This window comes from Equus przewalskii, chromosome 26 (genome assembly GCF_037783145.1).
Source record: "Equus przewalskii isolate Varuska chromosome 26, EquPr2, whole genome shotgun sequence".
Taxonomy (NCBI): Eukaryota; Metazoa; Chordata; class Mammalia; order Perissodactyla; family Equidae; genus Equus; species Equus przewalskii.
The window spans coordinates 15,704,973-15,827,287 of NC_091856.1; the positions used below are offsets into that span (position 1 = coordinate 15,704,973).

The 122,315-nt window shown below is 37.6% G+C and overlaps 1 protein-coding gene across 3 annotated transcripts; it reads left to right on the plus strand.

Moving 5' to 3' along the window:
- Positions 1 to 326: 326 nt before the first annotated feature.
- On the plus strand, positions 327 to 97,958 carry MUSK (muscle associated receptor tyrosine kinase). 3 transcript variants are annotated; one of them, XM_008513555.2, is made up of 15 exons: positions 327 to 728; positions 12,020 to 12,146; positions 12,876 to 13,027; positions 16,186 to 16,313; positions 17,613 to 17,754; positions 43,568 to 43,692; positions 53,360 to 53,519; positions 63,615 to 63,621; positions 69,496 to 69,759; positions 82,374 to 82,549; positions 83,222 to 83,245; positions 88,853 to 89,054; positions 89,567 to 89,758; positions 90,920 to 91,068; positions 92,216 to 97,958. In XM_008513555.2, exons 1-15 carry the CDS (start codon positions 650 to 652, stop codon positions 92,896 to 92,898), a joined length of 2,610 nt encoding a protein of 869 aa, XP_008511777.1. In that variant the 5' UTR covers positions 327 to 649; the 3' UTR covers positions 92,899 to 97,958. The 3 variants fall into 3 exon arrangements, with proteins under 3 accessions (XP_008511777.1, XP_070451094.1, XP_008511781.1); XM_070594993.1 differs by lacking the exons at positions 69,496 to 69,759; positions 83,222 to 83,245 and adding an exon at positions 35,853 to 35,882; XM_008513559.2 differs by lacking the exon at positions 83,222 to 83,245.
- Positions 97,959 to 122,315: the final 24,357 nt, after the last annotated feature.

Genomic DNA, 122,315 nt, shown 5'->3' on the forward strand with positions numbered 1-122,315 from the left:
ATGGGAAGCCACTGAAGGCTTTTAAGCAGGACAGGCTATCTGAAAAGAGGTTAGAGGATGGTAACAGGAGGCTATCACTGTTATTTAGAAAAGATGAACTTCTGAAAAGGAGGTTGAGATAGCACGATACCAGCTGGAATCAAAGGAGGAGAGGAAAGCAAACAATATTGAGTTGATGCAATCTGTAGGAATTGGTAATGGATTAGATACGGGAGGTGGAGTGAGAGATGGGAGGAGTCACGATCACATACACCCAGGAAACTGGTTTGAGCGCAGAGAGGTGGTGAGCTGAATCCGAAGGTCACAAAAACTATACCTCCGGGAATATGGTGATGGTTGCAAGAGGCATCTGGTATTGTCCTTCTGCCACTGTCTTAAAAGGGATTCTAAAGGGATTTTCTTTCCCTTGTTCCTCCAGCCCTACACTTGCATTACTGGCCTAAGTGGATACTCACCAGCTGGCCGTGTCCATCATTACAGCCAAGTCTGAGAATTCCTGATTATACTTAGAGCCTGTGGAGCTGCTGACACAAACAGTCATTAGCAGTCGACCCTTTTGTAACAAACTATGCTTTAAAATGTAAACTGTGGGGGCATTTTCCTTGCATTGTCCAGAAGGAACTTTCTCCTGCCTGAGCCTGGATTAATCATGAGAGAGCTCGTCAACATTCCACTGGTACATATTCTTACTTTGGTTGCCTTCAGCGGGACTGAGAAACTTCCAAAAGGTTGGTTTGAGCAATCTTGTCTTCTTGTTGCCTTGTCATAGTTCTAAAGTGCATGTGTGTGCTCTGATCATGACCAATTCATATTATGGTGGGTTTGGGTTTTACTTGGTGAAATAGAAGTGCAATGTAAGGAGAGAGAGAAAACTGGATAAATAAGCAATTGGTTGATGGTCTCCTTTCTACTGGTATCCCTCCCTCCTATAAGTTTTGCACTAAAAAGTTTAGCCATAAAGTGCATGCACAGCCCTCACTTGTAGGGGAAACAGCAAGTAGACTGGAAGTTATCAAGGTCTGTATTGTTTACGTGTGTGTCAAACTTCAGGGTGGTCTCAATGGATGATGAAAACCTTTTCACATCAGGTTTGCCAGGAATATAATCAACCCTACTCCCAGACATCCAGAGCGTCTGCTTCTGAACAAAAATCATTTCCATTTTCAGTTTTAGTTTTACAAAACTCTTAGTAAATAGTTTAGTTCCTAAAAAAATCAAAATTGGAGAGAGATGCACAGAATTCGCCTATATAATAAAAGCCTGAAGACAATGGGTTCTTAATAACTTTGAAGCTGGCATCACGACTTGACTTGGCAAGGGACTGCAAAAGTTTTTTTCACTGCCTTTGGAATGTACCGGAAATAACACCACCTCGGGGGAAAGGAAAGCAACTTAAGAAACTGACAAACACCTGTCGCAGTAGCAAGAATGTCCACAGCGAAATGGTTTCTGGCCAGCGTATTATGAAACTGAGACTAGTGTATTTCAAATCAGGAAGAAAGACTGGAAAGTATGATGTGCAAAGTGACCGAGAGCTTCATTGAAATCTTTTTTAAAAAGACATGAGGAAATAGATTGAATGGTATCAATTAAAGTAAAGAATATCCAAGTTAAATATATTACAGTAGAGTAAAACGAGTTCCGTATTTGATGACATGCTTGAATTATTTTCCCTTTATATTACTTTACCAAAGAACTAAACACATTTGATTGTGTAGATAAGTGAAGGTAGTGTCTGTATGTAGATGGGAAACATAGAAATTCAATAAAATTTCTGGAGTCACAAGGTTAAGATTCACATGCTGATACAGCCTTCTTCACACACAGTCTGATTTCATAGACTTATTTTGTTTTGTTTCTTTTTCCATTTACATGAGCAGAATGGTGTCTTCAAATGTATTTAAATGTCTAATTCCAACTAATACTTTAAGGTATCTCCAGATAAAAGAGAACCTAGAACTTTTCAAACAACTAAGAATAGCCAGAAAGACTTAACATTGGCTTCAGATTATTTTAATACTTCCTGATCATATAACGGATGTCCGGGAAGGCAGCACCTGGATGTTCAAATTTATAGATTGCTATAAGTCTTATTTGTGCTTTTCTAAACCACAAAGTTACATAATAACAACATGATTAGATGCTGAACTTTTCTAGAATTCAATTTTATGAGGAGCAGGACAATTGATTTTGATGGTTCAAATTAGAATTTGGCGCACAAAAAAACACAGCCTCTCTATCTGAACTCCTAATTTATATTCTAGAAGGAAAGGATTGCCAGTTTCCAAACTTTACAGGTAAAGCCTTTAATTCAAATGCACACCATCTCTATTTTGAAAATTTGAAAATCTGGTGGCATGACAGCGACAAAACCAAACATCCTGGCTTTTAAATAAAGTGATCAGATTTTTAATCCAACTTTGTTTATTGGTTTATAATTTATTTACTGCTATAATTCAATTGTAAAATCGAAAATTAAAACAATGTTTTTGCCTAGTCTACTGTATTTATTGTAAAATCTAAATTAGTATGGGTTTAACATCACCCTTAGCCCAAAACACCAGGCCTAGCAGGGCAAACATCCATCAACTACACAAACCAGTTCTGAGAATAAACATTATTGTGAAAACACAGTCCCTAAAATTTTAAATGTCAAAGTGCATGGAATATATTGGTACAAAACCCCCACCATAATATGCTATTATTTTAATGCTATTTAAATTAATAAAACATTCCACACAAACTACCTCATAGGTTGCTTTCTCTATTCTTGGTAGAAGGCAATAATAAGAAGAGTTTTTAAGATGGGATACCTTATTTCTAAATCCTTTATCATGAATGAATCAAGGAATCTGCACGATAATGTGTTACAAAATAGATTGACAGATTCAAAATAGTGCAAGAGTATTCAGTGGATCCTTTTCTGTTGGTGTATCATTTTTTCAATAAAATTAATAATGAACTTTGTAGAATTAATAGTTTATTGTTTTAGTTTTAGTTTAATTGAGATTCCTACTGTTCAAAGACAAGGGGAAAAGGCACTACCTTTCTGAATCATTTCGACTAGTGATACTTTCCATGATAAGCTCAATGTCATAACCCACAAGCAGGAGAACTTTACAAACCATCATGTATGAAAGCAGCCAACGTTTCACTGAATAATTGCCTTAACCATGTACTTCAATAGCATTTTCTGCTTTATCGAGAAATATTAAGTGTATGGTTGAATTTAAATTATGTGGGAGTATAGCAGTTCATGTAAGCAGCACTGAATTTGTTTAATATGTACAAAGAACTCCTGTCCAAACTCCACTTTCAAAATTTCTCCATTTACTACCATACCTAGAAGTTTCTGAGTCTAAGTGATTTATCTTTAGATATGTTTGAGTAACTTCCTCTTAAATCGTTTTGTATACAGGGACAGGATTCACAGGTTTGACATATGACTAAGTCAGAGCAAGCACAGCTGTCATTGAAATCCAGAACACCAAGTCCTGGATGAATGTTTTATATGGACGTGCAGTGAAAGAGTAACTCATTGCATTTTGGCGAAAACACAGTTGCGTTAAATGTTATTGACCTTGCAGAACAAAAAGAAGAAGCAGAAATGTCAAGATTTCTACCATAATTCCAAAGGCGAAATAGGCAACTTCTCAGTGAAATAGGACTTGAGGTCACTAGCAAAAACTGACAAGTGAGGAGTGAGTAGAGGACCCAAAGGAAGTGGTCCCATTCAGGAAGATGAGAGAAGGAGTGGACCAGAGAATATAGAAGGACTAGATGGGCCGTGCTGAGGGCTCAACTGGGGCTGGGGACTGCACCTTTATAGTGGCCCTGATCTGCACCATTGTTTCACTTTACCCAACAATACTATATGAACATAGGAGCATCAGGGACAGCTGGTTGGATTAGAGCTTTCCAGGGTCAGTGCAGCTAATGGGCTAGAGAGTAAGGGAGTTGAGCTTATATGGCAACATACCAGGCAGTCTAGGTTGAATAATGAAGAAAGTGAAATGAGCACATTTAAGGCCTGGAAGAGAATGTTAAGATCAAGTTCTTTTTCCTGGTCTTCAGTGTCTTTCTGTGTGTCCTTAGGGAGACCATGTAGTCTTTATAATCCTCAGTTTCTTCCTAAAATGAAGTGCCTACTGGTGCTCAACACATAATCTTATGTACTGTGATTGTCAATGATCAGTGAAATGATCACTCCTGGACCACAGGCATATTTTAAATGGGTCCCTATGAGATCATGTCCTACTCAAATGAATGCCCCCAGAAGAGACAATTTCAGAAATTCTAACAGGCTAAGCCAGAACTCATACCTGCCTATGCCCAGGGCCGTTCCTAAAGGCAAAGACCAAGACTGTGATCTGAGACAAGGAATTAAAGATACAGCATTAAGTGATTACTGAGATTATCAACAAATCTTGCAAGTTCCAACGACATCATTATAAAAAATAACATATTTCATTACATCACCAGTAGAATAAATGTGTCAGTTTCTAAGAGATGCCAAATAATGACCAACACTGAGTATCCTCTTTCTTTGGGGGATTTTAAAAATTTCCAACACCGAAGCATTTTCTCATACTGAAAAAACAATACTATGTTCATGACTTTAGAAAAATGTGAATATGTTCCAAATCTGAAACCTAATTTAACTAAAAAAGAAAGGAGCAATTACACCTGACTTCTTTGTTTACTCCATTCTTTGGTCATGTTAATCAGCAACTATTCAATGAGAAGTTGGTATGTCAATGGCCTGTGCAAGAGCCCATAAAAAGGGTAATATGTCCTTCTCTTCAAGAAGCTGGTATTCAAGTCAAGTTACTCTTTTGGTCCAGAAGAGCGTTGTGCTCATTTTCATGTATTTGTTATTCCTATGGTCCTTGGATTGAGGGAAGAAATAGTGCCCTAGCTTAAACAGGCTCTGACTGAGATGAAAGCTGGGTAGTAGAATGAAAGTAAACAAGAGACAGTCTGCTGAGCCAACAAATATCATTAAATATAACCATGTGAGCGTGTCAGTAAAAATTTGAAAGCAGATTTGTTTGGACAATTTTGGAATATAGGCAAAGTGGATGTAACCAACCATATTCTGCCTATAGAAATTGATATTGATGTAAATCTTATTTTTTCCCCCGTCTGTAACCAGTACTATGCTGAAGACATGGTATAACTTAGAGTTAAAAGATAGGAACTTTAAACCAACCTTAACCTTGAAGTTCAGCTCTATCACTTCCTACTTTTGTTGTGTTTAGACAAGTTATTTAACCATTCTTAGCTCCATTCCTCATCTCCAGATGAGAATGATAATAATATCTGCCTTTATGTTTGTTGTGGTAAATGAGATAATGAATGAAAATTATAACGTGTGACCCATAGCAGGTTCTTAATCAATTTTAGATACCAAAATTGCTAAAAACAGAGGCAAACATCACACAAGACTCTCGTGCCACTGAACATCATGGGAAGGTGTCAACAAGATACTTAGTAACACCTCGTGTATTTCTCCACATCCATTTTGTCAAGACATTCTAAGATTTCCTCCCTTGATCTTAACTGATCTCAACAGAGTTTGTGTCACCTCATTGGAAAAGTAATATTAATAGTATTAATATTAATTATTTAATACTATTAATACTCTGTCACTTCTGCATCTGTGTATTAAGTAAGAAGAAACTAATGAACAAAGTTTATTTTTTAAATAAAAATAATACAGGGTGATTAAGAATGATTTTGGGAAAACATACAATATGCAAAAGTTTAAAATAGAGAAAGTCACACATACATCCAGGACTGTTAACATGTTGGTATATTTTCTTCCATTCTTTTCTATATAGCCTAATAAAAAGGTATCATAAAATTGTTTATACAATTCTGCTGCCTTCCATTTTTACTTAACACTAAAGCATGAGCGTATTCTATATCATCAATACTTCAAAATACCATTTGAAGCAACTGTGTAATAATATCCTGTTTGGATAAGAGTGGCTGGTATATGTTTCGTATCTGCCTCTCTGAGAAAATAAAAAGGCCCTGATTTGTTGCATTTGTTTGTTTCTGTACTGTAAATACTCCAACCACAGCCAATGTCAAGGTAACAACAAACACTGAATGGGGAAGAGACGTGCAGGAGCACACCTCTATATGCTATTTCTACCATACAGGTTCACTAGATGCGAATAACCTCAAGAACACAGATACTAGTAAAATGCAGTACAACCATTAGGAAATGACAAATTTTTAGTGTTATTATATTGTTTTTAACATAATTTATTTAGTTATAAATTTATATGACTTAATTTTTAACAATAGCTGTATTTAACAATTATCTCACTAAATTCCTGAAAAATTAACACTTGCTCTTGCCAGCCGGTAAAAGCAAGCTCTAGCAGAACATGGTTAGGAAGACCAAACCGCATGCCTAACTCTTCTCCCACTTTCATGCTATAAGTACAATTTAGTACAATTAATCTGTTTGGTGCAGTGAAAGTCATCTATGTGCCTTTCCATTTTGTGATTATTTCCTTGGATAGAGTCCCAGGAGTAAATATTAATGGTAAATTTGCATGTAATCCAGAGACCAGGAGAACCATTGAGCAGCTCAGGTTTCTGTTTCTAACTTACAGAATCAAATAACACATAGTGTTCCCTATGGGCCAAGGACAATTTTAGATGCTTTACGTATATTCATTTTTCTAATCCTCATGACAAGTGGTGGTTTTATTATCATTCCATCTACAGCTGACGATGCCAAAGCACTAGTTAAGTGACTTTATGGAACTGGAAAGTGATGGGATCAGGAATTTGAAGTCAAGCCCTGTCCTAGATTGACTCTCAATGCCTAGTTGCTCAATAGTCTTTCTTTTCAAACAATGAAAGCATTCAAGATTATTGGTTTACCTTTGGGCTCATCACAACCTACATCGCATAAAATTAATGTAATATTTTTAGTTTTTATCTCTTAATTTCTACATAATTATACAATCAATTGCTTATTTCACTCACTAGTTGTTTAGAAAATACATAATTTTTTCTTAAGAGATTGACTTTCTCAAACTTTCTTATCAGTTACAAGTTTGCTTCCATTTCTTTGGAAGATAAACATTCCTGTGACATTCTGATTTATTTGTTGTAACTTTTTCTATTATAGAGATAATATATATTATTTTTTAACATTATAAGATACAGCAAAACAAAAAAAAATTATACAGAATGCTCGCCTCTAGGGATAAATGCTTTTAACATTTTGGTACTCGTTCATTCTTCCATTTTCCCTCTCTCTGACATATACGTGTGTGTGTGTGATTTTCTTTAAAAATTTAGGAGCCTATTACTTCATTGTAATATCTTCTGGCTTTGTTTTTATTTATTTTGAGTCTATATTTTTAAATAATTAAGCCTCATGATTGTTGTCTCTTCCTGATGGATTGTTCTTTTTATTATTAAGTAATGTTTCTCTTCACCCTATAAATGTTTATCACCTTATATTCGATTTTTTCTTGGTAGTGCTTTATTGCTTTATCACTTTATTTTGAATGGTATTTACTTTGTATATATTTTCCCTTCTCTTTATTTCCAACGTTTCTGTTGTAATTTATTTAGGTGTGTCTTTTGTGTTTTTTAATACTGTATGATAGTGTCTATCTTTTCATAGGTCAGTTTACACCATTGGCATTTATTGTGATTTCTGATTTATTTGGGCATGTTTCTTCCCCCATTCTTTTACGTCTTCTGTTAACCACGCCTTTTCTTGGCTTATTTATCCTCCTTTTTTTTTTCTTTTTCTGCTGCTGCTTCTTTTTTTTTCTTTTCTTTTTTTTTGAGGAAGATTAGCCCTGAGCTAACATCCACCACCAATCCTCCTTTTTTTTTTTCTGCTGAGGAAGCTTGGCCCTGAGCTAACATCTGTGCCAATCTTCTTCCATTTTATACATGAGATACCTCCCACAGCGTGGCTTCATAAGCAGTGCCTAGGTCCATGCCTGGGATCTGAACCAGCAAACCCCGGTCTGCCGAAGTGGAGTGCGTGAACTTAATTGCTACACCACGGGGCTGACCCCTTCTTCTTTTTTTGATTGATTCACTTCTAGACCCTCTTTTTCTCCTACTACTTTGGAAGTTTTGACTTTTCATCTATTCTTTTAGTGGTGACCATTAATAAAATTTTAACATATGCATTTAACCATATATTTTTCTCCCCAAGTTCAGCGTTTCTGTCATTTTCCCGTTTACAGTAAAGAGCTTAACATGTTTTAACTATCTGCTGAACTTCTCCCCTGAATTTTCATCTTGTAATTGTTTATTTAGAATTTTAGTTCCACTCTTTTTTTAAACACGAAAATTAGTGGTTTGTTTTTTTTTAATATTCTACAGTGCGTTAAAATTGCAATTATATTTTACCACCATCTATGCTTGCTATTGTTTCTTGTCCCTTACCCCTTTCTTTTGGGAAAAAGTTGTTTCTTGCTGAGTATATATTCTTTAGGGACTGTTTCAGAGAAGGTAGAGTGGTAAACACTTTCAATATTTGTGTGTCTTTATTTTGTCTACATTTCAAAATGATTATCTAAGCTGACTATAGAATTCCAGGATAACAGTTATTTTTTTCTCAGCCCTTTAAAGATATTGGTCCATTGCCTTTTGGTATCAATTGTTGCTAAACAATCTGAATAATCTCAGGTCAGCCTAATTGGCATTCCTATTAAGGTAACTGATCCTTTCTTTCTGGTAGGTCTTAAGATTTTCTTTTATCTTTAATTTTCTGTAGTTTTAATCCAATGTATTTAAGGATGAATTGATTTTTCTTTATCTAGCTTGGCACCTGGTGGGAATTTTCAATCTTAATATTTATGCTTTTTTTTTCAATTTTGAAAAATGAACAGCTTTCTCTCTATTTTATTTTTCTGGAAATTCTATTAGAAGTATATCAGTGCCTGTCAATCTACACTCTATGCCTCTTAACTATTCTTTAATACCTTTCATATCCTTGTTTCTTCCTACTTCGTTCTGTATATTTTAATGGTTATTTCAGGGGAAAGTTGGAAAAGGGTGGCCTTGATGCCTATTAATAAGATGTCATTTTACCTAAAATTTCTGCTCTCTTATTTCAGCTACTCTCCTTCAGCCTTTTAAAAAATATATACCTTTTATAAAGTCCTCAGAAATATAGTCTGGTTCACTGAAACAATACATCAGTCAATGTGCTAGCCCTGAGAATTGAAAGAGGTCTGAGATATGGTCCCTGACACAAAGCTCAAGGTTTTTATAATTGAGTGTGGGACAAAGATACACACAGATCATTTTAATAGCATCTGTGTGACAAGTGCTATAAGAGTGACATATACAGGATAACCTGAGGTTAAGGAAAAGGGCATTTGACTCTATCGGGCAAGTCATAGAAATTGGGAGGAGATGATGCTTAAACCGGATCTTAAGAAAAGAATAACACTAACAAGGGAGATATGGAATAAGTGGAACACTCTCAACCACCATTTTCTTTCACTCTCAGCTGATGCGTTTACTGAAAAAATAAGGTTTGTTTAGGCAGTAGATGCATCTTTTATGGCCCATGTGTCAGTTTGTTTGAAGTGTTTCATGAGGCTGTCACCACTTACTCCACATCTGAGATATTGTTCACTTTGCTTACTTGGCTTTCCTATGAGCCTTGCATTTTAACTAAAATGACCGTATCCTTTACTGTCCAAACTAAGGTATTTTTTGGAGCATAAGGGGCCCTATTAATAGTTATACCAGGATAGCAGGCATAACTTATTATCATTTTGTGTGTCTATCCTACCTTATCATCTAGATTGTGGGCCTTTAGGAGGCAGAGATGTGTGTTATGCATCTTTTTGCTTCACATCAACACAGTGCCTGCTACAGGGAAAATAGTAAATAAACATCTGATAAATAATAATAATGAGTGGTCAGCCTGGTGGCATAGTGGTTAAGTTCGTGTGCTCCACTTCAGCCGCGCAGGGTTTGCAGATTCAGATCCCAGGCGCAGACCTATACACAGCTTATCAAGCCATGCTGTGGTGCCATCCCATACACAAAATAGAGGAAGATGAGCACAGATGTTAGCTCTGGGCCAATCTTCTTCAGCCAAAAGAGGAAGACTGGCAACAGATGTTAGCTCAGGGCCAATTTTGCTCACCAAAAAAATAATAATAATAAATAATAATAATAATGATAAAGTGGTGATGATGAAAATTATTTTAAATCAGGCTGTGCAATAGGGTAGATTTCCAGACTCACCCAAATACAGGTGCTGGCACATTCTTTCCCACATCATCTAGCCCTTGAGGTCACCAGGACCCTACTCCTTTGTTTTGGTGGGATTCTCAGGTTTCCTGAAGCATTGAAGAGGGGTGTATCCCACTACCAATACACTCCCACCCTTCTTAACTTCTTTTTTTCCTCCCCAATTTTTCCAATCCAGGTGACCCTCATTTCATGGGGGAGAGGCGAGGAAGGAGAAAAGGGACCACGTCTACAGCCTCTCCTCCTGTTGTCTTTCTTTTTGTGAAACACATACACAAATCCAGCTTTGCAGAGATATAATTCACATACCATGCACTTTACCCATTCAAGGTGTACAGTTCACAGAGTTGTGCGTTCATCATCATAATCTATTTTAGAACATTTTCATTACACTTAAAAGAAATCCTATACCCCTTAGCCATCTGTCACCTTCTCATCCCTTCATCCTGTCCCCCAGCCCTAGGCAATCACTAATGTATTTCCTGCCTTTATAGATTTGCCTATTTTGGACATTTCATACAAATGGAATTGTACAATATGTTGTCTTTGTGTCTGGCTTCTTCCAGTTAACTTACTGTTTCCAAGTTTCATCCATGTTGTAGCATGTATTGGTACCTCATTTCTTTTCATTGTTAAATAATACTCCATTGTATAGACAAACTACATTTGGTTTATCTGTTAATCTATTGGCAGACACTTGGGTTCCTTCCACCTTTAAGTTCTTGCGAATAATGCTCCTGTGATCATGAGGGTACAAATATACATTTGAGTCCCCGCTTTCAATTCTTTTGGGAGTATATACCCAGAAGTGGAATTTCTGGATTTTATGGTAATACTATGTTTAATTTTTTGAGGAACCACCATGCTGTTTTCCACAGTGACTGAACCAGTTTACTTTTCCACCAGCAATACACAAAGGTTCTAATTCCTCCACATCCTCGCCAACATTTGCTATTATCTTTCTTTTTGATTATAGCTATTCTAGGGGTATTAAATGGTATCTTATTGTAGTTTTGATTTGCATTTCCTTAATGGCTAATGATGGTGGGCGTCTTTTCATGTGCTTGTTGGTCATTTGTATACATTCCTGGGAGAAATGTCTATTCAGATCCTTTGCCCACTTTTTAATTGGGGTTATTTATCTTTTTATTATTGAGTCTTTTTCTACTCTACTCATATGCAGATATGAATTCTCTATAAATCTGATGAAGCTTAAGCTTCAAAGTCTCTTAATTGCAGGATCCCTTTCTAAAACCCTCAGCAGACTCTAGCAATGTATTCGTATAAAAATGTATTTTTATGAACTTTGGGAAAAATTGTTTTTAAACAACAATTGTTAAGATTTCTGTCTCTTTCCACTCTAACTTCCCTTCAATCACACCTCCTTTCAAGTTGATTGATGTTGGAGTGGCCACAGACAGTTTGTATTCATAATTTTATATATTTTTCCTTAAAGAGGGCATCCAAATTATATAACTTTGGGCTTCACAAAGCCTGGATGTGCCCCTATTCATATACTATAAATTCTAAGTCCTATTCTCCCGAGACTCTTCTTTTTTGATTTTCAAATGCCTAGTTTGGAAGTAGAAGCAAAATTCTCTAAATAAAATCTTCCTTCCTTTTGGCAAATTTATTATGCTGTGGGGAAATACAATTCTCATTCAGGTATGCAGTGGCCTCTGACTGCTTACAGAAGGGTTAGTAAACAGCATTCTAGTATGTTCTCATTTTATTTGTCCTCTCCTTTCAGCTCCTGTCATCACCACTCCTCTTGAAACAGTGGATGCCTTAGTTGAAGAAGTGGCTACTTTCATGTGTGCAGTGGAATCCTATCCCCAGCCTGAAATTTCCTGGACTAAAAATAAAATTCTCATTAAGTAAGTATTCTGCCTTTTTCTGATAAGAATGCCCACGTTTGCCTTGTGATTTATCTTTGACATAAATACAACCATAGTTCTTGGCGGTACTAAACTTCACCTTCTATAATATGTAAAATGCAAATTTCCTCATTTCATAAATGTAGGATCTGAACTACAGTGAGGTTAAAAGAATTGCCCAAAGCAACACAGTGATTTAATTGACGTGGAGAAGTCAGGGCTATTTGCTTCCTTTTGTATCCCAAAGAACTAGAACCAAGCCTGGCACTTGTTAGGCATTCAACAAATATTTGTTTAATGAATGAACAAATACTCAGTTAATTGTTGGTTACTTCTGTAAGTACTTAACCCTTTCTGCTAGTCACATTTATGTGTGTGTGTGTGTTCATTATCCAGCTGCTACTTCCCAGTAACTAAAAGAAGACTCATACATCTTAGTAATAATATGCTTTCTTTAAACTTTATGTTTGGTCTTATCAGTAGACATTATCTTTTGAAAGCATTTTTGGAGGACTCAGTGGTGCTTTGACTATTGGAGCCTAGGAAAAATTAAAATATGACATTAGCTTTATATTATCAAATAAGGTTATTCTATTATGCAGAACTCATTCAAGTTTCCTCTTACCTATAATCTACTTCTTCTATTGACAATCATCTGTTTGATCAGTTAGTTATAGCCAAAAAGTCATAGATGAGCCCTAACCTGCCATTTTCCTCCGTGACCTGCAGGCTCTTTGATACCCGGTACAGCATTCGGGAGAACGGACAGCTCCTCACCATCCTGAGTGTGGAAGACAGCGATGATGGCATCTACTGCTGCATAGCCAACAATGGTGTGGGAGGAGCTGCTGAGAGTTGTGGAGCCCTGCAAGTGAAGATGAGTGAGTGAGAAAGAGAAGCATCTATTGATTCTAAAGTTAACTTGGTCCACTTTGAAGCAGGCGGTAAATAGAGACTCCCTCATATCTGGAGGTTCAGCAGTGAGACAAGTTCAAGTTCAAAACACAAGCTTGAGGCAGTTAATGCGACCCCTCTTATTCCTGCCATCAACCACCGCCCCAAAGGCAAGCTTCTTAGTTATCTATCCTCTCCATTTTCTTGCCTTTACACAGCTTTTTATTTGCTCCACCCTGACTTCTCTCACCAGGGAAGCTCCCTCTAAAATCTTTACCCTGTGCCTTTAAAAGTGTTCCATTACAACCAAACATCCTTTTTTTTTTTTTGGTGAGGAAGATTGACCCATAGCTAACATCTGTTGCCAATCTTCCTCTTTTTGCTTTGAGGAAGATTATCTCTGAGCTAACATCCATGCCAGTCCTCCTCTATTTTGTATGAGGGTTGCTGCCACAGCATGTCTTGATGAGCAGTGTGCAGTGTGTATGTCCACACCCGGGATTCGAACCGGCAAACCCCAGGCCGCTGGAGTGGAGTGCTCAAACTTAACCACTGGGTCACCGGGCCAGCCACCAAACATCTTTTTTAACTTTAACCTCTTTGCAGGCACTTCTTCTACCCTTTTGCCTTATATCAAACTCAATTTTCTTGAGCAAATTTTCAAACTTGAGTGACTTTTCTCCTTAAATGAAAGCTGTTTATTTTTTCCCCACTTCATGTCTACAAGGCTGACAAGTACTCATGGCTGATCTCCTTGGCCTTCTTGCTGTTTTTAAACCATTGTATTTTGTATTCCTGAACAAAATCTTTCCTCTCATGAGGGCTTATGCCATTCTGACCATTCTCTCCTCTAACTCTATTCATCAAGTCATCTACTCACTTCCAGGCACTACCTCATGTTTATCAAAGTCTCTGATTCCAGACTCACTGTCTTCTATCCACCACGACTCCTGCCGTTATCCTAAGGGATTTTAACAGCTGTGAAACAGAACCCCTAGCCACTTCATCCTTATAATTCCTTGACCTCCACAAGTCCAGTTACATTTGCCTTAACTCTTTATCAGCCTACTCGATCAATGACCTGTCAGCCCCAGGAAATAGACTGTATTTAAAAAACCTCCAGTATGTCACACTGTGAACATCAACACTTCTATTTCTAGTTCTGTCCGATGAAGGGAGCAGTTTCCTGCACTCACGATTTGCCTCCAAATAGAAGGCACAAACTCCATCTATCTCTTTCTCAGCTAAGAACAGTCTGGTTGTCTCACTCTCTCACAAAAATTCCCACTACAAACCATCACCAACATGGTCATGTTCTCTTTTCTTCTTTTTTCCACCCTCTCCTTAGGAAAGCTCTCCCTTTCATGGAGGTATACACTGGTGTGGCTCTTTTAGTTGTTAAAATTTTGCAATGCTTCTGCACTACTTGTTGAAGAGTTGCTTCCTGAGGCCCCTAAGGTCCCCACCTCCATTGTCACTCCAACTACCTTAGGATCTCCCCCAGGAGCTCCCTCCCCCAACTTCTTTATGGTCCATCAACTAAGGACTCAATGCTGGCATAGCAAGATACTCTCAGCATCTTGCTCCAGCAAGGTGACAAGTTCTCATGAGTCAGTGCTCATGGCTCCACCTGAATCAGGTTCCCTTAGTGTGGGGAATCCATGACTCCACATCAATACTCAATTCATTCCTAGTTTATTTTGTATTCAATTTCCCACAAGGGTTCCCCTCACCTCTCATCCAAGAGGTGACTAAGACCTGTATTTCACTGAGAAGATAGAAGTTATTTGCTTTAACAAAGGTTTTCTGCCTAAGATATTATCTATGACTCATGTTTGCCATAGGGATCAGCATAGGGAACTCAATGAAAGGAATTGATAACACTCTCTTTGACTACGTCATAAGTATATCAACTCCTGAGCTAAGCTTCTGCCAGCAGCTATATGACAACCCAACTCACAATTGAGGTGCCTGGCCATTATCTAAATGTAGGAATTCACTGTTGTTGATTAGAAGAAGAGCTGTATGCTTTAGATAGCAGGCAAAGTGACTAAGTTGATGTTTTCCAATAACCTATTTAAGCCTATCTTGTATTTTTGCTACAATGTAGGATCATACCAACTCTATATGACAGTAAATTCCTCTATTAAATATCAATAGACCATGAGTCTTTGCAAATGCCACTTACAACCACCACCAAACCACCCCCTCCCACACACACACAATTAAAGTAGAAGGAAAAGAATCATTATTGCATGCACTTTTCTGTCAAAGTAACAAATTGATTATGGCACATGACCTGAAAGAAATGAAATGCATCTTCTTCTCGGTAGTCTCTCCTGCAAAGACAGTCTTCTGTTTTGTATCTGTAATGTAAGATTACTACGGAAATAAATGTAGTTTGCATTATTTTATGAATGTTTTAAGTAGTAAAATAACTGGCATCCTGAACTTGTCAATTCTTCTATACATTGGATTTAATAACTTCTTCCTCTGAAAGTTTAACATTGGAGAATAAAATTGACATAAACTACTTGTTCTGAAAGAATTAAGTGTTTTACAGAACAGTAAATTACCCAAGTTTGCTTTGCAGAGTGCAGATACCCTAAATTGTATGACTAGAATTTCTCTGATTACTTATATAATAATATCTGATTTACTTTCTATGGGATAAATGTTTCTAATTTTTAACCATTAAATTTAATAGTCAATTTTAGATAGAAACTAAAGGGATAATAGGTCATAACTCAGAATTATATTAAAAATATAAATTTATATTAAAAATGTCTTTTCAAATGTTTTCATGTCTGTTGGTATGAATTAAATAATGAATTGTTTTGGTGACAGCTTATTTTAATCAACTTTTTAACTATTTTTAACACAAAAAATACTACAACTTCAAACTCCTGATATGTTTCATGAATTTGTGTTTTCAAATAAGATACTAATAAAAGAGAGATAACCTAAACTTTTAAAAAATGATTTCTTTTGATATTCACTAAAAATTAACCTTAAAATTTGGTGAATTTTGTAATGTAACAAATTATTCTTAAAGTGAATATTTAGAATTAAATAGGAGGTTAGAAACTCTAAGTTTAGTACAGCCATATTGCCTTTTTAATTCTGAATTCTTATTTCCCTTTAGAACCTAAAATAACTCGTCCTCCCATAAATGTAAAGATAACAGAAGGATTAAAGGCAGTTCTACCATGTACTACAATGGGCAATCCCAAACCATCAGTGACATGGATTAAGGGGGACCATGCACTCAGGGTAAGTGATTATTATCTTAAAACATGTATATACAACATGTTTTCAAATACAACAATCCTTTGTAAACTCAGTAACAGGATTACAATTTTCCAGTATAAATGTTTTTCCATACATAATGTTTCAACCAAACTTAAATATTTCTGTTCCCATATACACAAACTGTAAGGCATTCCAGTTGGGGCTGGCTAAGGAAAAAAAGAGATGGGAACTAGTAGTCCTTTTTAGGGATAAAAAAGAGGCAGAGCAAAGCTAGAGTCTTTTTTGTTGGTTGGTTGGTTAGTCGAATCATTTATTTTTTAACATGGAATCTTTGAGACTTAAGGGATGAAAAAGATAGAACTAAAATCCAGGTCTTAGACTAGACAGTTTCTGGGAGGAGAGAGAGATGAGGTTTAAAAGAAAAAGAATGAGAACACTGGAGTGATGGTAGAACATGAAGATTCAAGACTGGTGAAGACACACGTTGACAGATACTTCAATTACAAAGAGTAGTCAAATTAAAAATGTATTATTCACCTGCCTATTTTGTACTGCTTTTATATTTTATGCCTACACTTATCAATAAATTATTACACTGTACCATCATTGCCTTTTTCCATCCTTGTGTCATCTCCTAACTGTGAACTCAATGAGGTCACAGATAGTATGCTTTTGATCTTACGATGCTCAGAACATTCCATGGAGAATACATAGGTGTTGATATATGTCAATTAATTGAAAGGAAGTATAAAATTGATTAGCTTTGTTTTACATTAAATTTTTTATGGTGACCTATATAATTCTCTGGCTTTCCTTTGGCATAAATATTGGTGCTCTTCCTACAATAAAAATAAGTGTGGCTCTTTGTATGATACCGAATTTGGAGTCCCAAAAAAGAAAATCAATGTAATATTTTCATTTCAAAGACCAGTTTTTGTATCATTAGTAGAATTTTCCAATTTTTTAAAGGACATATATTCCCCTAAGGATACCATTTGGATATGTAGTAAATATGGCAGTTAAAAGCAATGCTTTTAATCAACAGACTTGGGTGTGACTTAGGAAATGAAATAAGCCTTGGTGTCTATGTGTGATGAAAGGAAATAAAAATAAACTATATCTTATGGGATCACTGTTAAAATTAATTTAGGTAATCTTGTACTGTCTCATTTAATATTGTACGTTACACATAATAAATGGCAAATAAGTGTTTAAATGATATTTTTGACAACAGCGATGATGATGACTTGATGAGATATGGCAACTGTGTCCTTGATAAAGCCATGGATGTTTTAAAATTCTTGTCCGTATCCCTGGCAGGAAAATGCCCGCATTGCAGTTCTTGAATCTGGGAGTTTAAGGATTCATAATGTGCAAAAGGAAGATGCAGGACATTATCGATGTGTGGCAAAAAACAGCCTCGGGACGGCATATTCCAAATTGGTGAAGCTGGAAGTTGAGGGTAAGGAACTGCAGTGCTTCCCATTATCGTGTTATCAGAGGGCCTCACGTTCTACTGTGAAGGCTGCACGTTAGCTGGCAGAAACAGAGTGGTAGGTAGTCCCGTTCCCTCAACTGTTCCAGATACTAGACGCTGAGGTCAAAACTGGGAAAAGACAAACTGAAAAGATAAAGAAATTTTCGCTAGTGTAATAGGTCTTACTCCATCCCACTCCATTGCCCACAATCACTGGTAATTTTGACCAAAACAGATAAACTCACTATAATACTAAAACAGTAGGACACCATTTTAGAACTTCTGCCTGGCTTGGAAAATTCTCCTTTGTTTATAAATTTGAAAACACTCATCCTATCTTTTACAGTGTATAGACGACTTTTTAAAAGATATCGAAAGAGAAAAAGCACCTTTTTTTTCAGATTGTATTCTATCACAAAGCTTGAGAAAAATAAAATACTGACCCAAAACGTATAACCAAAAATGGTCCTAGTTCTATGAGTTACAGTGTCAAAATAGTTTTCACTTTTTAAAATGTTCTTTTAAAGCTAACCAATGCAACAACTAGTTGTGGAAGATCTTCACTGGGAAATCAGAACTCAGATAGGGCTGGTTCTGTCCATTAGGTCATCGGATCCTTCTCGACCTAAAATTACATCACATTTTGCTTAAAAATAGAAAGTACCAGCATGCCTGTGCTAGCTAATCACACTAAGTACATAACTCTTCCCAGCTCTTCCTGTTACAAGCTGTAGAATTTACCTTTCTGGCTCTCAGTTTTCTCATCTGTAAAGTGGGGTTTGTTGTGAGTATTCAATGAGGTGAGGTGTTGATAGGTTTAGCAGAGTGTCTGGCTCTTTGTAAACATCAATAAATGTTGACTATAAGAATAATTACCTATTTTTCTGCTTTTCTCTTATCTGATTGATAAAGCGATCAGACTATCGCCCACTGGCACAAATTGTAGTTCAATCAGGGAAGACTTCAAGGGTTCACCAGAGCTTACTTTGATTCCATCCTACTCCCATTAGGCCAAAATCTATCTTTTCCCATATCTCTTCCTTCTCAATCATACAGTTTTGTATTAGCTCCTTTAAGATTATTTTTATTTCCTAGCTAGACCTTCCACTCACAGCTTTAATGATCTCAATTTCAACATTTGCTTCTAGTTGAAGGAACATATTTTTATTATGTCGTTGCATCAATTGCTCATAAAATATCCATTAACTTTTCATGGGAAAGAATGAGGTTGGTGGGAATAGTACCTGTCAGATGTACAAAAGATGTATTTTCAGCATAGTTGCTATAATTTAACGTCTTCCAAGTTATCCGTGCTATTTAAAGCTCAGTATGCGACAACCAGTTGATGTGAATTATTCAATGAAAAATAAATAAACATACAAACCCACTCAGACACATTGAAGATCTTCTTGGATTTAGTGTTTCCTTGAACTATATGTGGAATGATACAGAATTAATGTTATCAATTTGTATGTAATATCATAAAGATTCTCCTCTTCTAGAGCCTCTATATTATAATATATATCACTGATTGTTCAGGTCACAGTCATCAGATATTGAAATGATCTGCTTTAGTTTTGTCCTAAAGAAAATTATTACAAATCTCAATTAGTTGGAGTCCAATTACAATTGGTCTTGCCTTGCGATTTAATTTTGTATCACGCCTGTCAGTAAAACTGAATGTTGTCTTTCTTCCTAACATTTCAATGGTGATATTCATTGCTTTAACAGTTAATATGTGCTAGAGGCTTTATTAAACTAGCTGGTATTGAGAGCTCATAATATCCTTTAAAGTCACTCTAACAGTAGGTAAGATGATCATTTTAGCACACATGTCTGTTTCTACCCCATTCCAATCTCTACTAAAGTAGCCAAGATACATGAAAATACGTGACATGTTTTGCACCACTGCTGGTACATAACAACTATTTAATAAGTGGCATGAACTATAATTATTACTATTAGAACATAAAAATTGCAGCAAATCTGTCTTGGCTCTTAAAGCTCTGAAAGGTTGGCTTCCACTGAAAGAAATAGTTGAGGAATTTCCACAAGAGGAAATGTAGACATGATCTATTTAAAGGAAGGGCCAACTCAACCTACAACGCAGAACAGGCGAAAAAGCAACTGAGAAGCAATTGGAAGAACCCCAAAAGTGCCTACAAATGGCTGATAGCTTGGCAATGGTGAAGGGAGGATGAGGCTGGGTAGTAGTCAGTTGGGGTAGATAAGTATTTGTTACACATTGTGTCAGTAACTCTGTGAGCAAATTAGAAAGAGAACTCCAGAAGTGCCATTTGACGCTGGGCTACATTTCTCGCCCAAATGGGTATGCCAGGAAAAGACAGGGCTTTGTCTGCCACTGCCAGCTTCTAATGAGGATCAGCATGCCAGGCCATGGATTTGGTACAGCATGTTCACTAAATCTTAGCTGCCATAACAACTGTGAAAGAAAGACCTTTCAACACAGAAGTAAAACTCTCTTTCTAGAATGTCATCCTCAGGCTGCTGGATCTCTGGAATGGCCATGGAAAGATATTCTGCCCTTCTGTCTTGTCTTAAAAGGTTCAAACAGTGACACACAACGTTACTGATGGAACCACCCAACTCAAGCATAGTCAAACATGGATGTCTTACTAAAAAGATGAACAATGGGATGGCTGACATTTTAAAATGCTAAATGCTTTACATGTATTATTTTATTTAATCCTCACTAACAGTCGGTGAGGAAGGCCCTATCATTGTGCCATTTTAGGAAACCGAGGGACAGAAGTGATAACTAACTCACTCCAGGCCACAGAGATAGAAGTGTCTAAGAAATTCAGTAACGCTGAATGCCGTCTGTTCTATTAAAGAACAAGGTAATCATGGGTGACATTGTCAAGAGTAGTGTCAGAATGGGAATGAGGGAAGAAGCCAGAATCCTGCAAATGATGGGGAATGGGAGCTGGAAAAAAAAGAGGCTGTGAGTTTAGACAAATTTTTCAATAAATTTGGAAGAGAAAAGGGAAGAGGCAAAAAATTGAGCAGTAGCTAGAGGTATATGTGGCGTATAGGTAGTGTTGCTTTGTAAGAATTCTCTTTCAAAAAGATCGCAATGTTTTTAAAAAAATTGAAAATGTTAAGAAAGAGCCCAGAGAGAAGGAAAGTTTGAACATATGAAAGAGAGGGGGAATATTCAAGGGAACATGGCACTTGAGGAGCAAAAGGGATGTATTCAGGGGACAAGTGGAGCAATAAACTTTATAGAGGGTGACCGCATGTCCCGGTTTGCCCAGGACAGTTCTGGTTTACACCTGTTATCCTGGATTAATTATTAATAGAGTTCTTCTTTTACTTCCAAAAGGATCCAGCCTTCGATGATAAATTATATGAGCACTCCACTTACACAGGAAGAGGAAACTTCCTTCCTGTGATAGGAAGAAAGGAGAAAAAGGGGGGCATTCCGGTATAAATGAGTTCATAAGTGTGGTGCATGGCATTTAAGAAAGGTCTGTTCTGATGGTCTCTATTTCCTCTAGGAAGCAGAAAGTAAGGTTATCTTCTGAAAATACTTCTGTAAAGGGGGGGCGAAAGGGTGGGGAGAATGGAAAGGTTTTAAAATAGCTGTGGGGAATGGGAGAGATGACTCACAAGGGAAACTAGGATTGCCGGGCAACTTTAAGGTTTTAGTAGAGAAGGGGACTGTAAATATGGAGTGGCATCAATTTGCATAGTTGCAAGGTTTTATCCCCAAGATTGCTCAGCAGTGCAGGCATAAGTCCAGAAGAAGTAGAAAGCTAAATCCAAAGGCAAAATATAAGCATTGGAGTCTCGCCAGAAAGAAAAATAAGATGAAGGATTTGAGAATGTTGCAAGAGAATGGTTGAAGTGATGGATCATGGAATCTTTATGTACCAAATACACAAACCTGAGATTAAACACTTACAGCTCCAGCCATACGACAGACAAGATAATGTGAAAATCTTCCTACTACAAATACCCAGAAATGCTGGGTTAGTTGTATAATTCATAAGAATAAAATGTAAATATCCAGAGGCTGGGAATAAATAGGAATTGAAAAAACAGAGCAAGAAGCTCATGAGCTGGTTCTGCACTGTCCTGGAGGTAGTGAAAGAAGTGCCTGTCTCTATAACCTAGAAGATGGGATTTAAGACTCTTCAAGGAACAGGAGACAGAGGTTGGCCCCCTGTGAAGTGGAGGTTAGCACTGAGACCCTTGTATAAAGCTGAGAATCACAGAGGTGAAAAGATGGGCCAGAAAAATTCCATCCACTGGCACAGAAAGACAGCGCAGAGAATTGTCTGTATTTTCATAAGAAGAAAAACCAAGTCTTCTTATGAATGAATATTTGACACTCAGGACTATATATCATATAGGTTTGATTTTGAATTCATACTGCCAGCATCGCCATTGATCCCAGGCCAAAAATTTAATAACAACAAAAAAGAAATACCTTACCCATGTTACATAAGATTTTCATAGATAAAGCCACCCTGAGGATGAATTCACAATGCAAAATTACAGCATCCACAGGAAACAACCTGCCCTGAGTGAGAGTTAGTTGACACAATATGCAAAGGGATTAAAACCCCAGGTAATTCATTTAACAACACAATATAATGGAGATTCTAAAATAAATACGTTTAAACTAATTAAAGACACAAAAGGAGGAACACAAAAACAAAGAAAAATACACTAGGAAGAAGAAAGGCAGTTCAGGTAAAAAAAATTAAATATAATCTTAGTAAATGAAAAATATAATGATTGAAATTAAAATTCAATGGATGAGTAATGGTATCCTAGAGATAAAGAGATAATCCACACATTTGAAGTTAGCTCTTCGAGTTTAGAATTCGGTGCAGAGAGACAAAAGAGATGAGAAATATGAAATTGAATTTCAGAAATAACTAAGGATATAAGTTACAGAGAGAATAGAGAAAATGTGAGAGGCTATACTCAAAAGTATAATGAATGAGAACTTGCCAAAACTGAAGAAAAACAAATCTTCAAGTATGAGAAGTGAGAGTCCCAATCAATAAATACAAAGAGCAGACAAAGAAATAATTTCACATCAGACACATCATAATGAATACCAGAAACAAAAAGATGATTTTAAAATATTGAGGAAAAGCAGAGGTTCTTGCTTATGAAGGACAAGAATTAGAATGACAACAATGGAGAGGATATGGGGAAATCAGCATTTTCCTCTATTCTTACAATTTGCTAAAGCCTAGTGGAGGTGGGTTTGTTTTAAAAAATAAAAACCAAACTTTAAAATGTGTATAGATTTGTCTCAATAATTTAACTTCTGATAATTTATCTAAAGGAATTATTTACACAAGTCTGTGTTCAAGATTATCACAAAGTTGTTTATCACAGTAAAAATTTTAAAAGAATTTAACTTTGCATTAATAGGAGACTGACAAAATATGCTAGGAAATTCTATGCAGTCATTCAAAAGAATAAGATCGATCTCTATGTACTAACTTTTAAAGATATCCTCTATATGGGGCCAGCCCCGTGGCTGAGTAGTTAAGTTTGTGCGCTCTGCTTCAGTGGCCTGGAGTTTGCTGGTTCAGATCCTGGGCACAGACCTACACAATGCTCATCAAGCCATGCTGTGGCAGCATCCCTCGTAGAAGAAATAGAATGACTTACAACTGGGATATACAACCATATACTGGCACTTTGAGGAGAAAAAATAAGAAGAAGATTGGCAACAGATGTTAGCTAAGGGCCAATCCTCCTCACCAAAAAGCATTAAAAAAAAAAATCCTCCATACATGTGACTTGGGTGTGTTTCCCATCCCCGAGCCTCAGTTTCCTCATCTCTAAAATAGGGGTAAAAACAGCACCTATCTCTTCAGGTGTTGCAATGATTAGATGAATTAATATAGGCACACAGTAAACACTATACAATTATTTGCTGTTTTTATTATTATTTATTACATTTATTTAATAAGTTCATATATAGTGCTTACCATGTGTAAGGTACTTTCCATTTCTTTATGAATATTAACTCATTACAAATGTTAATGTGTTAATAAGTGAAAAAGTGAGTTAACAGTATGTTATATTATATATTAAGTATACCAAACTGTTAATAGTCATCATCTCTGCCTATAGGAGTATATGGGGAGGTTAACTTCTTCTATCATATACTTTATATAGTTCTATACTTTTTGAACTTTTATAAAGAGACAATTATAATTAGAAAGAATCAATACATACATTTATGTTTTGGGAAAAATTATTTCTTCTAAATATTATACTATTTTGATAAAGTAGCATCAACCTTTCTGTTTATTGGCTTGATATATTATTTTTGCAATTTTCTTGCTCCATTCTGCCCTAGAACAGAATCAGAGATGAAAAAAGTTTTGTCAAAGGCAGTTGATCTCCACATTGATTAGAAATTTACAACACTTGGCTATTGGCTGGAGAATGTTGGGGGTGGGTCCTGATGAACAGAACGTGGAACTTGCTATTTCCTTAGGAAGGAATCAGTCCACAAAGACAGCAAGCTTGAGGCCTGCGAGAGGAAGTAAGGGAGCCACCTAAACGGAGCGGGAAGTGAAGGGATTCAGAGAGTGGCAGCTGCTGGTGGATTCTTTCCCCCTTTGACTCTTCTTTTTTGCTTATGGGTAGAAACCTGGAATTTGATTCTCTAATGGCTTGGAGGATCCAACACTAAAATTTGATTTGGGTTCTGATTTCTCAATGAACATTTTCTACACTTGGTTGGGTGTTATTGATTCATAAGGTAAAATAAAGGTAAGTTCCCGTAGAAAAGTGATGCTCTGTTAGGTGAGAATTCTATAGGTAAATTGATTTGACATTGGCAGGGAAGCCTCTGTGGTTTCCCAAATTCCGTAGTCACCTGGAATTCAGAAAAGAGCCATCAGTCTCACAACTCTGGAGGCTCTTCCTTTGGAAAGCTTAACCCCTGAATCAGGTACCTCTGTGACAATGGGCCTTAGGATGGGTTTCATAGTGGGATGTGATGAGGGCCAGAGAGATCTCCATATCACATTTCATAGGTTCTAAGATGTTCATTTTTTCATATTTTACCATATCTGGGATGCATCTCAGAGTCATCAGTTTCATATAATCACGATTGACTGATTTTTTTGTTTCTTTGTTGTACATTTTAATATCTCTGAAATTGAGACTTGTCTTAAAGGCAATCACATCTGGCTTGTGGCTTCTGCCCTCTAGCTAAGATCATTCCATCGCTGTCTCCAAATGTGAGAACAAATATACAATGATAAAGATAAATCAATCATATTGGCTTATAAAGATTTCCTTATATTTAACTAGAAATATAACTTCTGCTTGAGATCATTTCTACTTAGTTCCTCACAGAGGTGAAAACATCGTTTTCGGTCTTCCATATAGCCTTTTCCTCCCCAACAATTATATTTGCTGCCTATTAAGTTTTGTTGGGTTGAAAAGAGAGACAAAGTGACTTTTCAGTGCCCTGTAGAAAGCATTCTCTTCTAAGTCAAAAGACAGTCTTTCCTGTTTCTCCAATCTGCTTCATATTCTCATTTAGGTATGGTGCATATCCAAAGAATGGTCCATACTGTTTCTATTATGTATCTTTACTGAAACAGTTTTCTCCTGAGTACTCTAAAGGATAGGAAGATAGACCCTTGGTGGCAGAGCGATATGACAATGCAATGTGCTGATGTGAGTAGTAGGGCTGGAGTTTTCAAGGAGATCCTGCCATCCTGTGGCTTTAGATAACCTCTGAAGTGCAAGATTCTGATTTTACTTTCCTGTTTTTGACCAGAGGGATATTCTCCCTTTAAAAAATGTGTTTAATAAATACTGCGACACAGAAATTAAACACTTTTAATATGATCATGTAATTCTTCTTGCTATTATAGCCAGAGAGGTCATTGTTAAGAGTTTTTTCATTATTGGAGAAGATCTATTGAAAAGTTCACAAATATATAACCTTTTTATATTTCCCTTGTATTCTTACATATTTCGCTTATATTCGTTGACTCAACTGTTATGAAATAAGTTATTTATTTGGAGCTGAGTGTGGACCATATTATTGTGAATATCACATTCAGATGAATCCTGCTTTGTGTATAGAAACTGTTTGAGTGTAGAATACTTGAGACTCAAATTGAAATAGATGGATGTTGGAGTGTAGTCGGCTGCCTGTTGATTGCATTTTCTATTACCTTGTTTATCGTTGGAGCCTTAAGACATTAAGGAAAAGACTGGGCAGAAGTGAAGCTGGAACCGAGGGAAGGTTCTCAGTCATCCATCACAAGTGGGAAGAGGTGGCTTGGCACCAGTGCAAAGCTCGAAATGAGAGCCTAGAAGCAGACCAAGAAAAAGAACAAAGCCCTTCTAGGTAGAGGCTTATTGTAGGCTTGCCTAATGTTTAAACAACTCCTCATTTGCAGGAGGTCTCCAAAGCAGAGCCGTGTCTCATCACTTGGGAGAGCCGTATTGGGGAGTGAGGACAGAAGGTGAGCCATTTGGCAAGTTCAAGTGACCTCAGTGCCTCAGTCTGCATCACTTGTCATGGCACTTGAGTGCTGTCAGGCCATTTCTCCGCAGTCCAAAAAGCTTCACCTCCTATCCTTAGGGCTGACCTTGTCTATCAGAGGCTTTTTGGGGTTTTTTGAAGATTTTTTTGCAGACATATGTAGTAAATAAGACAAGTAGAATTCCGAAAGACCAAAATAAATCATTTTATGCACAAAAAATATATGCATGTGATGATATATCCATATGATGTCCCAGAGGCAAATGTCAATAGATCTAACTATAAGAGATCAGCACTGTTTTCAAAAACATTAGACTTCTGGCTGCGTTCTTTCCTAGAGATCAGATTTCCTTATTGCATCTAGAAAAGTGGAACTCATGTAATGTTTACACAACATTTGATTTGCTTTTTCCTTTGTTTATGCTGCAGCTCTTAATATGACAAATGCCACAGAGAGAGGTATTTAAAACCCCAATGTGTGCTGTGCTCTCAGTTTGCAGTTTTAATAAAATTTGCAGTGGTCCTGTTCCCGGCATCAATTCTACTTGTTTGATGCCACTAACAGGTTTGATTTGCTGTCATGAGTACATTGTGTATTTTAAAACCAAACAAAAGAAAACAACATAAACCTTTGATATCCCTGGGGCTATCCTGGGGAAAATTAAGTCTGCATGATTAATAGAGTGCATGCTCTAAAAGAAGAGTTTGACCCCTTGATTCTGACTTAGGGGATATTATGTTGCATTCTCATTTAAAAAGTTCTGTAGTGCTTTCAAGAAACAATGGTCAAGTGGTCCTTCAATGGAAGAATTAATTGTCAGTAACGTTCTCTAAGGAGGAAAAAAAGCTATATAATGATTATAGCACTGAACAGATAATACTTCAAGTTAAAGCTGAGTTAGGCTCTCTTTAATGGCAGCTTAGAAGAAAAATGTGCTTCCAAGATTTGTCTTAAATTGTTAAGATAATTGAATTGTTCAGTATAATGTTGACATATTATTTGAAATGAAAAGTTATTGTGACCTGAAGTATGCATACTTTAGAGTAAGCTTTCATTTCCAATTTTTAGGTATTAAAATGAGATGCACAATCTCAAACGTACATACACAAAAACGGAAAAGTTCTTTCTCTTTAATGCATTCATTCAGCCAACAAAGATTCATTGAGTGATACGCCAGGTACTGTGCGAGACAGAGAAGGCCATCCCTTCACTGGGCTTAATTTCAAAATGTCACTATTTCGAATCACGCAACATATCACAGAAAGCTATTAGAACGCTACGGCAATATGGAATTTGAATAACATTACATTCAGTTATTTCCTTCAGAAATCAAATATATGACTTTCAAGCTTTAATTAGTATATTAATTTCCGTAAATGTTAAATATACGAGGCATGACTTGGAGGGAACTTAATGCACTGGCTAATTACATGGGCTCTAGACTCTTGAGAAAACTGCATGGGCTCTAAAGTCTAGAGTCAACTTTCTGAGTTCAAATCCTGGCTTCACCACTCACCACCTGTGTAATTTCAGATAGGTTACTCTGTCTCTTTGTGCCTCAGTTTCCTCATCTGTAAAATGAGGTTAACAGTACTCTCTACCTCATAAGTTGTGGAAGGATAAACTTAGCTAATATATTTAAAGCTCTTACAAGAGTGCTTGGCATGGGGTGTCACTCAAATAACAGTTACCAATGTTAGCTCTAGGGCTAACGTAACTTCTGTGCAACAGAAGCAATCATTTCAATACTTGTGAAGACAATCACAGCTCTTTAGTCCACGTGTCATCTTTATCTTTGAGGTAGAAGCAATAAAGTTCAATGGCAAAAACTAAATTTTTATTCAATACAGAGTTAATTTTTATTAACTTGGGTCCTGTCAGAAGAGTAATCATAAACTTTAAATCTGGAGCGGGCCCTCAAAGCCATATCACTCAATCTCTTATTTTGCAGATAAGGAAACTTGAGACCAGAAAAATCATTACTTCCCCCAAGTTAGCAAGGAGCTTGGGTGTCTTGATTCCAAGGCCATGACAGCTTCTGTTGCCCCATTCTTGAGTCTTTTCTTTCTCTATATTTATGCTGCGTAGATCAGTACTCTGGAGCATTCACATGCTTTAGCACCACACAGACCTGGGTGTTAATCCTGACTCTGTCACTTACTAGCTATGTGAGGTTGGATAATTTATTTAACCTCTGCAAGTCTATTTCCTCATTTGTGAAATAGGGGCAATATTACCTAGAGCACAGAGTTCTTAAAATGGGCTAAGATAGCATATATCCAGTGTCTAAGTGGTAGCTCTTTGATTAACATCGTCTATTGTTGGCATTGTTGTCTGTTGTTTACATCGTTATAAAGCTGGATGACTTCTACCCAGAGAATATTGCTAGTTAGTCTTCTCAAATTTCATAAATAGATTGTCAACATTACCAACTGCTCCTCTTGTTTCCAAAGAACATAAATCTGCGCTCAATCAGCAACGCTTTGTACCTGCATTCTTGGTACTTGTTAGAGATTATAACTTTGGTTTGGCCCCTCTGTGACAAGTGATGCAAAGAAGCTTCTCTAAGGAGCTGTATGAAGATGTGCCTTTCCTGGCAAACTGGAAAGGAGCTGTTTACAGTCAACCTGTCCAAAAAAAATAGTATAACAGCATAAAATCCCAGACAACCTTAGTGCGTATCCTGTTTGCCAAAAATCTTGCTGAAAATATTGATCATTCCATCGCTCACTGCTCCAAAGTAAATCTCAAGTGAGAAATTGCTTTAAAAATCTAGTGCTTGGGGGAAAAAATGGTCTCTCCTGAGAAACTGGCATTTTGTTTTCCTTCCTGTACTAAGAATTACGTACTTTATTTTCTTTTACCTTATTATTTGCCCTGCCTGACGTGTATCTCAGAATCCAATTTGAAGCTTAGTTATAGTATCTGTTACACTAAACCAACCAGAAGTCTCCTTTTCCCTGATACTAATGTGCTGTTATTTCATTTAATTTATGGACATATAATTGAATATATCCACTTCAAAACCTCTATGGAAAGAGATGGAAATAACTAAGTTGATGGATTAAAAGAATTCTTCCTCCAAGGTAGTGGTTCTCAAACACTAGCAACTGCAGATCTTATTAAAAGGCATAGTTCCAGGGTGCATTCCCCAGAGATTCAGATTTGACAGGTCTGTGTTAGGGCCATTTACTAATTTCCTAAATGATCCTTGTGCAGGTAGTCTATGAACCATACTTTGAGAAACATTGACTTAAAGATTTCTACTTGGAATATCTATTCCAGATGAAACTTAAAAACGTAAGGAGAAAGCTTATCCACAATTAGTAGGATAAATGTTAGGATCACTTCAAGTTTACTCATTTGTTGAGTGTCTACCATATTCCATGTAAGGAGGCAACTCCTAAGAATATAGAGATAAATAAGATGTGATTTATTTCTTGAAAAGTTTTCAAATTTAGTGAGGAAGATGGGCATGCAAGCAAGTAATTACAATAATTAAAGTTCAATGTATTTGCGATGGTAGAAGTTTGGGTGGGATACATACACAGGACAGGGGAGATAGTGAGGGGTCAGGGAAAGCTTCAGAGAGGGGAGGTCCAACAGGGCTTTAATTGATAAATAGCTGCTCATGGTACAGATCATCTCACAGTGAAGGAGAAAAAGGAAAAAGAGGGTAAAAATGCTGACACTGACTCAAAACCAAGGAGCAAATGGCGGACTAGGGAGTTTGGGACAGTACCTATTGCTGGTGCCATAAAAACCAGAATGAGCTGTGATTTAACTCATGGACAACACTGAGATGATACTCTATAATGTCCTTTCTTATATGTAATTTTTAAATGGGTATACATCAACTATCTCATCTCCATTGGAACCTACAGTTTGGAGGCCTTGGCCCTATTTGGGTATCCAGAATTCTATCTCAAAGGCTATAGAAATGTTCCTAATCTGAGACACTTTAGACAAGCGGGATACTATGGTGTCATTTAAGAGTAAGGTTATGGCTCCTATTTCTTTTTCCAGCTAAAATTTGTAGTTAGCTAAAAAATTCTGGTTTTTAATAAACTTTAGCTTGTTTGATGGTAGTCAGAGCTCAGTTATCTTTCTTTTCATGAGATTAGTTCAAAAATGTTATTTAAAAGTAAACTAAGATTTTGATTAATGTACTATGGTTATCTAAGATGCTGACATTAGAGGAAGTTGAGTGAAGGGTACGTGGAAACTCTATACTGTCTCTGAAACTCTTCTGTAAATCTAAAATTATTTCAAAATAAGGACGTTTTAAAAGGGTAAACTAAAAAAGGCTTCTGTCCTAGTAATTAATCAGTTTAGCATCTCCTCCCATTAAAACCAGAGAATGAATTTTTTTTAAGGAATGAAAAAGTGAATCAGAACTTAAGTCTAACTATTTGATTGGCTTATGGTTAAATTCCTAATATATTTTCAGAACCATTTTAACAAAAATATTCTTAACAGTTGTACTATCTACATCTAGGACTGAAATAAAAACAAGCTAACTTCCTGTGGCTCTTGTCTGATTTATTTGGTAAACACTTCATGCTTATTGTCATTATTCATCGTCCATATTTACAAGCCAGGAAAATGTTATAATCCTAAAGGCCACAGAAATGTTCCCAACTCAAGCCACTTTAGAGAATCATGATGTCACGGAGGCAAGCCTGACTTTGAGGACTTGGAGAAGAGTGCCTGTTTGTGAGGGTGCTGACTATGTCTTCTAAAGGAGCTTGCTTTCGGATTCCTTCCGAGATGAAGCCACAGTGGATAAACCTCCTCATGTATTGCTCTGCTTCAAAGGGGACAGAAATGTAAACAGTGGCAACACACCAGGATCGGGTTTCTTTGCTTTAGCTCCCAAGAAGTCAGGGGAAAAAAACCAAGTATTTACTCAGGTTTATCATTATTAATGTCAGGTTTTCTTCTAACGATTGGAAAACAAAAGAAGAATCTGTTCAGAAACAAAGTACCACAGAGCCTCAATCTGATTACTTTTCAACCACTCTGGGCCTTTTTTTTTTTTTTCAAGTAAAAATAAAAACAATCAAAATGACCGTTTTTGTTCTTTGTAGTACTTGTCTTCTTATAGGCACCTCTGACTCAATAATTCTTAAAATACACCGCTAGATGAGACGAATGTAGCCTATTGAAGAACGGATTCAAACAATCTAGTATTGATAAGCATCTATGTTTTAATAAGAGTCTGAAGAATGGATTTTTCTTTCTACAGAGTGATTCTTCCCTTCTCAGATAATTGAATTGAAGATTGGATTTAAGCACATTCTTTTAACACCTAGGGAAAGGGTACTCATCATGATCAATATCTGGGATGCAGCCAGCTGAGGCAGGTTGAAATTAAAAATTAAATTAAGTTAAAAAGAAGATAAAATTTAAAAACTGTCTCCCTTGGGAGTCAGTTGGAAGAACAGCTTTCATGAGTCAGGAAGATACTCTGGAGATAGAAATAGCTCTGACAAAAGGCAAAAAAGAAAAAAGCCAGAAGATCTGGCTTCAGAATTAGCCTCCAATACTTTCTAGCTGTGTGTTAGTTGCTATGTTAACCACTTTGTATAAATCATTTCACTTCATCTTCTCCATAATTCTAAGAGTTGGGAGTTGATACCTACCTTTTTTGCGTGAAGAAACTGAAGTTCAGAGAGGTTGAGCAATAGCCCAGATAAACAGCTAACAAGCAGTAGAGTGAGGATTCAAACCCAGAACCACCTGCCTGGCTTGTGATAAAGGAATTATACATAACTGTAAGGAAACAAATCTATTAATAGGATTTTGATTTCTCAATTTCTGAGTATATCCTTAGAAAGAGCATAGAATGGTGTTCCTAGAGTAACAGAAGGTTAGAGATTTCTTTAAGATATTGCCTATGAAAAAAGTTATAAACAATGCCATCCTACAAAGAGTAAGCAAGGTGCTATTTCAGCCTTGGTTGAGACTTCAACTCTAGGTAGCCAAATTCCTATTATCTTCTTAGTTCTGCTCACTCTCATAGTCAAAAGAATGGAAACCATTCCACAGAGCCTGTTCTCTCTTCTGGTTTTGTTTTTTTCTCTCCACAAGGTCTACATGACCTTTATGATTTTACTAAATGTATTCCTTTTGTTTACCAGGGGACTTTGATGGCTTTCCCTCTTTCTATAAAACAATACATTTCCCCTCCAAATTCCTTCTCCAATCAACTAATACAGCAAATTGAGTAGGAAAGATTTATTTGATCTTTCTTAGAAACAAACCATATTCACATATATACACATTCACATTCAAAATTGGGGAGACAGATTTTAATAAGAGCAAGAATAAAAATATGTTGGATATTCACGACTTTCAATGGAATCAATAACCTAACTGTTTTATTAAATGACTGTAAATAAAAACTTATGCAAACTGATATTCATAGAAGTAGATTATTTAGAAAGAGTCTTCATATTCTTTGAATTTGTTAGACTCTATGTGTATGTTAGTTCCAGTTCCAGGTACCACAAGGTAAAAGGGTAAGTTAAGATAAGACGGTAAATAAGTTCAAAAGAGAGCAATCAGGATGGTGAACTGGGGCTAGCAACGTTGGAAAAATGAGAATATTTGATGGATTTTTTTTTCATTTTTGTCCATAAGTGAGGACTAGGTCTTGTGGGTGGTAATTATAAGGACACTGATTTTGTTTGATTTAGAACTTTTTTTTTTAACAGAGTTTTAAAAAATGGGTTGCTATGATAATGCTGAGTTCCCCATAAATCAAAGTATTCAAGAAAATGATGGATATACTATTTAACTTGGATGTTGATTATATCTCAGATTACTCCAATAAGAGATGTCTCTGATTCCCTATTCTAAATGTCCTACTGAGCAAGGAAAATGTGTCACTAATCCAACTCTTTTTTTTTTAAGTATTTTCTTTATTCTACAAGAGACTGTGCTGGACTTTAGGGAGTAAAACACAACAAAAGCCAAGTATGATATTCTGTTCCCTCTCCTGCCCCTCAAAGAAGATTACGAATCAATTTGGAAGATAAGACTGATGCATTTCGCATAAAGGAGTTAAATGAGAATTTAGCAAATAAATAGGAATAGAGACCATGAAGCAGAATATTTAAAAATTGATAAGTGTTTAAACAATAATTTCAGAAGTCAAGAGGGATCACAGTAGGCTAGGCAAGCAGGATACACAAACAACTAGGACTACAGTTTGACCGTGAAATGATGAACAGTCTCATATACTGAATGAGTGTATTCAAGCTTAAATAGGTTTTGCAGATTATTCTTGCACAATTTTCTCTAATTTAAAGCAACCTTAATTGTGTGTGCATGTGTGTGACTGTGTGTACATGTGTGTGTATCTTAACACACAAGCATATATACAGATGTATGTACAAAAATGTATATATGTATTTGTTCATAGAACGAGATTTTGATAGTCTATATATGAAAATGTAATTTCTGGTATAACTTCTAAGCCCCCTCCTAGGAAAATGGCAAATTTTAGACATTCTTTCATCTCTTGAGTTGATTCTAGATATCTGCAGTGGAAGAAATGGGTGCATTCTTTCAAATCTTCACACCGCTTCCAATTCTAAACAAATCAAGCAAAACAAACAATAGTAACAACAATAACAGTGAAGTGAAAAACAGCAAAGGAAAATGAGCATTGTCCTCTGAGTATAATTTGAGGTACAGTCCAGTGAAAGATCACTCGAGCAAAATTGAAAGGAGACTCAGAATTTACCTGCACTTACCCCAGAACCCTAAAAAGAGTAGTGTGAGAGAAGAAAATGATGAATGAGTAAGACTCTCAGAACTTACTGAGGCCCTTCAACTGTAGTGGAATAAGATTTGGGAGATACAGCAGCCCGGGAATAAAGACACTTCACATCCCCCTAAGAGTCCCAAGCTCATCACAGCCACTCATAAATGAATATATGCCTGAGGAAAAATAAATCGGATGTTTTTTCCCCAAGCATAATTGTGCTGAGGAACTAGAAAGATATGCCCAGCCCAAAGGCATCCAAATGCAATTTTTCAGTCCTAATCTGGCCCAACTATGGACCTTCATTTATTTGTTTCTTCTGATTAACATCTGTGTTACAGAGAATCTCTGGAGTTTCAAGTGCGACCTGTTTCAATGAAAACAGCTCCTATTTATCCAATACCTATGCTTTGTCAGGCACATTAGAGATGTTGTAAAGGACGATTTCTTCGTTTAGAGGCACATTTGACAGACAATCTCTACATCTCCTTTAACCTCAAATGTATTCAATTTAGAAGTTTTAAGTAGTCTTTGACTTTGATACTTAAAAAATATTTTTAAAGAGCATGTACCGCTGACTTGGTTAGTAGAGGTAGGGAAAATTCAGACAGAGTAAAGTCTACATTGGAAATGATAAGTTCACTGAAATTTAAGAGGATTGGGTGCTAAATGTAAAAATGAGGCTTTCTCACCATGGTACTAGAATAGAAGATGATGTCTGAAAACTGGAGTGGTATTTCCGGCCCTGCACCTGCTGCAAATCTCTGAGTCTCAGATTCCTTGCCTGGAAAATGGGCTGAATAAAATCAATTATATACAATCATAGGCATACAGTGAGGGGTAAAAGAGAGAATGTACAATATGTATGAAAATATGCATAATCTGTGAAAAACTATGAAAATGTATCCTTATCGTTAAAAGTAGTTAACAAGAGTCTTGCTATTTTATGCTATAAACAAATATTGCAGTTACTCATCACTAATTCAAAGAAAGGTCTAAATTGACATAAACAAGTAAAACTTCGGGAAAGAAAAATAGAGCTCCATGTGGGATCTACACCTGCTATGGTTACGTGAAACATTACGGAACAGTTGACTTAGTGTTGTCTCTTTTCTAAGATGTTTTAAAATTTGTAGATTCCCAATTCTGTATACCTAATTTAGACATTTTCACATTTTTCTCTGTAGTTTGCTTTCCTAGTAGTTTTGTAGAAGATAATGATTTGCTCCTCTCTGCTCTCTGAGCAGCCTCTAGGAGTTGATACAGAGAAAAGAATCTCTGTTGGTGGTAGGCTCTGTTCTACAGAAACCCCCTAATCCTCTGTTTACCACAACATGAGTCTATTGCCATAGAAATGATAGCTGAGATCCCAGATTCAACATCACTGACTTCACAGCAAGGCCTCCTAAGAGGAGAAGCCAAACTAACAAAGGGAAATAGAATTTATCAGAATAGTAGGCAGTCTGTTGCCTCGAAAGAAAGGACGATTGTCAACATTAAAATAAAAATGCATGAATGAGCTATGTTGTTGGGTATGATGCAGTTTATTTTCTGTGTAGTACTGTCTGACTAAAAGTAAGACCTTGAAATTTTATGTCGTTTAATAGTTTGCTTTTAAAAGGTCAGCAGTTTCCCTTGACTGCATTTGTTTCTTATTGAAATGAGAAACAAACAGATTCTAATTAATCTTGTTGCACAACTGGTGTTTCTGTGGTCGAAGAGTTCCCTTCTCATGACATGTTGTTCTTGTTTGTGTGTTTATTATGTTTGTTTTGTCTTGTTTCTATTAATAGAAGAAAGTGAACTTGAGCAAGATACTAAAGGTATTTCTTTTTCTTTCTGCACTGCTTCCTTTTAAATGTGTGGGTCTATTCAATTGCTTATTTTTGTTAACCTTATAAATGACTAAGTGCCATTATTTTGTTAAGAAATAAAAAAGGACGTGTGGGGAATATTAAGTCACAGCATTTAACAGTTATTAGATGGGCTGCTTTATTATATAAAAAGTATATTTTATAAACTTATTGACCATTTGCTTTTATTAAGAAAAGACTGAGTCAACAGAATTGTTTAGCCTTGCTATTCTAAACTCTGAAAATGCAAACAAAATGAAATGACATAATTCAGTATGAGAATATAAATCTCATACAGATTGGAATAGAAAGTTACCCTCTGACCGAAAGCTTTTTTCTGGGGGTAGGAGGAGGTACAATTTTTGGAGAAATGCAAAAAAGTCACAGGACCAGCTTAGGTTTTTATTGTTATTACTTCAAGAGGACAAGAAGTATTATGCAATTGCTCCAAACCAAACCAAATGAATCAAAATTAAGTTAAATTTAATTGCACACAGACATATATATTTAGTGGAAATGTTTAAAGGAAAGTGGCTGGAAATCAAATTTGTTTGGGAGAAACTCCACTGTGGGACAAGAATTTTCCTTCAAAGAAAGCAACTTTCATCCTGATTAAGACTCAAACTTTGTGCTGTTCTAAGCTAAACTTTGATATTTGGGGGTGAAATTCACAGGTTCTCATACAATACAGCCTGACTCTAGGAACAAACCTTAGGCTGGTAATTATTTGAAACAGCACTTCCTCATAGTATCTCAAATAAGGCATCTGAGATGTTTTCTTATTTCTAAATATCAGGCTGCTTATAACTAAATTTAGATAAAATCATTTCACCTGCTCCTGTGTGGTTTTCTTTTTTTTTTAGTTTTTGTTTGTTTTCAATTTACTCCTATCAGTTATTGCTGGTTTGAATCAAGTAACCTAAAAAACCTCTTTAGGGGAAGCTAGAAAATAATAAAGAAAGAAAAGAACAAAAGAAAATAAAATCCATGTGAGCACATTGTGTCCTCTGAAATAATTGCTCAGAAACAGAATTTATAAGGGACTTAAGTACTATATTCCTCTGGTCCTACTCTCTTACCAAGAAAAGAGAGCTAATTCATCTCAAGCCAAACTACTCATTAATTTCAGGACTTAATTTGGGCCCCCTGCCTGTTGTATTTTCCATTACACCACGAGTGCAATTTCAGAGTGAATAATGGCTCTATCTCCTTATTACAAATTCAAATTACCCCTTAAAATGACAATCAATACTAAAACTGATTATGTATCTGAAAGTGCTTTGGAAAATGGGGAGAGAAAGAGGAGAGAGGGAGAGAGGGAGAGACAGAGAAAGAGAGAGAGAGAGAATGAGAATATAATATGGTTATGTCATAAAGGACTTTGGAATCACTGGCTGCGTAAGCCCTATTTTGAATATACGATTCTTAACCTGCAGTTAGCACTATAAAGTTGCCCAAGAGAAATTAAAGCCCAAAACTCATGAATAGATCTTGTGAGAGAAAAACCAGGGATAAATAGATTGCCTGTGTCTATTTTCCATGGTGCAGATGAACAAGAACTTGCCTGCCCACAGGAAAGTGAGTGGAAAAGCGCTCACAGTGAATTGCAGAATGATGGATGAGACTATATACAGAAAGAGGACTTGGACAATTTTTTCATTAAAAATCCAAATCAAAACAGTTGTAAACATTTTCCAAATTACTGGGTAGTTTCATATCCCTTCAATTAAGCCACTTGTTTTTGTTAAAAAAAACCCCACTTTTATACTTTCTTTTATGCACATAATATACAAAATAGGGATATTCAAAATGCACATTTTATTTGATATGAAACGTATCACATTACTTTTTAAATTGATGACCTAGAATGTATTTTCAGTTTGTGGCTGCCACTAAAATAATGGAAGTTTATTATTAGGCTGGTGGTCTAGTGGTTAAGATTCCACCCTCTCACTGCTGTGATCTGAGCTCGTATCCCAGTCAGGGAACCACACCACCCGCCACCCAGCTGCTGGTTGTCATACTGTGGTGGCTGTGTGTTGCTGTGATGCTGAAAGCTGTGCCACCGGTATTTTGAATACCAGCAGGGTCACCCATGGTGGACAGGTCTCAGCAGAGCTTCCAGACTAGACAGACTAGGAAGAAGGACCTGGCCACTCACTTCTGAAAAAATTGGCCATGAAAACCCTTTGAATAGCAGCACAGCACTGTCTGATACAGTGCCGGGAGGTGAGAGGATGGTGCAAAAAGACCAGGCAGGGCTCCGCTCTGCTGTCTGTGGAGTCACTAGGAGTCAGAATCGACTCTACGGCACTAACAACAACAATTCTTGGACTATGTCCAAGTTTATTATTACAGGTGTGTTTTTATCCATGGAGGCTAAGCTGGCATTTATTTTTAATTGCAACTGGCTTTATTGTTTTCAATGTTTGGTAAATATGGTGGAATTTTTTTCACCACCCCTTCACCTTTCATGTTTGGAACTGGTAACAAATACAGATAGGTATAAAAATATTAGCTTTATTGCTGATAATGCTGGATGGAAAAACAAAGCTTTCTATTCCTTCATCAAAGAATTAGACTAACATCACATCTGTTTCCTCATCCTCCTCAGCCCCTCCCCACTCTTCCACCTTCAACCTGAGTTGTAGGATGGAGAAGCCCTGACCTGGGGTCTTACCTACTGCACATCAGTCCCATACTCATCTTGTTTGCAGGGTAGCTGGGAGAATGATGGCTCAGAAAGGGCTTAGATACTCATAACATATACAAATCTCTTTCTCCAGTCTCACCAATAAGAGGAGTTACTCATTAATTCATTTATTCCTTCAGCAAATATTTGTTGAGTTCCTACCATGTACCATGCAGTATTCTGGATCTATTTTTCTCTCGATCAATCTATCATTTGTCTGTCAATCTATCTATCAATCAGCCTGGGTTAATGAAGAAAGCAAGCTCTGCCCTTGTGATGCTTGCATTCCAGGGAGAGAGACGGCTAAAAACAAATCAATAGTTATGAGATGGTGATTAAGTGCAATGAAGAAACATAAATAAGGGTAAGAGGGATGGGTCGAGAAAGCATCAAGAGAAGGAGACACTGGAGTCGAAACCCAAAATACTTTTGCAAGCTTCTTTGAGGGAGGGAGTCAGGCAGGGAGGGTGGAAGCTATCTTTTCATACCGAAAAAGGGGGCAAGTTTCTATTTTATCTTTTGGCAAGAATGTGGAAGTGCAGGAGAACCCAGCTTCCCTTTAATTCTTGGCCTTTTTTTCTCTTAACTCACTAGACTTGACAATGAAACCTGTGGTCAGCTAAGGGTATGTGTGTCCTCTCGGAGGAGGAGACGGCAGTCTGTCAGCACAGTCTCACGTTCAAGAAGCCGCCATGAAGCAATGTCAATTATGCTCCTTTAAGACCCTTCTGTGCCCCGCTGGACCTTCCGGAAGGTTCTGATATGGGACAGAGCAGTATATTAATTAAATTCACTCTGAGCCACGTTGAATTCTAGAATGATAATTGACTCTATTTCATTTACCATCTCACATTATGCTTAACTGTATTGTGCAATAGAAATCAACAGAGGTTTTGCAACGAGCCCAAGTGATATTCCAAATAATGTAATATATCAGTCAAAAGAAAATAAAAAGCTATAAATTAGAACAAAATAAACCCTCCCTTATTACTAAATTTCCAGGAAGAATTTAAAGTCCCTAACTGAAAACTCTTGCCGTAACAAATCAAGGCAGAAAAAACCCCTAGATTTCATTCTTCTCCAATTTCTTATTCTTCTCGTCTTCAGCCAGAAGGCCCTCATTCAGGTTCAAGGACGTAGTCAGTGTTATCTTCAGCACCTGCTGTCTACACTTGTCCAGCACTCATAGGATTGAAATAATCCCACTCCCAATCTCTCAAGGATCCTGCTTTTTTCAGATTCTTGGAGGCACTGGAACCCACAAGATGACCACTACAGTAGTCTCACATTCAAAAAATTTAGGATACAACAGTGTAGCTCCAACCTCAACAAGAATTGTTTCAGCCAAACGATGAACACGGATTCAAATATGTTGTGCAATCTAGGTCTCCATTATTGTTGACAGAAAACGTTAGAAAAGAGGAGAATACCTGGGTGCACCGTCGCTAGGATGCCAGTCAGTCTGTGTCAGTTGTCAAGGGTCCACAAGCTGTGAACTTAGATTAAGTTGGGAGAAATCTCTTATCAGGTGTCAGATGGGGCACTGTTTTTGTCAAATGTACACTGCCTCCTAGCTGGTTTGTCTTCTTGAGAAATTTAGAATTTCCAATGGGGACAATCTCTGTCACCTAGTCTTGACTGACATTTCCTTTGGATCCATACAGCATATTTGCATCTGTTTATTTTCCATTTCACCTTTGAGTCTTGTTTTTCTGGAACTGCAGTAGAGGTGCGGCCTTCCTCACGTCTTTTAAGCAGGCATTTTTAGCTTTAACCACCAGGACTGTCTCCATAATTTGTGGGCCAGATACAAATGACAATCCAGGGCCCCTAGTTCAAAAATCACTAATAATTTCAAGACATGTACAGCAGGAAATTAAACCAAGCATGGGGCCCTGTGTGACTACACAGGTCACTCGCTCTTGGAGCTGACCCTGCTGACCACAAGGGTGACAGTCCCTCCTCTTGCTATGGAATTTTTTAGGCTGTAAATATTGCCTGCTAGGGAAAATTTTCCCTGAGTCCCACATTTTGTTTCGACTTGGAATCATCCCCCACAGAGTTCTGATCTAAAACGGTTGTGGAAATTTCTGAAACTCTTAGGGCTGATACCTCTGCCAGATGTTTCTCCTCAGAACCTTACCTTCCTTCAGGTTTCAGGTTTTCTAGTAACTTATGCTATTTCAATGGCAGAAGAAGTATGCGTCCCATTACATGTTTTTCTGGAGCTGGGGGATAGGCTCCACTATAATTTTCTTTTTCTATTTTAATGTTATTATAAAATTTCCAATCTTACAAAAAAGGTAGGTACAATAATATAGTAAATTTCCATGTTCCTGTTACCCAACAGCAACAATGATCAACAGTCTGCCATTTTGCTTCATTTATTCCGTTACCATTTTATTGCTGCTCTTTTATTTTAAAGCAAATCCCAGACATCAGTTCAATCAATCCATATGTACTTTAGTATAAGGACTTTTTTTAAACATAATCACATTATCATTTTCATCACCCCACCAACCCCCAATTATGCCATTTACTATATTCTTAATGCCATTCACTACTATCAGGATACTGCAATTTTTATCCAATTGTCTCAAATATATATTTTTACATCTGACATATTGAATAAGAAACCAAACATGATCTACACATTGCACTTGCGACTATGTCTCTTAAGTCTTTTTCAGTCTATAATATCTCCCCTTTTCTTTTTTTCCCCGATGCCATTTATTTGTTGAAGAAAACCAAATAATTTGTTCTGTTAAGTTGTCTATATTCTGGATTTGATTGAATTGCATCCCCATAGTGGTAACATGTTCTAACCCCTTATTTTTTATAGATTGGTAGTTAGACCCCAGGATTTACTTAAAATCAGGCTCAATTTTGTCTTTTAGGGGAAGAATCAGCTGCATTTGAAACATCTGATCCTTTTTCTTTTTCTTTTTCTTTTTCTTTCTGGTGAGGAAGATTAGCCCTGAGCTCATCTGTTGCCAATCTTCCTCTTTTTGCTTGAGGAAGACTGTTGCTGAGCTAACATCTGTGCCAGTCTTCCTCTATTTTTTGTGTGGGGGATGCCGCTATAGCACGGCTTGATGAGCAGTGTATTGGTCTGCGTCCAGGATCTGAACCTGCAGACCTCAGGCTGCCGAAGTGGAGGGTGCAAACGTAACCACTATGCCCCCAGGCTGGCCTCACTTTTTTTTTTAACCACTTGTTGCCTTGAAGATGGTGCCTTCTTTGCTTTTCCTTTCTCCTGGCCTTTGGGGTCAACATTTGTATTTCTAGCATGGTCTTCTAAATTCCATCAATTAAAGTCCTCAATATCAAAAGATAGAAAGTTGAATTAATCTGAATCTGCAAATCTGAAATTAGAATCTGCAAAAAGCACCCCAGTGTCAAACAAGTCATATCTCCCTTTATCTCCTTGAATTATCTGGTCCTTTCTAAGAGGTGTTCAACAATCAGGCCAACTTCTAACCCAGCTCTGAACTTGATCTATTAATGTCCTGTACATCTCCTGTCTAGTGTATACTCTCTGCCCTCTCCTCTCCTTCAGAATCCCAACTTCACAAAATTCAATTAACTAGAACAAAGCCTCAGAGCATTACGTTAATTGGGGTTTCATAGTTTAATATTATGTTCTGTGCTTAAGTCCTCGAAAACAAAAGGAAAGAGCATAAACTATTATATTTACAGTATAATGGGTGATTGAAAAGCTTCTATTACGGTTTTAAAGAACTGGATTTGAAGTCAGAGACTTGAGTTCAGGTTTCTTACCCATAGGTTTTATTACCTTGGGAAAGCAAGTTATTTTAACTGGGATTTGGTTTCTACATCTATAAAATAAGAGCGGGAATCGAGTTGATCTCTGAAGTCTATTCCAAGGTTAGTGATTCTGCAATTCTAAGTATCCTTCAATTTATTGTACAGTCTGAGCCTCAACCCCATTCTTTAAAATTTCTTCTCACTTCAAAAGAGCTTCCTGTTATCTAATTAGTGGGGATTCAGCCTCAGAAAGGAATAGAAAATACTCATTCTCCTGCCCACATTTTGCTTAAACTATTCCTTTTCCTTTTTTTTCCCTTCTTCTTCTCCCCAAAGCCCCCCAGTACATAGTTGTAGATTCCAGTTGTGGGTGCCTCTGGTTCTGCTATGTGGGACGACACCTCAGCATGGCCTGATGAGTGGTGCCATGTCTGCACCCAGGATCCAAATCAGTGAAACCCTGGGCTGCCAAGTGGAGCACACGAACTTAACCACTCGGCCACGGGGCTGGCCCCGTAAACTATTTCTTTTCTTTTTCACCCAATATGCTCATCTCATTCTCTGAAAAGTGTGACAGATTTTGTCTGTCCTCCCATTATGACAGTCAAAGGTGTACAGCATTAATTATTTCCTTCATTTAATTAAATACTATTACTTTGGTCAGGTATTCTTCTAGGTACTGAACAAAACAGGCAAGGTTTTTGGTTGCTGAGAACTCACAATCTACTGGGGGGAGAAAGACAACAGACAAATAAAAATACATAATTTCAGAAAGCAGTAAAGTATGTAAAGACAATAAAAGAGGATGATAAAAAAGTGAATGGGGGGAGGATTAGACTTCATGGTGGATGGTCAAGGAGGGCCTTTCTGAGAAAATGTCACTTAGACAGAGACTTGGATGACATAAGGAAACTGCCACATGAAGATCTGAGGGATGAGTGCTCTAGGCCAAGGGAAAGCACAGGCAAGCTCCTGAGTTGGGAACAAGAGTGGCATATCCTGGAGTGGTGAGAAACATAGGTGGTAGTATAAATGGCTTAGAAGCCAGGGCATGGCATTTGATATTCTCCTTAAGACAGAGGGAGCACAGAGGATCTTACACAGAAGAACATGATCTGATTTGCATTTTTGAAGACCACTCCAGCCTGATCATCCCCTACAGGAAAGTCACTCACCACTTCTGGTTTCCCAACAGTTTTTGCCAGAATCCTGCGGGCTCCTGAATCCCACAATGTCACCTTCGGCTCCTTTGTGACCCTGCGCTGTACAGCAACAGGCATCCCTGTCCCCACCATCACCTGGATTGAAAACGGAAATGCCGTGAGTGTCATCTGTATGGGGACTTGTCTGGGGAAGAGCCACTGGTGGTGACTATCAGGATAGACCACATATTTGTAGAGATACCTTGATCTCTGTCATTGGTCCCAACTGCACTTCCAGTTTTCAAAGTTTCCCAATATCTTCATCCCAGGGGTCACTGCCATAGAAATTGAACTCCATGGGTTTACTTCTTTTCTTGTATCATGGAGAACAGTAGAAAATCAAATTCTTTCTTTATGTCTTTGTGTAAAAGGGAAGTGGTAACAATTCCTTCTCACGCAAATAAAATAATTTTCATAAAACTCATCAGTTTAAGAATTAGTTCACTGCTGGAGTCTACTTTGATCAAAAGTAATCCAGAATTAGAACCCATGTCTGTCAGTTCAACATGCTTTTCTTCATTTTTAATACTGGTAATAATAAGTAATATACATTAATGATTACTATCAGCCAGGCCCTGTTCTAACCACTTTACATGGAAGTGTTCACTTATTCATTTTATAAATATGTATTGAGTATCTCTGGGCATCAGGCACTACTCTAGGTATTGTGGATACAGGAGCAAACAAAACAGGTAAAGTGCCCTGGCCTCAAAGAGCTTACATTATGATGGGAAAAGACAAGCAAAATAAAACAAATAGGAGAATATATATTCAAGGCAGATAGTGTCAGGTATGATGGATAAAAATAAAGCAGGAAAATGAGACCAAAAGTACAACCTCAGGAGAAAGATTCCATTTTCAATAGAGTGGTCAGGGAAACCTCATTAAGAAGAAGACATCTGAGCAAAGCTCTGAAGAAGCTGAAGGAGGAGGCTGTGTAGATAACCAGGGGAAGATAACTGGGCAAAGTCTCTGAGATAAGGGTGCACATGCTACGTCAGGAGAAGAGCAAGTAGGTCAGTGTGACTAGAGGTGAGAGAGCAAAAAGAAAGAGGTGAGGGGTGTGTATAGGGGTTGTGGATCATATTGGCTAACGTAGGTCAATGAAACAACTTTGGCTTTTATTCGAGTGCGATGAGATGCCATCGTAGGTCTGTTTCTATTGTCTACTTTCCCGCTGACTCTCATTCCTTGTGTTTTGTTTCCTGTGTGTCTAGTTATCTTTGATTACCTTCTGTTCATTGTTTTGAAAAAAAAAAATCTCAGGGATTAACTTGAGGTCTAGATGAAGGTACTCTTCTTCAGAGACAACTTTTGTTTGTTTCTGCCAGGGACCAGGGGCTACTACTAATCTTGGACCACCTGAAAGTAGGTTGAAGGTTCGAAGCTCCTTGGACATCCCAGATGATTATAACACAGTCTGCAATTCTTTATGTGGGTTATTTCTCTTGTAGTTCACACTGATATCTCCCTGATATCTAGTTAGTTTATTGTATCTCCTATCAAACTCCTCATTTTGCAGAACCTGAGCTTTGACTTCTGTCTCGTCACTGCTCAAGGCCAAGGAAAGTTAAAATTTTCTGGGGTTGGCAAATTATCTTAAGGGAAATAAAAGCTTCTTAGTCTGCTATAGCTGTTAAAAATATTTTTCCAGAATTTTTTTTCATTGTGAGAGTTGGTCTGAATCACCTAGTTTACCAATATCTGAAAGAGGAATCTATCATAGATTATTATCATAATTATATTTTATAGACTTTAACCACTTGTTTATGTTTGATTTGCACTCAGTTTCTAGTTTCTGATATTCCTTATGAGGTTAAGAATATTTATTTTTAATCTTAAGTGTTTTTAATATAAATATATTTTAAAGTTGATAAATGCCTGTCATCAGTTATTTCAACTTTTTGATGAACATGAAATTTTTCACTTTAAATTACAAAGTTTTCCTTGTGTTGAACCATTCTTTCATTATTTGAATACACGGTTATTTGTGTTTAATTGTGTTGTTTCCATTTGCTGTAATTTTATTTAGGATTGTTGCACCTATTTTTAAAAAAGAGGAATGGTCTATTTTTAGTGGACTACTATGATCAGGTTTTGTTAACAATATTACGCCAACCCTAGAGAGTCAATTGGCAAGTTTAAATATTTTCCTTTGATACAGAAATGCAAATCTCTCCTAAACTCATGGATGTTTCTTCTATTGTTATCTTGAATTATTGCTTCTCTCTCTTCTACATTGTTTCCGCTTAGATTTCTACTAAATTAATTTCTTTTAAAGCTACAATCTTTCTAATCTTTATTCTCTGAATATTTTTGTGGATGGACAAGAGGGAGTCCTACTTCTGGCAACTTTCTCTCAGGCTCTAATGCCTACTGTGAATGGCCACCACAAGAACTCACTAAAGAAAATCTCATTCACAAGCTCTGGCCCATGGTCAGATGCCTCAGCCTAGTGCTATGCATACATAATAGTTTACAAAGTTCTTCAACTACTTTACTGATTCTTTCAAAGTCTTACAGCTTTGCTATCTGAACTTTGGAATTTTCCATGACTTTATAGGGAAAATTTATCCATTCTCCTCTCAGTAAACTTTCAGTTTTCAGCCACTTTGTTGATATCAATTTTTCTGCCAATCCAGTCACATAGCTTTGTATCTTCCAGAAGTGGCTGAAAATTTCTGACCCTTTGTTGATGATACTCTTCCATCTTTCTATGGATTTATTTTTCCTATTTTTAGATTTTATTTATCCTTCAGGATTTCAGGTAGAAAAAAGAGAGTTAAACATATGGGCTAAGATTATTATTGTAATTCAGGTGTTGAACAGGCATGACTTGCCTGTAATACAACTTTATTTAACGCTTACTCTGTTCTTTTATGTTTATTCAGCAGAGCGAGTTCTTTTCCCACCATTGAGATCTGCCTCAAGCAGACTCGGCTGTTTTTCTGGTCACTTTTCAGTGATTTTAAATCACCAACATCATTCCAATTTAGTCACTTTAAGTGTCTATCCCTAAATAATCACCAGAGCCACTGACTATGTTCACAGATGAGAACCTTTACCTTTCTTCCTGTGTCCGGACTGTTGCAGGAGTGTGGCCTGCCTTCAACAAAAGTTCTTTGGTTGGCTTTTTAGCTCATACTCATTCATTCTTCCCCCACTTCCAAACTTCTATTTATGACTCCCACAGGTTTGGGGTGGGAAGAAGGGAGGAGCAGTAATTGGAGTGGAAAAGTTCTGATTTAACTGATATTCTTTTTAAGTTGGCTTAACACTCTGGTACCTTGACAAGTATTTAAAACTGACTCTTTCCATCATGGACACACTCACAATTCTTTAGAAAACAGAGAATATTCAAAATGACCCCCGTGACACATTTTCCTCAGGATAGCCACCCCCTGTTAGTCCCCAATTTGTTAGTTGATGGAAAGTCTCTCTGGTGTCTATCTGAAGGTCTTTTGGGGAGGATTAAAAATGACTCTAACTCAGATCTTCTATAAAACCTTTGTATTCACCAACTCTTGGATCCAAACCATTGTACAGAGCTACCCCCTACACACTTTGGCTCCTTCCATTGGAGCCACCAGGCAGCCTGACTCTCTTCTTCAGATTTTACAGTTGGGAATTAGATACTCGTCTGCTGTGCCAACAAATTGCAGGTGAGTCAGGGTCCCCAAGACCACCCTCAGGTTTGATGATTCACTAGGACTCACAGAACTCAGAAACTATGGTTATAGTTTATTATAGTGAAAGAATACAGATTAAAATCAGTAGAGTAATCAGCTGTCCTCTCTGAGTGGCGTTGTATGGAGAGCACTTAATTCTCCCAGCAACAATGTGTGACAATCATATAAAGTATTGTACCAAGGAAGCTCACCCAGGCCTTGGTGTCCAGAGTTTTTACTCAGTGTCAGTTATGTAAGCATGGAGAGCTCATATGACTGACCTTAGCCAGTCCCCAGCCCTTCCAAAGGTCAAACTATGCAGCATGGTCAGGGTCCCTGGTGAAAAAAAGAGATATTACATATTCATTGTTAATGTAAACTATCTGGCATGGCCCAAAGTCTCAGGTATACAAAGACACTCTTATCAGGCAGGATATTCCAAGGGATGAAAGTTTATCTCAGGAGCAAGTCAAAGGCCAGTCTTCTTTTTCACATGTGAAGGGTTTGAGTGCTTCCAGCCAGCTGAGTGAACATTTTACCACACAGCAGAGAACATACATCGACTCTCCAGGTGATCTTATTGAGGACACTCATGCCTTAAGGAGATGGGGTGCATGTTCAAACTAGTCCTTTGGGTGGAGTGTGGATAGCTCTCAGTACAGCTAAAAAGTCAAACCTTGATAAGTCATCTAAGGAGTTCTCAGCTGTTTTCATTTCCCAAGTCCTCCAGGAGAGTGCCTTTCTAACTTTTTGTTACCTTTGCTGCAGTGTCTATATATTATCATATTACAATATATTAACAGTAGCATTTTAAAATCAAAGGAATGTTCCAAATGAGGAGAAAAAGAAGATAAAGGGAAAGATGAGAACTAGGATACCAGATATGGGAAAAGAAAGAGGGCAGGGAAGAGAAGTGTGTGAATGACAAAGTGTGTCAGTGTGTTAAATTTTGGTGGATGTTGTAAACCATGAAAAAGACGCCAAATTCTAAGGCTACCCCAACTAATAAAGAGCATCATCTTAAACATCACCCTGTAAGCCTTACAATTCATTTATTGTTTTGTTTTCACTATTGTGTTTACGGAAGAGCTTCTTTTTTCTTTTCCGATACCTGGACAAAACCATTCTCATAATTTGTTATTAAAATCAGTTTACCTTATCTAATTGCCTACCATCCACCTCTTCAAAACATAGCAAGTGAACAAATTAATGTCACTTTATAGGCTTGTAACTCATTCTACCATAGTAGAATGAGATTTAGATGGGGAGTTGGAAGAATTAAGTTGTAATGCTCCTTTTCAGCTAATGTAATTTTAGGGGAGTCCATTTACCTCTCAGACATTGATTTTCCCATATCTATAATGACAGAGATGTCAGGTGGCTGGAGAAGATAATCTCTAATATGACATCAGGGCTAAAGCTCTCTAATTTCGTTAAGTTAAAGTAAAGTAACTTGTAGTCTCTGTTCTTTAGCTTTCTAATTAAATTTCAAGTGTCATTTAAAGTTCTAATCTTATTTGGCATTATGTTTTGTGGCTCTTGCGTGGAAGCTGTTGTAGTTGTCTTAAGCTCCTCCAGGTAGTCTAAAGATATGCCCTAAGAAAACTGGAGGACTGATGACTTTACTAATCTGTCTTACTCTGTGAAAACCGTAATGAAGAAAATGGAAAGACATATGCTTTTGAAAAATTCAGTGAGTTTAGATCTGGAGGATATATGACTATTCTCTGTTGGGATTGAGGAGTCATAAAAAAGCCAGATGGTTTGAGTTAGTTTTGGTCTTACTGAGACCCCAACTTAATCATTCAAGATGTGATTCACAAGAAGCAGAAGGCAAAATAGATCCATTGCCTCACATTCTAAAATGGAAATAAAACAAATGAATAGTGACTTTCTTCCAGGAAGAAAACGGAAGTACATCTGACTGTGTTCTCATGGTCGGAGAGAGAGTTGGTCTTACGGCCAAGTTTCGTCCTTGGTGTTGCTACACAAGCCCAAATCAAAATTGAGATGACTTTGCCTGTGCTGACGCAAATCACAGGAAATGGAGGCAATCTCAGGCATTTAACGTTGTACAAGTAGCAAACCAGAAAAATCTGTTGAGGAGAACAGGGAAGAGCCCACAGCCCTGCTCTCATTTTGGGTGACTGAACAAAGATGAACACAGAGTTGGGAGCTGTTTGGCACAAAATAAGAGAGAGTTTCAACTGTGGCTCCTCACTTACTACAAGTCAGGGAAGTAACTTCACTAACACACCACTAAGTATAAGGAGTACTCCAAAATGCATAAAGGCTCTTGTCTCCTCATCTGTGAACACGCCAATAAACTAAAGCCCTGAACAGTGAGAGCCAAAGAATGGTAGGAAGGCAAGCAACATGCCCCAAAGTGGTCAAGAATTATTTAGCTTTCTTCCTACAGAAACATCATTCATTGTTCATGAAAATTTGTAGTCTTAGATGAACTTCTGAGTGAGTAGTAATATTCCTTTTATTTTACAAGATTGGAAATCGTAGTTTTGTGTGGATAGAGCAGAGCTGATTTTTCTCACAGAAAATATCCTTGTATTTTGATAAACAGATTTATTTAAAGTTACATTGATAATATCTCTATTATTTTGGCATTCAGACAAAAAATGTAGAAAAATTGCAGGTCTTTCTTGCTTTGTCCAGTAAATATAGTTCCCAAAATATTTTTAAAGTTGAATCATTTTAATTTGTTAGAAGGATTTTATAAAATAAATAGCCAAGTCATCTATGCTGAAAACTGTGTTTTTTAATTTTCTTAAAGGAAGACTCACCTATACTTTACACATATTTGTAAGAGGCAGTATTTTTGATTCAAAGTACAATGAGCTTTGGAGTCATCTTAACTTACTAGCTGTGTAAACTAAAATAATTACATATATCAAGTGGGATATATTATGTGGAATATTTCAGCAGCCCAGATGGAAAGAGGTCAATATTTATGGTTATGTTGATCAGAAACAGTATGGAAATTTTTCTTAGCCTACTATCTCTTTTTCTATGATGCACAGACAGACATTATTACACCCCCCTGAACATGGTCCCTACAGGGCCACACCCTAACAGGTATGCCCAGCCAGCTGGGACTATTTGCAAGACAAAGCCACCGAAGGTAGAATACCTTTCAGAGGGCTTCCTATACTAAACTCAAATCATGATGAAGTTACGAGATTAGCCATAACTGGGGGGAGATTCTCACAAAACAGCATTATAAATGTGTTAATGATATATAAAAATATTCCACAGATCTATGCTTTGCCACCTTCAAAAAGCTTTTTACACACGTTATCTCAGATATGCACTATCATGCCTATTTGATAGAACTTCCTGTTTGACTGCCTCCTTTTGAGCTCACTATTTCAGAAAGAGAACATCATGTACAGAGCAGAGAGCTGTTTGTCCAGCTCCTTCAGGTTAGTTTGCCTGGGTGACTTGGAGAAAATAACATATTTACTGTAAATACCAGTTATAGTCACCTCAATTACGTACTTGGTGTTGCCTAGGCATACCTTGGTCAATGCTCACAGTAATAATCTGTACTCATCACTTTGATCTTTTAAACCTGAGGGGCAAAAAGATCAAAATGGAGGGCAAAGGGTTGTTTTTATTTTTAGGTCATCAAAAATGCTAAACTGTTGGTCAGGACGATCCATGAAGAAAGAAAAACAAATTCAAACTATGACTAACAAGGCCTGCTGTGCATGAGTCACAACCCGAATCAAGCAAGGCCTCTGGAAACAGGAGGAAAAGCATTTAGGAGCCACATCATAATCAAGCAATGAGTCTTGTAACTTGTCGGTCTATTTGCTGAACTGTTTCAACACCTGGATGAAGTCCAAGAGAAAAGAGATGAGGCAGTTCAAAACTCACTTCTCTTTCCTACCAAGAACGTTTTCAGTGACCTTGAAGAGGTATTTAGGAATGACTTTCTTAGGTGTGAACATGAAAATAGTGGGGGTTTAGACAGCATTTGGGGAATAAGCTGTCTCCTAGGCATTGTACAGACCTACTTCTTGAAGGAGGGAACTAGCTTTGTTAAGGAAGAAGATAACTATTCTACAGATTTCTATAAAGTGGAAAAAAATTATATTTATAAATAAAATATCCTTATAGCATAAAGCATACTGATTGAGCACAGAGGGGTGAGGTTTTTTTCTGGTATTAAAATTCAGGGACAGTCCACAATTGTATTTCAAATTGTTCAGTCCTTTCCATCTAACTTGGACGCTCAAATCCATAAGAAGTTGCACCACTGACAAATATGATAGTGATGAATTCTATTTGAATTCCCTCCTGAGTGTGTCTCTTAAAGACTTTTTTTTTCTCTGCCTTGTCAATTTCTCATAGAGTCCAGGCTGCTTATCTGGGGAAAATGCCACAATACTTGATCTGACCTGGGAAGTTTCCCCAGTTAAGGTAAATTGATGGTGGCATAAACCAGTGTATATCACAAGGATGGAGACTAGCAGTGCAGGGAGAGAATAAAAGGACAAAGAAGCTAATTGGACAAACTTTCACTGCTTAATTGCTACAGAGAGTGCTTGGTTCCAAGACCAGCCAGCCACCCGGCAGCAGAAGGAACAAAGCTAGTCTCATCTCAGGGCTTCCCTTCTCCTCACTAGTCTGTGAAAATCCTCCCTCGTACAAAACAGTAAAATAACTGCCTCCAAATTTCTCATTCCCAACTGCTGTGACAGAGAGACCTCTTTCAAGGCCACCATGGAATCCACTCCCACTCCTTCAAGATAAAGCCAAGGCAAACCAGAGGCTGATTCCTTGGCTGTCATTCGATTCAAACTTCCCTCACACTGACATTTTTCCCTCGTATAAACAGTGATAATTAAATAATAATGATTGAAAAGGTGGCACAGTGCTCAAGAAAATGGTGAAGAAAGTATCACTATTTTAAAAACATGCCACCATCCTTAACAATACATTTAAGTCAGACATCTGTATTGTTCATGGTTGACTTGTTGAGGTTATTGTTGTTCTTGTTTTTTAACAACTATTTGTTCTCCTAGACTAGGGAAGGCACTGTAACATAATGATTAAAGCACAGGCTTTGGGGTCAGATAAACTAGGGTACAAATTCCAACTCTGCAACCTAACAGAATGTGCTGGGCAGCTGTTTTTCCCACAGAGTTGCAATGATGATGGCTAATAAATTAGCACTTACATAGATTAACCTGTCAACTATGTACTAATATTGCATTGATATTCTGGCTCTTCAAGGACATTTCATTTTCTGATTTAAGTAGTATGGTATGATGTATGTCATGCCTCAGAAATAGAATTGGCTTCAAAACCATTTTTCTTGATAACTATCCATCTCTCTGATGTGTATTTGTGGGGAACTGAGCAGGACTTATGGAAGTAAGTCAAAAAAAGTCTGAAACCTCTCAAAACTGACTGCCTCTATCTTCAAGATTTAGAGATCACATATTGAAATATCCACACAATATATCTTCTGTACCTTGCATTAGTTATCTCTTGCTCTATCACAACCACCTCAAAGCTCAATGGCTTAAAACAGTAACCATTTATTAATGCTCACAAGTTGTGGGTCAACTGGGTGGTTTTGCTGATTTGGGCCAGGATTGCCTGATCTTCGCTGATTAACCTCCTATAGTTCGCAGATGGACTGCGTGCTGGTTGATCTAGAATGGCCTTACTCGGATATCTGGTGGTTATTGTTGGCTCCCAGCTGGGGCAGTGGGGATAACCAGGCCACATGAGCCTCATCCTCTAACAGGGTAGCTCTGGCTTGTTCACAGAAGTTCACAGGCTCCAACAGCAACAAGAAAGCAAGCCACGACATGCCAGAACTTTACAAGTCTGTATGTCTTTCTAAAACACGTCAGAAGGCCAATCTAGACTCAAAGCATGGAGAAAGATGCTACCTCCTGAGGGAAGAGATACAAAGTCACATTGCAAGTTCATGGGCCTAAGGAGGGAAAAGTTTTCGGCTATTTTTGCAATCCACCACATGCCTTTTGATCATAATCCTAATCCACTTCCTTTTAAGTCTGCTGATGCAGCATATTAGGAAATCCTTGACCTAATCTCATCTTCTGTTTTCCCCTACTCCACCAGGTTTCTTCTGGGTCCATTCAAGAAAGTGTGAAAGACCGAGTGATTGATTCAAGACTACAGCTATTCATCACCAAGCCAGGCCTCTATACGTGCATAGCTACTAATAAGCATGGAGAGAAATTCAGTACTGCAAAGGCTGCAGCCACCATCAGTATAGCAGGTAGGATAGATTTTGACATTTGCGTTACTCCAGGAGAGGGGAAATTTGGCACTGTTCCACAACATCTCATATTGGGGAAATCTTTTTGCTTTTACCTCTTACTCATGTCTCTTTGGGCTATTTCTTCCTCCATGGGGACACTCCAGAGGTTGACCTAGATCATTGATTTTGGCTGATTTGTTGCTTCAAAAACTAAATCCTCGTATACCTGCCCAAGTGATGGGTAAGAGCTTCCAGGAGCTCATTTCTCTCTATCTCTTTTTCTTTCTTTTCTTTTCTTCCCTTTCTTCCTCTTTGCTTTCTCTCTCCCTCCCTCTTTCCTTCCTTCCTTTCTTTCTTTTTCTTTCTTTCCTTTTCTTTCTTCTCTTTCCCTTCCCCCCTCTCTCTCTCCTTCTTCCCTTCCTCCTCTCTCTTTCTTTCTCGGGGTTAATCAAACTTTCCAAGGCTTTCAAAGAGTAAGTTGGCAGGTGTTTAACGTAGTTGTGCCAATTTCTGCGTGGCTATTTCTTGAGGGCATTCTGACTTATGAGCATGTGATCTGCCTTGTGGTCTTTCCCTTTCCTGTTTCATGCAAGTGATGAAAGGACTTACAGGTGTTTTCAAGGAAAAGGGCTGACACATGGATTTCTAGGATATTTGTGTTGAGGTATAAAGGTTTATTTTTAAAATTTAAATGTCCCAAAGGCTTCTGAGAACATTTGTGGAATTCCTAGAGATGAAATAATCCCTGTACCAGGAAATGCCAGGCATGTTATATTCATAGCATGCCTACCGCCCAAGGGTCAGCAGAGTTGCTTGGCCTCACATGTAAGGCAAGCACTGGCAGAACCTGTGCCCAGAGCCAGCTCTCCAGAGCCTGCTATTTCTTATTTCAGTGACACTTCTTTGATCTTCTTTGATGGGGAAATTTCCAGTAATGTTTGTAATTTTTAATATGAGGTGAATAGAGAACACAGAGAAACACATAGGGAGCATTAGACAAGGCTGGCCCCCTGAGGCATGCTCATGAAGGAAAGAGAAGATTCCAAAACCAAGGGATCCTCCTGCCTTCTCCTCCAGGGATATATCTGCCTATAGTATTTTCAGACATCATGTAGGTTTTTCTAGAATTTCCACTGATGGGAAATCATTTCTCCTAGACAATAGTGGGAATCCTAAAAGTAAATCCAACTCAATTTAACAAATAATAATAAAATAATTACTATTTATATAGCACTTTGTTGCTGATAAAGCATTCTTACATGCACTTATTAAATACACTGGATTCAGGCCATTGTGTTAGGCAGAGTGAAGGATACAAGCTTAATTAACAAATGGGATCATTAGCAACGGAGTCTAGAAACGAAGTCAGTCAGCCGTATATATTATGGCACAGCCTATGTTCTCTTGCATGATGGAGACCGGGAGTGAGGTGGAGAGTGGGAAGGAAGGCTTGAAATGTGGGCTCTAGCCAAGTTATGAAGAACGGGAGTAGGTTGAATGTGTTCTTCCAACAATGGGAAGTCATTTAATTATTTTAGAGGAGAGAGGTAATATGGTCAGGTATATTCTTTAGCAAAGTAACAGATGTTGGGTGTCAAAAGGCTGGGAGGCATTGCAAGTAGTTAGGAGGCTATTCCAAGAGTTTAGAATGAAGGTCTGAACAACAGCAGCAGGAATCAGTACAGAGAGAAGAGGAGAGATGCATGTGACCCCTCAGGATGGTAATGATAAGATTTGAAAGTGCTTGAATATGGCAGTGTGGTAGAAGGATGAGTTAAGATATGTCTGAGATTTCTAAGAAAGTGTCTAGGACAAATAATAATAGATGAAACAAAGCATAAGAACATGAGAAGAATCAGGAGATGATAAAATAATTAAAATTGTTGATGCCTTGGAATTATTTTGGTCTCACTATCTTATGTTTTAGTTGATATTCGATCAAGACCCAATGTTAAATAAATACATATGTTTATATTTCATATATGTATTTGTATAACATATGTGTGTAGGTGTGCAGAGAGAGAGAGAAACATTTACATATGAATGCTCAAATCCAAGAAAATAAACTGATCTAGTCTACTTTAACCCAAACTTCCACTGGGCAGAAGAGAAAAATTAATTTGCTAATCTTAAGAGAGTCTCATTTCAGGTAACTATTCAGTCATTCAAAGATCAATTCTCTGCCAGCCTCTTCCTCTCCTTCCTCCTTCTGTCTCTTCGCTACGTGGCAGGGGAAAAGGGAACTTGGATTCATGCAATGGTACCCCCTGGAACCCCCCGATCTCTGGCGAAGTCTATAGTTGGAAAACTTGTGATGTCATCTCTTGGCTTCGTTAGGGCCCAGAGGCTCTCCCTGGCTGGCTCAGCCCCTTCGAGGCTCCTCCTGGAGCAGCACAGCCCTCTATATCTCAGTCAAAGCCTTCAGCAAGCTCCTCTTAAAAGTCTACTCTGAAACCTCTGCAACTAGGTCACCCTATCTCTCCTTACTACGGCAGGCCTGCTGAATTCCAACTCAGCTCCTTCCTTATCCCTCATGGACCCTGAGGTGACTTCTGGTTCACTTTTATATCATACAAAATCCAAGAGAGATTCAGATCTACTAACTCAGTTCTGCCATCTACCCAACCATGTCATGCACCATTACACTAATATGGCCATCTCAAGTTGGGGTAAAGGACCCCTATAAGGTTCTCTGTTTCTAGAGTCCCAAATAAGAAGTAGGAAAAATTCCCACTGCTTTTGGCTTTTTCCTTAATTTATCAATATATCTCTCTTTTAGGATTTTGGTTCAGAGAAAGGAATGTATAAACTATGTATCTGACCAAAGATTCCTGGAGGCACTGGTTAGAGACTCGCCCTTCAGAGTGGTAACCTTCAGAGCCTACCCATCATAAGTATAAAGATGGGCTTGAAGGCACTGCTATCACCAATAAGGAGGAGAACTTAATAAAATGGGTAGTCTACCCCACACAAAAGCAGATTCATCACACAGACATGATCTCCAAGATGCTGAAAGGACTACAGAGCATGACTGCCACCATATCGTATATGGCAGCATCACCCCTTCATCCCTGTCCTAGCCCAAATGAGAACCTGATCCAACTCCATTAATAAATGGAATATACAAATAGAGGAAGCTCTAATCCTAAAAAATAATGGTATCCTCTGGTAGTAGAAAGAAACTTTAGGTGTGGACAGGCAACATAGAAAGGCATGTCCCAGGATGCAGGGAGAAGTGGTCTTAGACATCAACGTGGATAATAGACCAGGGTGAGAATGGGGGCAATCAGCAACAGTAACATGAGGGACATAACAGTAGAATGTGCATGGGGAAACTGATGTGGGAGCAATGCATGGATTGGCGTGTAGCAGCAGAGAGGGCTTGAAATCTGCTGCAGCAGCAGAGTTGAATGCAGATGAGGAGCAGTGACCTCAGGAGGGGCAACAGTCATGTAGACTAGAACCAGTAATGTCTTGACTTCAGCCAATGGGCCTGGTGATGTGTGTTTAGAGAGTGTTAGGTATTTATTTGAACTAATAAATGTGAATCTTTCTGCACATGGGAAAAAAAAGTTACTAAGATGAATAAAGAGGGACGACCTCAAGGAGCTAATTTATAAAAAGCTAGAAGACTCTTTTGTTCCTCTCCTAATCTGTCTTCCCTGTTGCGTCTTGCTGACTATGAGACTTGAAGCTCCCCTACTTTTCCTAAAATTTCCCCAAGCAGATCTAATGAGGGTGTCTCATGAGTGCCATGGAATAAGACCTCAAACCCCATGAGACATCTGCCATTTTCTCTTCCTGTCTTTATTTTTTCAGTTAAACCTGCTAGATGCCTTATGAGGGTCCCTCTGTCATCGCTGAGGAAACTACCTCCCAAGTCTGGGGTGCTCCCTGAACCAATATTTCAGGGAAATAAGGCCACTCTGGTGAAAATCAGATCTGTAGAGCCATTTTAATTCAGAATTGTTTCAAAGAAGCATGGTCTTATGCTCCCCAGATCTCCCAGAGTTTGGGTGTAGCATCTACTTTCTCCACTTATGCTTTCAGCGCCTGTCTCCTTTGGCCTCTAATGGGGCTGACCAGAGGTCCAGAGCTTCCAGTCAGACATGGTGCCTTCCCTTGACATTCTGTCAATGCTTCCTTACCCCAGACTCTCCTTTCTCTCATTTCAGCCATCCCTATCCTCCCGTACTGTTCTGTAGTCAACAGCTCCCTTTGTCAATTTCTCCGTGTTTTGCTTTGAAGCTTTTATTCCATCTGTTTATTTACTCATCCCAGCAGGAAAACTGGAAATAGAAAAATCTAATCTAGTGCTTAGTATTATGGCTAATGATATTTTAGTGTTTGAGGGACAACAAAAAATAAAGACCAGCCTTCATTTTCCTAAAACTCTTCCATGTGTATGCCCAGATCGTTATGCATTGTTTGAGAAATGTGATATACTTCTATCGGACTCATTTACATTTGCTGTTAGTCATCAAAAGGAGTCAGAAAAACTTTTGGAACCTCTCCCTATGAACCAGGAAGTTGCATTTCCCCTCCAGTCACAAACTTGAAAGGCTCAAGTTGCAATTTAAACTCGCCAGGATGCCAGATAGTTGGCAAGATGCCTTCTTTTTGTCTTCAGAATCCTCAGCCGTGTGGCAGAGACCAGTAAGACACCAGAGACCTGCCCATGATCCCTGTAATGAGCATAGTCCTGGAAGAGCCAGAGGCCATCAAAATAGACAGGTATTAATTCTACCAAACATTTAAAGAAGAATTAACACCAATCCTTCTCAAACCCTTCCAAAACATTGAACAAGAAGGAAAACTCCAAGACAAATTTACTAGGCCAGGATTACCCTGATACCAAAGCCAGATAAGGACACTGTAAGAAAAGAAAACTACAGACCACTATGCCTGATGAATGTAGTTGCAAAATTTCTCAACAAAATAATACAAATCTGAATTCAGCAGTACATTAAAAGAAGCATACACCATGATTAAGTGGGATTTATCGCTTGGATGCAAGGATGGTTCAACATACACAAATCAATAAATGTGAAATACCACATTAATAGAATGAAAGATAAAAATCTTATGATCCTCTCAATAGATGTGGAAAAAGCATTTGACAAAATACAATATCTTTTCATGATAAAAAACACTCAACAAATTGGCTATAGAAGGAACATACCTCAACACAATATGGGCCATATATGACAAACCCACAACCAACATCATACTCAATAATGAAAGGTTGGAAGCTTTTCCTCTAAGATCAGGAACAAGACAAGGGTACCTGCTCTCACCACTTCTATTCAACATAGTACTAGAAGTCCCAACCAGACCAATCAGGCAATAAAAAGAAATAGAAGGCAGCTAAATCAGAAAGGATGAAGTAAAATTGTCTTTGTTTGCAGATGATATGAACTTATATATAGAAAATCCTAAAGACTCCAACAAAAAACTATTAGAACTAATCAACAAATTCAATAAAGTTGCAGCATACAAAATCAACATACAGAAAACAGTTGTGTTTCCATTCACTAACAACAAAACATCTGAAAATGAAATAAAGAAAACCATTCCATTCACAATAGCATCAAAAACAAAATACTTAGGAGTAAATTTAACCAAGGAGGTGAAAGAGCTATATACTGAAAACTCCAAGACTTTGATGAAAGATGTTTAAGTAGAAACAAAGAAATGGAAAGACATCCCATGTTCATAGATCAGAAGAATTAACATTCTTAAAATGTCCATACTACCCAAAGCAATCTACAGATTCAATGCAATCTCTATCAAAATTCCAATGGCACTTTTCACAGAAATATAGCACACAATTGTAAAATTATATGGAACCACAAAGGACCCCAAGTAGCCAAAGTAATCCTGAGAAAGAAGAACAAAGCTGGAGGCATCATACTTCCTGATTTTGAACTATATTACAAAGCTATAATGGTTAAACCGGTATGGAAGTGGCATAAAAACAAACACATAGATCAAGAGAACAGAACAGAGAACCCAGGAATAAACCCATGCATATATGGTCAATTTATGACAAAGGAGGCAAGAATATACAATAGCAAAAGGACAGTCTCTTTAACAAATGGTGTTGGGAAAACTGGATAACTACATGCAGAAGAATGAAATTGGACCCCTATTTTACACCACTCACAAAAATTAACTTGAAATGGATTAAAGACTTCAACATAAGACCTGAAACAATAAAACTCCCAGAAGAAAATGTAGGTAGCAAGCTTATGACATCAGTCTCGGCGATGACTTTTTGGATATGACGCCAAAAGCACAAGCAACAAAAGCAAACTAAACAAGTGGAACTACATCAAACTAAAAAGCTTCTGCCTCACAAAGGAAACCATCAACAAAATGAAAATGCAACCTATGGAATGGGAGAAAATATTTTCAAATCGTATATCTGATTTAGGGTTAACATCCAAAATATATAAAGAACTCATACAACTCAATAGCAAAAAACAAATAATCTGATTTAAAAATGGACAGAGGATCTGAATAGACATTTTTCCAATGTCTACAGATGGCCAACACGTACATGAAAAAGGTGCTCTACATCACTAATCATCAGGGAAATACAAGTAAACACCACAATGAGCTCTCACCTCCACCTGTTAGAATGACTATCATCAAAAAGACAAGAGCTAACAGGTGTTGGCAAGGATGTGGAGAAAAGGGATCCCTTGACCACTATTGACGGGAATGTAAATCGGTTCAACCACTATGGAAAACAGTATAGAGATTCCTCAAGAAATTAAAAATAGAACTACCATATGAGCCAACCATCTCACTTCTGGGTTTATAGCTAAGAAAATGAAAACAGGATATCAAAGAGATATCTGCGCTCTCATGTCCATTGCATCATTATTCACAATAGCCAAGATATGGAAACAACCTAAGTGTCTGTCAGTGGACAAATGGAGAAAGAAGATGTGGTGTATATATATGCAAGGGAATATTATTCAGCCATAAAAAAGAAGGAAATCTTGACATTTCCAACAGCAAAGACGAATACCATATCATATCACTTATACGTGGAATCTAAAACAGTCTAACTCATAGAAACAGAGTGCAGTGATGGTTAACAGGGTCTGAGAGTGGGGGAAATGGGAAGATGTTGATCAAAGGCTACAAACTTACAGTTATAAAATGAATTAGTTCTGGGAATCTAATGTACAGTATGGTGATATAGTTAATAATACTGTATTATATATTTGAAAGTTACTAAGACAGTAGATCTTAAATGTTCTCACTAAAAAAAGTAATTATGTGATGTGACGGAGGTGTTAGCTAACGCTATGGTGGGAATCATTTTGCAATATATAAGTGTATAAATGGACACATTGTATACCTTAAATTTACACCATGTTATACGCCAATTATACCTCAATAAAGCTAAGAAAAAAATAGACACAGGGATTCAGTAGAGGAAAATAAGTGTTTGCATTTCCCATTTCCCATGGTATTAATAGGTCCTTCATGAGAGTGTGAGGTCCAAAGTTCTGTCTATGCTTATTCAGTCTCAAGACAAATGAGCCTGTGGCCACATCCCTCCTCTAACATAAGTCACTCCCCATTCTACCAAGATTCATGCCATCTGCAATGTCCCTTCTTTGAACTGACCTCAGGGTCTGGGGCTTCTGGTCACTAAATTTAAAATTCAAATGAATATGTGTAGCCTAACCAAAAATGAGCAGTAGGGAGAAATCTGATGTGGTGGTATTGAAGTCCCCCACCCCCAAATGTAGCACATAGTTTTACTTTCTATATTTTAAAGGAGTTGATATTTCACGCTGTTACAGAAAGTACATAGAACCTTGAATTATATTTTTAAATCCATATAGCTGATTGAATGTACTACCATGTTTCACACTCTCTCCCTCGTGTCAGCCACACTCTCTGTCCCCCCAATGTCCTCCCTAATTAGGAGACATGTGACACAGCAGGAGCACATACCCCCTTTACCACTCAGTGCTTCAGCCACAATCTTATCAACAAAATAGAAACCATCCCTGGTGTTTCATGGCGGCTTTATCTGGTTTTAAATTGATTAAAGGTGTTTGTTTTTGCTTTTAATAAAAGGGAACAGAATAAATGAGTAACAGCCAGTAGCCACACTAAATTGCTACCAGCTGTTCTGCAGTTAGACCTAAGAGGTAAGCCTTCTTTTTACAATCAGGCAGCTTTCTTTTTTTCTTTCTTTTCTTTTTTTTTTTTTAAAGATTGGCACCTGAGCTAACAACTGTTGCCAATCTTTTTTTTTTTCCTGCTTTATCTCCCCAAATCCCTCCGTACATAGTTGTATATCTTAGTTGTGGGTCCTTCTAGTTGTGGCACAGGCAGCTTTCTTATAATAGAGTAGCTGTATGTTTTAGAAGAGAGCCAAAGCTTTACTCACTTTTCCAGATAGTTTTAAAGATACTACAAATATTGATGACTGTTGGAAATTTCTGGAATTTTTAAAAATCTAGTTTTGAGATAAAAGCACTTGTTTATAATTGCAAGGGTTTTGGACCCCTTCCCTGCTCCCCACTTTCCCCCAAAAAGAAAATATGACTAGTAGAAATCTGGTAATGAGGGCATCCTTTGATTCTCTTAATATTCTTGAGACAACCAAGCACCCTTCAATTAGCTTCATTTTTCTTTGCTTACTTGTCTTTGAAATAGAAGCCTGTCTAAGCTTATTATCTCCTCCCAAGTACTATGGCTGGATTCTTTTAGACATTGGCTCATCTCCACGCTATTGAATCCTCCTTTTACATCTTAAATTGAGGGTTTTTTCATATACATGACTTTGGCCTCCTCATGTTTCAACAGGATTCCCTGCTCAGCTTCAATTAGAATCTGCCTTCACCCCTCCAAATTATATACCATTTTCTCTGGAAGAATTTCCTGACGTCTCCTTCCATCTGTTCTATCTGCACAGTGGCAGAATTGTCATGAGGTTTGGGTCCTGTAGGTGCCTCGTGTAGATTGGTTTCTGTGCCTCATCTTCAGGCTCATTGAATAAAAAGTCCATAAAGACAAAAAAGTCACACACTCAAGGTTACCAAGACCTCATACTCACCAACCCCCCAAATGTAAAAGGGAATGATTAGAAATAAAACTCTGAGTTTATGATGTTTTTCAAGAAGACTGACTTCTCTGAGGAATTTATTTTAGAACTCTTAAAAATACCAAAAGAATAACACCCAGATGGACATAAAACCTTCAAAAGGAGTTAGACCTTGATACTAGCAGAAATTCTAATAAGGAAATTCGTTTTAGACAAAGCATATGTTCTACTTCTTACTTTTATAATGGGGTTGGGGAGGACAGGAGGAAGTAAACCACAAAGTGCTTGGTAAAGAGTGTGAAGTTTTAGACTTCCTATACAAAAAGAGATGGAATCATTCAGAAACGCTGGTCCCATTACATGCTCCTAAGAGCCCTCATGCCTAGGCAGAGTGTGAGTTGGAGCTATTCAGGCCAGGAGCCCCATAACTCACCTGAGGAGAGGGGCAGTCCCCTCAGTGCCCTGAGCTTTCACCTCTATTGGTATAATTTATGGTACCTAGTGCAAAATGAAAATGCAGGGTCCTTGTTTCAAGATGGTGACAGAAGAGCATTAAACCAGGCACAGGGCTCTTCTGAGCACAGTTCCCTGTGTGGCTACACAGGTCACACATCCATGAAGCCAGTGGATCGGTGGGAATAACAGCCCTCTAACCTCTCCTCCACCCCTCCTCTCCCACCTTTTCCAGTTTAACCTCCACACCTTGCTTTCTTGATGCAAAGTCCCTGGGTGGCTTACAGAGGGAAATTCGGAGCTTTGACACAGTTTGGGCTGATGATGATGTCACGGTTGCCTCAACTTGAAAAGAAGAATTCAGTTGCTGGGGATACTCAGTATTATCTTAATCTCTTTCTCCAAATCTGCCTGTTAATGCAGTACCTGGCCTCCTAGCAGAAGCAGAGAACTTTCCAGAAACTTAGAGATTAGAGGTATCAAAACTATCTCTTGCAAATCATGAGATAAAAATAGACTAACATTTCTTTCTTTTCCCCTTTAATTTGATTTCCTGTGGGAACTTCCTTTCCTGTTAATAGAATGGAGGTAAGATATTGTTACTATACCAATGTTTTGTTCTGTTTAACATGCCATTTATTGAATGTCTACTATTTACTGAGCACTATAATATTCCAGAAACTCTTTCATTTCTAATCCTTTTAATACTCTTACGCAATGATGATGAAGATGAAGATAGGTAACATCTTTGAATACTTACTATGTATCAGGCACTGCTTTACTTGCATTATTTAAATTAACCTCAGGACAACCCTATGAAATAGGTACTGTTATTATCCTTATTGTACAGAAAAGAAACTAAGAGAGTTTCTTTGAACTGGAGAGTTCAAGTTACTTATACTAGCTAGTAAATTACACAAGCTAGTAAATGATAGGCATGGAAAATGAAGCAAGTACTGACTCCCAAATTCTCCATCATAACTTTATCCTGTAGATAAGGAAGTGTCACCTTGTAATACAACATTCTGCAACTTACAGTGTTCTATTTGCATAATGTCGACTTTCATAAAATCCCTGTGAAGTACAATCACTATTTTTATCTAATTTTACAAATGATGAAACTGAGATTCAGAATGATTAATAAATAATAATAATAATGATAATAGCAGCTAAATTTGGTGGTACATTTATGATTACCACTTTTCTCACATTAACATTTCAGCAACTTTATGGGGCAAGAACTATTATCATCCCTGTTTCTTTATCTAAGGAGTCTGATGCACCAAGATTTGCCCAGACCACATAGCTAGCAAACTGTGAAGCCTCAATCTCAGCTCAGGCAGACAGACTTAAGAACACAGATTCATAAGTACCCCACTAACCCAGGTAGCACAGTAACTCAGCAGGACCTGGAACCCCAGCCATCGATTCTAATTCCGTGGAATGAAGTAATTCATTGCATAAAAATATCTGGTTTGTTCTCAATTTTGTCCCAATTCATATAGCTTTGATACATTCATTCACCTGATAAATAGGTGTTGAGACTATCACAGTTCTAAAGACAGAGACCTGACTCGTAAGGACTTCAGGGTAAAACCAAACGTCTACTGAAGGGTTATACAACATAACGTGGTCAAAGGAAAATCCCATGCAGGCCACCAACAGAAGAGATGTCATCTTCATTCACACCGGTCAGCACACCTGTCCTCCCCATGCATTTTTAAGCCACTCAGTCTGTTCCTGGCATATATTAGAAAGCATAGCAACAACACAAATCGTACATATGCCTTGTCCTCAAGGAATTTACATCTTACTAGGGGATACACACATGCCCATAAAGATTAATTACAAGGCAATATAATAATGGACGCATGTACAAATCTCAAGTGCTCAAGGACAGAAATAGATCATTCACATGCAAGTAATGCAAATGAAAATTTTAAAACTCATTAGTAGTCAAATAAATATTAACTGAAGAAGAATTATGAAGACAAATTATATACCATTTTTCAGCTGTGATAACACAAGCACTCTCTAAACTCTACTGGTAGAGAGAAAACTCTTATAACCTTTCTAGACAGCATTTGGCAATTTTTGTTAAGAACCTTAAAATGTTTGTATCTATTGGTTGAATAAATCTACTTTTAATGAACTATTCTAATGAGATAATAAGAGAATTAAAAACAACTTTATGTTTATCAGTGAAACATATGAGCAATGTCAATATCTACCAATAAGGGAAACTGATGTGATTAAAAACCATGTTTTTGAAAAGTAATTAATGGCATTGGCAAATGTTTATAATATCACACTAAGTAAAAATACCGGATGCAAAAATGTATGTACAGGATAATTCTAATTATACTTATATGGTATATATACTATGTACATATTACATAGTATACTGTATATATTATAATTAGGTACATACTGATTATAACTGATATATGTGCAAGTACATAAAGTGTTTATTTGGCTACTATAATTAATTTTCAAGCTTTTTTAATTTAAAAATTTTTTTCTTTATACCACTCTTTATTTTACATAATAAATAGATATTAATTTTAGCCAGAGAAACAGAAGAGATATTTTTCAGAGGAGGCTGTGTCCTTCTTCTTGAGCACATTGGGTATGGCATTTCAGAAAAATGACATTTGACCTGTGTTTTAGAGCAAGGGTTGCCACACTTTTTCTTTAAAGGGTCAGATATTAAATATATTTCGCTTTGTGGGCCACACGGTCTCGGTTGCAACTGCTCACGTCTGCTGTTGCAGCGTGAAAGCAATCACAGACAATTCGGAAATGGATGAACATGGCTCTGTTCCAATAAAACTTTACTTATGGCCACTAAAATTTAAATTTCATATTTTTTCACTTCTTTTGATTTTTTTCAACCATTTAAAACTGTAAACACCATTCTCAGCTCACAGGCTCTATAAAAACAGGCAGCAGGCCAAATTTGAGCTGCCGAAATTTGACAACAGGCAAGGTTGTATTTGTGGACCCCACCTTAGAAAATGAATCATATACAGACATAGGCGTGAAAGAATACAGATAATTCCAGCTTACTTTGGAGACCGGAAGTGGCGTAGAACCCTCGTCATCACGTTTGCTGGGAAAGTAGGACTGGAGACCAGGCTGTTGCTAAATAAGGAAAGATTTTCCTACACCAGAGGAGAGGTAGAGCTATGAGATGGGCCCCTCCTGGGGAGAGCAGGAAAATAAGGTGTGGAGTTTCCACTGGAGTAGTAGGGTTGTGTTAACCCGAGCAAGCCACAGCTGGTCATCTGCACGTGTCCTTGGACAAAGTAGTATGTGTCCAAAGGGAGTAGAGGTCTCTCTCATAGAAACTGCAAGAACACATTTTAAAATGTTCTATTGAATGTGATTCATACATGTGAAAGCAGAGAGAACTAAGAGTAAAAGCTGTACTGAGAATCCTTTAAATATTCCATTTGACCAAGGAGAGGTGTCTGTTAGAAAAGAAGTTCAAAAGAGGATTTCAGATCAAATAGCCATTGTTGCTTCTAAAAAGAGAAACTGCAAAAAGGGAGGTCAGTCAGTTTTAGCTTGTCAGGAGGCGAGAGAGGGCCTGGCTCCATGTGCAATATTAACTAGCATTTTTGGAGATAGTCCGGCGGATCGTTCCAAAATAACCAGCATTCTGTGAACGGATCCTCGTGACCTCTTCCCCACTGTTCCCATGAGCAACAGGACCAGCTGCTTCTGGTGTTGCTCCACCGGCAGCCCCAAGAACTGCATGCAGAGAAACACAGCTCCTCTTGGATAGAGAGGGGTCTCATTACTTGCAGAAGACAGCAGAAGACACCAATAGAAATTCTTTGCCTTCATCTTGTTTGCCTGTTTTTGTTGTAAACTCCTTTAAAAATTTTTTCAAGTGAGGGACAAAATGGCCCAATTTGCCTCCACATCTTGCCTCTAAAATTTGATTAACTGCCTAAAATTTGAGGTTTATTAGGTCTACAAAAGAGGAGAGAAAAAGGAAAAGGAAGTTGTTTAAACTCTGAAACTGTGACTAGGCAGTCCCTCTCTCTCTCTATGTATATATAAATAATATATGTATATATTTGGTCCCATATATCCCTTACTTTGTGGAGCCATCCTAGCATAGATATACTACCCAAACTAAGTTTTTAATTCTCCCAGGAACACATCAGAGATGTAGAAAATTAACAAGAACCCTATACTTCGTATTTGTATGGTTTTGCTCAACATGCAAAGGGTTTTCATAGGCTAGTTATCTTTAAGCTGGTAGAAAGAAAAACCAAAATTACAACTAAACTCTAATTTCAATTCAAAATCTATTCTGCTTTTATACTTTTGTTTTTTATTTTTTTCTTTTGCATCATGTCCCTAACACTCAAAAATAAATGAGGACTCAATACTGTTAAGTCAGCTGAGGTTGTCCCAAGAGGTTGTCCCAGAGATTTTTCTAGGGCTTTTATTAAGAGAATCAGCATAAATCCAGAGAGAGAGATTATTAACTAATTGTTAATAATCCTTATCTCTGAAGCTTGCATTAATTTTTCTTTTGTGTACTATTTCTTAGTTTATAATGTTTTCTCAAAAACTGTTTTTAGCCTGTGTAATTAAAAAATACTCACAGGAAAATAAAGAACAGAGTCATTCAGTAGTTAACACATGACAGCAGAACCTGGATGAGCGATTCTCAGCTCAGAGACGGTGGGGGAAGTATTTAACTCTGACATGATACAGTTTTTTGTATTAAGTGAACGGAATTATACTTGCTCTTACTCATCTTCCCTTTTTACCAAGATATTAATATGTGAGACCATTTTGTAAACCAGTTTGAGCTATTTCTAGCTATTAGGTATTATTATTGTTTCTTAAAGCCCAGAATCCTTTCTTTTCTTGAAATTTCTTAGTGCTATCATCGACCAGGTTCCCTAAGAGCTGGGGTCATGTGATATTTCTCTGGGTATTTTCTCAACCTTACCTGGCCCAAGTTTTCATGGAGGTTTTTGTGTGTGTGTGTTTTCTTATTCAAGGCCTTCATTTTAAAAATCCTCAACAAACTACAAGTAATGCAATAAAACTCACGTTGGCTAATTAGTAAAAGGCTAGTATGAATTACAGGAGGATTCTATATTACAGAACATTATTTTAAAATATAGTATTTCTCGAAAGTTCATTGTTTTACCTGAATGAGTTGTATCACATTTAATAGATTTGCTTTAAAGACTAGTCAATGATGGTTTCTACTTAAAGAATCAATTTTTCAAATTCAAATGGGGTCCCTTAATTTAAAAATTTCCCACAAATTCCAATTGGTTTAGTTTTCTTACCTTAAGATCCTTTATATGAAGACAATAAATGCTAAATTCCAACGGTTGTACAAATCTAAATGAGAATATAAGTTAAGAGGTTTGTGTCATTGTTACAATATAAATGTGACGGAAGGCATAAGAGTACGTTGAGACCATTACAGTGCCTACACATGATAAGTGTTCAATAACTATTTGTCAGGTGAGTATAGGAGTTATTATTATAATTCCCGGCATTCCATAAAGGGGGCAGTGGATATGTGAAGAGAGTACTAGCAGCATTTTCCATTCTCCTTATTGTCCTCTTCAGCTGTTATAGCAGATAAGCTTTTAATCTTATTTTTGTGCTAGCACTATAGGATTTAGTTTTTTGCATGTATTAACATGCCCATTAATATTATTACCCAATAATATTACCCATTAACACACAATAATCTGAGTCCAGAATAATTACTTACATCACTCTACAGATTAGGACACTGGGGCTCTGAGGGACCAGACGACTTTCCCCAAGATGTGATAAGAAAACAGAAAAGCTAAAGATGTTGCTTAGCTCCTCTGAGATCCATATCCTGTGCTTTCTCCCCGATACGTGGCTTTCTTTTTATTCTTTAATGGAATGCTGGGAAGATGCGTGAGTGAGAGATCTGAGTGTGGAAGGTGTTGCAAAGATGGATATGTTCCACAAAATTCAGATATTTAACTATCATAAGCTGCAAGCTTCTTGGATCAGAGCAATTATTATGCTTAATCATTTGTTAATCATCATGATGAATACGTTTTTTAGATGTATTTATTTGCTTAAATCAGCTTATTTGTAAGAAGCGTATGAGGCAGCTTAACTAAGAGTAGTCAAATTCTATTTTTAATGTAAATAATAAAAATACTTAAATCTATTCAATCCTTGATAGTTCCCAAAGCTTTCCACATCCATTATCACATTTGGTTTTCCTAAGAGCCCTCTGGAGTAACTGGAGGTGATATGATTATAGCTGGAAATGAAGACAATATTCAGATGAACATTTCCACCAATTTGCTAATACAATCTTCTCCTATTTCTGTGATGCAGATGTGGAAACCAACAACAACAAAAAAAATAGCGGACTGAATGCTAAGAAATAGCGTGTGATGGGAACTTGTTCACTGCCTCTTTCAGTAAACCACAGAAAGATAACAAAGGCTACTGCGCCCAGTACAGAGGGGAGGTGTGTAATGCTGTCCTGGCAAAAGATGCTCTTGTTTTCTTCAACAACTCCTACGCAGACCCTGAGGAGGCTCAAGAACTACTGGTCCACAGCGCCTGGAATGAACTGAACACAGTGAGCCCGTTCTGCCGGCCAGCTGCTGAGGCTTTGCTGTGTAACCACATCTTCCAAGAATGCAACCCTGGAGTAGTACCTACTCCTATACCCATTTGCAGGTAAAATTTAAAAAAGTAACTAGATGGGAAAATTCCATTTGTCTGTCTGCAAACAGGAAGCATTTTCAAAAGAGGAAGTTGTCATGTGCAATAGTAAAGGCAAAGCTGGCTTTTGTCCAAAATAGAAAGTCATTAATTGGACAAAATTCCTACCATATAAATCACTGATGATACGTTATAAAATAAGGGCCCTGAGCTTCTAGAAAATGTCATAAAAGGTATAATATTTATTACCCTTGTTATGTTCACATAATCATATTCATAAATATCCCTGCTTTCTATGAAATAAAAGATGAAATCCTAAACTAACATAGACCTCATTAGCGAGCCAAAATAAAGAAGATAAAGACTACATTTCAAGTGTTTCAGCATTATTTGCCAATAAATGAGATCTTGGTGAGTATTTCAGAATATTATTTTAAAATACATTCTACCTAATAATCTAATTTAAGTCCTGATGCTCTTGTCTCACTTTTTGGGGGGGGGTTGGGGGGGTAGGTTATAAACTGATATTTCTTTAAAAACCCCATACTCTTTAAATACTGAAATTCATAAATCCGTGTTCAATAGAATTATCTTTGCCTTTATTTACTTCTTATGTAGAAAAGACAAAGTTCCAATCCTGTTTGTGTTCTTGGCTAAACTTCAGTTTTCTCATCAGTAAAATAAGAGTTGAGAGGATTAAAGGATAAATTGCTCCCATGGCATATATTAGAAACTAGATAGACATTGTTTTCTTTTGAAGAAAACACATGAAAACTACCAACACAGCACATTTCCACCTCTGTTTTGATAAAACCAGGAACTATTTAAATATTGAAATAACTGTAGGGCATTCTATTTAGCATAAAAGGACTACGGTGAGAGCATTAAAATAGAATGCTCTATTCCTCAACTTACTGCAGATTCTGAGGGTTTGGAGACATTCTAAGAGTAATATAATTTGTTGTTGCTTCCCCTAAGAAGATTATATTTTCATCAGACATGACAACTAAGTATCTCTCAAGGAAAAGCCAGAATGAAAATCAAATTGTATCTTGTATGCTAGTACAAATAAATTTATGGAGTAACTTGCCAACATTTATGTCTTAAGTTTACCTGAATGGGCCTTAAATGATCTTTTTAAGATTGAAAATAATTTAGCTTTTTTGTTTCTTTAGGAAAAAACCCTTTCATTGAGATTTCAAATTTATTAGAATAGCATAGTTAATTATCTCCTAAATCTGTAAGTCGTTTGTAGTGTACTTTAAATTTTTTTTCTTAATTTCAATTGTTATTTAGATAAGCATTTTTTATTTGAAAATTGTTTCTATTTTGTGTGTGTGCGTGTGTGTGTGTGTGTGTATGTGTGTGAGGAAGATTGGCCCTGAGCTAACGTCTGTTGCCAGTCTTCCTCTTTTTGCTTGAGGAAGATTGACCCTGAGCTAATGTCTGTGCCCATCTTCCTCTATTTTGTATGTGGGACACCACAACAGCATGGCTTGACAAGCAGTGTGTAGGTCCACACCCGGGATCCAAACCCGTGAACTGTGTGCTGCTGAAGTGGAACATGCCAACTTAACCACTATGCCACCAGGCTGGTCCCGTTTCTTTTTTTTTTTTTAAAGATTGGCCCTGAGCTAACATCTGTTGCCAATCCTCCTCTTTTTATTTTTTTCTCCCCAAAGCCCCAGTACATCGTTGTATATCCTAGTTGTAGATGACTTTAGTTCTTCTATGTGGGATGCCTCCACAGCATGGCTTGATGAGCAGTGCACAGGTCTGTGCCCAGGATCCAAACGGGTGAACCCCAGGCTGCCAAAGCAGAAGACGTGAACATAACCACTTGGCCACATGACCAGCCCCTTTTTTTAAATTCTTTTTTTTTTCTGAGGAAGATCAGCCCTGAGCTAACTACTGCCAATCCTCCTCTTTTTGCTGAGGAAGACTGGCCCTGAGCTAACACCCATGCCCATCTTCCTCTACTCCATACCTGGGATGCCTACCACAGCATGGCTTTTGCCAAGCGGTGCCATGTCCGCACCCAGGATCTGAACCGGCGAACCCCGGGCCGCTGAGAAGTGGGACATGCAAACTTAACCGCTGCACCACCGGGCCGGCCCCTTAAATTCTTATAGTTAAACATTTTATTCACTTTGGGGTCAGAAAATATAGTCTAGAAGTTTTCACATTTTTGCGTTTTATTGAGATCTTTTCTCTCATATATAATTAATAATTATTAAAAGAATTAGACATTTAAGAAAAGATATTTCTGCTTTTAAGTTACAAAATTCATGTATTATGTATATATTAGTATAATTGGTAATTAAATTGTCCAGTCCTTTCTGCTCTTAAGTGAGTTTTGTCTATTTGATTCAATAGTTCAATAGTGATGCAGTAAATCTTTTCATGATTGTTTTTTCTAAGAATGTTTCCTTGCAATTCTGGCAACTTCTGCTTTTTGCACCAATAACATTTGAAATAAAAGTTAATAACTACTAAGTTTGCTCTTCAGATGTTCTTACTTAATGCTTCCTTGCTTTCTTATCATGTCTTTCATAATGGTTTTTGTTTGCCTTTAGCTTTCGAAGTGGTTCAAACCATTTCATTCCACCATTTTGTATTCTACTTCCAGTTATTCATAAGATTTTTAAATGCATACTCTTGCTCATCATTTTCTAACCATAAACAGCCATTCAATAATTCATGCCTCTTTCCATGAATAACAAGGAATTCCATTTATTCCACAAATATTTATTGAGCTCTTACTGGGCTCCAAGCACTGTTCTAGGTCATTTGTCCATGGGGTTTACATTCCAGCAGGAGAAGTCAATGAGCAAGAGAAATAAATAACTTCTATACTACCCAAGAAGGTGTTAAGTGTCATAGAAGGAGAAAAAATGAGCACCAATCTAGGGGAGATGAGGAGTGCCAAGGGTAGGGGAGAAAATTGTAATTTAAAAATAGAGTCTTGAGGGTCGGCCTAATTAACTTAGCATAATTTTACTGGGTCCTCCACACTTGCTCTCTGAAACGTTATCTGGAATTATAAGCAGGTTAGTATTATTCAATTATGTTTTATTTGCATACGCTTAATTTTTGGACCATTATTTTCAGCTTCTCCATTTGATTGCATAATCACATACACAGGTGCCTGAAGGAGCTCTTCACGTCCCTTATCCCTGATGCTCACAGTGATTCACTTCATAGAAAATCTTCCCTTCTCTTAAATTCTCAATTTTGACTTATCTCTCATTCAGCTAGAGTAGGTGTTTTTTAGAAGATTACATGTAGAAAAAATTTTTTTTCTGTAATCTTATAAATACGTGTTTTTCACTGGATATTTAAGTCTTGTGTTACCTTTAATTTTCCTCAAAGTTCTGTGCACTCTGACCTATTGTTTTTTGGGTGTTGTAATGAAGAACATATAAGGCCATCCTGAATTTTATTCCTTTGTAGGGAATAATTTTCTCTTGCCAGAGAGTAAAAAGATTATTTCTTTAACCCTTGAGATGCAAAATATTTGTAAAATTCATCTGGGTGTAGATCTCTTTTCATTATGTTCTTTCCTATAAGTAATATAAAAAATAACAGATAATATGCTTTGATTATCAGTTTTATGTCCATTTTATCTAAAGAATGTTTTCATATAGTACATCATTGACTATTTTCCATTTTTTATGTGCTCTGGTTTTCTTGTTGGGAAACATTATTATTTACACTTAGGATTTCTCACTTGTTTCTGCCTCTTTGCTGTCTGCTCACACATCATTTTCATCTTTTGGTTCTTTCTTTCTGCATTCAATTAAGACTTCCAAAGTTTTCCTCTATTATTTGTTCAATTTCCTGAGGTGCCATTTCTTGACTGTTTTCCATGAAGATTTTAAATCTCTTGGTATTCATTTCACTTCTTTACAGTCTTTATTTTCTTCAATGACTACCTTGTTCAGGTTAACCTAGTTTTCAGTCTATTTTCCATTTTATCCTGATTTTTTCCCTTGTGAAAAACTCTTCCATACAGGGCATGCTTTAAAGCACGTCAATGAAAACAAAGCAAAACAAAAACACATTCTCTAATGTGTTCTTCCATTTAGAACAAGAAATCCTCCCAGGTATTTGCTTCCTCCACATAACGTGGGCTACAGAGTTTTTTCATATGTCCCACATTGCTTTTTGTGCTGAGTGCAGAAAGATGTGCCTGTGCAACTCAAAGGTGGGACCCAGGCATGAAAAAAACAAATTAAGGTATGCTCCACTAATTCTTCAGCTTCTCAGAAGCCTTGAAAGCCCCGTTGCTCCCCTTTCCCTTGCAGACATATCAAGAATTCTAAATCCTGTTATTGTACCCCTGACTCCCATTGTATCCCATCACATTCGTATGCACAGCTCTTTCTTCTACCCATGCCTATTTGGCCCATATTGGCAAGTGGTTGCCTAGGAAAGCAGGAGTGTAGGCATGAGTATTGAAAAAAGACACCATTGTGGCATATATATGTATACATATATATACACACACACGTATGTAGGTATACACACACACACTTTCCTCCTCTCTGAATCCTTCAGATATTGAATGATTGACATTGCTATTATCTTCAATTTCTTTGATAATCTTTCATTTCTTTATCTTTAATTTCATCTTTTTATTAATCACAAATATCTTAATTTGGAATTAATCAGGTTTCTCCAATATAGTCTATCCTATTTTCTATAGGATAAGCTGGAACAAATATTAATCTACAAAATTCTAATTAATCCAACTAGTCTTTATTCAGCATCTTCACTCATCATACAGCACATGGATGAATGTAACAGCTTCACATTCAAGCAGATATTACTCTGGCTTTCTCAGATGTGCACACACTTAGCAATGGGACAGGACTCGGCGTTCTCAAGACTAGAGCCGGATAAGGACCCATATACCCTCCTATAACCTGCCAGGAAGGTGGTACTGTTCTGTTTCAGAGAACAAAGCAGGCAGAGGCGCTGACTGTGTTCCTCAGGTCCTGCCCTTTAGACCTGAGTTTGTAAGAAAATCTCACAGGCTGGAAAATAATCGACAGTGATCCATGACTTTTAGTATATTTGCTTCTAAAACTCTGTGTACCTTGTTTCTGTACCTTTGTAATTATTTAATTAATTTTTTTATTGTGGTAACATTGTTTTATAACATTATATAAATTTCAGGTGTACATCATTATATTTCGATTTCTGTGTAGACTACATCATGTTAACCACCCAAAGACTAATTATAACCTATCACTACACACATGTACCTAATCACCTCTTTCGCCCTCCTCCCTCCCGCTCTGGTAACCATCAATCCCATCTCTGTCTCTATTTGATTGTTTGTTGTTGTTTTTATCTTCTACTTATGAGTGAGATCATATGGTATTTGACTTTCTCCCTCTGACTTATTTCGTGTAGCATAATACCCTCAAGGTTCATCCATGTTGTCACAAATGGCCAGATTTCATCATTTTTTATGGCTGAGTAGTATTCCATTGTGTATATATACCACATCTTTATCCATTCATCCCTTGATGGGCACCTAGGTTGCTTCCAAGTCTTGGCTATTGTGAATAATGCTTCAATGAACATAGGGGTGCATGTACCTTTATGCATTCATGTTTTCATGTTCTTTGGATAAATACCCAGCAGTGGAATAGCTGGGTCATGTGGTAGTTCTATTCGTAATTTTTTGAGGAATCTCCACACTATTTTCCATAGTGGCTGCACTAGTTTGCACTCCCACCAGCAGTGTCTGAAACATCCCTTTTCTCCACATCCTCTCCAACACTTGTTTCCTGTCTTGTTAATCATAGCCATTCTGACAGGGTGAGGAGATATCTTATTGTAGTTTTGATATCCTTTCCATGATAGTTAATGATGTTGAACATCTTTTCTTGTGCCTGTTGGCCATCTGTATATCTTCTTTGGAGAAATGTCTGTTCAGATCTTTTGCCCATTTTTTAATTGGGTTGTTAGTTTTTTTATTGTTGAGATGTATGAGTTCTTTATGTATTTTGGATATTAACTCATTATCAGATATATAGTTTGCAAATATCTTCTCCCAGTTGTTAGGTTGTCTTTTTGTTTTGTTGATGGATTCCTTTGCTGGGCAGAAGCTTTTTAGTTTGATGTAGTCCCATTTTTAAATTTTTTCTGTTGTTTCCCTTGCCTGGTCAGACATTGTACTTGAAAATATGCTGCTAAGACATGTCGAAGAGCAAACTGCCTATGTTTTCTTCTAGAAGTTTCTTGGTTTCAGGTCTTACATTCAAGTCTTTAATCCATTTTGAGTGTGGTGTAAGATAATGGTCTACTTTCATTCTTTTGCGTGTGGCTGTCCAGTCTTCCCAACACCATCTATTGAAGAGAATTTCCTTTCTCCATTGTATGTTCTTGGCTCCCTTGTCAAAAATTAGTTGTCCATAGATGTGTGGGTATATTTCTGGGCTCCCGATTCTGTTCCATTGATCTGTGTGTTTGTTTTTGTGCCAGTACCATGCTATTTTGGCTACTAAAGCTTTGTAGTATATTTTGAAATCAGGGAGTGTGATGCCTCTAGCTTTGTTCTTTTTTCACAGGATTTCTTTGGCTATTTTGGGTCTTTTGTTGTTCCACATAAATTTTAGGATTCTTTGTTCTATTTCTGTCGAAAATGTTGTTGGAACTTTGATAGGGATTGCATTGAATCGGTAGATTGCTTTAGGAATTATGAACATTTTAAGTGTGTTAATTCTTCCAATCCAAGAGCACAGAATATCTTTCCATTTCTTTGTGTCTTCTTCTATCTCTCTCAGCAATGTTTTATAGTTTTCATGTACAGATATTTCACCTCTTTGGTTAAGTTTACTCCTAGGTATTTTATTCTTTTTGTTGCAATTGTAAATGTGACTGTATTCTTAATTTCTCTTTCTGCTACTTCTTGTTAGCGTATAGAAATGCAACTGATTTTTGTATGTTGATTTTGTATCCTGCACTTCAACCATATTCATTTATTATTTCTAAACATTTTTTGGTAGATTCTTCATGGTTTTCTATATACGAATCATGTCATCTGCAAATAGTGACAGTTTCACTTCTTCCTTTCCAATTTGGATCCCTTTTATTTCTTTTTCTTGCCTGATTGTTCTGGCTAAGACTTCCAATACTATGTTAAATAAGGGTGGTGAAAATGTGCATCCTTGTCTGGTTCCTGTTCTTAGAGGGATAACTTTCAGTTTTTCTCCATTGAGAATGATATTAGCTGTGGGTTTGTCATATAAGGCCTCTATTATGTTGAGGTAATTTCCTTCTATACCCATTTTATTCAGAGTTTTTATCATAAATGGATGCTGTATCTTGTCAAATGCTTTCTTGGCATCCATTGAGATGATCATGTGATTTTTATTCTTCATTTTGTTAATGTGGTAAATCATGTTGGCTGATTTGCAGATGTTGAGCCATCCCTGCATCCCTGGAATAAATCCCGCTTGATAATGGTGTATGATCTTTTTAATGTATTGTTGTATTCGACTTGCTAGTATTCTGTTGAGGATTTTTGCATGGATGTTCATCAGTGATATTGGCCTCTAATTTTCTTTTTTTGTGTTGTCCTTGTCTGGTTTTGGTATCAGGATAATGTTGGCTTCGTAGAAGGAGTTAGGAAGCCTCCCCTCCTCTTCAATTTTTTGGAAGAGTTTGAGAAGGATAGGTATTAAGTCTTCTTTGAATGTTTGGTAGAATTCTCCAGGGAAGCCATCTGGTCCTGGACTTTTATTTTGGGGGAAGTTTTTCATTACTGTTTTGATATCCTTACTGGTGATTGGTCTATTCAAATTCCCTATTTCTTCTTGATTCAGTTTTGGAAGGTTGTATGATTCTAAGAATATATCCATTTCTTCTAGATTATCGAATTTGTTGGCATATTGCTTTTTGTAGTTCTCTTATAATCTTTTGTACTTCTAAGGTGTCTGTTGTAATTTCTCCTCTTTCATTTCTGATTGTATTTATTTGAGCCTTCTTTCTATTTTTCTTAGTGAGTCTAGCTAGAGGTTTGTCAATTTTGTTTATCTTTTCAAAGAACCAGCTCTTGTTTGCGTTGATTTCTTCTATTGCTTTTTCAGTCTCTATTTCATTTATTTCTGCTCTGATTTTTATTATTTCCTTCCTTCTACTGATTTAGGGCTTTATTTGTTCTTCATTTTCCAGTTCCTTTAGATGCATTGTGAGATTGTTTATTTCACATTTTTCTTGTTTGTTGAGGTAGGCTGTGTTGCTATAAACTTCCCTCTTAGAACTGCTTTTGCTGTATCCCATAAATTTTGGCATGTCGTATTTTCATTTTCATTTGTCTCCAGGTATTTTTTATTTTTCCTTTGACTTCTTCATTGACCCAGTCATTGTTCAGAGCATTTTGTTTAATCCCCACATATTTGTGGCTTGTCTGATTTTCTTCCTTTAGTTGATTTCTAGTTTCATACTGTTGTGGTCAGAAAAGATGATTGGTATTATTTCAATCTTAAATTTATTGAGAATTGATTTGTGGCCTAATATGTGATCAATCCTGGAGAATGTTCCATGTGCATTTGAAAAGAATATGTATTCTGCAGTTTTTGGATGGAGTGCTCTGTATATATCTACTGTGCCCACCTAGTCTAATGTGTCATTTAAGGCCAAGCTTTCCTTATTGATCTCCTGTTTGGATGATCTATCCATTGGTGTAAGTGGAGTGTTAAAGTCCCCTACTATTATTGTGTTGCTGTCTATTTCTCCTTTTATGTCTGTTAATAATTGCTTTATATATTTAGGTGCTCCTATGTTGCATGCATAGATATTTACAAGAGTTATATGCTCTTGTTGGATTGTTCCCTTTATCATTATGTAGTGTCTTTGTCTCTTATTATAGTTTTTGTTAAAGTCTATTTTGTCTGATATAAATATTGCTACCCCAGCTTTCTTTTCTTTGCCATTTTCATGAAGTGTCTTTTTCCATCCCTTCACTTTCAGTTTGTGAGTGTCTTTAGGTCTGAAGTATGTCTCTTGTATGCAGCATATACATAGGTCTTATTTTTTTATCCAATCAGCCACCTTATGCCTTTTGATTAGAGCATTTAGTCCATTGACATTTAAAGTAGCTATTGATAAGTATGTACTTATTGCCATTTTGTTACTTTTTTATGGGTGTTTTAGTAGTTCTTCTCTGTTTCTTTATTCTTCTCTTGCTCTCTTCCCCTGTGGTTTTACGGCTTTCTTTAGTATTGTGTTTGGGCTCCTTTCCCTTAATTTTTTGTGTATTTATTATAGCTTTCTGGTTTGTGATTATCATGAGATTCATATATAATAACCTACTTATATAGCAATCTATATTAAGTTGATGGTCTCTTTAGTTTGACCTCTTGCTAAAAGCTCTACTCTTTTACTCCCCTCCTCCATATTTTATGTTTTTGATATCACATCTAACCTCTTTGTTTGTGTCTGTGTATCCATTACCCTCTTATCATGGAAACAGGTAATTATAATACTTTTGTCTTTTGACCTTCATATTATCTTCATAGGTGATTGATCTGCTACCTTAACTGTATTTTTGTCTTTACAAGTGATTTTACTGCTCTTTTTTTTTTTTTTTTTTTTTTTGATAATTTTCTTATTCCTCTTTGTGGTCTTCTCTTTCCCACTTAAATAAGTCCCTTTAACATTTCTTGTAAGACTGGTTTCTTGGTGATAAACTTTTCTAATTTTTGCTTGTCTGGGAAACTTTTTCTCTCTCCTTCCATTCTGAATGATAACCTTGCTGGGCAGAGTATTCTTGGCTGTAGATTTTTTCCTTTCAGCACTTTAAATCTATCATGCCACTCTCTTCTAGCCTATAAGGTTTCTTCTGAGAAGTCAGCTGATAGCCTTATGGGGTTTCCTTTGTATGACACTTGTTGCCTTTCTCTTGCAGCTTTTATGATTCTCTCTTTAATTTTGGACATTTTAATGATAATATGCTTGGTGTGGGCCTCTTTGGTTTCTCTTGTTTAGTGCTCTCTGTGCTTCCTGTACCTGGATGTCTGTTTCCCTCCTTAGGTTAGGGAAGTTTTCAGCTATTATTTCTTCGAATAGATCCTCTGCCCCTTTGTCTCCCTCTTCTCCTTCTGGGACAACTATATTATGAATGTTAGTGCACTTTATGTTGTCCTAGAGGTCCCTGAGACTGTTCTCGTTCTTTTTAATTCTTTTTTCTTTTATCTCTTCAGCTTGGGTGATTTCCTCTAATCTTTCGTTCAGCTCACTGATTCATTCTTCTGTATTGTCTACTCTGCTACTGAGTCCCTCTAGTGATTTTTCAATTCCAGTATTGTGTTCTTCATTTCTGATTGGTTCTTTTTTATATTTTCCAATTCTTTGTTGAAGTTTTCACTGAATTCATCCATTCTTCTCCCAAGATTAGTGAGCATCCTTATAACCTTTGTTTGAACTCTTCGTCAGGTAGGTTATTTTTGTTTTGTTTAGTTCTTTTTCTGGTGTTTTATTGTTCTCTTACTTGAAACGTATTCCTTTGCCTCCTCACTTTGCCTCTTTCTCTGTGCTTATTTCTGTGCATTAGGTAGGTCAGCTACGTCTCCTGATCTTTGAAAGGTGGCCTTATGTAAGAGATGCCTTATGAGGCCCAGCAGTATGCTTCCCTCTCATCACCAGTTCCAAATGTTCCAGGAGTGACCCCTGTGTGGGCTACACGTGTCCTTCTGTTGTGGCAGAGTTGTTCTTGCTGCAGGTGCCCAGGGAGGATAGGCTGTTCCCCTGGCCAACTGGTTGTAATGCTCAGCTGTGTGTGGCTGCTATGGATGCTTCAGTCACTTTATTGGGCATGGGGAGCCCCAGCACAGTTGGCTGCAAGGTCTAATAGCACATTCCTGGTCCAGTTTTTCTGTTAAGTGAGTAGGCCCCCAGTGTGGCTGGTTGCTGGGCTCAGGGGCTTACAATTGCTGTAGGCCTCTGGCCTGCAAGGCCATTGTCAGCTCTCTCAAGATTGCAGCTGACTGGGGCTGGCCCCAGGCACGGGAAAACCCAATTTTTTCAGGCTTTGGAAGGTGGGGCCAAACCCCTGTGTAGCTGTTTGAGAAGCACAAGTCTGCTGCAGCTCACAAGCCCCACTGCCAACAGGGCCACACACACCATCAACAAAGTCCTGCCCCACATGCCTTCCTGGGCCCTCTGAAGTGGATCCAGGCACCCCATGGCAGAGGCCCCACACATTCCACCAATGCCCCGTACACTCCACCTGCTCCTTATGCATGCATGTTTTGCCCTGGAGAGGCAGACCCACTTGCCTGGCTGCAAAGGATCCAGGCACTCAGCCTATGCAGGCCCACAAGTTGCTTGAGAGCTTGCCATTGGGTAGGGCCAGATCCTAGCTCAGGCTGCCTCCCCTGGCTGAGATAGATTAAATCAGCTCTCTTGTGGGTAGGACAGACCCTGGTCTAACATGCCAGGGGAAGAACTCTAATGACATCTGCCAGCATCTGCATAAGCATGCCTATACTGGGTCACAATAATGGCTGCTGCCAATGTCTCAGTCCCTGAAGACGTCTCACCTCTCACTGAGATGCACCCAGAGCCTATCATGTGAATCTCTTCACCAAAGGACTGTGTACCTTTCTTTCTGGTGATTTTAGGGTTTTTCCTGAAATGGGTGAATTTGTGCATGGGCCCTTTAAGAGCAGGCTTTTTTCCCCTTATGCCCCATAGCTTTTGTAGGGTGTTTCCCATTGTTGTTAGTAGCCAGCAAAGTCAGATATTTTGACACTCGTCTCAGTTGTGCTGAGTCCAAAAGCTGCTTATAGTGGTAATGCTCCCCCACTCAGATCCCCTCTCATCCAGGGAAGGCTTCGTACCTTAGGATTGCTCCTGGCTGGCCGTGAAGCACCGCAGTTTGTAAAGGTGGCTTTTTTCTCTCAGAAAGCAATTTCTGCCTCTTCCACCTCAGTCAGCACTGTCCCTTGTTGCGGGGGTTCTTTTTATCCAGTTTTCAGTTCTCTCTCAGGGGTAATTGTTCCAAGAGTAGTTGTAAATTTATTGTGTCCATGGGAGGAGGTGAGTTCAGAGTCCACCTATGCTGCCATCTTGACACCAACTCCTGTAATTATTTTAAATAAGAAGTTGAGATAAAACATATCAGGCATTCCTAACTGATTACTTTTTGAACTTGAACATTCTTTTCCTTGGTAGCATTTAATTATGTTTTAAAAACAAAACAAAATAGCATTTCATCTCACAGGATAATATACTTTATCTCATAAAGTCTCACATTATTTACAATAGAAGAGTCCTTTCAAAAACACTTTTGCAAGAACAGACAAGGTACTATGATGATGTTTTGAAAATACAGAATTTAGAGGCCAGCCCAGTGGTGCAGCAATTAAGTTTGCACATTCCACTTCAGTAGCCCAGGGTTCACCAGTTCGGATCCCGGGTGCAGACCTATGCACTGCTTATCAAGCCATGCTGTGGCAGGTGTCCCACATATAAAATAGAGGAAGATTGACACAGACGTTAGCTCAGGGCTAATCTTCCTCAAAAAAAAAATACAGAATTTACATTTTGTCACCAATTTGGCTTTAACATGATATGATTCACCAAGTTTTGTTCTCCAAAAAATATTTTAGAGAATACTGCCTGGCAGTAAAGGAGCTCTTCTGTGCAAAAGAATGGCTGGAGATGGAAGAAAAGACCCACAGAGGACTCTACAGATCTGGGATGCATCTGCTCTCAGTGCCAGAATGCAACAAGCTTCCCAGCATGCACTGGGACCCCATGGCCTGTACCAGACTGCCATATTTAGGTAACTAAGTTCTCTCGAGACTTTGGAGTTAAGAGACATTTACTGTTTTGAAGAAACTAAGGTGTGAACTTAAATCTCCTAATATTTCTAGGCATTTCTAATGTTTTTTTGAGTTCTGCCTTTCTTAGCTATCTAATAACAGAATCTTACTGCTATCCTAATTTCAGAGGTAATCATAAGATTTTATTTCACTAGTCATATAATAAATTAAAGAGTATGTTTAACTGCTGCTTAAAATCTTACCGTATTTCATACAGGGGGTTTTATGAGAGCTTGTAACGTTTTCTGGAATGTGAAAAGAAATGGCTAGGAAACATCTCATATTTTGTCAGAGCAGTGGAATAAGGGAAAAAAGTCCTCTTTCTTAGCCAATGAAGCAGACTTTTAAGCATGGAAAAATAAGCTACATGTTTGAAAATGCTGATCGTGCAAGACAAGGCTGAATCATTGCATGTTGCTTTAATGAATTTTGTTTGTAAGGAACTCTGTCGTTAGCCCTAACAGCTGGTTGAATTTCAAAGACGCAGTCCTTTCTCATTCGAATGCAAAGACTGTTTTCCAGTTGTATATTAAAAAACTGAAAGAGAACTTGCGTTTCTTAGTGCTCTCTCACAGATTATTTGCCATATCTGGATGCTCTTTTAAAACAAATTTTTATCCTTTCCCCTTCAGATTATAAAAAAGAAAACCTAACAAGTAAGTAATTTTTCTTATGCCCTTGAAACCTTACGTGTATGTAATTGGATTCATGCATGCGTATTTACACTCATGCTTCAGGATGTCCAGAACAGAATGTACAGCCGCTCTCAAAGGCTTTTCACAGTACTTACTCCGGGTGGATCATGAAGGAAGATCATTGAGGATCCCAGTTTACAGCTTCTAATTAGGCCATGGAGAGCACTATATTTAGTGAATGATACAAACAATATCTCCTACCCTAAGGTTATTAACCTGTCTTATCTCTTCCAGAGATATAAAATAAGCCAAATTAAAAGTGTCACCTTTTGATTTTGCATGCATGATTTTTGTATCATCAAATTATTTATATCTATATGATATTATTTATATCTAGATGAAAACAAATGTTTATTTCTTCAGTGAGCCAATTCAAGATGTTCATTTGTGACAAGAGGTCTTTCTTTTGGAAGATAGAAGTTTTTTTAAGACAGCTAGTTTCCAGTACAAAGTTTACAGGGTCAGATTAAATGGTTTTAAAAGAGTTGTCTCAAAATCCCTAGGAAAGAATTCAAGAAGGTTACTTGCAAAGGGATGTCCTGGAAACTAACTTTTATCAGATGATGCTTTAAACCTACCAGAATGCAGAAATCTTCAGAATGAAATTAGGAAAGTTTTTCATGCAAATTAACTTCCTCTGGTTTTCATGTTCTAAGGCTCAAATCATATCCATTTCCTGTGATATATATTCCAGGTTTAATGGCCTGTGCACTTGGTTAAGTGCCAGGCCTTGGTTTTACCAGCTTACTTAAAGGATTAAGACTTGGAGTTCTAAAAGAAGGAACTCTACTGGTCCCAACTGACTCCCTCAGAGTTAGTAAACAAGAGCAGTTAGGGAAAACCCTAAAAAAGTATTATTCTGGAAGTCTGTCAAATTGTTATTCCCAAGTTGAAAGAGTGAAAAAGAAGTGTTTCAATTCTTTGTCATATAAGCAACCAAAGTTTCCTTTGGTTGGACTTCTAATTGATGTCTGTGGTCTTTGCTATCCTTTGATTGTTCATTCATGGAGGGTTTGCTGTGTGAAAGCTGCTGACCTTCAATCCTAGATTAGATGGGAACAACGCACACAAAAAAGCATGCATATTTCTGTCCTGTACCTTGATTATAAGGATATAAGCATAAATTAACTGCAATAAACTAATTTCCTATTCTTAAAAAAAAGGTTTATGAAATCTTTTGTACATGTAAGCAAAATGAACTCCAAAGGATCATTTCATCTGAACATGTTGTGAGGAATGTGTAAAAATGTGCTCCCTGAGTTAAATGCAATTATTATTAAAGAAATTGGTTTTAGCTCTTCTGGTAGATCAACAGTTGAGTAAAGAAGGCATCCTTATTAGGCAGAATGTCTCATATTCTACAGAAGCATGTAAAGCCCTCAAACATTTCAAGAAGAGTTTCTTGATTTCTGAGTAAAGTCTAAAGATTAGTACCAGTTAGTTCACTTTAAAGAATGATGAAACAGTTTTTAAAAAGTCACTAGTTTATCTTTTACATTTTTCCTTTCTCACTTGAACAGACTAGAATTTCAGTAGTTTTCATTTTTATAACTCTTTTGTTGAAGTGAGATATCTTTTTGAGCATGTAATACCTTCGTATTTTTTACATTATTTGTCTACATTTCACTATTCCTGAATTCCTGAATTCTGTGGGAGTGCACAATTTTATGTATTTCCTTAAATGAGTTCTTGGGTGAGAGAGTCTCTGAATCCTTGCATATCTTCAGAATAGCTTTCTTTTACCTGGATAGCTGGGATAGCTGAAAGCTATTTAGCTAGATATAGAATTCTTATGTGACATCTCTTTTCTCTCAGTGGTCTACAAATGTGATTTCATCCTTTCCTAGCTTCTAGTTTTAGAAATGAGTAGTCTGATATGAGTCTGTTTATTTTTTCCTATAAGTAATTTGTTCTTTCTGTCTAGAAAGAACTTTCAGATTGTCTCTTTTTTTCTTGTTATCTGCATCACGGAAATCCTTTGGAACGGTGTGTTACCGAACATCTCTTTCCAATTCCACATTCAGGACTTCATGTTGGTAGCTTGTCAGCCATCACAGAAGTCAGGCTGTAGCCGGGTGATCTTTCTCAAGCAAAAAGCTGATCATGCTACTCCACTGTTTAAAACCCTCTGATGATTCTCTCCATTTACTACAGGGCAAAGTCCAAATTACTTAATTTGTCTTGCAAGGCCTTTTATGACCTAGACCTGATATCTGCGGCTTACCTATAGACACTCCCTAACTCAACAGTGGAACTTCTAGGTGCACTTTTAGAAAAGCACTACAACTGCCTGGTTTGGGCCCTGACACATGCTGTTCCTTCTTTGTGGAATACTATCTCCCACCCTGACTCCACCCCACTGCCTTCCCCCACTACAGCCTCCCACACACACTTATATGTTCAACTTCAACTACCTACTCACCCTTTACATTTAATTTAAAGATACTTGCTCTAGAAAGTCTACCCAGTACCCTTAGACCTGGAGTTGGGCTGAGGATGTTCTTAAGCATCCTGTTCTTGCCACTCTTGTAACACTTGTTACATTTTATTATAATTATCTGCTTACTAATTGTTTCCCAGTTATATGGTTTAACACAAAGATTTGTCATGTCCACCATAATATTCTTGATACCTAACAATCAATATTAATTTAGTGAATACATTAATGTATGGATGAATGAGTGAATAATACTACCCTGATGTTCAAAGAACAAGGATAAAGAGATAAAATTGATGAGAATAAAAAGTTTAAAAGGAAAGAAACTGGAGCTTCAAATTGAAAACTTGAATCCAAAGAAATAACTGATGTCGCTGTGAGGAAGGCCAGAGAAAACAGATCAGAAACAATGATCAAGGAATAACAAGACAAAACTATGCTGAAAGGAAGAAATCATTAAATCCATAGAGCAAAATTATTGTTCAAACTATGCCAATTCTTGCATTTTGAAAATAAATGTTACTAAGTGACCGTGGATTATTCTTGTAATGTCATTAAATTCTATTTTCTGATATTTTTGAGAAAAATTACCCTTATATTTACTAATGAGATTACACTGCCAGTTTTAGAAATTACATTACGTTCTTTCACATGTTAAATATGGTATGAACTGCTCTGTAAAAGCCAGATACAAAAATAGTCACCTCTCCCAGTCTTTTAATGACGGCTCCTACTTTATTTTTCACCAGAGGTTTAGCTCCCCAGTTTAAGCCCCACTCTCCATCCATCTTGGATTGATTTTTTAAACTTTTGGATGACTCAATCCAAAGAAAGTCATATTGGCTTTCAAACCAATCAAAGAGGAACCTGGGCAGTCTGTTAAATTCACCATTGCTGTAATGCTTGGTAAGAAATGCTGTCATTGGTCCTTCACAGATCTTTTACTGCCGTGCTGATGTTCTCCCAGTCACAGCAGTGATGAAATTAAGCCTCCCCAGGCTTCAAAACCACTTGTTTAGCCATTGGTGTCAAGGGCGTAATCTCTGAGTCCACACCTGGACCAAGAAGTCATACATGGCACCTCCTGTAATCTCTGCTTTTACAAGGGTCCCATTTCAAATGCTTTAGGTATCTGCTGTAATAAATATTTTCTTTTGATTTCATGATGTATAATATTATTTCCTTATATTAATCATTATTCTTTTACTGTATTGCAGTCGACTGTTAATATTTCATTTTGGAGCTTTTAAATCTACATTCTACAATCTATTCATGCACGTTTGTGCTGACATTGTCAGGTTGTGATATTAATATTATCATAACTTCCTAAAATAATTTGAAAGGTTTTACTCTTACTGGAACATATTATAAAATATGGAAATTTTATCTCTTCCAAGACTGAATGTATCCATAGTTCTATAAGGACGTTTAAATTTCCTGGTTGTGGCTATATTCAGATTTTCCTATGCTTCAAACTTGGTAATTAATATGTTCCTATCATTTTCCTTAAGATTTTAAAAATGTAATTGAATAATTATATATTATTTCAATTTTATGGACCTTTGAATCTATCGTCATAATTCCTTTATCTTCTTAATTTTGTATGTTTGTGCCTTTCTTATCTTTTTAAAATTAAAATTCCACTGATTAGGCTACCTTATAAATACGAATAAGACCCACTATTGACCTATTTTTTAAGTCTATAGTTTGTAGTATGTGGATTCTAACATGTTAACTTCTGCTTGTACATGGCTGTTACTTTATCACCTATTTTCCTTTGTATTCTGAGTTTTTGTTTCTTTTCCAAAGTCTTGATTTAAATGTTTAGTTCATTCATTTTCATTCATTCTATCTAATGGAAAGAGAGAAACTTACGAGTTTATCATTGAGCACAGCTTTGGCCAAATCTCATACACACTATTAGGAAGTTATTGTCTAATCTGTCTCAACGGCTACTTTTTACTCTTTGATTGAAAAGTTATTGAATTTTTTCTTTTGTTAGATGTCCTATTGGATTTTATTTAATCTATTGTGAATTGCATTTTGGTCAAAGAATAGATCTACATAATTTTTTCTTTTGAAATTTATTGAGATTTACCTTTGTGGCCTGACAAAAGATCATGTCTGTCAGTGTTCTGCAAATATTTGAAAATAAGGGTTATTCTCTCTTTTTAGGGAACAAAGTTGATTCTTCACTATTAAAACATTCTTGTCGATTATATTATTAAAATCCTCTGTATCCATGTTTTTTGTCTTTACTTAATCAACAAAAGGGTTTAAAATATAATTAATAAGGTTATTTTAATAGATATACAATGGGCTTTGCACCATACAAAGTGATGTGAGTATGATATCTTGTAATTTGCATCAATAATGCAGATTTTATGTTGTTTTATATCACATTGACCTTTCAAACAGGAGTTTGATAGAAGTTCAATTGTTAGATGAGCTAACTTTGCTCATTTCTGTCCTCATATTTTCATTCTTCGTCTTCTTCCATTCTTTTTATTCTGTTTGTAAATCAACAGTAAATATGTATTTTTGTTTAGACAATCCTGACCTCAAGTATAATTTCATAAAAATATTTTATTTAAGAACTTAATAATTCCATGATTGTTGTCAGGTCATAAACAATATGCGATGTAGTGTAAAGAGCACTAGCTCAGCATCTGCATTTGTCTTGGAAAAAATATTTCCTTTCTCTGAGTCCCATCTTTAAAATTCTGTGATTCTATAAACTGGATTTGCTTACAACTGGACCTCACTGGATTCTTACAATTGGACTTTATAGATAGATAACCAGGAAGAACCTGATATATAAAACCATAGTCTTAAAATTAAATTCAGTTTACTGATTGCTTGAATACAAAAATTGCTTCTTAAAAGTTTAAGAATTGGGGGCCAGCCTACTGATGTAGTGGTTAAGTTTACCCGCTACACTTTGGCAGCCTGGGGTTTGGGGGTTCAGATCCCAGGCACAGACCTACAACACCGCTCATCAAGCAATGCTGAGGTGGCGTTTCACATACAAAATAGAGGAAGATTGGCATGGATGTTAGCTCAGGGCCAATCTTTCTCACCAAAAGAAAAATGTTTAAGAATGAATGAAAAGAATTATTGTTTACTTACAGCATTCCCGCCCATGCCGTCCTCAAAGCCGAGTGTGGACATTCCAGATTTGCCTTCCTCCTCCTCTTCCTCCTTCGCTGTCTCACCTACATACTCCATGACTGTAATAATTTCCATCATGTCCAGCTTTGCGATATTTGTGCTTCTTACCATAACTACTCTTTACTGCTGCCGAAGACGAAAACAATGGAAAAATAAGAAAAGGTGAGATTCTGACTTAAGCTAATCACATGTAGTAATATTTTAAAATCTACATATTTTATACTGGAATTGATGATGGGAGGAGGAATATTGATAACACTGCCAGTCTCTTTTTGACATCCATTGCCTTGCTTTAAAATTAAGTACCCCCACCACAATCTTTGAAAATATCAATAACTTTTTGCATAGGATCACATCTCCTAAAGCTGATTTTTCACAGCAGATAGAATCTAAACAATCATTTGGAAGAATATGGCTATTCCTGCTCCCCATCTTCCCTCTCAGCCCCATTGCCACTGCTAGATTGGGTAGTGACAAAATTCCTGAGAAAATGTGCCTTTTGACTCCAGATCAAACAAAATACTTCTTACTCTAGAACCGAAGAATCTTTGTCCACCTTAGTATAATTTGTTTTGTTTCCTCCTTAATGTCATATCTCTTTAGAACCTAAGTCTGAGTACAAAGCTCTCACCTGGTCCTGAGCTCATTGTTGGTCTTACCTGTCTTATCTGCAGAGAATCAGCAGCAGTAACCCTCACTACTCTTCCTTCTGAGCTCTTGCTAGACAGACTTCATCCCAATCCCATGTACCAGAGGATGCCACTCCTTCTGAATCCCAAATTGCTCAGTCTGGAGTATCCAAGGAATAACATTGAATATGTGAGAGATATCGGAGAGGGAGCATTCGGGAGGGTCTTTCAAGCAAGGTAAAGTTACCAATGTAAAAATCTCTCCAGTGAAATATGCTGCATCTGAAAAGCTACCAGACCATTATCTGCTGTCTATACGGCGTGTATAATAGTTATTAACAAATTAGCTCGGTCTTCACATCGTTGACCTTATTTGTATTGAATACTATACTTTGAATCTTAATTTTCCCTCTGTGCTGGAAAATAGGGTAGTGTGTATATGGAGAGAATCTTCATTCATGTAGCATTCAAATTACAAGCAATTAGCAAAATTTAATGTTTCCTTTTCAGAAAATAATTTTCTCATATGTTTTCAATCATAATTTCTTGCAGTTTTTAGTAAATAATTCTGAAATTTACTTCTCTTCCATTTTCTCTTGCTACATTCTCCACTTCATTTGAAGTTTACTTCAAACTAGTGTTTCCGTTTAAGAACTCAGAGCCTGACATGTGTAGGTATTAAATAGATGTTCATGGGATGGCAGAACAGAAAAGGGAAAAAATAATACAAAAATGTCAGAAAACAATGAACTCCAGAAATGAGTATGCATGAAGGCCAACACTAACCCATTTAATGTCTTTGTGTGTATTGGAATAAAATACCCTCTCTGCGCGGATGTAGCTCATGGACACACAGCTGAACCAGAGAATACGGATTTGGTTTTAATCACCAGTTATGACTTCGCCCTGGTGCTCTTGGGCAGGACACAACCTTACCTCCACTCATAGTGGCCCTGGTATGGAGGTTACATGATTAATGAAAATCTCACACAAATCCTTATTGGGAACCAAAAATATGCAAGGCACCATTTTAGGCCCTTTGGGGATATAAAAGGAATAAATCATGGTTCCTGCCTTCCAGGAATTTAGATTCTGGCCAGTGATATAGGGGTTAGCATGGTGATGATAATCTCATTGGATCTGCGCACTTTAGAATTCCTGTAATTTATGAATAATGCATTTTTCAAACTTAATCTATGTTGAAAATAGTCCTTGCAAGTTTATTAATTGGAGTCAAGGAGTTTTAAGTACAATCTACTCTTGGCATCTTTATTTGATTCTGTGGCTCTGGGAAAGGCTGCATAAGCTGGGGGATGTGTATGAATGTGGGTGGATACAAAGTAAGTATGTATAATGTTCCTGTTCTTTGATTTCTTTCTAAATAAATGTAACTCTCAGGGCTCCAGGCTTACTTCCCTATGAACCTTTCACCATGGTGGCAGTGAAGATGCTCAAGGAGGAAGCCTCAGCAGACATGCAGGCCGACTTCCAGAGGGAGGCAGCCCTCATGGCAGAATTTGATAACCCGAACATTGTGAAACTCTTAGGTAGGGAAATATAAATAAATGAACTTATTGTATCCAAAAAGAGAGGCTTTCCGAGTTTGTCTCCTTCATACTTAAGCTTTTTCCTTTACTCTTTGACCAAAGAGATGTCTCTGCTCCTTTCCATATAATATTTTCTGTACCAGGGAGTGAAACATTTCATTAAATAACCTCAGTTCAAAAAATTGGTTTTTTAAATTGCTTAGAGAAATATATTGTAATTTCTTTAACTTTCTCTCTAGCATATATAAATAAGAATGATGGCTAAAGTCCCTGCAATTAAAAACTGACCCCAGAACAAATAAGCCAGGATAATGCTATTCTTTATTTCTCTTTCTTTTTTGGACAGAGACTTCTAATTTTTGCCTGAAAAAGAAATAGATCCAATAATCTATTTTTACAGTGACGTGAAATTGTGCTCAATTGATCCAACCCTCCAAGATGTCCAGGTTCTGTCTCAAATATAGCAAGAATTTAAGATTTTCAAATGTCCTCTAGGCACTAAATCTAAGAGTCTATTTATATTAGCATATTTTCCTTTCTGGAATGAATATTGTAAAACCTAAATTTCAGAATGTTTTATCACAGCAAGCTGAAGACTGCATCTAAGATCTTGGATTGTTTTTGTTATCCTTTCCAAATTTCACATGACAGCCTCCTTATTATCCTTCTCCAGAGAAGCAGCAGAAACACAGAGGAATTACGTTATAGACTCAAAGCAAACAGCATTCATAAGTTCGTTCACCAAACACTTATTGAGCACTCGCTCTGCCAGACATGTGGTAGGTGTGCAGAATTTAAACGAGAATCAGACGTGATTGCTACTTTCAAAGTGCTAAAATGTTGGGGGAGAAACCTCCAATAAATGGGTGATTATAGCAGGATGCAGGAGCTTTGTTAAAGGCTGATGGAAAATCTGTTACTGGAAGGGTCGGGAGCCATAAATAAGGAAGAGTGATAAATAAGCTGCATCTTACCAGGTAAATAGGAGATGTTGATACAAAGAAACATGGTCAGGGTTCTGCTATAATGCTGTCAACAAAAAAACAGGGCCCCATATTTTCTGATCTGTGCATTAGCCTTTTGGATGTTCTTTCCAGTGTGTCACTTTACAAACCCAACCTCACAAAGAACGTTATTTTGTTTCCAGGCGTGTGTGCTGTCGGGAAGCCGATGTGCCTGCTCTTTGAATACATGGCCTACGGGGACCTCAACGAGTTCCTCCGCAGCATGTCTCCTCATAGCGTGTGCAGCCTCAGCCACAGCGACCTGTCCACGAGGGCTCAGGTCTCCAGCCCTGGACCCCCGCCCCTCTCCTGTGCCGAGCAGCTCTGCATCGCCAGGCAGGTGGCAGCTGGCATGGCTTACCTCTCAGAGCGCAAGTTTGTCCACCGGGATTTAGCCACCAGGAACTGCCTGGTGGGTGAGAACATGGTGGTGAAAATTGCTGACTTTGGCCTCTCTAGAAACATCTACTCAGCTGACTACTACAAAGCTAATGAAAACGATGCTATCCCCATCCGTTGGATGCCACCTGAATCCATTTTCTATAACCGCTACACCACAGAGTCTGATGTGTGGGCCTACGGGGTGGTCCTGTGGGAGATCTTCTCCTACGGCCTGCAGCCCTACTATGGGATGGCCCATGAGGAGGTCATTTACTATGTGCGAGATGGCAACATCCTCTCCTGCCCTGAGAATTGCCCCCTGGAGCTGTATAATCTAATGCGGCTGTGTTGGAGCAAGCTACCTGCGGACAGACCCAGTTTCACCAGTATTCACCGAATTCTGGAACGCATGTGTGAGAGGGCAGAGGGAACTGTGAGTGTCTAGGGTCAAAGATGTGCCAATAGACTCTCTGAGCCAGAGGAATCCAATGCCACAGGCCCAAGAAGACACAGATAGGAAAGACTAATAGTAGACACGAGTAGCATGTTGTTTGTTTCTTGAGAGAAACAAAGACAGTGCAGACCTCATATAGTAGACCAATCTATTGAAAGTTGATGATTGCGAATGCAGGCTAGGAATTGTGTCAGATAACCAGAGATAACTATTCCTCGCGGGGAAAGTTTGTATCACATATTGTACAGGAAAGAATGTCATCCTGTTCAGTTCCAGAATTAGCTGGCAGTGGAGTAAGACTCTGCTGTATGAAATTTTAATATGAAATATAATTCGGAGCTTCATTTTCAGTAGAGTTAATTCCTGTCCATTATGAAAGCAGTATATCTTCCTGTAAGAAATTTAGGTAAAGTTCAGAAAACTAGAAAGAAGGAAAAAACCATTCATTCTCCCCACCCAAAGATGGGTGTTAGTTTCTTATTGAATTTCTTTCTTGCATTAAATGCATACTTTTCTATTTGTTTGTATGCTACAGAGTTGTGGTTTACTTTATTGATAGAGGGTGCCTAAGGAATAAAATGACAAATCTGCAAGGCTCTATTCTTAGTGTGATTTTTAGTTCCCTTTTCTGTCGCTGACTCCTTCTCTAGGAGTGTTTCCTTTGTGTGCACTTGTCAAGAATTTAATCTGCTTATTTTATTCCCATAGTTTTTTCTGAAAAAGAGTTTTTGTGTCTTATTAATTTTCCTCTTCCTTTGAAAATTTTATTGGTACCTTTTTATTTGCTTTAATCTTTATTTCTTCTTCTTTCCAGGACTTCCTATCTTTTTTCAGTTATTTGGCTATTTTTTTTCCTTTTATTTCATACATACAGTAAACACCCTGGAAGAAATAATAACATTCTAAATAACCTTGTGGACTAGTATGTATATGCCTTTACAAAGTATTACTATTTTTTTCTGTACCTGCTTTTGAGGCCACACATTTCAAATTTGTCATCTCTAATTTAATTGCCACAGTCTATTAAATCTCTGAAACCATGGTTTATACCATTGGATTTCACAAGATGCTCTTGTGGCTCTGAGTTATTTCAAACCTGATGTTTGATGTTTGTGCGCGTTCTGATATTTTTTCCTTCTAGAAACCAATTCGATAGGCAGTAGGATTAACATAGTGTTGCTTACCAACTTTCTGCACGACTATTAAACTATCTTGTTACATCTTTTGATTCTTAAAAAATAAAATCCCTCTGGAACTCAGATTCCTGGTACACAAGATTTCTCAGTGGAGCCCCACACAATATATCTTTATCTAAGGCCAACATCAATGATAGGAGTCTATTCCTGATAAAGGATGGACCCAGAGTCTCCTGAAAAGCAAATAAACAGGGAAGAGAAAATAGCAGTCTACTCGATACCAGCTTACTTTAATTCAAACTAATTGGTAGTTAGGGCAATGGAGAAATGGTCTGAATTCTTGAGTAGATTTTCAACGGTCTGCTGGAAGGCTCCACCTGAATTCTCCAAATCCACCTGCATGCAACAACTTGTCATCTTTGCTGGAAAAGCTGCCGTTTCTTGTTCACAGTCCCTCCAGGCAACCAAGACAAAAACATAGAAATTACCCTGGACTTTGCCTTCGCCTTCACCCCTGACATTCTATCAGTCTTGCTTTCTGAAATGCTCCTGCTCTCTTTCCCTCCCCTTCAATCTGCCTGCCCATTATTCACGCGCTAACACTACCTAATTATCTGTTATCTACCCTCCCCACACTTATCAGGCCAGAGCAGATTCCACAATGTAAGAATGTGCTCATTCACAGTTCTGATTCATAAATAGAGAAGCAGAACTTTAGGATTGAGACCTAACAAAGTGCTTTGAAGTCCTGGTTGTAAGTCCAAAATTGAGACGGTCATCCAAAGGGCTAGATGAAGGAAAAAGCTTGAAGCATGAGTCCCAAACAGAAGGCCAAGAGGCCAACAAGGCAGAAAAATTGGAGAGGACCACCAACAAGTCTAGAACTTTCATGCAGATATCCATGGCATACTTCAAATGGTTCACATACGTGGGTCACATATGCTCTGCCAACTTCAAAGATGTCCTCAGGTTTCCTCAGCTGATAGAGTTTACGGATAAAAGCAAGCCATGGAAGTCAGGCCAACTGGAAAAGCTACCCCACAGGAAAGCAGGATAGAGACAGTTACTTGGAGAACCCACCATGTGGCTTGTACTGCAGGTACCGTGTTGTCCCTCAGAACCAGGTTTCCATCGCGCCAGTTCTGTTGCCCGCCGCTTTGAGCTGGTCTCTGTCTCCCTCCCCACAGCTGAATAACTGCCCTTACTTCCCTGTCTCTCCCGCGCGGCTTCTACAGCCTCATGGATGCTCAGTCTGTGTATTTTTTTTAGGCTTTGCTATTCAAGATCCAAAAGGAAAAATAATCATAGAGATATAGGTAAATATAGTGAGTGAGTGAGCAAGTAAATATTATGGAAACCATTCAATTTCATTAAATATTTAAAGTAACTGAAAACTAAAATAAGTAGAACTCCCATTATAGTAATGGTAGTATAAAAATAATACTATCAGCTAGCATTCGTTGAAGGCTTACTGTGTATATTCTAAGGCCTCTAAATATATTACATTAAACCACTCAACATAGCTGTGATGTCAGTACTATCATTATGCCCACTTTTTAGGTGAGGAAACAGGCACAGAGAGATTGTGTAACTGGCCCAAACACACACAGCAACAGAGTCTCGTTTATGACCTGAAGAGGCTTGGCTCTCAACCACAATAACATGTGCTTCAGTTCATCAGCGAGCAAATAACTGACCTTTGAAGACTGTGTGGAGGTGATTTGCAATTTGCATGCAGTTTCAAAGCACCCACTATACCCCTTTACTACTAATTCCTTCCCAAGTCTTTTTATTGAATAGCAAAAAAGTCTATTTTAGCGTTGTCAGTTTCATCAAAAGCTCAAAGAGGTGGCAGGTTTAAGTTATTCATTAGCTCTAAGTGCACTTTTAAATTTATGTCACGATCACAATCTTATTTTCTCAGTGCTCACCCCAAGGTTCTGGAGCTCAGGAACACGGACTGTTATTTACCAGTATTGTCTTCTTTTTTAAATAAAGATTGTTTTCCCACTGTAGAATCATTGTACAAATTCAAAGCAGGAGACAAGAGAGACACTTATAGTGCCATTGTTACTAACTGTCAGGACAGGCATCCGTGAGGCACCAAGTCATTTAAATGGTCACATATCAAACATGATAAGAGGAACAGAGTATAGCACATGGTGTCAAGAAACCCACTCCCTGGTATTGCAATAGAGCAGGAAAAGAACACTTCTTTCCACTTTGTAGTATATCATGAACCTGTTCCATGTCACTAAATATTCTTCTGAAAGTCCAATTTGATTTCTGAAAGATATTCCATTGTATGGATGTATCATCATTTAATCTCGTATTTTTTAACACGAGTTTTTTCTAATTTTCACTATTACAAACAATACTGTAATAGTCATCCTTACATCACATGTCCATAATTATCTCTTTATGGAAATTCTGAGTAGGGAATGTCTGGGCCAAATGGCATGCAGAACATTAAGGCTTTTATTATGTATTGTCACATTCTCTAGAAATAGTTCCCATCTCTGCATTGTACAAGAGATCCCATAGCCCTACACATTTGCTGTCATAGAGAATTAATTCTCTATTTTTTAGAAGCCTTTTGTCTATTTGGTTATAGAAAAAGATTATCTCATTTTGATTTTATTTTTTAAATTACTAGTGAGGTTGAATTTTTCTTGTTCCTAGGTCATTTATTGTTTGTATTTGGGGAATCATCTATAGTCTATTTTTTTATTGTGTTGTTCATTTTCTAATTGATTTGTAAGAGTCATTTTATAAAAATAAGATTAAACTTTTATCATACTTTACACAAAAGAGAAAATATATACATAGTTTTACTTTAAAATAACATTTACTTTTTATTGCAAAAGCAATACTTGTTTATTTTTTGAAAAGAAAAAATAATAAGCAATAACGTATGATGTACAATGATAAAGAAAATGAAAACACCAACCAGTAGTAACTAGCATTAACATCATGATAAATATTCTCCTAGTCTTTTTCAAGTAGGTAGGTATGTAAATAGATAGATGATAATCATTTTAAATGAAAACAAGATCATACTGTTATACTGTTTCAATCTCTGTCTTTATCACAAGATGTACAATAAGCATCTTCCATATCAACAAGTATTCATGTGCAGCATCACTTTTGATGGTAGAATAATATTCTATTATACAGACTTATTATAATTTATTTAATTATTATTCTATTGTTGGACATTTGGTTTATGTCTATTTTTTCTTATAAAATACAGTATTTTCATAATTAATCCTGTTGCTAAATTTTGTGAGCGTCTATCTTAAGTGATTTCTTTAGCTATAATTACTAGAAATGGAATTTGTAGATCAAGGGGTAGATACACTTCTAATGCTTTTTAATATATTGACAAATTACCTTCCTGAATTATTTTATTAACATATACATCTTCCAGCCAGACAGGAGAGTCCATTTCTTTCAACCTCACCAATACTAAGTATTAGCATTTTAATAATTGCCAATAAACAGCTTAAAATTTTTATTTTGTAGCCTATGCTTACATTTCTTTAAATAAGATAAAGTTGAACATTTTTTCAATGTTTTGCGGACAATTGATTTACTCTGTGATTTACCTCCTACTGTTATTTTTCTATTGGATGTATCTTCTTGTTGCTTTGTAAAAGCACTTTATATATTAAGGAGTTAAATTTTGTCATACATGTTCCAAACACTTTAATCACGTTAAAAACGTATACTTCTATTTGTCTTTTACTATAAGATTTTATTAATCAGGAAAGAATGTTGAATTTTCAGTCTATTGAGATGATTGTGGCTTTTTCCTTAATTAATCTGTTAATATGTAGATGTACGAACTGATTTCCTAATGTCGAAATATTCTTATGTTCTGGGAATAAACTCTCTTTGGGTGTGTCGTATCAATCTTTTAATTTACTACCAAATCTGTTTTATTAACATTTATTTGCATCAGTATTTATAAGTTAATGAAATTAAAAGTTTGTCAGTTTTTTCTCTGTTACAGTTTGGTATCAGCATTATGATAGTTTCATAAACATAGGAGTTTCCCTATGATCTTGGTTAGTTTATTTTTAAATAATTGTAGTTTATTTATAAAAGCAATACCTACATGTTTTTTAAAAAACTCCTAAGTAGGGTACAAATTTAAAAACAAAAATTCCCCATCTCCTATTTATTTCTAGTCCTAGCCTTAAGTGAAAACCACTTTAACCATTTCTGGTTTCAGTTCTTCTGGTGATTACCACTGCAACTCTAAAAATATGCTCACATCTCTTTCTGAATTGATCAGTTTAAAAGGTATGTACTATCTCCCTTCGTAAAGATGGGCAGTTTAGAACACCTTTACTCAAACCTCCTCTCGAATTCCTGAGATATAACTTTTTATTGTCAGTTCTATTGTTTATCATCATAACTTTTAAAAATGTACTTGAACAAAAGTTACCTGTCGATGCTGGACTATGTAAGATACAATAAGAGCTCCCACACTTCCTCCCACCACTTTTTCCCTTCCCTTATGCTCTGTCAGTCAGACACCTATTTCTGTGCTGTCAGGATCTGTAACATTTGCATTTTGTTCTGCAACCAATTAAAATTTGGGTGTTGATGTTGGTTGGTTCTAATTATGAAAAAAGAAGCAAAATGTCTATAATAATGTGATTATGTAAATATGGACGCATTGCCAAACAAATAATGGTATCCAATTATTTTAATTTGATAACATATTTTAAGGTCCATTAATTCTTATTTCCTCTATTTTATGGATGAAGTATCATTTAAGATATCACCGAATTTCTACGTTCTCTTCTGTTCCATCATTATTTTTTTCTTCCTCTTTCTTCTGCCTCTCCTCTTTCGTGCTTTTGTTTTCCATAAATCTCTGGTGATCACTGATTTACCATATACAATTACAAATGTAAAGTTTTTCTTATTCATGTTGGTAGCAGGAGTGGGGTTCCTTTGCAATTTTGTTGGAATGTTTATGCAGAAGCCTCTCTCTTCAAAGGGATGGCTACTTGTGAGCTGTGCATATCTGGTTCATACGCTTCATGGGGAGGGTATAGGCAGGCTGAGTTAGAGCCTCCTAAATTGTTGAAGTGATGAAGGACTCCACTCTGAGGATATAATACTTCGGTATATTTCGCTCCTGGAGAGCTGTTATTCCTCCATCCTTCCATCCTCTGTGAGACTGTAACATTTTCCCCATGTTCTATTCTGCCTCTCTTTCCAGATTCAACGCTCACACCAAGGCACCTTCCCAGGAAATCTTCCAATCTACTCACAGAGCATTTTGTGGGGCTTCAGCCGATGGTGAAGCCTCTCATTGACCACCCTGATTGACAACCCACAGCCATCCCTGCTCTCTGTATCTGCTGACTCAGAGCCCAGAGTCTTTACTCATGTGAAATCACTTCCCACATCCCTGACAGCTGGCTCCTGTGTACCGCAGGCTGCAGTTTACGTTTCCTGTACCCTGTATTATTCACAAATAAGAACACTAGGATACTTTCTGCTTTCCAAATATTTGTCAAAGTAATGGCACTTAGATGGGTTTCGGCATGTATCTAGATTTATTCTTACTCATATACATTTACTGTCACATCAGTGAAATCTTGGGAGGAAAGGAAAGTGTTCAGCCTATCATTTTGATCAAGAAGCTTTTCTGGAATAGTTGGAACAGCCAAGGAAATATCTGCTGACTCCTCCTTAATCCTCTGTGTTGCTTCTTTCTTTCCTCTTATTTCTCCCAGCCTCTTAATGTTAGAACATGCCACAGCTCAACCCTTGGGCAGCATCTCTCTCTTATGTATACTCTCCCTTAGTCATCTCCTCTAGTTGTACAGCTATAAATACCACCTACAGCAGAACCCCCTCATCCATGGGGCATACATTCCAAGACCCTGAGTGGATGCCTGAAATCGTGGATATGCTATGTTCCTATACATATATACCTATGATGAAGTTTAATTTATAAATTAGGTACATTAAGAAATTAACAACAATAACTAATAATAAAGTAGAACAATTTAATAATGTACTGTAATAAAAGTTATGTGAATGTGGTCTCTCTTTCTCACTCTCTCAAAAAATCTTACTGTACTGTGCTCACCCTTCATCTTGTGATGATGTGAGATGATAAAATGCCTAGGGCGATGAGATGAAGTGAGATGAATGACGTAGGCATTGTGAATAGAGTTAGCTACTAGTGACCTTCTGATAATAGATCAGAAGGAGGATTATATGCTCCTGGAGCACGGCTGATGGCGGCCAACTGAAATCATGACAGTGAAACTGCGGATAAGGGGAGACTATTGTATATGCTGAAATTTTTATCTTTAGCTCAAACCTCTCTCTCCAACTTCATACTCATATTTCTAACAACATTTTATAGATGAGAGCAAATTCTCCTCCCCAGAGCCAGGCTCTCTGCTCTAAGTCAACACTCGATCTAGGAGCAAAGCTGGAAACTGCTTCCCACCTTGGTGTTGCTCTGAGGGAGAGTCTCAGAACCCCTCCAATATGAGTGCATGCTTAGTGTCCTGGTGCTGCTGACTTAGGTACTTATTCTCAAGAGGGCAGACTGTGCCCACTACAATAGTTTCTAATACCCTCACCCTTTTGTTACAGCTGGCAGAAATTCACCAGTTTTTTGCAAGTTCCTGTTATCCAGTCCCGATTTGCAGTACCGATGTGGATGTTTCCTTTTTGACGTGGTCTATGTGTCACTCTATGACAATTTGGGAGGGGATAGCTTGATGCTGTGCTCATTTCACCACTTTAACCAAAGACTTCCTTGTTGTGGGGAGGATGTTGTCCTGTCCTCATGGATTCAAATCTTTACAGCAAACCTATTTCAGCTCACCAATGTTTCACTTGTTTCAGGTCTTTTTAAGTAGCACAGTCGTCAAGATCCACACACTTATAAATCTTTACTTTGGTATAGATCACCATAAAATCAATAGCCCCACTCACTCAGTGGGTTTCAGGACTGTGAGTCATTACAATTATGGAAGGGTCAGAAATTACATCAGTAGGAAGGACTCATAGGCTTGAGGGTCTCGTTAAGAAACAACAGTCTGTGCCAGTGCATTTCTTATAATTATAAAAAAAGATATATATGTGTGTAGATGTTTGCCTTGCCTTCTAAAAGATCATGTCATCTGAGTATAAAGCAAAATAAGGGTAAAGGAAAATAATTACCTGACTTCTAAACCTTTGCTTGTCTTCCTTACTGAATCCCTCTTAATTAAAAACTTCTGGGGCCAGCCCAGTGGCGTAGTGGTTAGGTTAGGACACTCCACTTCAGCTGCCCAGGGTTTGTGGGTTCAGATCCCGGGGGCAGACCTACACACTGCTCATCAAGCCATGCTTTGGCGGTGTCCTGCATACAAAATAGAGGAAGATTGGCACAGATGTTAGCTCAGTGACAGTCTTCCTCAGGCATAAAAGAGGAAAATTGGCAACATAAATTTCAAAGAGATTCAGAAGGGATATTTTTTCTTATAAACTTCGTCATCATACTTGTAATTATACAAGGATCCATCATTACTCTCCTTTCAAACCACAGCCTCTGGAAAGTACATGCCATATTTAGAATTTCACCCCTAAGAAGAAAAACCACCTGTGCTATCTAAAGTTATCTAAAGAGAGATGTTAACCACAAAAAACACCAGACTCAGACACTCTCATTTTCTGGGTGTGCTCTTAACTATTTAGAGCTGTGATTAAAATTAGAAGTGTTGACATGACACTGCTTTGTGAACTTTTTTTTTAGCAATTTTAGCACCATGGTGGTTAGTATAATGCTCCTTCTTATTTCAATTGCTGCTTTACTCAAGTATGGACTAAACATACAATTAAATGTCAGCTCCGCTTTTGCTATCTTGGCTTGTAAAATTATCGCCATGTATCATATTTAAGGATCGTAAGAATGCCCATTGAGTGTCATGGATCCATTCATTTTATCTTCATCCATTTAAGTTGCCTTCCTACTCAGAGATCGTGGGTCATTCTGTCTCATGTCACTCTGCTCCGGTCACTTTGTATACGGCAACCTGAAAAAAGAACCACCTGATTTCTGTCCGTTCCCCAAAGTACTCTCAGAAGTGAAAGACAATGAGGGAAAAAAAATGACAGAAGAGCGAGAGACCGACAGAGGAGTGACATTGAGGGAGCAAAGAATCATAGTAAATTCGATTTCTAAGAAGGCAAAGAGGCCAGAGTCATTACAATTTTTAAGATAATTTTTCGTAACAAGCCTCTAATTTTTTAGGGAAAACATCTTTTTCTCAGTTTCAATGGCTGACAAACCCAGTTTCTAACTATGAGATCAGTTTTACAAAGTTTTATGAAATCATAGTTTTTAATTTTTAAACACAAGACAACTTTGGGAGGAAATGTGCATCTGCTTATGCAGTTTTAGAGAAATTTGGAGAAAATTCCATTTTTCTTATGAACGACTTCTCTTCTTATTGCAATAAATGCGAATTCATCTGGCACTGGCCCAGAACTTACCATTACTAGGTACATCATTATATCTACAGCACAATCAATGAGATGACTCCAAGACATCATAGCTCTAAAGGAAAAATCACTAATCCATTGACACGAATCTTTTATACTAAGATTCTAAGTATAGATTTTTTTCCCCCAAAATTGCCTTATATTATTTAGCAACCTGCCAGTTTCACATTAACAATAAATTTGGAACATACTTTCATATTTTAAATATGAACATTTGCAGCATTAGTTTGCTGGCTGCATAATAAACCATTATATACGTGTTGCATGGGTGTTATCTAGACAGACAGCAGATGGAGTGGTGAAAGGCATGGACGGACTCAGGCACGGACTCAAATCCCAACCATTTACTTAATCCTTCTATGCCTCAATTTTCTTCATGTATAAAATGGCAAGGATAATTACATCTAGTTCATAGGTTGTTGGAAGGATTAAATGGGTTAATATGTGGATGATGCTTAGGAAAGTGCCTTACCCCTAGTAAATACCACTGAAGGTTTTGCTAATATAATTGTGTCTAATTTTTGCTATTCTAGAGAAAGCTGCCATGAACCAAATTACAGCTCAATCATTGCGTATCTTTTCACTATTTCCTAAGGATACATAATAGAACTGAAATAATTGGGTCAGACTCAATAAACATTTTTAGAAATCTTAAAGTATGTTGCAAAATTACCCTCCAGAAATCTTGCAACAATTTACACAACCAATAGCAACATATCAAAGTACCCATTTCTCATACTCTACCTAACTTAGAATGACATAAAATTTTAATATGTAGACAGTTTGATAAGAGAGAAACTTTATCACCTTGCTTTAATTTGATTTTTTTTTAATTCCTGGAGACATTGTGGATGTTTTCCTCATATTTTTGTTAACTTTTTTTTTTGTTATTTTGTGAATTACCAAGTGAGCTGTACTCGTTCTTTCCTGCTGATCGTCCTTCATCTCTTCAGTTCTAATTTTTTGGAATTGCTATTACAATGCATGTCCTGGAACTGCCCTTCATATTCATTATTTTTACTCTTATTTTATTAATTTCATATTATGTTCCTCTGAGATAGGGTAAACGTCTTAATCTGATTTTCTAATTTGTTACATCTCCTATCTAAAGGATCCATATGCATTTTACTATTTCCATGACATTATTTTAATTTCTATTTAATTATTTTTGATAAATAATATAGTCACTAGAGTCAGCATCCAAAGGTTATAAAAATCTATACAGCAGACTTCCATGCTTTCCCTATTCCTCCCACTAAGTACAACTAAAAACCCTTAACATCATATATAAAACAAATGTAAGAAGACTATGAAAGGTGGAGGAGAGAAGGCATATAGGTTAGAACAAAGACAGACCCAGGGAATGACACAGTGGTGCATTCTCTAAATTTTGCTTTTGCCTCAAATAACTCAAATTTGAAGCTGAAGAAGCTGGAAACCCAGAAACACCAATGGACATATACCCAAAAAAGCCTTAACTCAAAGCCTGCTCTCTTTAGCCAGGAAAAGGGAAGCCTAGCAAGACAGACACTTTTGAACAATAATTGTTCTACTCTAGCCAAACACTACAAAAAAAACTGACCTCACCCCCACTCGGGCCAGCTAAGGCCAAATAAGGACCTAGACTTTCACCGTCACCTGTTCATAATGAGGCTCTCAAACCCTGCAGGAGCAGCGTCAGAAAAGTCTGAGTCAGTTCGGGAGCTAAGACTTGCCTCCCTGCTGGTTTCTAAATGTGTGTAGAGGAAGTATTTAAGGCAATTGTATTATAAACAGGGGAGGTTGAAGGGGTGTAAAGGAAGGCCAAGTTTCCACACATCATTTGAACTGGTAGAACGTCACATCAATAGACTAGGATAAGCTACATATACATAATGTAATACCTAGAGCAATCACAACAAAACAGTACAAAGAGATATACTGAAAAACACTATAGATCCAAAAGAAATTCCAAAAACTGTTCAAGTAACCCACAGGACATGAGGAAAAAGAAAAGAGAGAGAGAAGAAAAACAGAACAAATAGAAAGCAACAAATAAAACGGCAGGCTTAAGCCCTAACATGTTCATAATTCCATTCAGTGTCATTCTTGTGGGATTTTTAACTGTTTGGATGGGCTTCCATTTCAAGATGGGAGAGGGAGCACGTGTATTTGCCTCAACACCTGGGGTCTCAGTAGACTGTAGATTTCGACATGTTTCTGGACAATAGAAAGCAGATGGAGTTGTGTTGACAGAAAACAGAGCACAGGAAACAAAAGGGTGATGCAGTAGAAGTAGAAACCATTCTTCTTGGCTAACCCCTTGAGAGGCTAAGTAGAGGCTCTCTCTCCAGATCTGCTAACTAAACCATTATCACCTAGCAGGAGGGGGACTCCACACCCTATAGATGGGGATCTTTATGTTGTCAGAGCCTGGGCCATATCAGTAAATGTTTTGACCATCACACCTACTTACAAATCTTCTTTTCAGCCACTCCCTCCTCCAGCCCATCCATTAATTCTTTATTCATTCATTTGTCCAACAGTCACTGATTAGCTACCAAATGCTAGGCATTGTTGTAGGTGCTGGGGAAACACACGTGAGCAAGACGAACAAAGTCTCAGATGTGGTGGTTTCCATTCCAGTGGAAAACAAACAATAAACATGAAAACAAAGATAATTTCAAATAACAATGAGTGCTATGAAGGCAGAAACATTGCACAAACTAGTATATTTCCCTCCACCTGCTCACCACAAATACATTTATAGCAATTGCACTGCTGTAGCATGCCAAGGGCTGTTAATACTCCACCAGCTCAAGCGATGGAGTCCTCATTGCCATTAGTGTGTGATGTGTTTGCAGAATCCCACCCTTAGAGCATGTTTCCTAGGACCACTTCTAGGTCACTGTTTTGGGTCAGGTTCCCTGGAAGCCAAGCCTGAGATGAGGATTTCTGTGCCAGCGATTTATTGAGGGGGCATTCTCAGGGGAGGGAGGAAAATAGGATTGGGCAGTGAAGGAGCAGGGTAAAGGGGTGGTTTCAGCCAACGTGTGGCTCAGCTTGACCTCACAGTGCACTCTGGAGCATAAATTGTACCACAGAGGTTGTCCTACCCAGAGGCAAAGGAGACTGAACTGTTGCTATGCCTGTGCTTTGGTCAGCCTTGAGCTAGGAGTCACCGCCAGGCAAGGGCAGGGTGGTAGTGGCAGGTGACCTCTCAGGCATCACCACATGAGACAGTCCCTGTCATTGGAGGGCATTCTTCTGGAGAAGGTGTTGGTGTAGGAGCTCAAGGGTAGGTTTCCAAAGGATCTGAGTGGGGTGTTAGAGCACCTGCTATATCACTGTCATCTTCCCCTCCGCCATTCTGAGTTGAATTCCAGAGAATTTTGCCAGAAGATTGTTTCATGTGCTTCCTAGACAGTCTTCCTTCATAGGTCATCAACCCAGATTCACCTCCTTCTATCTTGTAGAAAAGATCCTCAAAGCTTCTGCTTTGTAGATGGCATGCTTCCCTAGTTCCCACTGCTAAGACAGTGTTCCTTTTACTGGATTTTAAAAAATTGATTCATTCAAAATCTGGAAGAGGGGAAGGAGCTAAAAGATTAAATGGTACACTGAAATCACCACCCTCAATTCAAAGTCTGAGTTTCTTGACTTTCTGAACTTTGAATTTGGAAATAGTCCTTACTATTGGGTCTATTTTTATGGATGCGCTTATCTTCTTAAAGACTCCTGATACCTTAGCCTTTTATGTTGAACACTTCCCTTAATACACTAGCAGATAAGACACAAATCCTGGTAACAAAATCAATCTTTTAGGTTTCTCCAGGACTCTGACTTCCTTTCTCATTGAAGCAGCGGTTGAACTTCAGGAGAAAGAACAAACTCTCCAAATTCAACCTTAGCTGGCTACAAAAGGAATGAGATGGAAACAGCCTGTTGCATGTTTTCTCTATGCAATCCTGACACCACTTGTTCAGCCCCTTAGTTAAATCTTCTTCCCTATGGCAAAGCTACTACTGATTACTAGTCATAGGAGAGGTGCATTCTCCCAGGCTTTGGGAGTCCTCAAAATGTCACAAATGCCAAGAAGGGACAAGGAAAGAGAAAGGAGAAGGAGCAGGGAGACAATCTGTTATCCCCTTTACTGTTTACAAACTATAGTGTGTCCCTGATTTCTGTCATGGATGCAATCTGGGTTCTCAGCATTTGAGAGGAAATAGAAGTTTTTCTGTAGTTCTGATGAAGAATATTCCTTGGAGGTCTACGCCTCTACATGCTGGAAATGCAAAAGGGGAAGCATCCCAGTTAAAGTTTGGTAAACCATAACTCTTCCTGTTGTCAAGGATTTCACAGCTTTTTTCACACTTGGGAAAGCTCTCAAAGCAGATTTGACAATATATCACAAACACCACAAAAGGACTTGCTCAGCAAGGAAAATTCCAAGCTTGGCACTAAACAATGTAATCTATCAACCGGCACCAGCAAGTCTCACTCAGTGTGAATAATCCACAGCACAGACCAATACCAACCTTCGATCTCCATAATTTAGAGGCACTCATTCTGGTCCTTCTCCAGCCATGGGGTGAGGGGCCCAAGGAGCCAAGAAGACATGCCCACCTAGAGCCTATACCCCTCCTTTTAAACCATGGTCCAGGTATCAGGAACCCCAGAATTTCAGTGCTGGCACAAGCCTTTTCTTGAGTCCCTCCACCCCAGAGTGGACACTTCTTCTGGTGTGCACACCTCTATGATGGGTTGGTCAAGGGGCAGCTGTTATGAGAAGAATGAACACAAATGTGTGCACAGCTCCTTCACACGTTGGGTAGACCCTGGGGTAGGAAAAGAAAGAAGAAGGACGTGGTCCCGGGTCCAGCTCTACCCATACTACCATATACAGCAGAGAACTTTCAAGAGCCATAGATATTACTTATATTATTATTATTGTTATTTATATATATATATACATATATTATTTATATATATAAATAACAGCATTCAGTTCAAATAGCAATAGAGCTACTATGTGGACTGGCAGGACGGCAGGCACTGTCCTGAGCACCATATATACACAAATTCACTTAATCCTCACAACAACCCGATGGGATATATGCTTACAGGGAGGTCAATAACCTGCACCAGGTCACACAGTAAGTGGTGGGCCCAAGATTTGATCCCATGCAACCTGCTTCCATAATCTGTGCTCCCAACCTTTTCACTATTCCAATACAGTGTTTTATCCCTCTGTGAGTTTCCAGCTTGGATAATGTTGACATGCATCAGAATCTCCTGTGAAATTTGGTTTTTAAAACTCAGGATTTTATTGGAGATGACAACTTGCTTCCTGATAACAAGTAGATGTCTCAGGTGCTATAGAGCAGTTTGCCACAAGAGCACATGGCAAAGGGAATTAACCCAGGCCACGGAGTCAGGGAGGGCTTCCTGAGGAAGCTGATTCCTGAAATAAGTCTTAAAGGTTAGGTCCAAGATAGGCAAGCAAACAAGATGAGAGCAGGATAGTCTAGTCTAGCCTCCCATAGGAGGATAAGCAAAAGTAAAAGGGACTATGACTAACTCAGGGTGAGACACTGTCAAGAGTGAGGGGAGGTGCTGACCCAGACCTGAAGGGTTTATTACACCTCTAAGACCATGACTCTTATCCTAAAATCCTCCTCTGAAAACTTATCCCATATGAAGAAGCCATAACATTCCTCTGAAAATTCGGATTTTTGAATGTTCAGAGACGGAATCGTCGAAACTTGGTAGTGCATATCCTTACTTTATGGGCAAGAAAAGTGATCCTCACAGATGACAAAATTAGCAGCTGGCAAAATCATGATATCTTGACTCGAAGGAGAAATTTATGTTTATTATTAGTCTTTTTTGGGCCTTCTAACTCCTGTCAGAGTAGGTAATGTGTAGGCTCTGGGGGTTGTAAGCAGAGCACTCTATTCGGGAAGAACATTTTAGGTTTTTGTTTATCCTGGTCGCCACTGAGATGTCCATTGTTCAAGTCTATGTGATCACTTGTTTGGGGACCTTGGCCACTTCCTAGAGTCAGTCTAGGAACTCCTGTCCTAAGAGCCCAGTGTCCTTCGATGCTTTCAGCAGCCATGCATCCTGGGGGTCCTGCCATTTCACCAGGGCACCTAGAGAGTGGTCTCCACCACCAGTGGAACCCAAAGACTCCTGTTTCCTTCTCAGCCTTGGAGACTCTCCTCCATTCTCTCGCTGCTTTCTTTCCTCACTCACTCAATAAAAAGAGCATTTTCCTCTGTATTCCCTCCCTTCTGAGACATTTAACGTAATCTCTCCAATTGTTTTAGGCTTTCCCAAGCGTCTGGAAGAAAGATTGTGTTCAAGCAACTCAGGCTTTAAGCCCTGCAAAAGCATCTGTGGCAAAGGAAACAAAGGCCTTCAAACTGGGAACAAGTTCCACAGGGAAAAGCTATCTCAAATATCTCTACTTTTTCCATCAGCAAAGAGAAAATATAAAGTAGTATCTTGACAAACAATTACGTAGGATATCTGGATTGTTACACATTTTGCATCATTTGTATATTTTAAATAACACCATAAAACATCATCAGATATGTGCCTATATTCTTAGGATGAATTTCAAATAGCAGAAACAGGAGCTATCACTTGAGGGGCCCTGCTTAGTTAGACAAATGTAGAATGAGGTGATTAATTTCATGACTGAAGGGCAAAGGAGAACCTTTTTGTCATTTGATGGAGTTTGCTTTTCCCAGAGAGCCCTTAATATACCCTGAAGGCAAGATAGACTGATTTTCAGGAAGCCACTGGTTCCTGGAGGAAACTCAACTCCTTATGCCTGAGATTCAAAGTTAGTAGAACTTGCCAGGATGGATTGTGATGGTCATACCAAGTTCTACTAGCAAGAAAGAAGAGCAAAGCTCCCCAAAAGCATTCACCAGAAGGGAGGGGAAGTTTGGGATTGTGGTAGAGCTCAACACAGGGGCGTGAAATTTGGGAGGGGAGACTGGTTCCGTAACAACAAGAGGCTGAAGTAGGAAGCATCTCTGGACCAGTGACCCACACAAAGGTTTGCTGGTCCAAACTCTTGCCAAGGCACTGGGATGGGTTTGGGCTAGCAAAGACATCACTGCAACAGAGGACAAGCAGGACAGATCTCCAACAGCAACAACTGCACAGTAGAACTGATGGACTGATTCCTCCTTCCAGTTCCCTGTCTCCTCCAGAATGTTAAGATAGAGCTGGTCTCCTTTGACTGGGGTCCTTGGACAATTGGTGATATAGAAGCAGAGTATTCAAGAGGAAGAATTAATGGATGCTTGAAATAAAAATCGGAAAAATAGTAAGTGTGAATACATTTGTATTCCAAGCTGGAGAAATAGGTCATTAAATACATATACTATCAGAGTCACAGATTTCTTCACAACACTGTGCAGAGAAAATATAGAAAATGTACCTTTTCTTCCTTCTCAATTATCCCCACCTGCTGCATAGAGAGGAAACCTCCCTTTTAGTTTACCACGGTAAACTTGGTCCAGTAACATTATTTAAACCATCCTTTAGGAACTCAGTAACCTCATATGAAATTCTCCAGCTCTCAGATGGATTTACCCATCTTCTGTCCTTCGTCAGGATGGGATCTCGGCAAGCGGTAAAGAGATTACCTGGCCTCATGAAAGCAATAAAAGGGGGTCCAGGATTACATGCAGTACCCCTAGATGCTTGGAGGTCCCTGCAGAAGAAAGCTGATCTGTGTGTCTCCTAGACTGGTGACCACTGAGGCATGCATGACTGGCTACATATAGGGTAGACAACCAGAGAACCTGGTCCAAGTTACTTGGCCACCTTCCAAAGTTTCTACCTCATACCTATTGTAGACAAAAAAAAAAGTTCAATTAAAATAGTTTAATTAAAAAATAGTTCCAATGTTGGGAGATATTTAGAGCATAAGAGTGTCCACAGCAGTGCTGCAATTATAATGTGTATATAAAGGGTTAATTGGTTTAATATACGTTCTTTTCTTCCTTCAGTACGTACTGTTCATTGACGTTAACAGATTCCAAAACAAGCCAAGATGTTTTCTGTTTAAGATCTAGGAATTATAATTATATGCCTTTCACAATTCAATGGTCAAACAAAATTCCAGTCAGAGATAAGTTTCCAGCGTTCTGAAGAAAGGGCATGCTATTATGAACATGTTTAGAACCGACATGACAATGACATTGTGTATGTACTGTTGAGATTTTCTTTCCATTTATCCAGCCCAGGCAAAAGGGAGAAGCCTCCCAACAAAATTTCAAGGTAAAGGGATGAAAGAATTGCTCACCCTCCCTAAACCTTAACCTCAAAGATGTGGGCAGTGGAACCTGAGATTTGTGTTGTTGGACAACCCCTGGCTGCTGACCAGCAGTGCAGAGTGGGCAATTTGCCTGAAGCCCTTGTGAGCCTGGAATCTCTTGGGCAGATTCGTTGGCTTGAGAACAGTTTATCTCCAGGAAATTTCTTTGCTGGGGGCAGATGGAGGGGGCTGGGTCTGGAGCAAAAGGATCCACTCGAGATGTTTTTTCAGCAGAGAGCTTTCAAAACAATCCTCATTCATGTCTAACTGTGTCTTTCCCGGATAGATTAAAGAAGCATCTAAGAGCTGTAGAACAGTTTTAAGTGAAAGACTGTTCAGTTAAAGTTAGGTTAACCCTGTAATTGCTATGGGCAATTTGCTCCTGGAATGGCTAACGCCAAAAGGCAATCAGAGTGGATTTAATGAATGTATGCCTTTTGAAAGGAAATCTTTAAAACTAATACCCTTTTTTGCTACAAAGGAAAAATTGAAGAATAAGGTGTTATAAGTGATATAAGATGGATAATGTTAATATAAATCAATTTACTTATATTCCTTGAGGATTTAAGATTTGATCATCTTAATTTGGGAGGAGTTTATTGTGGGGTTTTAAATGTTTAGATGAGCTTCCAGTTCAAGATGGAAGAGGAAACGGATGGCTTTGTCTCACTATCTGGGGCCTCCATAGACTACAGATTTGATAAATTTCTGGAAGATGGAAAGCAGATGGGCTCATGCTGACAGATCACAGAGCACGGGAAACAAGAGAATGATCCAGTGAAGGTAAAAACCATTTTCTTGGCTAAACCCTTGAGAGGCTTCTGGCTAGAGGCAGGTATAGAGAGTAGAAGGAGAAGGAAAAACAGAAATTTCTTTCTGCCAATGCAACAGCTGCTCCTCTCAGCCATTCACTCCTTTCCCAGGCCCCTGACCGTGCAGAGTGGTGGGTGGCACCAGCATCTAACCCCCTACAAAAACTCGAGGCTATTCTCTAAAACATCCATATCTAAACATGGATAGAATCAAGGTTGCCCATGTGGATACTGGCATCTCAGAGTAAAATCATCCTCAGTTTGACATTCACCTGCTTGCTCAGTACTTTTACTCTCTAAATTAAAGTCTGCCTTAAGTATACCAAGCATGCAGTCAGTCCTCCCATCCAGGGAAGAGGCCTTTTGGAGGAAAGGCCTCTAGAAAAAACTCACAGCTGAACCTTCTGTTAATCAACCCAGTCCTTCACAAAAGGGAACAGAGACCCAAGCATCAGCAGACATCCGAGACAAACCACAGAACCAATGAGAAGGAGCAAGATGAGCAAATTACAAAAACTAATAATGACCCTGGGGGAAAACCAATTTCTCGCAGAACTGAGAATATCTAAGAAAAACATATTCTAATTAGTATTCTCAGAGAAGTCTGGGAAGATACTGAGATACTGCATCCAAAACTACAAGAACAGTTGCTATAGAAAAGGAGAGAAAAACAATAAGGTTTTCAAATTTTAAATATTTTAGCTAAAAGAGAAAAGTCAACAGAAGAATATATGGTTGATTGCTTGCATTAATAACTCCATTTCTTCACCCCTCACTTTATCCACATCCCTTGCTTTGAACGTCATGGTACCTTTCCTATTTGTTACTGGGTTCATATAGGTGACTTCCTTTAGCCAAGGATGCTAGCGAATGTGACGTAGGCAGAATCTGGAAAAATGTGTTCCCTCTCTTCCGCTTCTGCCATTGCCATAGAAATGCCTAATCTAGGCTTCTGGACATATGTGAGAGACACGTAGAGCAGAGCTCCAGCTGACAGCCTGTCAACTCTTAGATGTGCTATGGAGCCGAACAGAGATCAGAAGAACTATCCATTCACGTCTCGGCTAACACTCCCTCTCAGGGAAGCTTTCCCTGACCCCTCCACCTAACGAACCTCCTTGGCAATGATCTCATTAGCTTTATAGTACCCCATAGCACCCATCACTCCTGAAATGATCTTGTTTATATCTTTGAGTTCATTTTTATTGTTTGTTTTCTCTACCCGAAGGAAAATGCCACTGAATCAGGGACTTCGTCCGTCTTATTCACCAGTGTTTCTCTAGCATCTACAACGATGCCTTGCATTTAGCAGGTCATGAGTAAGCATTTGTTGAACAAATGAATGAAAAGTGAAAAAGTGGGTTGGCAGAAGGAATAATTGGAAAGAAGATTGGTTATTAGGAGTGATAGTCAAAACATTTACCAACTGATAGGGCCCAGGTACTGACAGATTGGAAAGGTCACCATCCATAGGAGGCCTGGGGACCCCTTCTTACCAGATTTACAACACTTTAGTTAGTGGATCTAGGGAAGAGCCAGAGGATTCCTGAAGTATTTCAACATTTTAACAACCGGCCCCTGATGCCTACCAGTTGAAGACCACTCTGCTGGTTAGGACAGCCACGTAAAGTGCAATAGTAACAAAATGCCGTAAACTAGACAAATATACCAAGTGACTCACTTTTGAGTGCTCAGCAGTATTATCTTAGTGCCCCAAATCATACATTAACATTGTTACATCTCATATCAGTGTATCCCTGGCTGTGTAAAAAGAGGAGTAATGAGCTTGAATATCAAGCTCTCAGCCATCCCTCTTTGCTTTATGGGGTTGAAGTCATTTAAGGAAAAGAATGAGATCACTTACACTTCTTAAACACTGCGGGATTCTCTGAGCTTCCCAGTTCTCTCACTCAAATTTCTCTGAAGTCAGTGAGGGACTACTTCTGCCTGGCAACAAAGGACTGCCATCTCTCATTTCCCAATGTCCCCCTTCTGTGCCAAGATAATCTTTCCCAGACAGGGGCATTCAGGAGGAATAGAAACCTCCAGAAATGGGGAGGAGGGGGGAATCCCACAGAAAAGGCCCTGGCAGTGCTTAGTTAAATGAATTCCACATTTGGATAGGAACCAGCAGCTGACACACATATGAGCAGATTAGGAGAGAATGTGAACTGAATAGTTCACCAAAACCAAAAAAAATTCAAATTTTTCAGGCTATAGAGAAGAATGCTAGTTGAAAACTAAAGCAATTAATTTTCCATACAAAACACCTATTAACCGCAAATGGAAAGTTAATTACTAACCAAAATAATCGACGTTATAAAAATTCACTTGTTTGGTTGAGAAAAGAAGAAAAGAAGAAGAATCAGAGCCAATTTTTAAAGAGAGGGATAGTTTATTTCTCTAAGTGCCCTTTTAGTGAATAAACAAGAGTAACTACTAACAGTCCTTTGGAAAACCTATCAAGAATGAATGAGAAACATTTTTAATGACTTCAAATTGTTATATCCAGTTACTTCAAGCCATGCATAAAAATAGATTATTATCACTGATTTAAGTATCCTGTCTTGTTTCTTGGAAATATCTTTCCCCATACCCGTTAACATTTAAGACATCAGCTCACGCAATGATACGATGATTAAAACCATAATAGGTTGGACGTTAATTAATGAAGTTTTCCATTTTTAGAAAAACAGCAGCATTATCCCAGAAATGCTGCAAGAAAACAGCTCTTAACCCTGCCTCCTGTTGCCAAAGGCTGTTAAATATTTGTAAATAGAAAGCAGCCATAGAAGAAAGGCTTTCTGATTAATGGGGGCAAGACTTTCAGGAAACATTCAGCTTGAAAAATATTCTTTCCCTGCCTAAAGCCAGAGAAGTGTCTAAACTCTCTCCCACCACAGCTTCAGGAATTTTGTAGATGGCTTTTTTTTTTTCCCCAGAACCATTAATGTTATGGAACAGACAGGATTCCAGCACCCCTACATAGAGAGCGAAAAGAACCTAAGAAGAGCCAGGGTAATGGAAAAAGTTGAGGAAACCATGTAGTCACAGCAGAAAGTACCTTTAAGACTAAACTTTGGTGTGTCCCTAAAGTGTGGTCTGTTGGTCTGTTACAAAACTGTGGTCTGTGAAATCATTTCGTCTTGTCTAAAATCCAGAAGTAACTAATGTGGTATACATCCCATGTGACATGGCGTCCAGGGAAGACCAGCCAAGTAGTGATCACTCTAGGCTCAGGTTTTAACGAAGAACTTAATAATAAGAACTGGTAATTAACAATAGAGACCCATCATAGATATACATGCAGAGAGAAGTGGGGATGGGGTTCGCTGTGACGACCAAGGTTATTAAACAAAAGTGCTATACTTTATTCCATAGTTTGGGATGACTCATTGTTTTATAAAATCCCAAGCTAAGTCCCTTCATTATTATAAGCCAAGAAAGATTAAATGAGAGACCCAGCAGGCTTGCATCCTTCCTATCCTGGGGCAGAGATTGGCAGTCCCAAACCGGAATGATGCCTGAAGAGGTTCTATTTATCTTTCAAATAGACCCCACATCAAAACCAGACAAAAATCTCTGTTCTAACACTTTCCCTAATCACAGAGAGGGCCAGTAATTTATTTTGAGAATTAATGTGTAACAGAGAAAAAAAGTTATAAAAATCACTTACCTCCAGGTTGAAGTAGTAGTTTTAGGCACTTTAGTGATTAGATGTCAGATAAGTATATTGCTAAGCCAGTTGGAACAAAGTCTGAAACCAATATCAGAAGATACACAGAAAGGCAAAATGCAAATATTGAGCAAAAGCTGAGGACAGATGGAAGTCAAAAATTAAGAGGTCAGGGGGCTGGCCCAGTGGCGTGTTGGTTAAGTTCACGCACTCTGCTTCAGTGGCCCAGGATTCACGGGTTCAGATCTCAGGAGCAGACCTACGCGCCACTTATCAAGCTACGTGGTAGCGGCATCCCTTACACAAAGTAGAGGAAGATTGGCCCTGATGTTAGCTCAAAGCCAATCTTCCTCAAAAAAAAAAAAATTAAGGGGTCAGAACACCAAGTGGCTATATCGGGAAGCCTGAACCATGGTCAAAGACGCACATTCAAGATCAAGGACATAGAATCAGGGGCATGTATGCTAGGTTCCAGAAGCCATGCACAGTGCCTCTGAGAACCCAGCTCCATAGCAAGAACAAACACGAATAACAGACAAGTACAGATAAAAAAAACAGATACACAGAGGAGAGAGATATGAGACTCAAGAGCTGAGTTGTTGACACCTCTCATATCCTGGTTCTAACAGTGTTAAGGCCAACTACAACTCTGCCCTTGACTTGCCTGTAATACTTCTGTATTCTTATAATAAACGCCATGACCCCTTTTCTTTATTTAAAACAACTCAAGTTGCTTGCTGTTACTTGCAACCAAAGAATTTTAATTAACATAGCATATGCACATCATAAAGGTCTTGAAGCATATTTCCAAGTTGTTCTTCAGAAAGTTCAGAGGGAATTCATTTACCCAACAACAGGTGCCTGTTTTTCTCCATTCTTATTAACTCTGGATATTTCCATTCTTTCAAATCTTTGAAAATTCTCTTTTATAGTCTAATGGCTGGCATACTCAGAAATAGCTTTTGCACACTAGGACTTTGCCAGAGAAATACTGAAGGAATGGATATCAGGAAGAGACTCTGGACTCAGAGAACAGGGGCTCCTATTGATACAAATTTGTTTTAGCTTCCATTGGGAAAATGATGAGATCATTTGTGGCTAAATATGGTATAGTAAGATCATGCTAAGCAAGGGAGTCTTTGAATGAATGGACAGAAGGGTTGGTGAGTGGGTGCTGAATCATAGTCTAGGAGGACTGGAACTCAGTAAATACTTCTTGAACCTCAAGGACACTACCCAATCCATAAGGATTTCCCCTTCGCACGATCCCACTGATATCCAAAGCTAATCCATCAAAAGGATACCTAATCCACTGTACTATATTAATTATAACTTTACGTAATAAGACAAAGTGAACCGTAGGTATTAGAAAAGAATAAACACTATAATTTTACAGATAAGACTGACTACTCTGATAGGCTATGAGGAACAGAAAACTACAAGAACTTACAGAAGAGTTCAGGGGGGTAAATAGTTAAAAATAAACATGTACAAATCAATATATTCTTGCTAGAACTGGTTAAAATATACAACACAGACTATCAATCTCAATCGCAAAATAAATAAAACATCTGGGAACTGGGATGAAAGTAAATCTGTAAGATCTATGTAAACAACAACGACAACAACAAATTCTACTTATGGAAATAAAGATTACTTAAATAGACACAAATGTGTTTTGAGATGGGACTATTTAATATCATAAGATGTAATTTATCTCCTGAATTAAAGTAAAATTCAACAAAGATATATTTAAAATTTGACAAAAATATTCATCTGGAAGAAAAGCTCATGAGGTTTACAAAATGTTGGACTGATATGGGGCAGCTATCCAAACACATATTAAAGATTACAAAAAAGCTACAGTAATTTTTTTTAAATAAAAGTGTGATATTGGGCAGTAGAATAAGCAGAAAAAAAATTCAATTGAAAAAAAGAGGAGGGCTGACTTGGTGACGCAGCGGTTAAGTGCACACATTCCGCTTCGGCAGCCTGGGGTTCACCGGTTCAGATCCCGGGTGTGGACATGGCACCACTTGGCAAGCCATGCTGTGGTAGGTATCCCACATATAAAGCAGAGGAAGATGGGCACAGATGTTAGCTCAGGACCAGTCTTCCTCAGCAAAAAGAGGAGGATTGGCAACAGTTAGCTCAGGGCTAATCTTCCTCAAAAAAAAATTAAATTAAATTAAATTTAAAAATTTAATGAAAGAGGAGCCAGCCTGGTGGCATAGTGGTTAAGTTTGTACACTCTGCTTGGGCAGCCAGAGTTGGCAGGTTCAGATCCCAGACACGGGCCTACACACCATTCATCAAGCCATGCTGTGGCAGTGTCCCATATATAAAATAAAGGAAGATTGGCACAGATGTTAGCTCAGGGCCAACCTTAATCACCCTCCCCCCAAAAAAAGAACAGATTAAAATATATACAAGTGTTTAGCATATGATAAAAGTTACATTTCAAATCAGTAGGAAGAGAATGGATTAGGTAATGAATTACATTGGTGGTAAATAAAGTTAGAACCATTATGTATCTATCCCATTTAGCTGAAAAGATCCAGTGTCTTCTCTAGCTAGTTTAAGCTGAAAGGAATTTCTTACATGGTACTAAATGGCTTACAAAACCATTAAGAGGACTGAAAAAATATTAGCCTAGAGGTTGTACTTCCAGGAATGACTCCCAAAGCCACATGGCAGGTCTGGGCTAAGAGAGTTGTGCCAAACTGCTAAATTTCTTCTCCAGTTGCCATATCTGAAACCATAGTGCTTTGCTAGTTTCCATATCACTGAAATGGATGTCATATACCCCACCTTTCTCTCCATTCAACTCACTTGCAAAGTCAAGTCTCACACAAATACATTCAATTCACAAAACCTAAATCACATCGGAAACACTAGTTGCACAGGTGTGTAGGAACTGCAGGTTTTAGCTTTCCAACACGCGCAATGCAAGGAGGCGCATTAGAAGAGGAATAGATGGTGAGCAGACCAACTCACACAAAGCAAAATAACTCAGATAATTTACATATAAGAACCAAGTTACAGAGTAGAACAAAATATCAATATATTTAAGTATTTAACTAATTTTTAACAGTCTAAGTATTAATATGCTATATGTTACAGTGTGGTACATAATAATATAAGTTGGAAATATCCTAAAGTTATCAGTATGAAATTGCTTAAGTTAATTATGGTACATCATATGGACTGTCATGCAACTCTTAAAAGAATTAGAGGGGAGCCAGCCTGGTGGTATAGTGGTTAAGTTTGCATGCTCTGCTTTTGTGGCCCAGGGTTCACAGGTTCCAATCATGGGCACAGACTTATACACCACTCATCAAGCCATGCTGTGCCAGCATCCCAGACACAAAATAGAGGAAGATTGGCACAGATGCTAGCTCAGCAACAATCTTCCTCAAGCAAAAAGAGGAAGATTGGCAACAGATGAGCTCAGGGCCAATCTTCCTCACCAAACAAAAAAAAAAGGAAGAAGAAGAAGAATTAGAGGATATTTACTGATATGAAAAGATGTTCACAACGGATCATTGAATTTTAAAATCAGATGAAACCAAGTGAGGAGTATTATCCCATTTTGTGAATTATCCCTGTAACTGTGTTATACGCATTAGTAGACATATTACATGTAATATATATACTCAATTTATAATATATATAACTAAACACATATGACATGTATTTATCTGGAGAGAGAAAGAATGAGTGAGAAGGAAAAAGGCTCTACATCAAAAGGATAACAATGACTATCTCAGAACAATGGGATTGTGAGTTCATTTCACATCTTTTTTCTTGATTATAATTTTTTAAATGGATATATAATAACATAGTATGTTCTTTATTATAAGAAAAGGCTGTTTCTAAAAAAACAAAAGGAGAACAATGAACCAATATAATTTAGAAAAAAAATTTTTAATCCTAAGTAAAATATTAGCTAACAAATAATTTTAATAAAACATTTACGTGGAAATTTACTATTTGACAGACATTGTTCTTAGTGCTTTAAATGTATTAATATATTTATAACAACCCAAGAGGTAGATACTATTAATATTTTCATTTTACACCAAGGGAACCTAACACACATAAAAGGTTAAGTAATTTGCTTAAGGTGACACAACTAGTAAGTGATTGAGCTAGGCAAGGCAATTCTGATATAGAACCTAAGCTCTCAATCACAATATTAAATATTCTTATTGATATTAAGATTGTTAGCTACCATGTACTGGGCCCCAACATAAAATGCAATTCAGCCAAATAGAACTACCATATGATCCAGCAATTTCGCGTTGGGGTATGGATACAAAGAAAACAAAAACACTAATTCAAAAAGATGTGTTTACCCTCATGTTCATTACAGTGTTATTTACAAAAGCCAAGATATGAACGCAACCTGAGTGTCCAATGACTGATGATTGGATAAAGAAAATGTGGTGCATATATCCAATGGAATACTACTCAGCCATAAAAAGAAGGAAATCCTGCCATTTGCAACAACACAGATGGCCCTTGGGGGCATTATGCTAAGAGAAATAAGTCAGGCAGAGAAAGACTGTTACTGTATAATCTCACTTATATGTGGAATCTAAAAAACAAAACAAAATAAACTCATTGATACATAGATCATATTGGTGGTTGCCAGAGGTAGGGGGTGAGGGCTGGGTGAAATGGGTGAAGGTGGTCAAAGGCACAACCTTCCAGTTATAAAACAAGTCCTGAGGATGTAACGTACAGCATGGTGACTACAGTTAATAATACTGTATTGTACATTTGAAAGTTGTTAAGAGAGCAGATCTTAAAAGTTTTCATCACAAGAAAAAAAAGCTGTAACTATGTGTGGTGATGTATGTTAACTAGACTTATTATAAATGATTATTTTGCAATATCTACAAATATTGAATCTTATGTTGTACACATGAAACTAATATGTTATATATCAATTACATCTCAAAAAAAAGAATAAAATTTCTATGAATACTCTACTACGAAAAATACAACAAATCAGAGCAGAAATAAATGAAATGGAGACTAAAAAACAATAGAAGGGATCAATGGAACTAAGAGCTGGTTCTTTGAGAAGATAAACAAAATTGACAAACCCTTAGCTAGACTCACTAAGAAAAAGAGAGGGGCTGGCCTAGTGGCATAATGGTTAAGTTCACATGCTCTGCTTCATTGGCCCAGGGTTTACTGGTTCGGATTCTGGGTGCAGACCTAGGCACTGCTTGTCAAGCCGTACTGTGGTGGCATCCCACATAGAAGAGCTAGAAGGACTTCTGACTAGGATATACAACTACGTACTGTGGCTTTGGGGAGGAAAAAAAAAGAGGAAGATTGGCAACAGATGTTAGCTCAGGGCCAATCTTCCTCACCAAAAAAAAAAAAAGACTACAAAAAGTAAAAAGAAAAAAAGAGAGAAGATTCAAACAAATAAAATCAGAAATGAAAGAGGAGAAATAACAGTGGATACCATAGAAATACAAAGGATTGTAAGAGAATACTATGAAAAGACATATGCCATCAAACTGGATAACCTAGAAGAAATGGATAAATTCTTAGACTCATACAAACTCCCTAACTGAATCAAGAAATAGAGAATCTGAATAGACAAATCACAAGTAAAGAGACTGAAACAATAATCAGATACCTCCCAAAAACCAAAAGTACAAGACCAGAGGGACTCTCTGGTGAATTTTACCAAACATTCAAACAAGATTTAATACCTATCCTTCTCAAGCTATTCCACAATATCAAAGAGGATGGGGCGCTCCTAACTCGTCCTATGGGGCCAACATTATCCTGATAACAAAACCAAATAAGGACAACACAAAAAAGGAAAATTACAGGCCAATATCACTGATGAACATGAATGCAAAAATCCTCAACAAAATATTAGCAAATAAAATACCTCAATACATTAAAAGGATCATAAACCATGATCAAGTGGGATTTATTCCTGGGGTGCAGAGATGGTTCAACATCCACAAATCAATCAACGTGATACACCACATTAACAAAATGAAGAATAAAAACTACATAACCATCTCAATAGATGCAGAGAAAGCATTTGACAAGATCCAACAACGATTTATGATAAAATCTCTCAATAAAATGGGTACAGAGGAAAGTACCTCAACACAATAAAGGCCATATCTGACAAACCCACAGCCAACATCACACTTAATGGTGAAGAACTGAAAGCCATCCCTCTGAGAACAGGAAAAAGACAAGGGTGCCCACTCTCACCACTCTCATTCAACATAATAAGGCAAGTAAAAGAAATAAAAGGGATCCAAACTGGACAGGAAGAAGTAAAACTCTCACTGTTTGCAGATGACATGATTCTACGCACGGAAAACACAAAGAATCCACCGGAAAACTATTAAAAATAATCACGAACTACAGCAAAGTTGCAGTGTACAAAATCAACATACAAAAATCAGTTGCATTGCTATACACTAATAATGCACTAGCAGAAAGAGAAGTCAAGAATACAATCCCATTTACAATCATGACAAAAAGAATAAAATATCTAGGAATAGATATAACCACGGAGGTGAAAGATCTCTACACTGAAAACTATAAGACATTATTGAAAGAAATCAAAGAAGATATAAAGAAATGGAAAGATATTCCATGCTCATGGATTGGAAGAATGAACATTGTTAAAATGTCCATATTACCTAAAGCAACATACAGATTCAATGCAATCCCAATCAGAATCCCAATGACATTCTTCATGGAAATAGAACAAAGAATCCTAAAATTCATATGGGTCAACAAAAGACCCCAAATAGCCAAAACAATCCTGAGGAAAAAGAACAAAGCTGGAGGTATCAGGATCTCTGACTTCAAAATATACTACAAAGCTAAAATAATCAAAAACAGACACACAGATCAACAGAACAGAATGGAAA

Excerpts from the sequence above, each read along its gene's own strand:
- MUSK (XM_008513555.2), top strand. The coding sequence starts at position 650 with ATGAGAGAGCTCGTCAACATTCCACTGGTACATATTCTTACTTTGGTT. Across the intron at positions 729-12,019 it reads GACTGAGAAACTTCCAAAAG|CTCCTGTCATCACCACTCCT; the intron begins GTTGGTTTGAGC and ends CTCTCCTTTCAG. Across the intron at positions 43,693-53,359 it reads GGATTGAAAACGGAAATGCC|GTTTCTTCTGGGTCCATTCA; the intron begins GTGAGTGTCATC and ends CTACTCCACCAG.